Genomic DNA, 144,179 nt, shown 5'->3' with positions numbered 1-144,179 from the left:
ACCGGTTTCCACCTTTTTGCCTTCTTACCAATTACGCTTTAGCGAGAGCAAAACACGGACGGATTCTAAATATGCCGATAAAGAAGCAATATTCGTTACTTGAATTAAATGTCAACGCACCTGACCATAATATGAAAAAAGGTGGGGATTGGGGTTAGGAAGACAATACCACTTGCGAACAACAGTCATCTGGCAGTGATATCATGAGGCACTACTGAGAGTGCAAGTGGGCTGTAGAAGAAATCAAAGAGCATATCCTAAGAAAAATGTAACGATAAAGGCTGATCTAAATAACTGGCTGAAAGAAAGGAACTCTGACAAGAACATTTAAAATTAGACAAAAAGAATTCACAGATTTTTTTTTTAATAGATGTCTGTAAATACTTACACATGTCCATATTTTATTATCCTTATGTTGTGAACAATCTTAACAAAACCAAAATCATTCTTTTGACCCTTCTTCTCCAAGGGAGTCCCCAGGGAAGTAACACATCCCCCATTGATATACTTGATTGATCTCTGTGGCGAAACTGTCTTTTCTCAAGTTCATAGTCAGGCATTGTACAGCACCCTACAGGTAATTTTCAGGTTAATGGCCTTGCTCAAGAAAAATGCAGTAGGATCCCTTCTGGAAGTAATGAGATTTGAACCGGCAACCTTCCAGATACCAGCATAGATCTTCAGCCACAGAGTATCCCTGTTTATTTGCTTATTATTTGGCCTTCCTAGGCTTACCTTATGATCACTTTAGTCAAATTCCCCACCCGCTACTGTCCAAGAACAGGCAGCAGTGAAGTGGATGCTTGATACCTCATTGGGCAAGCCCTGCAGGCCCAAACTCCCCCTCACTTTTCCACAACAAGAATAAGAGTAACAATGCTGGTCACCCCTGTCATTTATTCTTGCTTTTTTATCAACTTTCATCCTGAAAGAACAATGACATTCTGGAGTCATCCTTTAAACATCTTCAGTATGTCACTTTTTTTTTTCATCCATCCATCCATCCATTTTCCAACCCGCTGAATCCGAACACAGGGTCACGAGGGTCTGCTGGAGCCAATCCCAGCCAACACTGGGCACAAGGCAGGAACCAATCCTGGGCAGGGTGCCAACCCCACCGCAGGACACACACAAACACATCCACACACCAAGCACACACTAGGGCCAATTTAGAATTGCCAGTCCACCTAACCTGCATGTCTTTGGACTGTGGGAGGAAACCCACGCAGACACGGGGAGAACATGCAAACTCCACGCAGGAAGGACCCGGGAAGTGAACCCGGGTCTCCTAACTGCGAGGCAGAAGCACTACCACTGCACCACCGTGCCGCCCACACTTTTTTTTTCTTATTCTTAATTTAACACGTATAAAACATGCAGTATAAAATACATTCTTTCTTTTAAATTACATCCTATTGTTATCTTAATGTTAGGGTTAATTAGTCAAAAGCCTCGAGCTTGCTAAATAACTATTTTAAAAAGCATAACAACTTATTACTTAATCAGCTATTTCAGAGCAGACAGTTTCAGCGTTGATACAACAGTAGTTTAACCACCACTTCCAATACAGCCCACAAAAGAGGAACTCATCCTGGTGGTCTGGCATACTTTGTCCAGTCCAAATGTTAAGAGTTTCTCCAATCTTTTCACCTCAGCATTCTCACTCAATTTCTAAACTGTCTAAATGAAGAGAGGCTCTGCTCAATAAGTCGCAAAGAAGCCCCACGGGACATCGGCAGTCGGGATCAATTTTGGCTCACTGGAATTGTAAACACTGAGTTCTGCTGCTACTGTATTAAAGAAGACCCCCACCACACACACACACACACCCCTGCAGCACATCTCAAAGGCTCAGCTTGTTTATCCGATGGGGGAGATCGTCTCTTTCTCATGTGGATATGCACCCACTTGTAGGAACTGGGATTTTCCATCATTACTGAAGTTTCAAGGAGGACAATTATCTGTGATTGGGGAAAATTGCTCTGAACAATTTCTCACCAGTGACAACTGGTAGCATGTTCATGAGTGCTTAGGGGAGGTGTGAATGTAAAGGGTGCGCACAGTCAATGGAGGCTGATCCAGAGCCTGCCGCTGTGTACTATGGCACCCACCCAGCGGCAGTACAAGTCAGAGGCACAGCTAGCTTGATGATGGGGATGGTGTGTCTGTTATTGCTCAGTTAAATAAGCTCTTGGTTTTGACTGGGAGGCCCTGTGTTTGCATGTAACTGCTACCATTTCAGGGAGGATCATCCAACTGTGAGTGATTTTCTGATGGAGAATGAGTGTCATAAATTCATGCTATAGTGGTCCGGTGATTTATTTATTTTTTCGGTGGAGATTCCAGGGATGCACCGAGGCATGGCCCAACCTGCACACACTTACAAACAGAGACACGAAACCAATGAATGAGTGTATAAAATATTAAATGAAAACCTAATACAAAACAACAACAATCAGACAAACCTCCCCTTTCCCACAACAATAAACACTCACAACAATGTCCTGATACAGTCCAATACAGCACAAGTGGATGAAATGGTTTGGTGTGAAGATAACAATCCCGAGAACAGCCTCCATAATAAATAAATGAATGTAACACTCCTAGGGGTAGTCTTGAGTTTTGAGTGATGAGATTTGCAGGAGCGCACCTTTTGAAGACGCACGACGATGAATCCACCACTATACACTCAACAGGTAGGCACGAGACAGTCCATTCATCTGAACAGGAAACAATCCCAGGCACAACTGGAATTTTAGATGACACATTGGGCAGGATACACAAAGACATTGATCTCCCACTGCTCCGTCAGACCCCCTTTTTCAACTTTCCCGCTAGGTTCTTTCGTCCCCAGCAGCCCCTACTTCCGTTTTAGTCATCCTATGCGGGTAATCCCCCTTGGGCTGCTGGGAAATGGAGTTCTTCCCACGGTAGCACTGCTACAATACTAACTCATCTTCTTTAAGGCCTTAAGGATCACCAGTCCATTTTCGATCCAAATAGATTCTTAGACTGATCTTTTGCTAGTGGGCCCAGGTAGTTTGTTAACTTCAGGAAGGAACTTCTACAAAGGTTTTACATTGACACAACCTTCTCCTTATCTAAACAACGTGCCAAAGTGATTAGAACGGCTAAGAAAATAGTAGGCTTGTGGCAATTTGTCCCTGGCTGTGAGTTAGACATGTGTTAAGTTTCAACTCACCAAGTTTCCCTACTACCTCATTAGAATAAGGAGCATGGACAATTAATCCAACTTCAATTTATTGCTTTTGGTCTTAAAAAGACCAATTTTACCTTTATGATATAAATTAGTTGTAAGTTAATGTCGTAATTTAATTAGCCTGGCCTACTAGATTTAGGAAGTGTGGTGTAGTGGTTAAGGCTTTGGAGGTTGTTGTTCAAATCCCACCGCTGACACCACTGTGTGACCCTGAGCAAGTCACTTGACCTGCCTGTGCTCCAATTGGAAAACCAAAATGAACTGCAACCAATTGTATCATAAATGCTGTAAGTCACTTTGAATATAAAGGCGTCAGCCAAGTAAGCAAATGTAAAACTAACATTTTAAAAGCTTTGGTTAATATTCCTCTAGAAAACAACACAACTATTGCTGATTTGTCACTTTGTTATCTGTAACTTCAGAGATTAATTCTGTTTAATTAGTGTGTGCTCTAAAACAAAACTTCAGGGGCTAAGTTGCTACCTTATCTTGTGTTGCATATTTCATACTCAACCTCACACTACCTCAGTTTCAGTAGTACTTATACTGTGTTAGCCGTCATGAGTGTAGTGAGAAGTCAAGTAAAATGAGCCCTTTTATTGGTTAACTAAAAAAAGAGTACAATATGCAAGCTTTCGAGGCAAAGCAGGCCCCTTGTTCAGGCAATAAAAGGTGTTTTTTTACTTGACGCTTGAGTTTCAGAAAAACAAAAAATCTTAAGAGGCTAGCTAACTTAACATGTGTTATGCTTTAATTAAAGCCTATTAAAGAATACTCACCAAACAGGAATATTCAGGCTGCAAATCTCCGGGGCTTCGTGCCAGCATGTGTCCACAGTGCAGAAGGAGCTACGCCTTTTCAGCATTAATTACAATGATAACAGTTAGATAATTAGTACAATAATTGACAATTTATTAATAGTGAGCTCAAAATTTTATACAGTAACAAAATAGAATAAAATTATAAAAACACTGAAATAAGGAATATTAGAAATGCACGATATACTGCACATTCCGGAGCATTTGAAAACTTACCCTTATACTGTGTGGCGGGGATGCAAAATAATAAGTATTTGTTTTTTTGTCTGTGCTGAATGCGTTTTGTTTTCATTGTCCCGTTTGCTGTACTATTTGTGTGTATTAGTAAATGTTGTCCCCGTAAGTGAAAAGGGGAAGAGAGACCGCATCCCTAAGATAGAAATTACCTGTTAAATCCACCAGTTACATCCAGGACATTCTGTATTTAAACGAGGGGAGCAACAGGTAAAAGAGAAGAGGAGAGAGAGAGAAGAATAAGAATCATTTACGCATCCATATTTCATCTCATCTCCATTCACCGTACAAGTCCATTACTTGCTTCTTAAGGATCCGGATCTTTATCACGACTGCCAGCACCGGGAAACCCCAGGGTTTGAATACTTATCAACCATTGCTGAGGACACTTACGGTGAGGTCATTTTTTGTATTGTCGGGAGGAAGCAAAATATCATACCTGTCATCATTCAACTGTTACCGGACTTTATTAGCTTTTGGACTCATTTATCACTTTCATTTCCATTGCAGTTCATCATTCATCTGTGCTTGTGTTTCGTGTTTATTCGTTTTATATTTGGGGTCAAGGGAGGTTTTTTTGTAAATATTGTGTATTCGTGTTTCTGTATAATTAATAATTATTCACAGGTGACATTGGAATAGTGGTGGTTTGTGTGCACATATATATTATTGAATATTTGTCTACCTGCATGTGTTTTTATATTTATTACTGTCAATATATCTGTATTTGGTTTTACATATCGGTCTATTGTTTGCTTGTTATTTCGTTGTGTCGGGAAAAATAGGACAATCTGTAAGGAGTATGGCTTGTTATCGTCTCAAGAGTCTTCAGGTTAGCCCAAGGAAATAGTCTTGGTAGAGTAGTGGCCGGTCTGGGTAAGAGGTCGGCCGTTACAACTGTATATCCTGAAGAGCTAACGTTAGTCAGAGATCAAAACTCATTCAAATGAACAATATGTGGCCATTAACCTTCAAAAGAGTGAACACTGGTTTCATTTGCTGCTAACAAAGGGAGCTGGAGGCTGACACTACAGATATCACAAAACCCACAGCTTTACCCTGGGGTCTGCTTCATTAATATACTAGGATATATTAACAGTGTCACACACGTGTGTATGGGAGGTAGCTAAAGTGTCTAAATGAGAGTAATTCCACGGCAGACCAAGGGGTAGCAAAGTCTGCTGCCCTTTTTTCTCGCTTTTTCACAGGAAATTCCCCCTGATGACATCACTTTCGAACCCATGGAGGAGGACCCTTCCAGTTTCCGCCCTTTTAATGACATCACTTCCAGGTCCAAGCCTATGGAGGAAAATCTTTCCAGATCAGGCCCCTGTTGACATCATATCCTGTTTTGGCCTTTAAAGCCACCATCTTACAAACAGTTGATCGGTTTTGTTTTGGACTCTGTTCTGAGCACATCAGTTCTAGCAATTTACCCTTTATGCTTGCGGCCAGGGAATATTATATGGGTGGCTGCCCCAAATCTTTTTTTTATGTCTCTTGTGTCTGTTTTTTGTGGCGACAGAAACATCCGCTTCTGAAAATAGCTCAGAAAGATTCACCATAACAGCATTCATTTAAAACCAAACATGGCTATTAAGATAGTACATGTCATATAAATTTGTAAATTCATTCAAACGAACCGTTAAGACACAAGACTGTTTGAATTTCTTTGATTGACTGCTGGAAGACATTCAACAGCTACGATCTTGGGAAAAAGTATCCATTATATCATGAAGTAAAACTCACAAGATAGAAAGGTTCTCTTTTCTTTACTGTAGATAAGCTGCAGTGTAGATCCAGTAGAATTCTTCCAACTTAACACTAAATCACATACTGGACGACATCAGTGGAAATTAAAGGGAAGTGCATTTAACACTAAAGTTAGAAAGCACTTCTTTACGCAAAGAGTTGTGGGACTCAGGAACAAACTAGTGAGACATTGAGTTGAAGCAGAAACCTTGATAACCTTTAAGAAGAATCTGGATGTCATACTGGGACAGATTAACTGCAAACTAAACTAAGGAGCTTAATGGACTGAAGGGTCTCCTGTCATTTGTTAAATTTCTTATGTTCACACATTCAGAATAGCAAGTGAATTCTCGTGTTGCACTCAAAAGACTCAAAATCATTGCAATGCTCCGAGTTTTCTCTTAGTGGCTAATTTTCTACATTTGGCTTAGTGTTCTGACATAACTGCGTGAAAGTTGACACTAAGTCATGACCCTTCTTGAATTGTTTATCTTCTGCTCCCTTAAATTTGCATCTAGGGCTTTACATATTGTGGTGAATCTTAGTTTTTGAGCTCCATAATGTCAATTCTGCAGTTATTTTATTTTATTTATTTATTTTTTTTGATAGGTTGATATTCATTATTGTTTTTTGTGACATCACCACACTGCCATTTTTGTATATTATTTGGGCCACCTCTGTTGCCATTTTGCATTGCATGTAGCTTGTTTACATCTTACAGACATAACACATACTTGGACTTTTGGTTATCCTTCTGGGTTGTGTATTTTTTTCACAGCTTGGTCCATTCCAAGTACTTTGTCCATGTGACCAGCCTATTTTCAACTATGGAAGAACACACTGTGCCTCCACTGTCTCAGATTTCTGCTTTGTGTGGTTCATATGCAACGATAACATGCAGATTAGTTTGGAAATTTGGTTTTACTCTCCTTCCTTCATCTGTTTGTATATTCTTAATTTTAGTGCTTGAACCAAGGAGTCTGAATGGGTTGCCATTGTGAATGTCATGTGTGTTAACATGTTCTATTTCAATTTCTTTACTTCCATTTTTTCTCCCTTATCTCTAGTGTGAATCTTTATGTGTCGTTGAACACTTCTTCTGTCAGCAAATCGTTTGCCACATTGAGAACAGCTAAATGGCTTTTCTCCAGAGTGAGTTGTTGCATGGTTCCAAAGGCTGCTCATTTGTGAGAATCGTTTCCCACAGTGCGAACAGCAATACTGTTTCTGTCCGGTGTGAATTCTGGCATGGTTGTGAAGACTACTACTGAAGGAAAATTGTTTGCCACATTCAGAACAGAAATATGGCTTCTCTCCAGTATGAATTCTGGTGTGTATTTGAAGGTTACGTCTGTTAGACAGCTGTTTTCCACATTCAGAACAGCAGTATGGCTTTTCCCCTGAGTGACTCTTTGTGTGGCTGTAAAGACTGCTACTAAAGGAAAAGCGTTTTCCACATTCAGAGCAGGAAAATGGCTTTTCTCCAGTGTGCATTCTTCGATGGGCCTGAAGACCACTACTAGTGGAGAATTGTTTGCCACAATCAGAACAGCAATACGGTTTCTCTCCAGTGTGAATTCTTGTGTGTGTCTGGAGGTGAGTAGTGGTGGTGAATCAGAACGTGTTCTCTCTAGTGTGAATTTGTTTAGAACAGGTGGAGTGCAACAATGGTCTTTGTAGTGTGCACTTTTGAGTGGGTCTGAAGACTTTTTCTGGTGGAGAACCATATTCCACATTCAGAACAGCCATACTGCTTTTCTCCACAGTGAGTTCTTGTGTGGTTCTGAAGACTACTATAGTAGGAAAATCGTTTGCCACAGTCAGAGCAAGAATATGGCTTCTCTCCAGTGTGAGTTCTTCTGTGGGTCTGAAGATGGGTACAAGTAGCAAACTGCTTGCAATAGTCAGAACAGCAAAATGGCTTCTTCCCAGTGTGAACTGCTGTGTGTATCTGAAGTTGGGTACTGTCGGAGAATTGCTTTCCATACTTGCAGAAGCCATATTGCTGTTCTGTCATATGACTCAACTTATCTTTGTATTTAGACGTTTTCTTCCAGTCTTGGCAAATGGATAAAGTTGCTGATTTTTTATTTTGTACCTGTAGTGTGTTAGTGCCATCTAATTTCTTCGGTATATCTTCTGGTACAACAAAATAATGCAAAGAGGCTGGAATCAAAGTGTCCAGGACAGATGTCAGTTTCTCCATAGTTTCTTCATGTAGTGTTTGTTGTGGTCTGCACTGAACAAAAGTCTGGAGAGTCGAAGAGAAGGTGCCTCTTCCTTGTAAATCTGCTGAAATACATAAATGCACAATTTTATGTAAATTTAATACAACTAGAGAAAGATTTGACAAGCAGAAATTATTTAATACAGAATATCCGATTGCTGTTTATATCAACCAAATATCACACCAATGAGCCAGTTCAGTGCTTTTAGTTTCTTTTGTTTTTCTCTGCGTAAAACACCAAGTCCATTTTTTTGTGATCACTTGTTATTAACAGAAAAGGAAATCAACATGCCAGAACAAGAAACATTCAGTATGTGAAGAAAACCTAAACGGGCACCAACTTCTGACCTAACTTCCCCCCCAAATTCCCATGCATTATGCCAACTAGCTTGACAGATATTGTTAAGAACTAAAGGAAACTTAACTTGGAAAACACAGACCCACTTGAAGATGCCACAGTTATTTTGAACAGTAAATAATAATAAATATATGAACATAAGAACACAAGTTTAACAAAGAACCTCATTCATCTCATCAAGCTTGTCTGGATATGAATTATCAGTTAAAAGCAGAAGTTCACAAAACTGGATCATTTTGGTCTCCAAAACTATAAGGTTACATGTTAAAACTTCTCACTATATGAAAATTAATCGCATAGCTAGGTAGAAAAGATACAACTAGATCATGGGCGAAAGGTGCATTTCACAATGTTGTTAATTGCATTTCATTCTGTACCTCATAAAACCGAACAATCAAATGGCACTCAATAATTAAAAGCTTTCTTTTTAATTACAGTTAATTTAGCTTCAATACATTTGACATATTTAGTAGTAATAACCAACAACCAAGCCAAGACACACAGATGGGAGTGTAGGCAGAACCAATGGTTAGGGCCCTATAAAATCTGCTTTATTTAATCACAAATTCTGTGGTTTTTTTTTTTTGTTTTGTTTTTGATCTTCAGTTTTCACCGTTTTATTTGTCCTTGATTCAGATTTTGGGGTTTTTATTTATTTATTTATTTATTTATTTTTACTGTAAGTAACAACAACTACAACAAAACAAACGATGAAATGGCACTTTACATTCCTTTTAATGAAACGGCACACTAGTACAACTGAACCATTCATCAGGTAGGAGCCCAGATCCTCCATGATGCTGTATGCTGAGACTGCAGTAGGGCAGTGAGTGCCCTCCAGAATTGTAGGAGCTGTTACTAGTTTGATGGGTCCTTCTGCGATGAAGGTGAACTTCACTTTTAGGGTCTCGGATGTTTGTTACAGAATGAGCTGATGTGTTCTCGACCAGAAAGAACTCTTCGTAGAGGTGAATATGTTCAGCGAGGTACCCTACTGATTTGAAGTAGCTATTCCACCTGGTGTTTCCTAGCTCGAGGGTTCTTGAAAAAGGCCGACTTTACCCACGTCACTAGTAATGCAGCCTCACTGAAGTATTTCTAGTGCTGCCAGGTCTCTCCCACCACACTGATGACATGACACAAGCAGGTACACTGTTAGGCAGAACCCCTTTTAAAACGTCCTGGGGTTTGCTTTCAGACAGTATGCTGCATTGTGGGTAACCACTGCTAAAATGTCATTAAGATTCAGCTGGTTGTTGTGAAGGGACTGAAGTGCTGCTGCCTGTGAGAAGGTGGAAAAGTTACTGCTCTCCATAAAGATAACATCTGCCAAAAAGTACTGCTCTTCAATACCTTTCATTGTAATTATGTACATTATTTCAAATGATTCTTAAACCTTAGATGTTTACAGATTGAAAACATGCATCATTACATCTGTAGCTTCATGTACTGCATATCTTAAAATAATTAATTACAAAGCAAAAGCAAACTAATCCGCAAGAAGCTAAATACGGAAATCAAACAGAAAAAAGAGAGAGAGAGACCCGCTTTTAAGGGCTCATTGCAGATGAGGAGACGCCTTCTCTACTGTCCAGGTTTGTAGGTGGCGAGTTCATAACAGAAGAGTCAAATGTGGACTTTACGTGCATTGACACCGTGAGACAAAACATTTATTAAATCCTGAAACATTATCATTTATTTTTAAAAGGGTACTATGGTATGCTGGCAAAGCATGCAGAAAAGTTGTTGTCCAGATTGGTAAAAGTCACTGGGATATTGTTACGCCCTCAATTTTGCAGTTAAGCTCGTGTTTTAGTTTTGTCGATGTAGTTAGGGTATCTGATATTGCTCGCTTCAACATTTCTCTCTCCTGCAGCGACCTAATTCATATGCCTTTAATGAGAAAACGTGAAGGAAACATGCGCACAGACAGACAGAGGCACGACTGAACTTCTACAAGAATTGTGTTCGCTTGAAAAACAAAGTAGAAAATATTATCTGAATGAGAGAACTACAGATTATTCAATTGTTTAATTTATTGGGAAGTTTTGTAACACTCACCCCTTCAGTCTCTAAATTCCACACATTTCCGTTTTTAAATCTAAAATCAGTTTCTATGCGTTAATTCCGTAATTCCATCTTAGTTTTCTGCATTGCGGAAATCGCATGGCCCTAAATGCTGGACCAAATGGGTGAGATGGTACATGGCTGCCTTGATCATGAATCTTCTTTAAAGGCTGAACTGCTGCTCAGCTGAGTTTTGTTAAATGGAAGAGCCACAGCTGCTTAGTCCTTCATTATTTGGTTGACAAAAGAGTATGCGTATTTGTGTAGCCTTCCAGCCTGAGCACCACCAATTGTTCAGGTAGTATCTAACCATGACTCACTGCCTTCAACATGGCCAGTCTGCTGATGATGGATTTTGCATTAAATGGGAGATCAATTACCAATTTGCCTTTCAGGAGTTAATTTTCTTGTTGTGCATCCTGTAATATGTTCAACTGAGCTTGAAGGAGGTGGAGGGGCGGATATCTCCCTCGAGTTGTATGCTATTCTTAAGAAAGGACTTCGGTTAAAAGAGGACACTGCACTGGGTTTGGAGTCAAATCTGCTGGCTCATGCGGTCCATTTCCAGCTCGAGTTAACTCCTTGCTCCCTACAGTACATTAAGAAGTCTCATTTGTTTATCTTCTGTTCGGGTAAATAGAAAACATGAACAACCAATGCTAACTTTGTCCTTTGACTCTATCATATTACCGAAAGCCCCAGAGTTTCTTATATTATTTACATGCTATGTCTAGCTCGGTGTTTCTCAGTGGATCATTGGTGAGTCACAAGTGACTCAAGCAATCGGCACGGTGGCATGATATTTTTCCCTGTTTCTGTTTTATGAAGGGGGGCACCCCCACACCCCAGCCCACCCTTCCAAATGCACTCAGTTCACAAAGGGAAACCCTTACCCACTCTTCTAATTGTGCTTGCTTGACAAAGGGCAGAAGCCCCCACCTCTTCAATTGCTGCCTGTGGGTTGACATTGAATTTAAAAAAGTAAAACTGGATCCTGAGAGCACAAAACGTTCAGAAAAACACTGGTCTAGCGGACATTGATGTGTGATGCTTCACATAATAACACAGTTAAAATCATTTCAGAAAATAGGTTGGTGGCCAACTACAGTAGCTCCGCTACCTATTGTTCAAAGGCAGCTGTAGACTATGTGAAGCCTATTAAGAAAAGGAAAATGTTTAGTGAATTCTTGATGCAAGTATTAAGCAAATGAAACACCTGCTATTAATGCCCCTGGAGAACATTTTTTTACAATTACCTGTCAGAGAGAGGTTGCTGATGAGGCAGCAGCAGGAAGTAGAAAAGAAAGAACAGCCACAGGTATGTGCAGCATTGTGGTCCTGTGGTGTGATAATAGGTTGTACATTTTGCAGGTATTTTTCAATATTACAGATAAAGATATGACCAGTATGAAAAATTATTATAACTACAGGATGTGGGAGTTATTTAGGGAAAGATGTGCAATAATACATTACAGTTACACAGGCATCATGTATGATATATTGCAAAGTTATAATAAACTGTGGTGCATAGCAGTACACAGTACAGTAGACTCTCAGTTTAACCGGCACCCATGGGGATTGGTAGACGGCAGGTAAGTGTAGTTTCTGGTTGCTTGAGTGTTACGATTAAAAATAGGCCTAAAATTGTAGTCCGTAGTAATTAAAAGCAAATTAACTCTTCGAGGGCTAAATATTTTTTTTCGGTAACTGGCAGGAAATGCGCAGTAGCGCAGCTACCGGTCACCAAAGCTGCAGAAATTAAAGGTGGATCTGGCGAGAGAATGCGCAAAGTAAAATACTCTGCAGACAACGTTTTGTGTACTATTGCTGAACTGGATTTCTGAGTTATTGTGCATCGATTTTGATGCAAGTAATCTGGATATCAAAAACGAAAGTGATGTACCAGCATCTGCTGATCGGTCCCAGGCTGATTGTAGAGCTGAATGTGTTCATGTAGCTGCATGAGGATGTATGCCACGGTTATCCAGGAGCAACAGAACTTTACAATCCTCTGCATTCTTTTCTTACTTACATTTTCTTTGACGCTGGGAACAAACAAATGGTGGAACCACTTTGTAAAAATTTCAGGGTCCATCCAACTGTTCCTCAGTGGATGATAATCCACAAGGAGGTCAGTTATGCCTTTAACTCTTTTAGGGCTAATTATTTTTTATCCCTTTTGTCCCAGGGCAGAATATTTTTCCAAAAACCCACTTTTCTAAACAGCACACAAAGAAATGGTTTCACGGATAAATCAACATAAAACACTTATGTTGTCACTCTGTTTTATGCTCCAGGAGCCCCCACAGTATGCATATTCACATACTTATTACATATGTGTTTGCCCCATCACTCAAAAGCTGAAAGGCACTTTCTGGTAAAACAACGGCTTCAAGTAGTCGAGGGGAAGCTAATCCGTAGTGCCTACCGGCAGGCCGCGTCGTTTTGTGAAGTCCAGTTGCTAGCACGTCTCCCGCAGAACAATGTCTGTATAGTCCTCCCAGGGCTAACATTTTCATTGCCACGTCAGCTGCACGAGCATGTCCAGCACTACGATCAGCTGATGCAGGCACCTGACTTTCGTTTTTGATTCTCCAGATCACTTGTATCAAAGTCGTAGTTCAATAAGTCAGAGTCCAATTCAGCAATAACATGCAAAACATAAAGTAAGAAATTATATGCAGAGAGTATTCTGCTTTGCTCTCTCGCCTGATGTCGATGCCATTCTAGATGTTGCTTACTCTATGCTACTCACGCACACGCAGAGTTTCATCATCAAGTCAACGAGTCTAACAGTCCTCCGAGCAGAATGTCTACCTATAACGTAACGAGTTTTGTTCACATTTACAGCTTTCTTTCGCCATCTGCCCCCAATATCCATCCTCAACCCCTTGTTACGACATCTGCGCTAAAAGAGTTAAGGAACCTTGGATTGGCAAATTTGCTGATCACACATTAACTTTACATTATGAACTTCTGATGTGTGGGCACATACGAGTACAGTGATACCCTCTTTATTTAGCTTGAACCCGTCAGCTACCTTTTCATTACCATCACCCAAAGTACAATTGGGCAAACGCTTCCACATTAACTCAGTCTCATCTGCATTATAAATCTGCTTTGCAGTCAAGCCATTTTCTTCAACCAAATCACTAAACACATTGCGAAATGGAGCTGCAGCTTCAAACTTCACCAATTTCTACTCACCCAACAAGTCTGGGTTACGAATGCCATAGTGAGTCTTGAATTGATTAGACCAGCCACTCGAAAATGAACACTGACTCTCAAAATTTTAAATGAAATAATACCAACTGACTGTTTTATAGACCATGAAAGGGTGGATGAGGTTACACATGCGTGAGAGGTAGACAAGCATGTGGTACGCAAATACTGGGGCAAAAGGTGTGGGTGCACACATGGCGAACAAAGTTTCAATTTACAATTCCGCAAAATCTATTTTAAGGATTATTTCTTTGATTTTTTTGCCGGTTGCTGGAGTTCTCATTAACGGAGAGTCTAATGTAGTAGTAGTCCTGTTAAGTATTTAATTTCTTCGATTTAAAGAGAAGGCTGGCCAAGTGGAAAGGGAGATAGTTAAGCTTCAGAGTCCACGCCAGAGACAAGACAAGGTTCTACTTCTGGGTACAAGACAGATGCAGCTGAGGAGGATAAAGATAGAGATAGATACTCAGGCAGAAGAAAGGAATGTAGAAAAGGCAGACTATGAGCTTTGATTACGTGGCTCATCCACAGTCCAAGGATCTTGGTCTGTTTCTCTGCTCTCACCTCCAACAAACCCCAAGACAGAGTGGGTTGCTGGTTTGGTAAATGTAATTGGATAGCGTGGCCGTAATTACCGAGGGTACAAAGCTGAAACTACCGATACTCTACAAGAGAACACTCTTGACCATGACATCACGTTGTTCCAGCATCTACATAAGTACAGTGGTGTCTTGGTTTGCAAGCATAATTCGGTCCAGAAACGTGCATGTAATCCAAAGCACTCGTGTATCAAAGTGAATTTCCCCCATAAGAAATAATGGAAACTCAGATGATTCGTTTCACAATCCAAAAATATTCATATAAAAATGATTAATACAAAATGTAAAGTAAAAATACATAAAAGAAATTAACCTGCACTTTACCTTTGAAAAGAATCATGGCTGGTGTGAGAGAGGGGAGAGGAGAAGGAGGGTTATTGTGTAGGACGACTTTCACTCTAACTTACGGAATCCCTGCTATCTGTGGGCTCACTAGAATCTTTTTCTTTTTTTGTGACTTTAACAAGGAACCTCTCCAATGACAGTTGCTTCTGCCTGAAGAGTCACTACACTCGGACACAAAATAAAAAAATGCTTTACGCACTGTAAGGTTCCTAAACTCTTTTGGGACTCCAGCCAACGGGATGACAGGCGGAAGAGTGTCCTGAAGCAACCACAGGCTCCCAGCGCTGTAGCAGTGCGCTGCAAAAGTGAATCTGAGCTGATCGCAGTCACACTTTAAGCGTCTGTCATTTATGGGTCATGCAAGGAACATTATAAATGCAAGGGCACAGTATTACTTGGCCACTAACCCGGCCATGACCGTGCCTGTCTGCTGTGTCTGTGTATAGGAGAGTGGCAGATCCCACTATAATAAATAACGGCGCTGTTCCTGTTTCACACTGAATAAAGCTGGTTTTGCTAAAGTACTGAGACTCAGCCTCGTGTTTTGGGGTGCAAGTCAGGGACCCACACGTTACAACACACACACACGTGGTCACAATGCTAAGTAAACAGTCTACGCTCGTATGGATGTTGACTATATGAGTGAGGAACGCTGACTGAGACCAAGTGTGGGAGACGATTACCTACAATCCCGCAGCGAGAGAAGAACCATCAGCTCAGTTGTGATCATGTGACGCTCGGCAGACAAAACATATACGTATTACTCATATTGCAAGACCTCGCTCATTTATCGAGTTAAAATTTATTACAAATTTTAGTTTGTCTTGCAAAATACTCGTAGACCATGTTACTCGCAATCCAATGTTTTACTGTACACTGAAAAGAGCAAGTGACAGCTGATTTAGGCGTATGTCTCTTCTCTTTTGTTGGCAGTTACCATGGTGGTCTACTAGTAATCCCCTCCCCCACCGCAGCAGGCTGGCCTTATCATGTCACTCCAGGGCTGAAAGACGTATTGCGTTCCATTTAGCTTGGAAGTCAAAGCTAGAAATGATGCCATACTAAAATTGACTGTGTTCCAGTAAAACATTTGGAAAACCAAAGCGGTTTTCCAGGGAATCCTTCATTGTGCTTGCACCATCAGAACAAATAACAATGATATATTTTTTTTTTTTTTTGTGTTATTTGGTACACTTTTTTAATTACCCAGGGGGAAATAACAATGCATTATGTGGTATTTTGGGTATCCAAACACTAGCAACATGTCCACAGATGGAAGATGCACAGTGAACATTAGAACAATCTGGACGTAAACAGGCCATTCAGCCCAATAAAACTTGCCAGTCCTATCCAGTTAATTCTTCCACAAAAACATCAAGTCGAGTTTTGAAAGTCCCTAAAGTCTTACTGTCTACCACACTACTTGATAGCTTATTCCAACTGTCTATGGTTCTTTGTGCAAAGAAAAACTTCCTAATGTTTGTGTGAAATTTACCCTTAAGTTTTCAAATGTGTCCCCGTGTTCTTGATAAACTAACTTTAAAATAACAGTCTCAGTCCACTGTACTAATTCCCTTCATAATTTTAAACACTTCAATCAGGTCACCTCTTAATCTTTTTTTGTTTAAACTTTAAAGGCTCAGCTCTTTTAATCTTTCTTCATAACTCATCCCCTGTAGCCCTGGAATCAGCCTAGTCACTCTTCTCTGGACCTTTTCTAGCTCTAATGATGTCCTTTTTGTAGCCTGGAGACCAAAACTGCACACAGTACTCAAGATGAGGCCTCACCAGTGCATTATAAAGGTTGAGCAGAACCTCCTTGGACTTGTACTCTACACATCAAGGTGCTATATAAAATAACATTCTGTTAGCCTTCTTAATGGCTTCTGAACACTGTCTGGAGGTCGATTAAGCTTGGAGTCCACTATGACTCCTAAATCCTTCTCATAAGGTGTACTCTTGATTTTCCGACCGCCCATTGTGTATTCAAACCTAATATTTTTACTTCCTATGTATAATACTTTACATTTACTGACATTAAATTTCATCTGCCACAAATCTGCCCAAGCCTGTATGCTATCCAAGTCCTTCTGTAATGATATAACGGATTCCAAATGATCTGCTTCTCCACCTATCTTGGTATCATCTACAAAATTAACCAGCTTTTTACTTATATTCAAATCTAACAGTTGTGGTGTATGTTGCCATCTTGGATTGACGTCATTATCTGAACTTGGAGAAACTCTGACTTGACAGATAAGCTCTGAATTTTGTAGATATTCCACGGGATATTGTAAGTTGATGTTTTAATCTTCCACACCATCACCACCAACTGTTTCAGCATAGCCTATTGATACTCATTTAACCAATTTGCCATGTAACCGATTGACAATTTCAGCGTTAATTCATTTGACTTCATCGTTTCTCGCTGTTAGGATTGCCCGTGTACTCATTTCGCATTCACATGACTAAGAGCTGAGAGAGCAGGAAGTGTGTCTAACAAAAGCATTCACACAACTGAGAGGTGAGAGGACTGTGGTCTTGTTTGAAAATGGTTGAATGAATCTCATGGCAAAAGTCTTGTCTCATCCTAGGATTATTTTATGCAATAGACAGATTTATTTATTATTTTAGTACCTACCTTCCCCAGATGGACTTGAACATGGGGCTTTCTCATTCTTCTTCACATCAGGCTCCAAAGACCGCTCACACCGCACATGGGCAGAAGGTTGGTTCAGGGAGTCGTGTCTACTTGGCATGAAGCTCCGTTGAGGTACTCCTTTATCTGAACACAGAGGCAGAGTGACAGGCTCCAATTTAAGGTCTTCTTGCTGGACACCATTTATACTCTTGTTCTTCTGCATGTCATTATTATCAGATGTTGGCTCAAATTCTTCTTTAACTGCTTTAATGTTCCATTCACAGTTTTCCTCCTTAACTTTAGGAGTCTCCTGCTGAGGATGTACAGGTTCCCACTCACAGTCTTCCTCTTTAATATTAGCAAGTATTTTCTCCATGGTCACTATGGTGTACTCAATTGTCTCCTTAAATAGAATTGCTCACCTCCTCCGACACCACATGTCCTCATTTACATCCCCATCTCTGAATGCTTCTTAACAGATGGACACATCTCCTTCATTTCACATACCTGTTCTCTGTAGATAGAACAAATACAAATATCAAAACATCGTCAAAAAGCACTGAACATTTCAGTCAACTCCTGTACTCTTTTCTTATTGCCCTAAGATAGGTCTAGTGACTTTAATCTGGATTTCATTTGGCATTTTCACATGATGCTTACAATATGTTGACCAAATCTGTATCTGGTACTCCAAATTGGACTAACAAGCGGTCTGTACAGTTTAAAACCCCAACCTCGCTTGACTTGTACTACTCACCCTGCGGATAAAATACCACTTAAGATTTGTTTGCCTTTTTAATGGCCTCCTCACAGTTTCTCTGGTGACAGTGGCGAGTCCACTAGGATTCCCAAGTTTTTCTCGTAAAATGAACTTGCTGTGGTTATGTGAAAAAGTCTTTCAGTGCTTTGGAATTTTTTGGTTTGCTGCACGAATGCTCCTAAAAGGTAACCTGGGCTCCTTCAAAGTTATAGTAACAGATAAACCATTAGGCACTGTCTTCTCTCTGCTGAAAACACTAAAGATGAAAACTTAATGTCTGTATAAAGAGGAACTAAGCTCTATTTGGATGGGATTAGCTTTATAACAGGAGGTGTGATCAAGTAATAATTACCACAGAACCTTTGTAATTTTTAAACTTTATTTGGACAAGATTAGTTTTTACATCAGGAGTTGGTGTAAAGTTGTAATGGAAGGATTTTTCTAAAGAGAGGGGGGGATCAAGAGAGCAGATGGGCGTTGGTCGCTCAGCGCAAAAACCAGCTTCAAGAAGGAAAAGTACTGGGAATATAGCCAGAGGGTTATGCGGACTTGTTTTTCACTTCAAGGGGCTTCACTATTCTTATTTTTGTGTGCCTCCTGGTACCAGGTGTTGTCATCATCAGGACCAAGTGCAAAACAACACCGCGTCCCGTGGAAAGGTGTGTGTGCTGAAACCAATCACTTCTGTATACACTGCTTACACGTAAGCCGCTTTGGGCAAGGACGCTCAATTAGTATATAAGGGAAGGTTCCGCCCTCAGTTTCTTTGGAGGCTCAACCGTGGGGACAGCGCGCACCGCCCAGTATTTGAAAGGCAAAATGGGTTGGTCCTTTGACAAGACTGACAAGCGGGCCCCCTCAGTCTACTGGTCTGGGATGATGGCTCTATGTCTTTTTATAAGTCTGGAAGTATTGTTTTGTTTTGTATGTCTGCATTATATGTGTTTGATTATTATAGTTGATTAAGTAAATAAAATAGAAGTATTGGACCTCTTCTCTCTGATTCTTTGCCTACTTATGTTCTAATCCCTTGAACCATTTTCCCGCAACAAAACAAAAGTCAGAGCTGGAAATGGGCCACCAAACACCAGCATTTCCCCATTAGTCAATGTTTGTGTACCATCAGTTCAGACCACACTAGCAACCATTATTTAGAAGAACAATATGTCTGTTTGCACATCTACAGTCCCGCACCCACACGCTTTTCTATATAAATTGGGTATATCAGCACACTGACGGACCTTCAAGGGCAGGGATCTCAAACTCCAGTCCTGGTGGGCCCCAGTGGCTGCAGGTTTTCATTCTAACCCTTTTCTTAATTAGTGACCAGTTTTTGCTCCCAATTAACTTCTTTAAAATTCATTCTAATTGACTTGTTAAGATTTGTTCTCCGGAATTCGTTCATTATTCCTCTGAAACAGAAATGAAATGTGACGTGAGTGAGCCAACAGAAGACCAACTAAGTGTTTTAATAGGGAAAATGGTACAAGGGGTTCTTTAGAGTAAGTGGGCAAAAATCAGAGAGAGAAGGTCCGATACTTTAGTCAAATTTACTTATTCAATTATAACATATAAATACATATGAATAGTATAATGCAGTAACAATAGATTGTAGAAACAAATATATGCTTACAGTAATATATTTAAAGACACAAACTTATGCTTACAGTAATATCAAAAGACACAAACTTATGCTTACAGTAATATCAAAAGACCCAGAGCCATCATCCTAGACCAGTAGACTGAGGAAGCCCGCGTGTCAGTCTCGTCAAAGGATCAACTCGTGTGCCTGGTCCCAAATACCAGGCGGTGTGCAATTTCCCCACGGTTGAGCTTCCAAAGAAACTGAGGGCGGAACCTTCCCTTATATACTAATTGAGTGTCTTTGCCCCAAAACGGCTTACGTGCAAGCAGTGTATACAGAAGTGATCAGTTTCAGTACACACCCTTCCACGGGACATGGTGTTGTTTTTCCTCTACTTGGCCTTGACCGATACGGTGCCTAGTACCAGAAGACACAATAAAGCCCCTCGAAGTGAAAAACAACTCCTTACATAGCCTTGGCTGTATCTTTAGAACATTCCCGGCTGTTTTTCCCAAAACATTAGTCTTTGCAGCTGGCTTTGCACTGAAGCGACCAACGCCCATCTGCTCTCCTGATTCACTTCCTCTCTTTATTTTACCTTTGCTTTTTACAGAGAAAAATCCTTCCATTACACTAAGTCAGGGCCTCAAACTCATACCGGTTGCTTAATTAGGCCCTGACTCTTGTCGTTAATTAAACCCGTTCTTTAATTCCATGGCTTGTTGCTGCTCTCATTGTGCAATAGCAGACATTTCTGAAATTGTTGATTTTCTCTTGTTCGAAGAGAGAGGTTAGGTTAGGAGCATGTGCTGATGCAATGCACTGCCACACCCACCACATGACAAATCAACTCAGGATCCCAGATTAAGTGCAGTAATGCAACGGGTGACACCTCCGCACCACACTAGTTCAGGTGGAATGGCGTGTGGAACAGTGGGAGGTTTTTTACGGTGGCTGGAGTGCCAATTCTGCCACCAACCCCCAGGTTTCTCCCTGCAGGTTGGAGGGCCTACTTGCAGGGTTGGATGCAGATTAACGTCATACCCAGAACGAAGCAATTGCAGGTTAAGGGCCTTGCTCAAGGGCCCAACGGAGCACTGTTCAAATGTTTTGGGGACCTGAGCAGATCAACATTCCTGAGACCTCCACCCTTTTTAGGTTCAGATCTTGTACAATGGTCACAGTTTGCTGGTCCGGTTTTGTTTCATTTTGTATCTCATTATTGTTTGGCAGCTAATTGAGTAAAAAAGAAACAATTACTGGGTCTGAGACTTAAAATTAATTCAAAAGAAGTTAGTTAGAAGCAAAAACAGGTGACTAATGAAGAAAAGGCTTAGAATGAAAACCTGCAGCCACTGCGGCCCTCCAGGCCTGGAATTTGAGATCCCCGTTCAAGGGGATACAACACACATGCACACAAGGTTATTCAGAATGCACAATGAGCAGTACTACTGCTGTCCCCCCCCCAATTCAGGGCACTGAGTAAAATAACTAACACTGAAAAAATGCTTACAGAGGCATGTCTACTTTATGCACCTAACTTAGTTACTTAACTTGCTGGTATTATGCTTTTTCTACTTAATTTACAAAAATCTCTAAGATTAACACAATTGACTTATGCTGAAACAAAGCCATTAAATTGTCTTTTAACAGAAGCCTAACCATGGATTGTTATAATTACTCATCTATTTTATGATGATATTACTCAAATGTATCCTTTTCTTTTAATCCTCCAAACATGATATTTCAGCTTTCCCAGTACACAGCTGAATTAAGTTGATTTAACTTAAAATAAACACATTTCATGCAAGCAACTATCCTATTTTGATGTTTGGTTTTGAATGCTGTTTTGCATAAAGCCCCACCCCTTTTGTTGCATTATGGTCCAAAAGACTCCCCACACCTTTGTGGAGTTGTACAGAAAGTTAAAGACTTTTCGTAAGTTTTTTTTTTTTCCGTTTTCCCTGAAAGCTGTTGGTTTTGTGTTTGGAAAAGTTGGCTTATGATATTTTTTGGATACACTGGCACACCCGACATCACAAAAGTCTCGTTTTCTTTTCTTCCCATAGTTTATACTAACTTACGTTGTGATTCCGTGAAAAGTTGATTTATTTTAAAATGGGCATTTGAGTGTTTATTACATCTCATTGTTTAAAAGGTTACTTTGTTTAAAAAAGGCCTTAAATATACTTAGTAGGTACAACATAAAGGGTGAGTCAAAATTATGTTAACACTAATGGTACTGCTATGTATATACTTATATAAGATTTTTGTGGACAATTTATGTGCCATGTGTTGAACGTGATGGCAAACAGGTTGAGGCATTCCTGTAAACCAGGGGTGTCCAACTCCGGTCCCTGGTGGGCCGCAGTGGCTGCAGGTTTTCATTCTAACCCTTTTCCTAATCGGTGACCAGTTTTCGCTGCTAATTAACTCCTTTGTCCTTCATTTTAATAGCCCTGTTTTTAAGGATTCAGTCCACTAAATTGATTTGTTTCTTCATTAAATGGCAGCCTAACAGAAATGAGATGTAAATCGATCCAACAGATGACCAGCTAAATTGGAACATCAAACTCCAGCCAATTTCTTCTTGAGAAGCCGATTCTTGCTGTTAATTAAAGCTGAATATCAGGACTTGTTGCTGCTATCATTCTGCCACTGCAGACTGTTGATTTTCTGTTTTGAGTCGTGTTGTTGTTTGGTTGCTCATTAAGGAAAAAGAAACAACTATGGGGTCTGAGTCACATCAATTAAAGCTAAGGCAAAGCAAGTTAATCAGCACCAAAAATGGCTCACTAGATGGTAAGAATGAACACCTGCAGCCACTGCAGCCCACCAGGACCAGAGTTGGACACCCCTGCTGTAAATCATCTGGCACATATGAAGTATGTTTTGCAAATAAATTGTTTCCACCATTCAAATTTTTACTCACCCTGTATTTTAAGTAGAATGTACTTAATTTATTGAAGTGGAAAAATGTGACATAAAAAAATAATTCCAAATTTTATTTTTGAAGTGAGTTGTAACACTACTCAAAATAGAACTACTACTACTACTATTAAAAACGAGTTGACAAATAAACAATTGCAAATGTGTGTGTTTACATGAAAAATTCGGGAAGCCACTTACCTTAAAAAAAAGTCACTTTTTAGGGGACCTCTGTAATTGTAATGTGTGAAAAGGTCTGGACATGTGCAATTCAGACTGGACTAAAAGTGCAGAGGTCCTCCAAATAGGGTTTTTGATTCAGAGACCCAAATCAATGAGATTAAACAGTATTTAGGTAACGGTCTCAGCTGAATTAAACCTAAAAAAAAAAAAAAAAGTCCACAATTTTGTTTTTCGCAACATGTACTTCATGAAGCAAAACATGTGACTTTTATTTTTCAAATAATCAGTGGTATTAGCCAAAATGAGCAAAGCAACATTCTCATTATCACAATGGCGGTAACAGGAAATAACGACACATTAATCAATCTATACACATTAACTTTTCTTTTTTATCAAATAACTATCAAAAGAATCCAAAGAAATCACCAGGTAAGTCAGTTATACTTCAAGCGTTTCAGACTGCAGGCCAATCTCCTAAAGTCAAAGATACACTGGTACACTTCATTCATTTACTGCCTACTGGGGACCTGCCACTTTTCAAAAACCTGTGCATCACTAATTTGCTTAATTCCAGTTATGTTCGTTGTCAAGACTCATCTTTAGTATTCTATCTAGTTGAGCTGTAGAAGTTTCCACACTGCAATTACCACATCTCACTGGATGAAAAAAAAAAGCCGTTACGTGCAGAAGAGGTGTCCAGGAACCGACCGAGGGATGGTTATTTAGGAGTGGCGACGGCGCATTTAAGATTAAATGACACGACACGTTTACCCCGAAGACAGTGAGCGGTGTGGACGGGTCAGCTCACTCCATCGAGACTCAAGCACTTACCCGTACGACAAAATTACGAGCAGCTCTGCCGTTTCATCCTGTTTTCCTTTTCACTCAGTCACAGATACTGTAAAGCACATACCTTCTTTAAACATTAGGGAACTTCTTCTTATTTTGTTTAAGACTGAACAGCCCACCAGGCACCATAAACTACTCAATAAGCAATTTCATGTTTCGCGCTTGTGCAGAGAATAAGGACGCGAGGTGTCGTTCCAGCTCCACTTCCGTCGCTCTGTGTGACGTCATCAGCCTGCCATTGGTTCGAAATAATAGACGTTTCGCGTCTGCTCGTTTTGCACAGTCCTGTAAATATGATAAAGGCACATTAATAGATGCATACATGAAGATAACTGCTGTTTTTGTAGCGATGATACGTAGTGATTTAATGGATTTATGCACGTATGTGTTCTTTCTAATTTTAAAAATTTAAAATGATTAAAGTGATTTGGTGTATCATTTTTACGAAACAAGTCACTGTACAGTAAAATGACGCATTTCTTAATTTCAATTCCAAGTTGAATATAGTAAGACACATAGCGTATATCGTAATGGATAAATGTCAAAAACAAGCCTGGACCTTCCACTACATCTTCATTCATTGAGTCTGTTAAATTTCCTAAAAATCATACTTGGCTTTACACTATGATTTTAGTACTAGGGTGTCGTTTCGTGTTAGCCATTATGAATGTAGTGAGAAGGCAAGAGGTAATACAGAAACTGGAGATCCCTGTATTTATATGCACACACTAGGACAAATAACAACATTGGAAAACCTTTACGTGAGACATCTTAAATGTAAAAACATAATAGACCTCTTCGGGTAAGATTATTACGGCTTGCCAGAAGAAGGGACCTGAGTTGCCTCGAAAGCTTGCATATTGTAATCTTTTTAGTTAGTTAGCCAATAAAAGGGGTAATTTTGCTCAATTCTCACTACACTTACGATTTTATAATCACTTCTTTAGCATTGATTTGGGTGCTGTTTTTCAAATTTAAATGTACACTCACCTAAAGGATTATTAGGAACACATGTTCAATTTCTCATTAATGCAATTATCTAATCAACCAATCACATGACAGTTGCTTCAATGCGTTTAGGGGTGTGGTCCTGGTCAAGACAATCTCCTGAACTCCAAAATGAATGTCAGAATGGGAAAGAAAGGTGATTTAAGCAATTTTGAACGTGGCATGGTTCTTGGTGCCAGACGGGCCGGTCTGAGTATTTCACAATCTGCTCACTTACCGGGATTTTCACGCACAACCATTTCTAGGGTTTACAAAGAATGGTGTGAAAAGGGAAAAACATCCAGTATGCGGCAGTCCTGTGGGCAAAAAAGCCTTGTTGATGCTAGAGGTCAGAGGAGAATGGGCCGACTGATTCAAGCTGATAGAAGAGCAACTTTGACTGAAATAACTACTCAGTACAACCGAGGTATGCAGCAAAGCATTTGTGAAGCCACAACACGCACAACCTTGAGGCGGATGGGCTACAACAGCAGAAGACCCCACCGGGTACCACTCATCTCCACTACAAATAGGAAAAAGGGGCTACAATTTGCACGAGCTCACCAAAATTGGACAGTTGAAGACTGGAAAAATGTTGCCTGGTCTGATGAGTCTCGATTTCTGTTGAGACATTCAAATGGTAGAGTAAGAATTTGGCGTAAACAGAATGAGAACACGGATCCATCATGCCTTGTTACCACTGTGCAGGCTGGTGGTGGTGGTGTAGTGGTGTGGGGGATGTTTTCTTGGCACACTTTAGGCCCCTTAGTGCCAATTGGGCATCGTTTAAATGCCACGGACTACCTGAGCATTGTTTCTGACCATATCCTTCCCTTCATGACCACCATGTACCCATCCTCTGATGGCTACTTCCAGCAGGATAATGCACCATGTCACAAAGCTCGAATCATTTCAAATTGGTTTCTTGAACATGACAATAAGTTCACTGTACTAAAATGGCCCCCACAGTCACCAGATCTCAACCCAATAGAGCATCTTTGGGATGTGGTGGAACAGGAGCTTCGTGCCCTGGATGTGCATCCCACAAATCTCCATCAACTGCAAGATACTATCCTATCAATATGGGCCAACATTTCTAAAGAATGCTTTCAGCACCTTGTTGAATCAATGCCACGTCGAATTAAGGTAGTTCTAAAGGCGAAAGGGGGTCAAACACCGTATTAGTATGGTGCTCCTAATAATCCTTTAGGTGAGTGTATAATCTAAATAATTGCCATATTATTTGTTGATAATTACTGCTGCCATAGCCTTATTGATTGAAAACAAATACATAAATAATAATAATATTTTTCGGCTGCACCCGTTAGAGGTCGGCACAGTGGATCATCTCTTTCCATATCTTTCTGTTGTCTGCATAATAATAATAATAATAATAATAAGAAGAAGAAGAAATGGAGGGAATGGACAGACCTGGAGAAACTTTTGTTAGTTCTTTATTGCCTTTTTATTAGATCAATTATTAAAGCATTTTATACATGTGTTCGTTTGTATGTGTGTGTGTAGCAAAAAGTATATGTAAGTAGTAAGTTGACTGAATAAATGACAAAAAACATTACAAAAATAGCACAAAATGCAATCAATATTAGAAGATTTCATAAAAAGGTTTGTCTCTTATCAAATTCCAAAGACTACATGCATACCAAAACAGACAAGTAAATAAGCAACTAAACAGATAAGTAGAGAAAACAAATAAATTGTGAACACTGTTAATAGTATTACCAGAGAAAGTGTTTAATTGAGTCAACAATCCTTACAGGCTCTCGTCAATTTAAAAAGTTGCCATATTCAATTCCTCTTAGATATGTGATATATGCAAAAGGAAAACAATAAAAAGTCCTTATGTTTTATGGTACCCATTTATATTAAGTGTTTTTCTGACGCTTTTAAAACAGAAACAACAACAGTTGCGTCATCCTGGATATTCTCTATGATTATGGGATGCCGGGGCAGCACAGGCAGTCATTTCACCGGCCTGCAGTATGAGATCACTTTGAAGCCAAAGACTAAATGGACGTGAAGTCCTCAGAACTTTAGCAGTGAAGGTCTAATAGACCCTGCTTGGTCTTGGTAAAGTCCTATGGTGACCCTAGTCCCCTTTATACTCTTTATTACATAGACCTGAATAAAATGCCCCAAATCCCTGCTATTGCCCTCATATGTTTCATTACCTTTGAAATCAGTGACCTCAGGAAGCAAGTTAAACAGTCAGGAGAGAAAGTTACACGTGTTAATTCATGACACATTGTAGACAATATGCCCAAAACATAAGAAGATTTCAAATGTGAGGGTTGGTTAAAATAACATGACCTGATAGAGGGCTGCCACGTTCATTGCCCTCTGGTCTGACTCGATCTTTGCTTGGCTTGTTCTTCCATTGATGAAGAATGGCAGAGAAGAGGCCTGCAGCCTCCTCTTTTTGTTGCTCTGTAGCTCTTGATGCACCAGTTAAACAGCTCAGGCCCAGCCCTCTCCCCATTTCAACTGCTTTGTTCTTGCATTTCCTCCAGTTTCAAAGGATACACAAATGTTTCAGACTAACAAGAAATAAGAGATATATAGAAAGTCTGACACAAAAAAAAGAGAGAAACTGTGCACGCAACTCTTTTTATTTAACAAATTAAGAAAATTGATGACAATCACCTTCAAAATAGTTCCCTTCTGGGTTGACACGCAGCTGCGTACGATGCTGCCAACATTCAAAGCAATTCCGCAGATCATTTTCTGAAAGGCTGTTGAGGATCTTCATTTCCATTCTACTGACAAAAAATGGATTCCTTTGAGCACCGATGTGTGCCATGAACTGGTGACAAAAAGGCAAATATGTTGATTTTTTTTTCTCATTTCGTAAGAGTACTGGCAGAAAAGATTCACATCTCACACCTTACCAAGTTGTCTGCCATTTATGTATTTTTTGAAGAAGAAATGTGACTCTTGTGGGCAATACTGCTATATGAATAAGAACTGGATTCCATTTCTAGGATGCTGAGTGAAGTAACAGTTGCTGGCAATTTTGGTAAAGCTAAGTGACAAGAAACTATGGAGATGGAGATAATGCAAAGTCTTTGTTAATGGTTTCTGACCATAACAGACAGTGGCTAACATAATGAGAAGTGGCTTTCACTCTACCAACACCTTTACGAAAGTCAGCTCCCAGTTAGACAATAATCGACATACCCAGTTGGTACACTTTATTCATTTACTGCCTACTGGGGACCTGCCATGTTTTTAAACACCTGTGCATCACTAATTTGCTTAATTCCTGTTATTTCCATTGTTACCATAGACTTGTCTGAGGTGTTCAGTCCAGTTGAGCTGTACAAGTCTTTTTTTTAATTTCCTTTGCACCGTACTGGTGGTGCTTTTCTGAGTTTGTTCGAGTGTCCTTTACATTTTTGTGTCGTACTTTTTTGACTTGTGTTTATAAGATTTACCCGTTTCTGGTTGTTCTTGCTTCTTGTACATGAAGGATCATCTATTGTGGTGGGCAGGCAGTCTGCTTTAAATTTACATTTGAAACAAAAGAAGTCTGACAAATGAAAAAAAAGTCTACTCAGTCCTCTGCACTGGGGGTCTGCTCTGCTAATCACTAATTGTCAGTATTTAGATACAGTAAGGGAGCAAATGGGACTTGGAATGGTGAATTAGCACGGTGGCACAGTGGGTAGCGCCGCTGCCTCACAGTTAGGGGACCCAGGTTCATTTCCCGGATCCTCCCCGCGTGGAGTTTGCATGTTCTCCCTGTGTCTGCATGGGTTTCCTCACACAGTTCAAAGACATGCAGCTTAGGTGCATTGGTGATCCTAAATTGTGCTTTGTATGTGTGTATGTAGGTGGCTCAGGCATCTGATCAGGATGCCTCCTGGACGCCTCCCTGGTGAGGTGTTCCGGGCACGTCCAACCGGGAGGAGGCCCCGGGGAAGACCCAGGACACGCTGGAGGGACTATGTCTCCCAGCTGGCCTGGGAACGCCTTGGGATTCTCCCGGAAGAGCTGGAAGAAGTGGCCGGGGAGAGGGAAGTCTGGGCCTCTCTGCTTAAGCTGCTACCCCTGCGACCCGACCTCGGATAAGCGGAAGAGGATGGATGGATGGATGGATGGTATGTGTGTGTGTGTCCTGTGTCCATCCATTATCCAACCCACTATATTCTAACTACATGGTCACGGGGGTCCGCTGGAGCCAATCCCAGCCAACACAGGGCGCAAGGCAGGAAACAAGCCCTGGGCAGGGCACCAGCCCACCGCAGTTCTGAGTTTATTCTATAAGTAAATGTAATGCCTAGCACCTTTTTCTCTGTGTAAAATGAAAGTAAAAACCCCAATGAGATCAAATGACCCACTGATTTGTGACTCTGATTGCACTGAACACTTTCAGCCACAGGGGTACCCCAGCACTGAACATGAGAACCCCTTGTGATTTAACCTAACATTTTATTTGTTTCTTCACATCGCCAAAACAATGAGAATGTGGTGTCAGAATAAACCCCAAATACCACAGAGGCCTGCTTCCTGTTGGGCAGTTTCTCCCATCTTGTGTAGCACTTTGCACTTACTCTCCAAGTGTTTAAAAAGACTGCCAGTGACTTTGTGAATCATTTTTGATGCCTGCTCCATATTCTCTGGCCCACCAATGTTAGTGTCATCTACAAATTTCATAATTCAAGTGACTACACAGGAATCAGTGCCAATATAAATTAGTAAAACTAGCAGTCCAAGGGCAGGCATTGAGGGACTACACCATTGACCTCACCCCACTGTCCTCTTAACTGTATCTTTTGTCTCTTGCCAACTTGAGATCCTCTTTTGTAGGTTATCATTGAAGCCACCTGCTTCTAATTTCAAAATTATTTTTTGCTATGGGATGACAGTATCAAATGCTTTTGGAAAGTCTTAGTAAGTTTGATTGTATGCTTTGTTTTTATCTACCATTTCAGCAGCTAACTCAAAAAATGTTTAATATATTAGACTGGCAAGATGTCCCTCTGATAGATAGATAGATAGATAGATAGATAGATAGATAGATAGATAGATAGATAGATAGATAGATAGATAGATAGATAGATAGATAGATAGAGAGATAGATAGATAGATAGATAGATATTATTTGTCCCCAGTGGGAATTTTTACAGAAGCTCTTCAAACTCATATACTAAATATCAGCCAGTATGGACTTCCAATATAATGGCTAATATGAATTTCTTCTTATATTTTCCAAAATTTTCCATTGTATAGAAGTGACTTACTGATCTGTAGTTTCCAGGATAGCTCCGCCCGACATCAATCACAAGGAAGCTTAGCATTTGGCAGCTTAAAAGTAGTGAAGGGTTCTGCTTCTACGGCTCAAGAAGAGACACCAGAAGGATGACAATTCAAAGCCAGCGCGTGGAGCTTAGCCGGTGACACCACAGGGTGAATTCTGGGACTGAAACAGCCTCAGAATTTTGGGACTGAAACAGCATCAGTGTATTGACAGCCTGAAGCACATCTGACTTTTCAATTTTAAAATTTGTAACTCAAGAGGTTTTAACTATATTTGCCTGAGACATTATATGTGTTTCTTCTTTTACAAAAACTTTGGTAAAGTGATACATTTCACTTGCTGCTTATTTTTGATTATTTCTTCGTGTGTCTGCCTGTAGTTTCTTAAATTCTATTTTTCTGCTTCTGATATCTTCGATGTTCCTACTGTTATTTCATCCACACCATTCTGAGCTGGTCCAGCATTTATCCCTAAACTGCTAGTAATGTTTGAGAGCAAGTCAATAATTATCCTCGCTTTTGTGATTATTTTTGCACACATGCAGAAACACGGCATGTCTGTGGTCACATTAGTGAAGTCTCTAACTTGATAAGGCACTTTCTCTTGTTGTTTTCTAGGAGCAAACATGGCCGCTCTACTCTCTTGTTTGCAGTACAGAAGAACAGCCAGCAGTGATTCACTTTTTATGGGGAGAAGGTGTACCAGGGAAGAAATCGATAGAAGGCTTTCTGCACAATATCGAGACAGTGTTTTACCACAGTTGAGAACTTACGAATGGATTGTGGTCAGTCAAGTCTTAAACATGAAGGTGGTGTGGGATGCCCAGCCATGTCCACTACCAATGGCATACTAGGATTCTGACGAATGGCTATCAATGAAGTGGCAGTTCCTATGCAACTTTAGTCCTATTACTGCATAGGATATCATTCTCAACAGAGGAGCTTAAACTCAATCGTCTAACATTCACTTCTCAACACTTTGCGGTCTGTATGTTCTAATAAATTTTAGAAGTCGAGTGCAGATAATTATTGACTTACTCTCGTATATCACTATTGAGATGCTTTTGAGGACATTGCATTTCTAGGTGATAATGGTTTTCCAGCCCAGCATATCTGTTCATCTCAGATTTTATTTTTAAATATAGTGGTTTTCTTTTTTTTGCTCATCTCGGCTGTTGATATTGACATATTAAACCATATTAGATCCCTCCTCTTCTCCTAATCACAGGCTGCTTCTCCTTCTATTATCATAGCCCCTTGGTCTTATCTTTTGCCTTTTTTCTACTTTTGCGTTTTCCTGTCAACTTATCCTCCTCTTCTCTTAATGGATTACTGGGGGGCCATAATCTGAACTGGTTACCTGTGGATTCTTGTCAATACCGTTTTTGCACAAGCCCTCCCGGCATATACTTTTGGCAGAAACTGAGGACTTAGTATGTGACTGTAGCAATGCCTGCTCTCATCTTAATCTTTGGTTGACCACTAGTCTGTGCCCAGACCTCTTTATTTCCATGTTGGCAAGGCCAGTAAAACTGCCCATCTGGCCTTTGTAATGATTTTGTTGTGTTTTATCCTAAATTTCAGCCATTGCAGCATAATTATCATTGCTTGTTTTGATGGTGGCACAGTGGTAGCAAGGAGACTGGGGTTAAAGAACCGGGTGTTACCTGTGTACAGTTTGCAATATACCTCCATGTCTGCGTGCGTTTTCTCCCACAGTCCAAAGACATGATAGTTAGGTGAACTGGAGATGCTAAATTGGCTCCAGTGTTTGTGTGTGTGTGTGTGTTCTTCCTGCAATGGGCTGGTATCCTGTCCAAGGATTGTTCCTGCCATGGGCCCACTCCATGGCCCTGCTCTAGATAGGTGGGTTAAGAAGATGGATGTTTGTTTTGATTATTTTATGTTTCTTTATTAATCTGCTTATATTTTTAGCCTCAGGTTTTAGATCAACATACATATTGGTGTTAGCTAAGCTGTACTTTGTTTGCTAGCAATAAATATGATGTCAGGAAAGTAATGTGGCATGATGTCCTCAACCAAGAAGGAAAAAGGCTGATGGTGTGTTACTCATGCTGTAAAATTAAAATTTTCAATGATAGACCACTGCCATTCATTTCGTTAGTATAGAGAGAGGTATTTGCAATTAACTGACTACAATCTTTGGTTTATATATTGTGACTTGACATATGTTTCTGGTGTTGCACCTGGCCTGTTTTTTGACCACTTTATTGTTTGCCCACCTGATTCACATTTTCCTGGTCCATATTTCCAGCCAAATATCTACCCTTTAGATGAACCTTTACATTTGCTCTCAAGAGCCTGACACCACAATAGAGGACATCTCTTCATTTGATGATATTGCAATATTGCTAAACACCTTCTTCTACATTGTTATAAACAGGTGAAAGGTGAGTACCATTTATTGTATAATATGTGCAGCTATTATTTTTTTCTTCTTGATCTTTCCCAAACTATGCAAGAAGTTTCAAATTGAACAGTTTTAATACCGACCTAAAATCAAAGCAGCACATCTCATGAATTTAATCAAGGCTTAAACAGTTTGGAGTGTCACTGCTGCACATACTGCTCACTCCTTCCGCCTACTTTCCTCATTCTGGGCACTACGATGTGTGTGAATTCTGGTGTGTTTCTGTAGACTGCTGCTGATTGAGAATCGCTTTCCACAATCAGAGCAGCAGTACGGTTTCTCCCCAGTGTGAATTCTTGTGTGTGTCTGAAGATTTCTCATTACTGAGAATCGTTTTCCACAGTCAGTACAGCCATATGGTTTCTCTCCAGTGTGAGTTCTTGTGTGGATCTGTAGACTAGTACTGCTGGAGAATTGTTTGGCACATTTACAGCAGGCATATGGCTTCTCTCCAGTGTGAATTCTTATATGTTTATGAAGATTACTATTGCTGGAGAATAATTTACCACATTCAGAACAGCAGTACGGCTTCTCTCCAGTATGGATTCTTGTATGTTTTTGAAGACTGTTCATTCGTGAAAATTTTTTGCCACACTCAGTGCAACCATACGGCTTCTCACCATTGTGAATTCTTGTATGTTCCTGGAGGCATCTCATTTCTGAGAATCGTTTGCCACATTCAAGGCAGCAGTATGGCTTCTCTCCAGTGTGAATTCTCCTGTGAATCTGAAGACTGCTCCTGGTGGAGAATCGTTTGCCACAGTCAGAACAACAATAGGGTTTCTCTCCTGTATGAATTCTTATGTGAGTTTGAAGATTGTTCATCTGTGAGAATCGTTTACCACAGTCAGAACAGCAATATTGTTTCTCTCCAGTGTGAATTCTTATATGGATCTGAAGCTGGCTATTATGGGAGAATTCCTTTCCACATTCAGAACAACAATATGGCTTCCGTCGTATAAAACTCCTCGGATCATCTTTGTATTTAAACTTGCATTTAAAAGTTTCCCTGATATCTGGGCAGACATCCAACGCTGTTGAATCTGAACCTTGCACCTGTGATTGAGTGCTGATTGTGTCGACTGTTGTCACAGTCACCATTGGCACAGACATATACTGAAAATTAGCTGGTATCATAATCTCTGAGTCAGATGTGAGTATCTTCATATTTTCATTAGGTTGTGTGTGCCGTGGCCTGCACTGAAGAGAGGTGTGAGAATGTGATGGTAGAGAGACACAGCCATTCTCATGTAAATCTGCAGAAATACAAAATGTATAATTTCAAGTAAATATAACAAGTTTAGAAAACAGCTAGTAGTTTAATATAGAAAAGTATACTCCCAAGCAATTTTTTATGAAGGAACCAGGATAAATGACAAAGTAGTAAGACAAGCTAAAGTCTAACCCTAAAATAAGTTCCAGCACACACCAAAACTATGTTATTACTAGTTTCAAACAATCCAGCACAAAACTCACATACTCATACTAGCCTATATTTCTAAATTCAGTTAAAAGAGCAAGAGAGGACAGATCCTAAATAATAATCATATTAGTCCCAGGTTTTTATTTCAGCTCTTACCTTCTCCAGAATGATTTGAACATGATGCTCTCTCAGTCCTTTGGATGTCATAATCCAAGGGTTCCGTCTTCACTTGGACAATATGGCCCGAGAGAGAGTGAGCTCTACTTTCCGTGAAGCCTGTTCCCATTAGTTCTTCACCTGGACAGATATCCTGAGGGAGAGACTCGGATTTGATGTCTTCTGCCTTGATGCCCTCTACAACTGCACTTTTCTCAAGGGCAGTATCATTAGCTGTTGGCTCAGATTCATTACCATCTATCGGTCTCCATTCAGAACCCTCCACTTTGATGCTGGCACACTCTTGAGGAAAGTGCACCGACTCCCACTCACAGTCCTCTTCCTTAATGTTCACATTCATTTTCTCCATAGCAGTATTGATATTCTGAAATAATGAGGAGAATTAAGAAAACTGAGTTTATACAAATATTGAGAACCAATGATCAATCATAATATAACATGTTTGACAGCGTTTTGTTGAAGTGTGCACTTCTAAATGATACAGAGTTGCAGGCCACACGGGTTGATTAAAAACATCGGGAGATTAACATAAGCCAGAACAAATCCATGGATGAAAACCAATCGGACTAAAGAATCTTTCATCAAAACCAACACGTAAGCCAGAAGTTGTAGTCCAAGAAAGTCAAAACAGAAATTAGAATACATCAAAGTCTCTTAGAAATTATCCGCAATCTTGGACGACGAGCTTTGAACAATGCCAGACAAAAAACATTCTAGCAACAATCTACCCAAAGTGGTCTCGCAGTAAATACAAAACATATTAATAACACAATTGAACATCCCCTTGGAGATTAACAACTTTTTTTATTATATTTATTCATTTTTCCTACTATTAAAGTTTTACTCTATTGGCCTAGCTCTCTTTCTCATGGGTGGGGGGGTTGATTTGTTTCAAACCTAGTTTTGTAAAACTTGACTTGCTTGTATGGAATGTTATTTGATTCGAATACATTCAATAAAATAAAATAAAAATGTACAAAATCAGATCCATTTGCAAAAACCCTTAAAAAAACAACTTTATTATAGGGGTAATATATTTCTGAAATCATAAAAGTGATTCCCAACAAAAAGTACCATACTTTAAAGTACTATAAAATCTGCAAGGATGACAAGGATAATAACCATGAAATGGAAGAAAAAAAATCATAACTCAAGCATAGGGCCAAAGCAAAACTGACAAGCAATTGTGCACGCAAGCCTAAAAGTTCATCTCAAATATAAAATCCTTTATACAAGTACAACACAATGTTTAGCCCCAAGTTGCTTAGCAAACGTATCATCTTAGCAAGTGTTCCACAGTCATAGATGAAGTGTTTCCCACAACACTGACCTTTTACATGGTGGAGTTAATGATGTCATCACATGCAACTTCCACGATCTCACCCTCTAGTGATGGCTCACCATGTTACAGGTACACCCGAGCAAAACGCTGTCACAGTGAACTTTCAAAACACAATAATAAACTTAATAAATCTTAAAATAATAAAACAGGATAAAGCCAAATATATTTGCAGTCCCCAAAAGCATCACAAAAAATATCAGATGTTACTGAATAATTTGTAACACTCTGGAAAAACATGGACAATACCTCAGAATTACAACACCAGCTTTCACTTTTAAGGGAGATACTTCTGGGGGGCTGTGCAAACTGCAGCCTTTTACAGAAGCTCCAGATTTCTCACCATTTTTCTTTTTTTGTTACTGAACTGATTTACTAGTCTTATTTATCATTCGGGGTGTGTTCAGACAATAGTGTTTGTGTATAATCTATTTATGTATGTATTTATTTACAGAGCTTCACTCTGGGGACAAAAAAGTTCTGTCTATCTATCATATAGTGCCACTCATGTTTCTATCTATCTTTATATCTAACCAACCTTAAAAAGGTCAAACTTAAATGTGATTTCATCAATACATTTGTAATGGTTTTGGAGATTTTTTTTAATGCTTTATTTCACATTTTGTCCATTTTTGAATAATTATCATCGATTGATTTGAATGTCTTTATTATTTTACTTATCTTTGTAGAAACCATGTTGTGTATCAATTGTGTTGTTAGCAACACAGGGCCATTCCCATCCTAGCGAATTTCTCCTCACAAGATTACAACCTAGAAATGTCTAAAAACTTACAACTGATAAGGGGTCCAGACTTTTCTAAATGCCACATTTACTTTTTTTTTTAACATTTATTCACTTCCTCAAATAAATAGTAACTGTACATTAACATTTCGATAAAAAGCCTATTGTTTTGTTTGTTGTCGAACTTGCATTTAATAGTTTTAATTCAGATGTCAACAAAATAAGCCACTTTGGCCAGGGTTGGCAAAACTTTTTATACAAACGTATGACAGGCACTGAATTCGCTTGGCCCATCTATGAGCCCCGAACTTATACTCAAGAATCAAAAAAAAAAAAAAAGAATTGTTCATGACAGAAAATATGAAAAAATGCATCTTACTGTATATACATCTGATTATGTTCTGAAGTGACAGGTTCAGTTTCAAAACCCCGATGGACTAGGGTTGGAGGCGGAGGGTGTTTCCCACTTCACCACTTTAACAACTAGAAGTCAATTCCTATTAATAATAATTATTGTTACTCATGTCACGATATGGTCTAGCACATACATTTGTATTTTATTTAATTAATAAAGCGCACGGTTTGGACTGAACTTAAACCAGATGCAATTCTTTAGCTCAGCACAGCTTTTACGAAGAGCAAGCATTTGCGCGGCGATCTCCGAGTGTACGTGCGCGATCACGGGGGTACTCAACACCGACTGAGTAAAAGAATGAACGGTTACGGGCAGGGGTGGCGTGTCTCGGACATTAAAATATATAATGGGACTGGGAAGGTAAGGCGACGTGAGCCGCAGAGACCGTACGTGGGCCGTTACTCACTCACGCTCCGCCGGTATGACAGGAAAAAAAAAAAAAGACAGCTCAGCCTTCTCGGTAAAATAAGACACGTAAAAACAAACACGTCATCCCTCCTCGCTGACCTGTGGCCTTTAACAGGCGGCGATCATCAGAGTGTTAAACTCGCACCGAAAGAGAAAGAAGCCCAAAAAGGGTCACCCAGGCGATTCCCACTCGCAAAACACTGCAGACGATAAGACGCGTCATTTGCCGCGACGGCTTCGACCAGCGCCTTTGATTACACCGACACTGCCGCTGTATCTTTTCCTTTCTCAGTTTCGTCCCATTTTTATAGTATTTAAACACACACCTTTTCACACAATCCTAAACGCCGCGGATTCAGCTACTTGATTTCTCCTCTTCATCCCAGTTGTCAGACTGCCATCACTTACAATATGATCAGTTGCTGCCATCTGCTGGACGGAGGTTCCTAATTTACTTTTCACTGTTTAAAAAGATTCGAAACGCTATTATGTTTTTAAAACTCAATACGGATTGTAATAGGATTTTCTTCTCAATGCTTATATTTATTTGTTTTAAATTACCAAAGAAAACTTTCTTGTTGAAGTTTAACAGTTAGACTGCTGTATATTTGACTGTCCTCTCTTAATTTCATGCAAAACATCTTTGTGGGGAGAGAGAAAGAGAGATACAGGTATATGTCAAGCACATTTAAACAGAAGAGACTGTTCGTTACAATAATGACATGTGGCCGCAGTTCTAGAAGACTGAATTTGAACACAAAACTGCAATCAGTATCCCTTATCCAGAGAGAGATTGGTCGGCTTATAGCTTAGACAGTAGTTTGAAGGTAGCAGATGGAGCAAAATGAAGAAAAACGTGCAATTCAAGCAGATTTTACTTCCAAAACTAAATCTTTTTTTTTTTTTTCTGAAGATCTTTATAAGTCTACGGGTAATGCAGGCTGTTATTCAAAGACCAAAAAAATTGTTCCATCCATCTACAGTAGTGTCCAGACTCCTTCACAAGTCCTAATTTTCTACATGACAAACGATTTGTACATATATTTATCTATTCATATTTTAATGAGAACTCTTATGTTGTAACAATCCATTTCCAAAGTTAAAACAAACCATTCAATGTAGAAATTTGACAGAAGAAGAAAAACTCTGCAGTTCATGTTTGCTTGAGCATTTAAACCTCTGTGCTTTGGGAACTCCAGATTTACACAAATGACAATTGAATCACAAATGACACAAACATGACACTTATTTGATTATAATTAAGCATAATTAGGCACTACTTGTGAGTCTTTTATCTCTCTCTCTCTCTCTTTCTCTGGTTATAAAAAGCCCCCTTTGTATGGCCATAGTGTTTGTGGGACAATCACTGCACAAATGAAGGCAAAGGAGCATTCTACTGATGTGAGAAACAATGTCATTGAAATGGCTACAAAAAAATGAAGAAGAGTTTGAATATCCTGTTAATTATTGCTGGATCCATCATCAGAAAGTGAAAGGTTCATTACAGCACCCTGGCTCTTACTAGAGCAGGCCGTCCCTCAAAACTAAACATCAGAGCAAAATGTTGACTGGTGAGAGGGGTGACTAAAAATCCAACCATCACTCTCAGAAGTCTGCAATCCTCTTTGGCTGAAACTGGAGTGAAGGTGCAGGGGGTCCGCAGTTTCAAGAGCTCTCCATAAAACAGGCCTCTACAGGTGGGTAGCAAGGAAGAAGCTATTCCTTAAGAAGGTCCACATAAAAGCATGTATGGAATTGCTACAAAGCATGAGAAAGACCCAGTTAAGATGTGGGAGAAGGTTTTATGGTCAGATGAGGCCAAATAGAACTTTTTGGCCAGAGTTCAAAGAGAGGTATGTGGTGTAACACTAACACTGGCCATGCCACAAGAAACACCATAGCCATGGTGAAATATGGTGGTGATAGCATCATGCAATGCGGATGCTTTTCATGTGCTGGGACTGGGAATCTTGTCAGAGTTGAAGGGACAATGGATGGACACAAATACCACACAACATTGCAAGAGAACTTATTCCAGTCTGCTACAAACCTACGGCTCGGCAGACGATTCATCTTTCAACATGACAAATGACCCTAAACATAAGGCCAAAAAGGCACTGGGATGGCTCAGAAACAGAAAGGTGAAGGTTTTCGAATGGTCAAATCAAACCTAGATTTTAACCCTGTTGAGAATCTGTGGCACAATTTGAAAACTGCTGGCCAGAGGCGCCATCCCACCAAACTTGAGGATCTCTAGAAATTCGACCAAGAAGAATGGAGAAGAATCCCTCTTGATCAAAGTGCCAAACTGGGACATACTTACATACCCAGAAGAATGAAGGCTGTTATTGGAGCAGAAGTGTTCTCAACAAAGTATGAACGTGTAGGCCTTGAATTCTGTCTTCAAACACTAACTTTGGAGTTTTTTCTGATTCAGGTCAATATCTACAGAAATGGTTTATTTTGACTTTGGGTATGTATTGCTACAGCATAACAACAACAACATTTATTTTTAAAGCACATTTTCATACAAAAAATGTAGCTCAAAGTGCTTTACAAAATGAAGAATAGAAAAATAGAAGACACAATAAAAAATAAACATAAGTCAACATTAATTAACATAGAATAAGTAAAGTCCGACAGCCAGGGTGGACAGAAAAAACAAAAAAAAAACTCCAAAGGCTGGAGAAAAAAAAATCTGTAGAGATTCCAGACCAAGAGACCACCCAGTCCCCTCTGGGCAATCTACCTAACATTAGTCAAACAGTCCTCTTTGTATTTAGGGTTTTCATGGAAGGACCTGATGATGATGGTCACGTAGACTTCTGGCTTTCAGTCCATCAATGTTGGTGCATCATGATGCTTTGAGTAGGTGGTGGTGGCGCAGGCCGCCACCACAAAGAAACCGGAAAAAGAAACAGAAGAGAGAATTGGGGTCATTATGGATTTTGGAGCCACTATGAATAGTTATTATGAAGAATTGAACATACAGAGTATCAGTATTAAGTTAAAGTGAAGTTATAAAAAGGCCATATTAAAGTAATGTGTTTTCAGCAGTGTTTTAAAGTGCTCTGCTGTATCAGCCTGGCGAATTCCTATTGGCAGGCTATTCCAGATTTTAGGTGCATAACAGCAGAAGGCCACCTCACCACTTCTTTTAAGTTTAGCTTTTGGAATTATAAGGAGACACTCATTTGAAGATCTAAGGTTACGATTTGGAATATAAGGTGTCAGACATTCCGATATATAAGATGGCGCGAGATTATTTAAGGCTTTATAAACCATAAGCAGTATTTTAAAGTCAATCCTGAATGACACAGGCAACCAGTGTAGTGACATCAAAACTGGAGAAATGTGTTGGATTTTCTTTTCCAGTTAGGATTCTAGCAGCTGCATTCTGCACTGTTGCAAATGATTTATGTCTTTTTGGGTAGTCCTGAGAGGAGTGCGTTACAGTAATCTAGTCTACTGAAAACAAAAGCGTGAATTAATTTCTCAGCATCTTTCAATGATATAAGAGGTCTAACTTTGCTATGTTTCTTAAGTGAAAAATGCTGTCCTAGTGGTCTGATGAATATGTGACTTAAAATTCAGATTACAGTCAACAGTTACCCCTAAGTTTTTTAGTTCCGTCTTAACTTTTAATCCTAATGTATCAAGTTTATTTCTGATAACCTCATTGAATCCATTATTGCCAATTACTAAAATTTCAGTTTTCTCTATTTAGTTTGAGAAAATTACTATTCATCCATTCAGAAATACCAGTAAGACATTGTGTTAGTGTATCGAGTCGGAGTCATCAGGTGCTATTGATAAGTACAGCTGTGTGTCATCAGCATAGCTGTGGTAGCTCACGTTGTAACCTGAGATAATCTGACCTAACGGAAGCATGTAGATTGAGAAGAGCAGCGGACCCAGGATAGAGCCTTGTGGAACACCCATATGATATCATGTGTCTTTGAGATTTGATTACCACAACTCACAAAGAATTTTCTCCTGCCAAGTAGGATTCAAACCAATTTAAGACACTACCAAAGAGGCCCACCCATTGACTAAGGCGATTTCTAAGAATATTATGATCAATGGTGTCAAATGCGGCACTCAGATCTAAGAGGATGAGAACAGATAAATGGCCTCTGTCTGCATTTACCGCAAGTCATTTACTACTTTAACGAGTGCAGTTTCTGTGCTGTGATTTGTTCTAAACCTGACTGAAATTTATCAAGAATAGCATGTTTATTGAGGTGGTCAGTTAACTGCATAATGACTGCCTTCTCTAGACTTTTACTTAAGAAGGGCAGGTTAGAGATGGGTCTAATATTTTCAAAGGCAGAGGGGTCAAGATTATTTTTCTTGAGCAGGGGTTTAACTACAGCAGTCTTAAGACAGTCTGGAAGACCCCGTATCTAATGATGAATTTACTATGTCAGAATATTGTCAATTAGCACGCCTGATACTTCTTTGAAAAACCTTGTTGGTATTGGGTCAAGGACGCAGGTGGAGGGTTTCAGTTGAGAGATTATACTATGTAATTCAGGTAAATCTATCCTGGTGAAAGCATTTAATTTGTTTATAATGGAGTACCGGGGCTTTGGAGGTTCTGCAGTGTTGGGGAGATATACTATGTTATCTCTAATATCATTAATTTTTTGATTGAAAAATACAGCAATGTTCTCACAGGTTTCACTGGAAGTATTCTGGGGGCATTCCTTTGTGTTACCTGGGTTTAACAGACGATCAATTGTAGAAAATAAGACTCTGGGATTACTAGCATTGTTATTTATAATTAGAGAAATAGCAGCCTCTCAAGACGGACTGTGTTATTGTATTCTGTTATTTTAACCTTCAATATCTCATAATGGATAGTTAGTTTAGTTTTCCTCCATGTATGCTCAGCTCTACGACATGTTCTTTTAAATCAGACACTCTTTGGGTCTTCCATGGAATACTAGAAGATTTTTTAACTTTCTTTTCAGGTGCAACTATATCAACAGCAGCTCTTACTTTAGAATTAAAGTTTTCCACTTTACTATTTACATTATCCTCGCTATTATAGTTGGCATTATAAACGGACTGATTGCTTAGAATAGTTGTAAGTTTTAAAGCTGCTGATGAGTCAAAGAAGCGTTTTTTAACAAAATGCTTCTCATGAGTGTTTTCTATCTTTATTTCTATATTAAATAGTAGAAGGAAATGGTCTGATAGACCAATATCAATGACCTGCTTTATATCAACTTTAAGTCCTTTAGTAATCACTAAGTCTAACGTATGACCTGCTTTATGTGTAGGCTGATTAACAAGCTGTCTCAAATAAAAAGAGTCCAGGAGGTTCATGAATTTTTACTTTTGGTCACACTGATTGTCGATATGAAAGTTAAAGTCGCCGACTATTAAGAGTGTGTCATAGTTTGTAATTAAAATTGACATTAAGTCAGAGAATTCCTCAAAGAAAGATGTGTTATATTTAAGAGGTCTATACATGGATAATACCAGAACGTGAGAATCTCCATGAATAACAACGGCGAGATACTCAAAGGACTTAAATTTACCAAAACTAACATCTTTACATTTGGGCTCGAGTAAATGTTTGCCAATCCGCCTCCCTTTTTCCCCTGGCGGTCTGCACGAGTAAAACTGTAATCCGGAGGCGCAGATTCGATTAAAACAGCCCGCCGTCTGAGTTAAGCCACGTTTCACTGCAATAAAATCAATGTTTCTATCACTAATAAGATCGTTTATAAAAAATGTCTTGTTAGTTAAAGCTCTAACATTTAATAGTGCCATATTTAATGTTTCGGAGGGCAGAACTGAATTTTATTCGCGTTATTGGTATTCGGAACAAAAACTAAGTTATTTTTGTTAACGCCGCTCTCTGTGTATTTTTTATGTAATCTACAATCCATTTTTATAGTTTTAATGCATTGTTGATCTAATGTAGTAATTGCAATTAAATTATTGGTGTTTATACCTAGATTTTTTATGTGCATTAAGATTGGTTATTAGATTATTAATGTTGTGCACTTTAATGGAAGACTGTGTTAAGTCATTATGTCCTATCAAAGCAGTAGCATTACGGAAGGGGTTTAAAGTAGAAGTAGACAGTCAAGATAGACGAATTACCTTAGCGAGGTTTTCGGAGAGGACCCGGGCACCAAATCTATTCGGATGCAGTCCTTCCCGCTTGAAGAAATGCGGCCTTTCCCAAAAAAGATCCCAGTTGTCAAACAACCCGATGTCTTGAGTCTCGCAGAAGCCTTTCAGCCAGTTGTTTAGACCCAGCAGACGACTGTAGTATTCATTCGATCGTCTGACGAGAGGTAGTGGACCCGAGATGAAGATTTTTGCCGATGGGGTCCTCTCCTTCGTGTCTTCAGCTAGTGCTGTGAAGTCAGACTTGAGAACCTCCGACTCTCGGTGCCTTATGTCGTTTACGCCGGCATGTAGAATAATGGATCCAACTGCCTTCATGTGTTTCTCTTAGATGGTTGTCGCCCGTCTCATCACCTCATGGACTCGAGGACCAGGAAAACAAGAAACAAAAGATAAGAGTTCACATTAAAAATAGTGAATGGATACATATTTGTACAAATCATTTGTCATGCAGAAAAGTATGGTGATGTTCAAGGGGGTTGAATACTTTTGCGCGTCACTGTATCTTCTTCATGTGCTTAATCAGGGCAGGGTCGGAGGGAAAAATCAAAATGCTTGTAGAACAGTCACTACTCGAGCTACAAAGTCCAGTTAAGTTTCAAGCTGATTTCAAAATCCTTCTTCTTACAAATAAAACCTTAAATAGCTGAGGCTATAATGCTTATCTGAGCTTATTACTTAAAGACTGGACCATGCAGTACAATACGATGCCAGAATAGTTACAATTCCAAGGATTAATAAAGTTAACAGTGGGGGGTTGAGCTTGTTACAGAGTCCCAAAGTTGCATAATAATCAGCCTGCTACTATAAGAGATGCCCCTTCGGTCTCAGCTTTCAAATCCAGACTGAAGACTCACTACTTCAGTTTAGCATACCCTGACTAGAGCTGCTGATTAGATGTGCAGCCTGCATCTCTGTGGTTAGTCATTAGTACAAAAATATGTCATACAATAATTACCAACCTTTATTGACCCTCCTCTGTTATTGCTCTTTTTGCTACCATGTTGAGGTAATGGGCAGCATGGTGGCACAGTGGTATCACTGCTGCCTCACAGTTAGGAGACCCGGGTTCACTTTCCGGGTCCTCCCTGCGTGGAGTTTGCATGTTCTCCCTGTGTCTGTGTGGGTTTCTCCCACAGTCGAAAGACATGCAGGTTAGGTGAATTGGCCCTAGTGTGTACTTGGTGTGTGGGTGTGTTTGTGTGTGTCCTGCGGTGGGTTGGCACCCTGCCCGGGATTGATCCCTGCCTTGTGCCCTGTGTTGGCTGGGATTGGCTCCAGCAGACCCCCATGACCCTGTGTTTGGATTCAGTGGGTTGGAAGATGGATGTTGAGGTAATTGCTGCCACTGCTCTTCTTCCACTCCAATGGAGAAATATCAGAAATACTAGGAAATCTGCAATTTAAAGACAAATGCAAAGAATAAAGGATTCTGACATCTTCTTTGCTTGCCAAGCAAGCTTTTCTAATAGTCTACAATGCCCTGAAGGGGACAGGTGGCCAGATGGCTGAGGTCTGAAGGACTGTGACGTTTCTGACATTGCTTCTGTGACTTTGCATTTTAACTGAATGTGGACCCTTGGAGGTTTATTTCCTGAGTCATTTTTCCAATCATCTTCTTCAGGACTAACCTGTATTTTCATCACAAGCACAACAGTCAGTCAGTCATTGTCCAACCCGTTTTATTGCAACACAGGGTCAAGGGGGTCTGCTGTAGCCAATTCAAGCCAGCACAGGGCGCAAGGCAGGAACAAATCCTGGGCAGGGCACAAACACACAGAGCCACCAAGCACACACTAGGGACAATTTAAGATCGCCAATGCACCTAACCTACATGTCTTTGGACTGTGGGACGAAACCCACGCAGACACGGGGATGAACATGCAAACTCCACGTAGGGAGGACCCGGGAAGCGGACCCAGGTCTCCGTACTGCGAGGCAGCAGCGCTACTACTGCGCCACCATGCCGCCCTGCAAATGAATGCTATGCCATTACTTTACTTTCATATCTGAGTTCTTCAGCTCCCGTTTTGTGTAGTTCTACAACCTTTTGACCGTCTTAGTTTTCTGAATTTTCAGTCTCTTTATTTATGTTTTGTCATTTAAGACCGTGAACTTTGGATTTGAAGACATTGGGGTTTTCGTACGTTTTTACTTTCTTGGTCATTTATTTTAAATATTAAGGTATTGACGGAATTCTTGTGAATCTATATACTTGATTTTTTTTCTTTCAAAAACGTTTGATCGCGGCGATGCCACACTTACCTCCCACAGCTGGTACTGAAGGTCTCCTCAGTTCTCTGCCTTTCATTTTATTGTCGTCGAGCATTACAGAATTGTGGACGAGAACCAGTTCAACAAGCTCACCAATCTTAGTCACTTGGATTCTCCAGAAAATTAAAATAAGTCGAGGTTTCAAAGTTCTAATCTACCATACTGCTTTATTCCATGTGTGAGCGGTCCTTTTTCTGAAGAAAAAATAACATTTATGCGAAATTTACCCTGCTCCCAAATGAATCTTTTCGAATTTTAAAATAGTTATTATACTTAAAACGAATTTAGTTTTCATCGTAAAGGAATGTCTCACTCACAAACTTCAACTTGAAAGACTCCGGACAAGAGCAGCCCGACGCAAATCGAAAAACAGTAATATCTGCAGCCCAGAGACTCCGCCCTCACGCTCGAAGTACGTGAAGCTGACTGCAACGGGAGCCAATAGAGAGTCGCTGCGGACCTCTAGAGCTCCGCTTACTTATGCTTAGGGCTTCGGGAGAGCTATCTGACTTTTAATAATGAAAACAGTCGCTCACATTAGACACTGATTGAAGTGGAAAAAAACAGTTTTTGGATATTTTTGCATTTCGACATTGACCTGTGCCGTACATTTGACAATGTACTCCTACCACTATTACTATCAAAATTCCATATGCCATTACTAATAAAATAAATTAAAATCAGTATGTACACCAAGAATGTTTAGCGACCCCAAAGTAATTACCTCTAGGGCCCATTTCGGGTCGCGATCTCACGTCTGAGAAAAGCACTGTAAAATAAGAACACCAAAGTGGAATTGATGACGTCATGTAAGAGCGACGAAAAAGAACGACGCATTTCTGTTGGTAAATCGAGAGGCTGACGTTGTCGCGCTGTCGAGCTCTTGAGAAGGTAGGTTGGGAGCATGCACTGGTAACAGCACGGCGCATACAAAATAACTGAAAGTTATGAATAGACTAGAAACGCGCCGATACAGCAGCAGCACCGGAGCAGCTTGCGAAGGTTCCTCCTAGTCTCAGCTGTGTCGTACGGTACCCACTGCTTTACTCGACTCTCAGCTGAGTGCTCAGAATCTTGGTTTTCGCTCTGTTTTCAGCCCGCACTAATTTGTTTAGGATTGGTTTGCCGTTCCGAGGGTCTGTTAAAGGCTCCCTAACAGTGACGTCACGCTGTGTGGTGGACTATACATTTTCTGGATCGTCGTGACTACCCGCTCGTCTGATCTTTTCTCTCAATATCTAACAATAGCATCACACACATTGTCGGTATTTCAATCGTCCAGACACGCTGCCCGCGCCGTTCGGTCCCGTATGACCTCCACGTCACCTCCAATTGGACGCACATGCCATGGTTCAAGTTCAAATTTATAGTCACATGTGTTGAATACAGTGAAACTGTTACTTGAATGGCTGACTCTTACACTCTCTGTATCTCTGAATTGCCGCAAATAGATATAAGAATGTATGCATGTGCTATGACCAGTAGGGGTCGGTGCAGCACCCCAAAACTCAGACACCACAACCACAAGTCCTGGGTTCAAATTTTAACAATAATACCTTAACAAGGCATCTTGTCTCCCTTTTTCCTCTCCTGCACACTGCCAGGTAAGCGCTGCCCCCCTTCCATGTGACTCACCTAGATAAGGCCAAGTGGCTCCTTTTATTTTGGTCCCCAGAGTACCTGTGGTGCCAGGGAATACCCCGACGGAGGAAGTCCCAAAAACCAAGATGCACAGGTCCTAGTAACACCCCCTGGTGGGACCTAGAGTCCCCAACATGGCTGCTCTGTGGCAGTACAACTCCCAGCATGCCTTGCAGGTGTCCAATGGTGTACCTGATTCCAACCTGATTCCAGGATTGCTGCCACCTAGCAGTCTGGGGGAGCAGGTAGATTGAGCAGTTCATCTCCCCGTGTCCCGCCTTCAAGTTTGCCTCTCAACTTTGTCATATTCCTCCATGTCAACCTGCAGATCTTCAGATGGCAGCCTATGTCCAGATCCTTGTGTAGGCAGGGACATTCCTGCCTCTTTTCATGCATTAATTTTCACTGTTATGCTGATGACACCCAGCTCTACCTTACTAGTAAACCCACCTCTTCTTTTCCACCATCTTTGCTTATTGACTGCATTGCTGAAATTAAATCCTGGTTTTTCTTCAAATTTTCTTAAATTAAACAGTGACAAGACTGAGGTTCTCCTAATTAGTACACAATCATCATTGTCCAAGTCCGTTAGTCTTTCACTTGCTATTGATAACTCCTTTGTTTCCCCTTCACCTTAGGTCAAGAGTCTGGGTGTCATCCTTGACAGTACTCTATCTTTCCAAACTCACATTAATAACGCCACTCGGTCTGCTTACTTCCACCTACATAATAATTGCATCCGCCCCCTCACTCCCCATACCACTGCCATTCTTGATCACAGTCTTGTTATTTCTCGTCTCGACTTGCATTTCAATCCTCTGTGGTCTCTGTAATAAATCTCTCCATTAGCTTCAGCCAGTCCAGAATTCTGCTGCTCGTTTCATTACTCGAACCCCATCTATTCACCATATTACTCCGCTCTTGCAGCAGCTTCATTGGCTCCCGATTAAGTTTCAAATTGATTTTATAATTCTGCTGTTAACATTTAAGGCCATTCATAACCTCGCCCCTCCATATCTGTCCGACCTTCTTCATGTTGCCATTCCCTCCCGTAACCTTAGATCCTCTTCCTCCATCCATCTGACCGTCCCTCTCGCCCGTCAAACCACCATGGGGAACTGAGCATTCAGCCGGTCTGCTCCCAAGCTCTGGAACTCACTACCTACTGAGCTCAGAAATATCGAATCATTTTCAACTTCATCCATCCATCCATTATCCAACCCGCTATATCCTAACTATAGGGTCACGGAGGTCTGCTGGAGCCAATCCCAGCCAACACAGGGCGCAAGGCAGGAAACAAACCCCGGGCAGGGTGCCAGCCCACCACAGGGCACACACACACCAGGGACAATTTAGAATCCCCAATCCACCTAACCTGCATGTCTTTGGACTGATGGAGGAAACCCACGCAGAGAACATGGAAACTCCAAGCAGAGAGGACCCGGGAAGTGAACTCAGGTCTCCTAACTTTCAGATGTAAACTTAAAACCCATCTGTTTAAAATGGCTTTTTCTTTATGATTACAGTGGCTTTGGTTGGTTTTCATTTTTTATATTTTCTGTATTTTCTGATGTTTTAAGTTTTGTTTATAATGTGTTTTTTTATTTATTGTTTGCCCTTGAGTGCTTAGAAAGGCAAGAAAATGTATTATTATTATTATTATTATTATTATTATTATTATTATATTTGCCTCCTGGGTCTCCCAGCCAGGTACAGCAAGGGAGTCCACTCTGGCTGGGACGCCATCCATTAGAGTGTACAAAGCGTTAGCTGTTGCTGTTAAATGTGAATTTTTTTTTTGATATTATTGATTTTATTAAAATCACACAACATTCCTTACAAATAAATCCATTTTTACAAACATAAGATCAAAAACAAATCAACCCCACCCCTTAAAAAATGTGAATTTAGTTTCACACTGGAGATATGTTTGAGTCAATAAGATGTTCAGTTTTTGGGCTCTTCTCTGTTGAGAATTCTGGTAGAGTTCCACTTCATGAGAATACAATGAAACAAATCACAGTGCTATGATTATTGAAAAGAGAGGGCACTGTGAATAATGATGCCGGTTTAATGTGGATTCGCTAACGTTCAAGGTGAGGTTTCCAAGTTACTGTTTCCCCATGCAAGGGAAAAGATCTTCTTTCTGTTCCCTGGAATTTCTGGTTACACTTTAGGGGGTACCTCGTGTGAAGCTCGTTGCTGACATGTTTTGCAAGAGAATAAACGAATGAAAGATTTGCTGGTATTCAGCTCAATAAAAGCAAATGAAAAGCAGTAGGCCAGCATCACACTACAAAGTGCAGGGCAGGAGAGCACGTCACACCTAATGACTGCAGTTTCTAGATCTCATCACCTTGACTATGTCAGCTTATATGATTTGGAATTGAAGAGGATGACGGCTCACACGACTCCATCATGACTACTCGGTACAGTTTCACATTTCTGAAGTATCACAAGCTTGCCTCATTTTGGCAGCCAGTTAACTGCACTGGTGCTTTTATGGGTGTTTTGCAGATATGGTGAGTTCAGCTGCTACCTTGGCCAATCTTTCTCCTTTTTCCATTCTGCTATGGTTTGACAAACACATCTAGCGCCAGACCTAACATAGAAAATAGGGGTTTTCTCCAGCTGACCATCAGGGTGGTCCTGCCCCTTGAAACTCTTGTGGTCCCCGGCCGGGCCCAGGAGGACCAGAGGAGGGCTTGTGCCTCCTCCAGACCGCAAGGGGGCGTCCGTCCTGGTTATGTTGGGGGCCTCGGGTACAGGGCTTGGAAGCCCAGCCCTGTAGGGACCCGTGGCCACCGCTAGGTGGCGCCCCGATGTTGGAATATCCCGTGTGGTCCCCGGCTGTGGCAGGAGCCTGGCTGGGACGCCCAGGAGGAACAGAGGAGGGCTTGTGCCTCCTCCAGACCGCAAGGGGGCATCCGTCCTGGTTATGTTGGGGGCCACGGGTAGAGGGCTTGGAAGCCCAACCCTGTAGGGGCCCGTGGCCACCGCCAGGCGGCGCCCAAGTGCCTGAGGAACCCTGGAGCCCAGCACTTCCGCCACACCAGGAATTGCTGGGGGAAAGACGACAGGGGACACCCGGACGGCTTCCGCGCAGCGGCACTTCCGCCACACTGGGGTGTGGCTAGGACTGATTGCCGGGAAGCAGCTGGAGCCCATCTGGGTTCCTATAGAAGGGGCCGCCTCCCTTCAGTCATTGGCAGAAGTTGGGTGGAAGAGGATGGAGCTGGAGTGAGGACTGGAGGCGGCCAGGAGAAAGAGAGGCACAGGACTGTGTGGCCTGGACATTGGGGAATCAGTGCTGGAGGCACTGGGGTTGTGAGTGCACGAAAATAATTTGTATATAGTTGTAAATAAACAGTGTGTTGGGTGGAACTATGTTGTCCGTCTGTCTCTGTCCGGGCCAGCGTTCACACTCTATATAAAGGGGATAGGACACATAACTAAACACACTAGTGAAAAAAATATATAACAGAACATAATTACTAAACAAAAACACAACAATGGCAGCACGGTGGCGCAGTGGGTAGCGCTGCTGACCCGGTTCGCAGTTGCTTGAGTTTGAGTTCTCCCCGGTTCGTTTCCGGTCCTCCCTGCTTGGAGTTTGCAGTGTTCTCGGCGGTGGGCTGGTGCCCAGCCTGGGGTTTGTTTCCGGCTTGCCCTGCCCAGCAGACCCCCATGACCCTGCAGTTGGTTAGCGGGTTCCCACAGTTCCACAACAAACATCATTTACACAATCAAGGTAACAGAAAGACCACAACCCATGTCACTACATTTAAGCTAGGGTTGAGACCCTGAGTGAACGTTACGTTATTCAACTGTGGCATTCTTAAATATTATCACTAGAATTAAGCATCACAGTGTAATCCATCAGGCTTACTTTTATATTGTGGAAAGTGGGACTGAGTCACATAACCCACATAAAACAGTAGATATACACAAAACTATAGGCCTTACTAAAATAAATTGGGAACTCAGGTAAATAGTAACCCCTCAATCGATCCACATTATAATACACACTCCACAATAATCCTGCAATAAACAGAAATGTATTTGAAGGATACTCACAGAATGACTCTTACCTGCCCCTGTACATTTACATATTAACAAACACAAGGAAAAAAGGAACAGAAACATAAAGAAAACAGTTCCCCACACCAAAACCAGAGTTTAATTCTCCACACTTCTCTGTCCTCTCTCCTCTGCTCCTCCAGCAAGCTTTGTCTTCACCCACCCTACTCTGACTCCCAGAGTTGAGGCAGGCAGCTCCTTTTATATAAAACCTGAGAGCGCTTGCAGCGGCCTGAAACTGTGGCTCGGGAGTACTTCCGGGTGAGGTTGGAACCTGACAAAGTAGGGCCTCAGCGCCCCCTGGAGGTACACGCAGAACCCACCGTTCCATGTGGGAGTCCATAGTGGTACTGTAACTGCCACCTAGCGTTTTGGGGGCAGAGAATGACCAGACCAAGTTGTCTTTCCCTGTCCTTCCTGCCATTGGCATCCCAGACAGGTAATGATCCCAATACAGCTCTGGCTGGGATGCCAGTACCCATGGCATCTCTCACAATAGGAAGATTGGTTAAAATGTTAAGTTACTGAATGAACGTGGAAAAATATTATCAATGAAGTAAACACAGTCTGTAATTGCCTTAAGAAATGAAAGCCAATCTGCAGCACAAATTGTAAGAGTCCGTAACTGACATGGCCATCAAGGATATCTAATAACTTGAAGAAACCAGTACTCGCCAAATTTCAAACTTCCTTCAGTATTCAACTCAATTTTGACTTTTAGCTAATTCCAGGCTTCAGACTGAAATCTGATTTTTCATTAGCAAAAGAAATTCGGACATGAGTGTCAGTAGGCTTTGCATCCTGGGGACCAAGTTCCCTGAACTAGTCTCTAACATTTCAGTAATTATTTATCATTCTGATGCTGATCTTTCTGCTCATAAAATAAGTAATTACGGTAGCAAATGATGAGAAGAATTCATAATTAATTGCAGAATTATGATATTTGAGGGTTCCTCTAGAGCAGGGGTGCCCAATGCGTCGATCACGATCGACCGGGACATCGCATTGCATTCAAAAAAAAATTTTTTTTAAATGTTAGTCTATCATATATCCTGCCTATGGCATTAGCCACTTGATTGACAAACAGGGCGGCCAGTCTAAGATCTCTTTTCTTCTAACACGCTGGTCATCCCACACGCACGATCAAATGCAAAACGCCGGCTGTGATCTAGTTAGCCTTCCAATTTATATCGACTAAAGAAGGGATTTTAAAAAAATTGTTTGGGGAGGGTATGGGCTGGATGTGGAATTGGAAGAGGATTTTTTTCTCTCACAATGTCACAATCGAAGTGCGTTTGTCTGATCTGTCAGTCTATCATTGCTATTCCAAAGAAGGAAAATGTGGAAAGGCACTTTCGAACTGTTCATAAAAACTACGAAACTGACTTCCTTCTGAAAAGCAATCTGAGAAAGAGAAAGGAGAGGGAACTAAAATCGCACTTAATCGGACAGCGGTCATTTTTCACTCGGCTGAATTCAATAGCAAAGGCAGACACACTGAAGCATCGTTCTGGGTGAGTCACTCGATCATTAAGCTTAAGAAGTCCTTCCAAGATGGAGAGATGATAAAAGAGGCCTTCATTGAGGCAGATGGCTAGGGAGAAATCCCTGCTGAGATTTCAAGAACCCTGGCCGGAGAAAAAGGAGTTTCTATTTGTTATTAAACATGCAGAATACAAACAACTTAATAACGATCAATGGCCGCTAGACTTTGCATTTTTTTTCCGATCTGACCAACATGTTGAATGAGCTTAATTTACAGCTGCAAGGAAAAGAGAAAACCAATATGGTCAATATGATTAGCTCAGTTAATGCTTTCAAATGTAAAATGCAACATCTGGCCTCAAAGCTGCAGCGCCTTGATTTGGGGAACATCCAAAACCTCACGTCAGAGCTGGAGACGCAATGGAAGGCTTGTGCGCAACTTGACAGCATACACTACACAGAGCAGATTGAAAATTGTCTGTCAGACTTTATCTAATGGAAAAAAAGTAACGAGTTAAGTGTTGTCCAATATAGCAGAGTAAGAGTAGCATTTCTTCTCCACAAATGTACTCAAGTAAAAGTAAAAAGTATGGTGCAGTAAAACTACTCTTAGAAGTACAATTCTTTTAAAAAGTTACTCAAGCAAATGTAACGGAGTAAATGTAACTCGTTACTACCCACCTCTGATACTCAGTGTATATATATAAACTGCTCAAAAATATTAAAGGAACACTTTTGAAAACATATCAAATCTCAATGGGAAAAAAATCCTGCTGGATATCTGTGCTGATATGGACTGAGCAATGTGTTAGGAATGAAAGGATGCCACATCGTTTGATGGAAATGAAAATTATCAAAATACAGAGGGCTGAATTCAAAGACACCCCGAAAACCAAACTGAAAAAATGATATGGCAGGCAAGTCCATTTTGCCGAAATTTCATTGCAGCAACTCAGAACCATACTCAGTAGTTTGTATGGCCCCCACATGCTTGTTTGAATGCTCCTAATGAGAAGATGGATGGTGTCCTGGGGAATCTCCTTCCAGATCTGGACCAGGGCATCACTGAGCTCCTGGACAGTCTGAGGTGCACCCTGGTGGCATTGGGTGGATTGAAACATAATGTCCCAGAGGTGTTCTATTGGATTTAGTTCAGGAGAGTGTGGGGGACAGTCAATGGTATCAATTCCTTCATCCTCCAGGAACTGCTTGCATACTCTCGCCACATGAGGCCAGGAATTGTCGTGCACCAGGAGCCACTGTACCAGCATAGGGTCTGACAATGGGTCCAAGGATTTCATCCTGATACCTAATGGCAGCCAAGTTACCAGTGTCTAGCCTGCAGAGGTCTGTGTGTCCCTCCATGGATATGCCTAACCAAACCATCTCTGACCCACCTCCAAACTGGTCATGCTGAACAATGTTACAGGCAGCATAACATTCTCCACAGCTTCTCCAGACGTCTGTCACATGTGCTCAGGGTGAACCTGCTCTCATCTGTGAAAAGCACAGTGTGCCAGTGGTGGACCTGCCAATTCTGGTATTCTACGGCAAATGGAAATCTTGCTCCACAGTGCCGGTTACTGAGCACAGGGCCTACTAGAGGACATCAAGCCCTCAGGCCACCCTCATGAAGTCTGTTTCTGATTGTTTGGTCGGAGACATTCACAGCAGTGGCCTTCTGGAGGTCATTTTGTAGGGCTCTGGCAGTGCTCATTCTGTTCCTCCTTGCCCAAAGGAACAGATACCGGTCCTGCTGATGGGTTAAGGACCCTCTGCAGCCCTGTCCATCTCTCCTAGAGTAACTGCCTGTCTCCTGGTATCTCCTCCATGCCCTTGAGACTGTGCAGGGAGACACAGCAAACCTTCTGGCAATGACACGTATTGACGTGCCATCATGGAGAAGTTGGACTACCTGTGCAACCTCTGTAGGGTCCAGGTATCGCCTCATGCTACCAGTAGTGACACTGACTGTAGCCAAATGCGAAACTAGTGAAGAAACAGTCAGAAAAGATGAGGAGGGAAAAATGTCAGTGGCCTCCACCTGTTAAACCATTCCTGTTTTGGGGGTCATCTCATTGTTGCCCCTCTAGTGCATCTGTTGTTAATTTCATTAACACCACAGCAGCTGAAACTGATTAACAACCCCCTCTGCTACTTAACTGACCAGATCAATATCCCAGGAGTTTAATTGATTTGATGCAATTCTCTGATTAAAAAGTGTTCCTTAAATATATATTATATATATATATATATATATATATATATATATATATATATATATATATTGTGAACGCTGGCCCGGACACAGACAGATGGACATCTTTGTTTTCACCCAACACACCATTTATTTACACTAATATTTACAAAAGTCTACCGTGCAGTCACACCCCAGTGCCTCCAGCACCGATCCCCCAAAGTCCAGGCCACACAGTCCTTTTCTGGCCACCTCCTGTCCTCTCGCCAGCTTTGTCTTCCTTCCTCCTGACTCTCGCCGACTGCTGGGAGGCGGCCCCCTTTTATGGAAACCCGGATGGGCTCCAGGTGCTTCCCGGCACTCCTCCGCAGACACACCCTTGTGTGGCGGAAGTGCCGGCTGCGCACCTGGAACCTGTCCGGGTGTCCCCTGTCGTCTTCCCCCCAGCACTTCCTGGTGTGGCGGAAGTGCTGGACTCCAGGGCTGTTCAGGCAGCGGGCGCGGCCTGGCGGTGGCCACGGGCCCCTACAGGGCTGGGCTTCCATGCCCCCTACCCGAGGCCACCAGCTGTAATAAGTAGAGACGAGAGGCGTGGAAAGGTTTGGGGCAGCCACCCATTTAATGCGGTTTCCTGGCTGCAAAAGTATTCGAGGCATTGTAAATCAAGTTATACAACAGAGTCCAAAACAGAACTGCCTGCCAGAGCAAAGGCAGTGGGCTTTATAGTACAGAGGGCGGAAGTAATGTCGTCCGTTGGGCCGGAACTGGAAGTGACATCATCCTTGGGGGCCGGAAGTGATGTGTCCTTCCTGGAAATGGCGGCTCCTGGTGGGATTTCCCGGGTAAGACCTGCAGAGAACTCAGAAAGAGCGCCAGCGCACCCCGCTCCCCTGGGCAGATGTATAATCAGTATTTTCTAAGCCCTTCAGCTGCCTCCCATGCACACGTGTGTGACACAGCGTAACCAGGACGGACGCCCCCTCGCGGTCTGGAGGAGGTACAAGCCACATATATATATATATATATATATATATATATATATATATATATATATATATATATATATATATATATATATATATAAAAAATAATTTTTAATGTAGGTAGATCATTTTGACCTGGTCATTTTAAAAGTAGCTCGCAAGCCAAATAATTGTGGGCACCCCTGGTCTAGAGTGTTGCCTTTTTCTCTTGCACAATTTGGCTCAAAAACTAATCAGCACATCGTCATCTCAGAACAGGTTTAAGTTTCAAGTCTGGCATTTTTCCGTCCAGCTATTTTAGCTCTTGACCACCCTCAAGAAACTGACACACAGACAGACACCCGTCATGGAATTATCGATGTTTTCAGTATCAGGGGACCCTAAAATGTCAAGATCTGTTGAAAACTGGAGATCGAAATTTTTGACGAAACTAAAGCATTCGCTCCTCCACCATTAGATGATAGGTTATGGTGGACGAGTGCGCAAAGCATTACATAAATAAACATTCAAGACAATTCACATTTTAATTGCACCTCACTTAATATTGAATGAGTATTTATGATATTAACTGTTTCATGCACAGACATGCATGGAAAACCTTCGATTGTTTCAAAACTCTTGAGTGTTATATATTAACTTGTGGTCATAGGTATTTTATTTTTTCTTGTTTTTGTTAAATTTGAAGTTTTATTATTTTTTGCATTTTGTTTTATTTGATGGTTGGTTTTGCCCTGGCCCTTAGGGGGTACCATCCACAGAATACACAGAATAGACTCACATTTAAAGAGGCAGTGTTCACAAAAATACATTGAAGAGAATATTTCCAAGTAACAAAAACAACATGAAAGCATAAATCCAGTAAGTATGTAACATTGAGCGATACTAACAGCATACAGTAATAAAAGGCTGTAATGTTACCGAGTGCCCCGACTGTGTACAGTACAAGGTTATGATTAAATTGCAAAGCCCACTTGTTAGTCCACACTTCCCATTCTGTGTCCACTTTTGAACTCCATATTGTCAGAAGCACATGAATGTGCTGGGCAAGAATTGGATCAATGTTAACTCAAATGTGTTCATGCGTTTTTGGTGACAATTCTGAATATATTCTACTCTGTTCACAGATCAAAAAAGGAAACTTGAATTTCCCATAACAGATGTGCAATATGGAGGAAAGGAGACCAGTTGCTACAGAGCCTAATAAGATGAAATCTGAACGCAGGGAACCCGGCGCAGATGAGGTACAGAAACACGCGGACGTGGCGAATCCTTCAATAAGCAAAGACAACCTCATCATGAATAACACGGCGAAAGGAAATGTGTGCGTTAAAGAAGAGGATTGTGAATGGGAGTCAGCGTACCATCAGCAGGAGTGGCCCAGCATTAAAAAGGAGGAGGGTTGTGACTGGGAGTCAGTAGACATTAAAGATGAATTTGAACCAAGATTTGACTTGCAGAAAGTCGAGGCTATAAAGATAATTAAGGAAGAAGATGTTAAGCCAGAGTCATCTTCTCATTATGTATGTCCAGATGAAGAGCAAACGGGACTAGGATACTGTTCGTCAAAACTGAATCCTTCTATCCATGTAAAGTCTGAATTTATGAAATCTGAAATTAAGCCCTTTAAGCAATCATCCAGTTCAGATCATACAGTAGAAGGTAGGTGTTGAAGAAGAAGTCAGTATGAGGCCTGGGTGATGTGACTTACCTGAACGGGTTGCTGTCTTGTTTTGTTGGTTGTTTTTATTGAATGCATGCAGACTTGGCACTGATTAATGAGTTTGTGGCTAAACGGTTAAGTTCCTTTTAAATAGTTACATAACCGCCAGTTTTGATAAGGACAAGGTGTTCACAGAGTGTGATTTATTGCCTCTTTAAATGTGAACTGCAGTGTTACGGTTTACCAAAATTATACCAAGTAAACACGCCAGCATGAATGCAGTATGACTGAGAGCGGGCAGATATGAAAACACACAAAGAAAGCTGTTTACAGCTTTTACCCAGAATTCTCCAAGTGGGGTGATGGACATTTCAATGACTTGGAGTGGCATTTAGGGGGTAGTTTGGCAAGTTAAAGCCTGAAGAGTCTGAAGTGCACTCCAGCCAGGTGGTCTTTATACTCAGTCCCTTGGGTTCCTGCTGGAAGAGGTGTTGGTGAGGCTCACCCTGTGGTCTGTGTGTGGACCCCAATGTCTCAGTGCAGTGGCGGGGACACAGTGCTGTAAAAAGGACGCCATCCTTCAAGTGACATGTAAAACTGATGTCCTGACTCTCTGTGGTCATCAAAGGTCCCTGGGCAACTTTTAAAAAGAGACGCCTTTGCTAAACTGCCCGTTCTGGCCCCCTAATCATCCCCTGTCTCTCTCATGCTTTTTCTAACCTGCTTAATCCAGACCAGGTTCTGGTGGAGGGAGGTGGGCTTGAGCCTAACCCAGTTAGCATTGGGTGCAATGCATGGTCAGATCATCCAGATGGATGATTCAATTTAAATTGGTTTCCTAAACGGTTGTAAATTGTCCTTTTTGGTGAGAGGAATTTACCCAGCAGTAGGTAGTTATGTGTCTGTTCGGGCATCAAAGGGGAAGGTCAGTAAAACACTTACAAATAAAAAAAGATGACCACCATCACACTCACTCGAGTAGCTTGAAATATCAGTGACAGTGGAGAACGGTGAGTGCTTTTTTTTTTTTTTTTTCATCAGTTTATTAGCATTATTTTTTTATATTTATGGATATTTTCAGAATAATACTTTTATATCTACCTGTACATTGCACAAGCCCTCTTATGCAGTGTGTACTCTTCCCATTGTATAGACTAAGGTGCACAAATGCAGTTTTTTAAGAGCCAGTTCAGGGATCCACTTGATTAACAGCACAAGCCAATACCAAGTACTGAAGTGAGTGTTTTTATCTGAAAAACAGGACCTTAGATTCTACCATTGAAATTAGCTGAAACGAGACTTTAAATTCATATTTAAATATTACAAAAATTTAAAAAATGGTGTGTTTAATTTTAAGTTATCACTCGTTAACATGAACATACTGTGAACCACTAGGGAGCGTACCCGCCCTCCTAACCCAGACACAGACAGGCAGGAGACCAGTTTTGCCACACATTGATTTGCAGTTTTTACCAGTAAGCACAACACAACGCCTCTAACACCATTCAGTCCCTTCTCCCTCCACTCCTCTCCTCCCAACTCTGGCCACTTATGGAGTGAGGCGGCTCATTTTTATTAGGCACCTGGATGGAGTTCATCAGGCTTTTCCTTTCCAGGATTTTTTTTTTTATACACTGTAAAAAATGTCCATAAATTTAACAATAAAAATACTGTAAATCATGAAACTAAAATACCTTTTCTGAAAAAAAGAAAACTTACCTTATGTTCTACTGAAAATTACCAGTATATCTTAAAGAATACATTTCACTAATTTTTACAGCCAAGTTGCTACATAGCGTATACTGATACTTGATGGTTATTTACATTCAATTTTGAATGATTCGTCACTGCGCATGCTTGTATTTGGTGGGCACAGATTAGAAGTCGAATGTTCTCGTGTGTTTCTTTTTTCAAAATCATTCAGCAAGTAAGCTTTGGATGGTTATTTCTGATACTAATAGTTATTTCAGTGTGTATTTATTAAGGTAAATATCAGTATGTGTTTTTTTTGTTTGAAGTGCTTTGTATTTTGTTTAATTCACTCGTGTTCAGTTCAGTCCTTATTAATAAAATGAGTTGTTAGTTTGCGCTAAAGTGATTTCAATTCAAATAAATTACTATTTGTCGATTTAGCATAGTTATTTAAAGTACTTAATTTTTAATTACAGTATTTTTATTTACTGAGGAACCAAAACAAATTCTCTGGGCTTTTTAAGAATCTCGGGTGGGAGTGAATCCACCATTTAAAGTATGCTGTTTAATAAGATGTTTTATACAGTGGTGTGAAAAACTATTTGCCCCCTTCCTGATTTCTTATTCTTTTGCATGTTTGTCACACAAAATGTTTCTGATCATCAAACACATTTAACCATTAGTCAAATATAACACAAGTAAACACAAAATGCAGTTTTTAAATGATGGTTTTATTATTTAGGAGAAAAAAATCCAAACCTACATGGCCCTGTGTGAAAAAGTAATTGCCCCCTGAACCTAATAACTGGTTGGGCCACCCTTAGCAGCAATAACTGCAATCAAGCGTTTGCGATAACTTGCAATGAGTCTTTTACAGCGCTCTGGAGGAATTTTGGCCCACTCATCTTTGCAGAATTGTTGTAATTCAGCTTTATTTGAGGGTTTTCTAGCATGAACCGCCTTTTTAAGGTCATGCCATAGCATCTCCATTGGATTCAGGTCAGGACTTTGACTAGGCCACTCCAAAGTCTTCATTTTGTTTTTCTTCAGCCATTCAGAGGTGGATTTGCTGGTGTGTTTTGGGTCATTGTCCTGTTGCAGCACCCAAGATCGCTTCAGCTTGAGTTGACGAACAGATGGCGGACATTCTCCTTCAGGATTTTTGGTAGACAGTAGAATTCATGGTTCCATCTATCACAGCAAGCCTTCCAGGTCCTGAAGCAGCAAAACAACCCCAGACCATCACACTACCACCACCATATTTTACTGTTGGTATAATGTTCTTTTTCTGAAATGCTGTGTTCCTTTTACGCCAGATGTAACGGAAATTTGCCTTCCAAAAGATCAACTTTTGTCTCATCAGTCCACAAGGTATTTTCCCAAAAGTCTTGGCAATCATTGAGATGTTTTTAGCAAAATTGAGACGAGCCCTAATGTTCTTTTGCTTAACAGTGGTTTGCGTCTTGGAAATCTGCCATGCAGGCCGTTTTGCCCAGTCTCTTTCTTATGGTGGAGTCGTGAACACTGACCTTAATTGAGGCAAGTGAGGCCTGCAGTTCTTTAGACGTTGTCCTGGGGTCTTTTGTGACCTCTCGGATGAGTCGTCTCTGCGCTCTTGGGGTAATTTTGGTCGGCCGGCCACTCCTGGGAAGGTTCACCACTGTTCCATGTTTTTGCCATTTGTGGATAATGGCTCTCACTGTGGTTCACTGGAGTCCCAAAGCTTTAGAAATGGCTTTATAACCTTTACCAGACTGATAGATCTCAATGACTTCTGTTCTCATTTGTTCCTGAATTTCTTTGGATCTTGGCATGATGTCTAGCTTTTGAGGTGCTTTTGGTCTGCTTCTCTGTGTCAGGCAGCTCCTATTTAAGTGATTTCTTGATTGAAACAGGTGTGGCAGTAATCAGGCCTGGGGGTGGCTACGGAAATTGAACTCAGGTGTGATACACCACAGTTAGGTGATTTTTGAACAAGGGGGCAATTACTTTTTCACACAGGGCCATGTAGGTTTGGATTTTTTTTCTCCCTAAATAATAAAAACCATCATTTAAAAACTGCATTTTGTGTTTACTTGTGTTATATTTGACTAATGTTTAAATGTGTTTGATGATCAGAAACATTTTGTGTGACAAACATGCAAAAGAATAAGAAATCAGGAAGGGGGCAAATAGTTTTTCACACCACTGTATATTCGTGGTGGTTATGCATTACTGTTTAAGTCAGGGCTATTAGTCTTTGTAGTCTTTTTGTTGACTTTGGGAATGAATATAGAAGGATATTTAGTTTACTTTGTTAACTAGCTCTACAGCTGGAATGTGTGTAATTTAAAATCGATGTCCAAAGTAAAATAAGTGTTTTGAAAACATTTTTAATTGTTAAGCGTGATTGTTGCTGTTCTTTGGGAGAAAAAGTGATTGTGGCATATTAGTCTCCTGAAACATATCATATAGCAAACCATCTAGTCATAAAATGTACACGTACAGACTCTGTATTGAGTCTTTACAAACTGTGAAAGGGTACGTATTATGCTGCAGATTACACCGAAACAAACCACGCCACATGTTCACATGTTTAGCAACAGATTGCAAGCAAACATTTTTAACCTCCCACTTTTATCAACAGCACAGTTATCCCACATGTAAAACAGGTTTTTAAAAGATCATTACAATGTGTGAGACTTGCCCGGACACCACCAGTCGCAGACCACATCTTTATAAAAGCCACACGTTTATTTAACATAAATAAAGACAGTTCCTAACACGACACAAAGCACACAGCAATAATCACCCAAAATGAACTTTCTTTCTCTCAGTCCTTAGCCTCCAATCTCCTCCTAGGAGCTTTGTCCTGCTCCCTCTCCCGACTCTAGCTCCCAGATTGCTGGAAGGCGGCCCCTTTTATTCCTGCCCGGATGTGCTCCAGGTGGCTGATGACGTCCATCTGGCAGCACTTCCTGGTGTGGCGGAAGTGCTGCCCTTTGCACCGGAAGCACTCCTGACGTCCCTGGCAGGTTCCTCCGCCATCTTGTCAAGTGTGGCGGAAGTAACTATTTCCAGGTCCCACAAGGTTTAAGGCACCCTCTGGCGGTGGCCACGGGTCCCAATGGGTTATAATCTTTTCTCGTGGTCCTTTCCTATTCCAGGGCGGTTGCCCCCTTGTGGCCTGGTAGCTATTCTTGCCCCCTTCCGGTCCTTTTAGGCATCCCGGCCGGGTAAGAACCCCAGCCGTCTGTGACACTGCCCCATCGCCAGCGAAGAACAGTCCTTCGTAGCGGCCATTCCCGCGAGTGTACATTTTAGCTGAAACGGGCATAATTGGTCGTCTCCAAGGTCCTGGTCCTATAAAAATAAAAATAGACACAGAGGCGGTGTCGTTGCCCTTATGCCACTGTCTGGCCTTTTTATCTCTAACAGAGGGCCAACACTCCCCCCTTTTACCAGCACCCTGGTCGCCGAAACCTCGGCACCCGCTCCAGTGTGATCCACTCCCCTTCATCGGGGTACATACTGGGTTCGCCCTTGCCGACTTTGGAGCTTCCCTCTGCACGCGCAGAGGATGACGTATCACACTCCGTGAGCTCACGGGCTCATGTCTCCCTTTGTAGGAAGAACCGGCTTTCCCCTTTCGATTCTTCCTGCTTCTCTTGCACATTCTGACAGCCTGGGTCTTCCTAATGAAAAGGAAAAGATCCCTTGCCGTCTGCACCCTTGTAGAAAGATTCGAGACTGATGCTGGCTGTGGCGGTTGAGCACTAAGACCCATGGCACTTGTCAGCCGGCGTCTTGGTTCCACCCCTTCCAAGCGATCAGCACCTCGCTTCGTTTCCACTGTTGGAGATGCAGCTACTAAGTCCCCGGAACCACGCGATTCTTGGACGGGTTCGCTCGCGCCTCCCTTTTCCTTTACGGTATTGATTTTACTCACCTCTACCGCCACGATCCTCCGGCCAAAGATTCCAGTGTCGCGCCTCTCTTCCTCATGACGTAAGGTCTGATGTGGCATGACCACCTTCCCCTCCAGCTTGTCTATACAGACACGGAGGTCGTGTTCTACCTGCTGCACCATCTGCCTTAACCGAAGCATCCTCTCCGATTCCTTTGGAGCTGCAGGTAAAAATACAGTATCAGCCAGTGGAGGACTTACCTTTAAATCGGTCCTACTCACCGGCTGTACACACTGGAGCTTTCTTCCGGGTTCCACCGGACCTCCCCTTGCTCAGGATGGATGTTCGCCGGTCCCGTCTTTAACCAATCACTGACGGGAACACGGCACACACCGTCCAATCCCTCGCCTGTCACGGGGCGGAACTTCCGGTCTTCGGCCATCTTGCCTCTCCCGAGGGAACTGCAACTCTCGCTGCCATCCCTCTGCCTCGGCTGCTGGAGATGTGGTGGATCCTCCCCTTCCTCTAGCGATGCCGTCCCGGCTTCGCCGGACCAGATATGCACACCCCAGACAGTGATGCTTGTCCAGGCAACCTCCTCCGGACTCGTCAGTGGTTGTGCCTACTGCAGTCCCTCTGGCGACGACAAACGCTGGGGAATCCCCTTCTCCTTGTCCTTGGCTGGCATTCTTCAGTCCCCTCGGGTGGAAGACAGCCTTCTGGAGAATCTCCGATGGCCACTGGGCAATTCGCGGGACGTCCGCGGTGCGTGTGCAGACTGTCTCCCTGCAGGACGTGTGTGTGGCTGACTGGGGTACCGGGCAGCTCACAAAAAAATTATTTTTGGGGTCCCCTGCCTTGGAACAGGCAGAAAGTCCCTGTTCGGGCGCCATTGTGAGACTTGCCCGGACACCACCAGTCGCAGACCACATCTTTATAAAAGCCACACGTTTATTTAACATAAATAAAGACAGTTCCTAACACGACACAAAGCACACAGCAATAATCACCCAAAATGAACTTTCTTTCTCTCAGTCCTTAGCCGCCAATCTCCTCCTAGGAGTTTTGTCCTGCTCCCTCTCCCGACTCTAGCTCCCAGATTGCTGGAAGGCGGCCCCTTTTATTCCTGCCCGGATGTGCTCCAGGTGGCTGATGACGTCCATCCGGCAGCACTTCCTGGTGTGGCGGAAGTGCTGCCCTTTGCACCGGAAGCACTCCTGACGTCCCTGACAGGTTCCTCCGCCATCTTTTCAAGTGTGGCGGAAGTAACTATTTCCAGGTCCCACGAGGTTTAAGGCACCATCTGGCGGTGGCCACGGGTCCCAATGGGTTATAATCTTTTCTCGTGGTCCTTTCCTATTCCAGGGCGGTTGCCCCCTTGTGGCCTGGTAGCTATTCTTGCCCCCTTCCGGTCCTTTTAGGCATCCCGGCCGGGTAAGAACCCCAGCCGTCTGTGACAATTGCTAAAATGTGGTATTTCTTCATGTTGAAAAATTTTTCAAAATTTACAAGATCTCCTTTGTCATTTTAAAGAACATTTTATTGAGGGGTTGCAAAGTCCCCTGCCCTATGAAGGGCTGTAATAAACTGTTAAATCATCATTTACAGCTCATATTTCCAGAAAGCATTGACACTGGTCAGTAAATGATGTGTCTGATGCATACTCGGGTGGTAACTCGTCCACAAGGTGGCGCTTCTACATCATGCACATTCCCTGCCAAATCATTCACTGAAGATAATATAGAAATATTTTATAATTTCAGTGACTTTTATCTTGAAAATGTCTGTCTGGTTTTACATGAAATTACAGGGCCAGTTTCTTTTACCATCATCCACTATTCAGAATATAGTAGAGGAGATGCAGAATATACATGCATTGGGACAGACGTATATGAGAAACAAACTGAGTTATTTGCTAAAAAATGAGCTGTCATTGTCAAATGCAGATATCCTAAAAATGTGTAGCACAATAACAGAGAGTGATCTGTTCAGAGGATACCATTCAGCTCCAATGAGGACCAACAACAACAAAATGTATTTATATCGCACATTTTCATTCAAATAATGTAGCTCAGAGTGCTTTACATGATGAAGAAAGAGAAAAAAAAAAGACAAAATAAGAATTAAAATAGGAGAACACTAATTAACATAGAATAAGAGTAAGGTCCGATGGCCTGGGAGGACAGAAAAAAACAAAGAAAAAACTCCAGACGGCTGGAGAAAAAATAAAATCTGCAGGGGTTCCAAAGCCACGAGACCACCCAGCCCCCTCTAGGCATTCTACCTAACATAAATGACCTCAATCAGTCCTCATTGTATTCAGGGTTCACATGGAAGAATTGGTCATGTGGACTTCTGGCCTTTAATCCATCAATGTAGGGACATCACGGTGCTTTGATTAGGTGGTGTCACCACCACAGTAAACCAGAAAAAGAACAGAAGAGAGAGTAGGGGTTAGTATGGATTTTGGAGCCACCATGAATAGTAATGATAATTAATTGAATATGCAGATCATCAGGATTAAATCAATATGAAGTTATGAGAAAGCCATGTTAACATAATGTGTTTTCAGCAGTTTTTTAAAGTGCTCCACTGTATTAGCCTTTTGGTAAGCTATTCCAGATTTTAGGTGCATAACAGCAGAAGGCCGCCTCACCACTTCTCTCAAGTTTAGCTCTTGAAATTCTAAGCAGACCCTCATTTGAAGATCTAAGGTTATGATTTAAGATGGTAAATCTTAGTAAAACTTAGATAGTATGATTTAAGGTTAATGTTACAACCAGTTATTCAAGGGTTCAGACATTTAAAAGTCTGTTTAATTATGTAGAACCTCAAAGCATACATCTAGGCAGAGATGAAAACAGACAAGATAGATTTGTGTATTATATACCAATCAATCAAACTTTGAAAACTTTGAGGACAAATTCATACAAAGTGTAGCAGGAATATATGTCATGTGGGCCTGCCAAAGAGGTACATGATGTGTTCTGTGACATAAGTGGTGGTCAAATATATAAATCTTAACATTTTATTTCAGCAATTTCTATCATGTCTTAAGGTTATTTTATACCAAGATGCATTTGAAGTTGTTAATCCTTTGGGGTCTGCAAAAAAAAAAAACCAAAACAAAACACAAGGTGTTAGCTGTCTACTTTTCCCTTGCTAATTTTTCACCATACATGCGTTCAAATACATCACAGATGCAACTTGTTCTCCATTGTAAGGAGAAAGACTTTAAGCAGTTTGGCCACGGCAACGTTTTCTCAAAACTGCTGATTGACTTGAAAGATTTGGAGGATAATGGAACTGCTCTTTCTGAAGACAGATGTATAAAGGGGACAGTCTACTGCATCTCTGGTGATAATTTAGGTTCACACTGTATTGGGGGCTTCACAGAAAATTTTACTCGCTGAAAATACTTTTGTAGATACTGTCTAATAACTTGAGCAGAATTTGATAAAGATGGTTTGGCTGCTTATGGTCCACTAAGAACCAGTGCAGGATACAATTTTGCTGTTCATTTATTGAAGTCTGAAGAAATATCAGCAGTGGAAGGAATAAAACTCAACTCTGTATTTAATTCTTTAAAATATTTTCATGTGTGTCAGCCAGGTTTGCCTCCGTGTCTTGGCCGTGATATTTTCGAAGGTGTCCTTTCTTATGATGTCACTGTTTACCGTAAGTACTTCAACAAAACAAAGAATTGGTTTACTTATACAGTTTTGAATAGACGTATCAAACAGTTCAAGTGTAACGCTTCTGATGCCGTCACAAAGCCACGTGAGGGTTAATCCTCAAGGAGTTAAGCTTGGAGGTCAAGCTGTACGGAATTGGACTTTCTTGAGACTTTGCCCCTGTTGATTGGTGACAGAGTATCTAATCCAGATGATGATGTGTGGCAACTGCTGCTTCAGCAGAAAGATATTGTAGAATTAATTTGCACTCATAATATGTCTGTAAAACAGGTTGCCTATGTGGATGTTCTTATTCAAGAATATTTATATAGCAGAAAAGAATTGTTTCCATACAATAAGCTAAAACCCAAACATCATTATTTAATTCTGAAGTTTGGTCCTGTAATAAGAATGTAAGTTTAATGTTACTGTGCTCTGTAGAAAAATTATTTTATAAATCCACTCACATGTACAGGCCAAGCCAAAGTTAGCACACAGGGGCTCTCAGCATTTAGAACTGCTAGGCAAGCATTTGAAGAGAGAAAGTTACAACTACGAAAAAGGACATTGTACTATTTCTGTATGTTAGAGATGAAATGGAATCCTCTCCTTTCCTTGTTTGGAACGTAAGTAAGGACCTGCACGTGGAGAAGACATTATAAAAAGACTTGGACAGCAGCCAAACACTTTGAAGCCGACAGACGGATGGGTGATATCGTCATCCGTCCTGAAAAGCCTTCCAGCGCAGCGACGAAAAATGGCAGACTGTATAGATCAAGATCCTACCTTGGTATTGTCTTGCTATTATGGCTTCCCGTCTGTAATGCTGCGTAAATCGTCAGTAAAGAAAGCTAAGTTTTTTTCTCTTATGTGATTTTTTACTGCCGTATCACTATGGGAGGGATATCGCCTTTTAAAATCATACTAGGCTGACCTGCCTTTTAAGGCGACCGATTTTTAAGTTGACCACTTCTTAAGGCAATTCAATATGTAGATTAATTTGATATTTTATACAAACTCATTCATTTGGTTATATTGCATTTGAGCGGTATTACTTTAATACTCGTAGTTTCTGTTATTTTTGTGATGAAATGTAAACTTTTTTTCTATATTGAGGTCGCCCTTTTGAACCACCCTGATATTTACTACGCGGTACTCCATCAACATTAATTATTTCCAGAGATATAATTTTGTCTATTTTTCCAGCGCATCGCGCACAAAAGCAAGGGAACGATGGGAGCACCAGAACTCTGTTCACATCATGTCGCTTCGTACAGCAAGCTGCAAGTAGTTAGTCTGTGATAAGCGGAATACCGCTACACTTTCCACTCACGGGATGGAAGGACAATCCCGACCGCTTTTATATAGTAAGAAAGAAGAAGAAGATATTGCACAGTCTGGAGTAGAAAATCATCTTTTACCTGGAAAAACGAAACTACAAATCCCATCGTGCATTGCAAAATGGACGGGGCGTGTGTGAAACTCCATGCCTGCGTAGCACTCACGGGACAGAAGGACAATCCCGACCGCTTTTATATAGAAGGATCTATATAGTTTTCGGTTGCTTAAAATGCTGCAATTACAAAATAACTTATTCCAACTAGGGAGCTATCGCCCTATCGGAAACAGGCCCACTCATTAGATTATGGACAATGCAATTTGAAAGCAAACACTCTTATTTTAAAAGATGTGCAAGGCATTTGAAAAATTTTAAAAACCTCTGCCAAACACTTGCTGAAAGGCATCAAATATTTCATTCTTATCTCTCAGCTGGTTCACTGTTTTTGCCTGTTTTACAAACAAAAGATTGCTCTCCATTTTATGCTGAGGTTTACAGTAAAGAAATAAAGAATGCAGTTAAGGATTTTGGCTTCAATGAGTCTGACACAAAGATGTGTGTGGAAGTACAATATCAAGGAACAATATACAAGAAAGGCCTGTTGGTGGTGACCAAAGCTGATTGCACTTTGGAGTTTGGTGAAATGATTCTAATTTTAATTAAAAATGATTCCTTGTTATTTCTTGTGACAAGGATATTAATGTCAGACTTTCTTCCTCATTTCCATATGTACTCTGTAAAACAGCAGAGTGAGGTCATAAAATGCCAGAACATTAAGGATCTCATTGACTTTTATCCATTACCTTCCTATATGTTTGATGAGTCTCGGGTAGTTCCATTAAAGCACAGCATACTCTCATAAAAATGTATGCTATACTGTAAATGCACATTGTAGTTTGATTTGTAGAAGCAGGGTTTGTGTAAATACTGCATATACTTAACGTTGTTATTGTTTTGTTTGTAAAACATGAAACTGTTGATGATATAAGATCTGAAGAGTTTTCATTCCACACCATTTTAGACGTAGATCTCTATGATCAAAGTAGTGTAAGCATTGCTATTAGCAAGGTGCTGCCTGACCTTCCTAGCGCCATCCAAAGTTCAATTATGGAAACGCTGCAATGTCTTGGAGTGGAAAGCGCAGAAGATCTAAAATATGTTCAAGAAAAGGACCTGTTGTCTGTTTTGAAGCCTGTTCAAGCAAGGAGACTGGTAACTTCATGGACCATGACAGGTAAGAACTATATTTTATTATCTAAACTAGCAACACTAGTGTGTTAAAGAAGTTATGAAAAAGAAAAGGAAACATTTTAAAAATATTGTAACATGATTGTCAATGTAATTGTTTTGTGACTGTTATGAGTGTTGCTGTCATCAAGGATTTGATTATCATTATTTCTTTCAATCAGGTTCGTATTTGGAGGACGTGTTGTGTTCAAGTTACATTCCGTGTTTGTCAACCGTTGTAAAGATAACAGGTTTCATTCATGGAAGTGATCACCACCCAAATCGCTACTCGTTGATCTAAGATGTTTAACAGGCATTCCTGGTATTAACTTGTGGATTTGCCTGCGAGTATTTAGCGGCAGCATGTCTATGATCTTAATTTAACCTTTCCCAGTCCTGCAAAGTCAGTTCACGTGAGCCGCTCGGAGTACATGCATCAAAGCTTCTCAGCTGTGCTTGTGCTATCTCGTACGATCTTGCGATGTCCATGGCTTTATTTAATGTTAGCTCAAACCTGGCATACCAGCAATTTAAACTCCGTTACAGCAATTTTAACTCTGTTACAAAGTGAACAAAAGTCTCATTTATACCCTATGTCTTCTCATTAAACTTGTATCTCGTGAATATCGTATTCGTCGTGGGCATGACAAACGCCAGTGGCAGCCTGTCTATGAACTTAATTTAAACTTTAGGTTTACACCGTGCTTTGTTTTCGAAGTAGCTGCACTTATCAATATGCTTGTATGCGTCACTCGCTTCATATTCTTTTGCTGCCTTCTCAATTGTGTAATGGCTTTTTTGAGCAGGTTTCATTCATCGAAGTGATCACTACCCAAATCGGTACTCGTGAATCTAAGATGTTTAACAGGCATTCCCGGTATTAAGTTGTGGATTTGCCTGTGAATATTTAGCGGCAGCGTGTCTATGAACGTAATTTAAACTTAAGCTTTACACCTTGCTTTCCTATTGATATGTCTACAAAGGCTTGTTCAGCGTCAGAGGGTTTCCGCAGTAGCTGCACTTATGAATATGCTAAGCACAGTACTTCACCCGTGAATATTTACCTTATATAGGCAGGCACTCAATTACTTGGGAGGCGTGATAACGTGGGTTGCAACTCTGCCTCCCACGGCCATCGAGCTGCAGTCTATTACAGTATATGGGCGAAAATAGGTTCCAATTATGACCATTACATGTAGAATTTCGAAATGACACCTGCTCAACTTTTGTAAGTAAGCTGTAAAGAATGAGCCTGCCAAATTTCAGCCTTCCACCTACACGGGAAGTTGGAGAATTCGTGATGAGTGAGTGAGTGAGTGAGTGAGTGAGGGCTTTGCCTTTTATTAGTATAGATTACAGTTAGTGAAGTTTGAATGGATTTTCTAGTTTACAGATAAGTTGCCCTTAGACAAGCTCAGTATTTTAGAAAGATCTATGGTAAGCATTAATATTTATTTTGATTAAAAATAATCTTAGAAATGTATGTACCTGTAATATAATTCAAATGCAGTGTTCAGACGAGTTATGTTTATATATCTGATTTCTTTTTAGGAAACAGCAATGACAGTTGTTACTCTGCATCCATCATGGCTTCTCCTTCTCCTTCACCTTCATCTTCAAGTTCTGCTTCTCCACGTCGACTGTATACTGCTACAATCCCAAACTGTCACTGATGGTTTTCAGATACCATACTTGAAATTCCCAGAGGATTTAACGCAATCCCTGGAAAGGGGCAAAAGACCAGGCCCACATTTACGCCATGAAATGATCAGAATAATTATCAAAGAAATCATGAAAGTATGTCCTAACCCTACAAAAAGCAGCATCACTGAGGTTGCTAAAAAAAATGGTCGCAAAATACCATGAATCTCTTCAAGATGTAATTGAGGGAGAAGTTATAGGCACTGGATATGACTCCTTAGTGCAACAACTTGGGTCCCGGGTTGAAAATGTAAAGCGATTCAGTCATCAGAAGATCAGGAAGAGAACACTGCAGTCTGATAATGACACAGAAGAACTGTCTCCAGAAAAGAGAGCTGCTATGCAAGATACATATGGATGGATCAAATGGGAGTTGCCACATATACCTCTTCAAGAAACAGCAGAAAGTTTGCTAGAAAAAAAATGACTCTCAGAAATAATTACATGGCAGCCAAGTGGAATACGGATGAAGTACAGCAAGATATGCAGTCAACTTATTATTCTCAGAGAAAAGAAGTAAACCAGGGCACCAGCATTCCTCAACTTTTAGAGGACTGGCCTTTTCTTTTTAACGAGATTGGCATGGCAGTTCATTTTAAATAACTCACAGGTATTCAGCTTAAAGAAACCTTTCTTAGTAGTCTTGACAAAAAAGGAAAACGACTGCTTAACTATATGAGACATGTTGCTGCTGAAAAGAATAGACGGGTCCTTCAGACCTTGACAAAGCTAGATGTTCCTCAGAGTCATCTGCAAGGCTGCTCGGCTGAGATAACAAATATAATCCTGCTGCTACTAGCTTACTTTGATGAGAAGGAAGAACACGTGATTCACTCTGTTAAAAAGACGGCTCTCACTTAGGAATTACAAGCAGAACAGCTTCCTTTGACACCCTGCATTATTATTTGTGGTAAGAACATCTCATTTTAAATATTGTGTACCTGCTCTTTTACTTTTTATATGTATTTTGGTTTTATCCACACTACTGTAAAAGATATGAAAATTCAAGTTTACAATTGAAAATAGTGTATAAAGTTACATATGAACTCTTTCAGGGCTGATGTCGACTTTTGTCAAAATTCAGGGGTAGAGGACGGTAATCAGCTGTAAACTGCAACAAAGCTCGTCCTTACATTTTAGTTTGACTCTCTTTGCTAGAAGGAGAGTTGCGTAGCTTTGCTGATTTAACCTCAAATAGCGAAGAGTAAACAACTTCTAAAATGGCACTGACATCTGCCGAGAGACCAAAGCGATTGTGCAAAGCAAAATGCTCCATGGACGTTTCACGTAATTTTGTTGAATACGACTCTGACTTGTCGAACTCCAACCTGGAGATTGATATCAAAAATGACAGTGAAGTACCAGCATCGTCTGATTGTGGTGCTGAACACTTTTGTGTAGCTGATGCGCCTACAGCAGCATTCCCCTTAGAGGACCACCACTTATGATGACAAGAGGTACAAACCATATTGCATCACACTGTGACTGCCACCACCACCCACCTGCTGTGCGAAGACAACCAGACAGCCAGCCCACCGTGCATTCCTACTGACCATCGAGGTGTCCCTGCGCAGCGACTGCTGCCAGAGACGCCAAACCTGCGCCAACAGCAGCCACAGCACATAGCAACAGATGTTTTATGTTGATTTATGTGTGAAACCATTGCTTTGTGTGCTTTTCAGAAAACTGAGTTTTTTGGAAAGAATATTCAGCCCTCAAAGAGTTAAAAGACTCTCTCTGCAAAGTTGAATACACAATAGAAAACCCTGAGAACGCAAAACAATAATGTCGAGCAGGATGGCTATTGCTTTTTTTCAGCTACTGGTTAATGTAACACTTTTGTTCTGATTTGCTTAATGCATATTTTATGTTTCCAGGACCTTCCATTCAAAGTGCTACCTTGTTCATGTTGAGCATTGACAGAATAGTTGTGAACGACAACATAACTACATTTATATCTGCCCTTTGTATGATGTTTGCAGGCTACTTCTGTTTCAACATACATTATCCTGTGGAATTATGCTCTATTCTCGAGTTTTTACAGAGATAAATGTTTACTTGACTAAATAAGAAATATAAAACACAGAAATACAACAGCTAATGTTAATGCGGTAGATGGAGACATGTGCTAAGATACTAGAAGCAGTATTAGTATTTAAAACATCCAACCTTGTCGAAATACTGATCAGATAAAGGGGATTAGCAGAGAAGGACTGGAACAGAAAATCTCATTATATGCAGATGACATGGTACTGTATATATCGGACCCAGAAAATTCTGTGCCTGCAGTCTTAACAGCACTCACAGAATTTCAAAAGATCTCTGGTCTCAGAATTAATCTGAATAAAAGTGTACTCTTTCCAGTGAATTCTCAAGCATATAATATTAGATTAGACACCCTACCTTTTATCATTGCAGAACAGTTTAAATACCTCGGGGTAAACATCACAAGTAAACATAAAGCTCTATATCAACAAAATTTCGTCGTCTGCATGGAAAAAATTAAACAAGACTTGCATAGATGGTCAACCCTTCATCTCACACTAGCTGGAAGAATTAACACTGTTAAGATGAATATTCTTCCTAAGCTCCTTTTTTATTTCAAAACATTCCAATATACATTAATAAATCATTCTTTAAGCAATTAGATTCAACAATAACCTAATTTATTTGGAATTCAAAACATCCACGCATCAAAAGAGCGACCCTACAAAGACAAAAGGCAGAAGGCGGCATGGCTCTACCTAACTTCCAGTTTTATTACTGGGCAGCAAATATACAGGCGATAAGAACCTGGACACAAATAGAAGAACATACACAGGCATGGACCGCAATAGAAGTAAAATCCTGCAGTACTTCTTTGTATTCCTTGCTTTGTGCTCCAATAAACACACGTTATCTGCAATACACTAATAACTCAATTGTGCTCCACTCACTTAGAATCTGGAACCAATGTAGAAAGCATTTTAAGACGGAGAAGCTTCTATCTGTGGCACCCTGCAAGAGAACCACCTCTTTCAACCTTCACAAACATATGCAGTTTTAATATCTGGAAAAATTTGGAATTAACTTGCTTAGAGATCTTTATATAGACAACGTCTTTGCTTCCTATGAACAATTACATTCCAAATTTAACATTCCAGCTACACATTTCTTTCACTATCTTCAAATCAGGAACTTTGTTAAACAGAACCTTCCAGATTTTCCTCATCTTGCACCCTCATCCATGCTGGAAAAATATTGCTCAATCTCAAGGACTTAGACTCCATCTCTACAATATATAAAATCATTTTACAATCCCTCCCTTTCAAAGATCCAAGAGGACACTAGGAAAAAGATCTCTCAATTAATATATCAGAAAAGGAGTGGAAAGTAGCAATGCAGAGAATTCACTCGCTCCATATGTGCAAAGCATACAATTATACAACTTAAAATTATATATCGAGCACATCTGTCTCGACTAAAACTCTCAAAATGTTTCCAGGACATGATCCAACCTGCGAACGTTGCAACCAAGCCCCAGCCTCACTGGGTCACATGTTCTGGGCCTGCACCAAATTAACATTATTCTGGACAAAAATTTTAATTACCTCTCAGACAGCCTTGGACTCACAATCCCTCCTAACCCATTAACAGCTGTGTTTGGGGTTCTTCCAGAGGGTCTTAAAGTGGAGAAGGACAAACAAATTGTGATTGCATTCACTACACTGTTGGCACGCAGACTCATTCTGATAAACTGGAAGAACCCAAACTCTCCTCTTTCAAGTCAGTGGGAAACTGATGTGTTATATTATTTGAAATTGGAAAAAATCAAATACTCAGTTAGAGGATCCGTACAGACGTTTTTCAAAACATGGCAGGATCTAATCAGTAATATTTTAAAATAAGTTCATGAAGCACAGAGAATTTATTAATTTAGGTATGTTTAAAAGCTGTAAAATTTTTATGCCGTTTGGCTTGCTCTCTCTCTCAAGGGTGGGGATCGATCTGTTCTTAACTCTATTTTTCTTTTTGTAAAAACTTGATTGCTTTGTATGGAGTGTAATAAAATTAATAAAAAAAAAAAAAACATCCAACCCGCTATATCCTAACTACAGGGTCACGGGGATCTGCCGGAGCCAATCCCAGCCAACACAGGGTGCAAGGCAGGAAACAAACCCCAGGCAGGGCGCACACCCACACACACCAAGCACACACTAGGGACAATTTAGAAAAATCAATGCACCTAACCTGCATGTCTTTGGGAGGAAACCCAGGCAGACATGGGGAGAACATGCAAACTCCACGCAGGGAGGACCTGGGAAGCGAACCCAGATCTCCTTACTGCGAGGCAGCACCTCTACCACTGCGCCACCGTGCCGCCATTTAAAACATTAAAATTTAATGTATATAAAAAGCATCTTCTTTCCAAAAGATATACATTTTTAGAACATAAGTGTAATTACTTAATCTGGAATTCTATTAGTTTTACTTTGCTATTGTTATTTTACTTTCATCTTGATAGATGTTTCTTCAAAATCAATCCTGGAAAAGGAACAAAAGTGGAATGGAAAAAGTCCAGGAAGCAGTACTCTGTGAACCCCTGAGTTCTGTCACTCATCTCAGCTCTGTAAATAGTGAAGTAAGTATTTGATATGCATGGGACAAAAGCTTGTAAATTTAGAGGAAAAGACACAAAACTACATCATATCTGGGAATTTTGTTAATTGTAGATTAATTTTATTCCCCCCAGGTGTTTTCACGGTGACTTCTAGCAAAACTACAAGTAGAAGGAAGAAGTCATTCAAGAGTTACATATTCACTGAGTGTCAACCACTCATGATTTTGTTAATGATTGTTAAACTTTTTATTCTTTTTTCAATATTATTGCTTAAAATAAGCTTTATTGTTTTGTTATTAACATACAGCATTTGCATGGCAAAAAAGATGATCAATATAATGTGAGAGATTTGTGCAACTTCTAATCTTTAGAAAGTTGATAAAACATAAGGGCCTCTTGTGTCACCTCAACTGAATCTTAACAGCAACTCAGTGCGTGCCGTCTGTGCCTGCAGAGGATGTATATTGGAAAAGAGCAGAACATTATTACTGGTTCTGCAATAAACAATGCATTCCTTATCTGTTTAAAGATGTTCCTTACTAATTATTTGACTGATACCTTTATTCAAGGCGACTTACAACATCCGAGATACAGTTGCCTCCATTACTTTTGTCTTTCCAGTTGGAACACAGGCAGGTCATGTGACTTGCTCCTGGTCTCCCAGTGTCAGGGATCCCATTACTGGGGCGACAACGAGCAAGTCACGTGACCTGCCAGTGTTCCAACTGGAAAGACAAAAGTAATGGAGGCAACTGTATCTCGGATGTTGTAAGTCGCCTTGGATAAAGGCCTCAGTCAAACAAGTAAATAACAATAAACGTTTTAATTGTTGTACCTTGTGCCAAGAGCTGCTTTTGGAATTTTTCTAATAGAAATTTGTAAAATAGTGAAATAAACTTTTGAAAACAGATGAAAAATTGTGTAATGTGTCCTTTTTTTAGTACATGTAGATCAGGGGTGCCCACACGAGCTACTTTTAAAATGACCAGGTCAAAATGATCTACCTACATTAAAAATGCTATACTGTATATATATTGTAAAAGATGCAATAGGAGACAGCATAAAGGTTTGGGGTTTGCCGGCCCCGTATATTGCACACAATCCAGAACGAAAATATGGTCAAAATTTTAAACAAAACAGTTCATAAACGCGACGCCGAAACATAGCGTCGGCGGCCATAGGGAGGATCCGGAAGTGGAGGAATGCTGGGAAGGACCGTGAGGGAGGATGGGATTGATGACGTCAGGGCAAGATGGCGGAGGAAGGGCGGAAGTACCGCACTGCGGTCAAAACCCGGCTTATGGTGGAGAGAGGTTCTTTTTCCTATGAGGAGAGGGAGAAAGTTAGTACCCCACCATTCCCTGCCGGCGAATGTGTTCCCAGGTGCGTTCGAATCCATCCGCGGTCTCCTACTCACGCGTGCGTGACAATATATACAGTATATATATTTATATCCATCCATCCATCCAGTTTCTAACCCGCTGAATCCGAATAGGGTCACGGGGGTCTGCTGGAGCCAATCCCAGCCAACACAGGGCACAAGGCAGGAACCAATCCTGGGCAGGGTGCCAACCCACCGCAGGACACACACAAACACACCCACACACCAAGCACACACTAGGGCCATATATATATATATATATATATATATATATATATATATATATATATATATATATATATATATATATACTGAATATCAGAGGTGGGTAGTAACGAGTTACATTTACTCTGTTACATTTGCTTGAGTAACTTTTTAAAAGAATTGTACTTCTAAGAGTAGTTTTACTGCACCATACTTTTTACTTTTACTTGAGTACATTTGTGAAGAAGCAGCACTACTCTTACTCCGCTACATTGGACAACACTTAACTCGTTCCTTTTTTTCAATTAGATAAAGTCTGACAGACAATTTTTAATCTGCTTTGTGTAGCGCTTGCTGTCAAGTTGCGCACACGCCTTCCATTGTGTCTCCAGCTGAGACGTGAGGTTTTGGACGTTCCCTAAAGAAGGCGCTGCAGCTTTGAGGCCAGATGTTGCATTTTTTGTTTGACAGCATTAACTGAGCTAATCGTATTGACCATATTGGTTTTCTCTTTTCCTTGCAGCTGTACGTTAAGCTCATTCAACATGTTGGTCAGATCAGGGGAAAAAAAAATGCCAAGTCTAGAGGCCATTAATCGTTATTAAGTTGCTTGTATTCTGCATGTTTAATAACAAATAGAAACTCCTTTTTCTCCGGCCAGGGTTCTTGAAATCTCAGCAGGAATTTCTCCCTAGCCATCTGCCTCAATGAAGGCCTCTTTTATCATCTCTCCATCTTTGAAGGACTTCTTATGCTTAATGATCGAGTGACTCACCCAGAACGATGCTTTGGTGTGTCTGCCTTTGCTTTTGAATTCAGCCGAGTGAAACATGACTGCTGTCCGATTAACTGCGATTTTAGTTCCCTCTCCTTTCTCTTTGTCAGATTGCTTTTTCAGAAGGAAGTCAGTTTTGTGGTTTTTATGAACAGTTCGAAAGTGCCTTTCCACTGTGGTGAATTGCCGGCATTTTACACCGGACCTCAGCCCCAGGCCGCCAGGAGGAGCTCTCCCGACTGCATGATCATCCCCTGAGTTCCATGCAGGGCATCATAGACTATGTAGTGTTTATACACAGCCCTGCTGGATACCTTGGGGGCCACCAGGCGTCGCTGTAGGGGGGCTCTTAGGCTCGCATGTGCCCTATAAGCCGGGAGTACGTCATAGTCATGTGACAGGAAGAAACGACATGCTCCCGGGGTGAAGAAAGGGACTGTTTGCCCTGACCTGGAAGGAATAAGGAACTGTGGACTGATTGGGCAGGAACACCTCCGGGTCAGGGGCTATAAAAGGACTATGGGCCAGTCCAGACACTGAGCTGAGCTGGGAGGTAGGAGGGCGAAGTGTCTGGGCGAGGAGGAAAGAGAATAGTGTTGTTGTGGTTTGTGAGTGTAGAGTGGAGGGTGCTTTGTGCACTGTATATTAATAAAAATAACAATTATTATACTCTCACCTGGTGTTCAGAGTGGTACCTGAGGGTGTTAGAGGTGGACCTACGCCTCTATCTGCTACACCACATTTTCCTTCTTTGGAATAGCAATGATAGACTAACAGATCAGACAAACGCACTTCGATTGTGACATTGTGAGAGGACAAAATCCTCTTCCAATTCCACATCCAGCCCATAAACAACAATTGTTTTTTTTTAAATCCTTTCTATAGTCGATTATAAATTGGAAGGCTAACTAGATCACTTAGAAGATAGCCGGAGTTTTGCAGTAGCTCGTGCGTTTGATTGTGTGTGCAGGATGACCAGTGTGTTAGAAGACGAGATCTCAGAGTGGCCACCCTGCATGTCAGTCAAGTGGCAAATGCCATAGGGAGGATATATGATAGACTAACGGTTAAAAAATGTTTTATGAATGCAACACGATCTACCGGACGATCGCGATCGACGCATTGGGCACCCCTGATGTAGATCATGTTAGATTTTTCACATTTTCTTTTTAAAATGTTTTTCAAGGGCTTCATTTTGTAATATATTTGTGTCCATCTGCCAAATCCAGTTTTCCAGGACAAGATCATGGGGCAGCTGGACATTTCCCTGGCAGTCAATTGGCACAAGGCAGTTAAAAACCCCTGGATTGTCTGCCAGCCCATCAGAGGGTGAACACACACCAGGACTAGTTCACCTAACCTATGTGTCATTTGGCTGTGGGAGGAAAATGGATTGGACTTGGGGAGAACTTGCAAAACCCTACGCAGGGAGCCCTTGTGGTGTGAACACTGGTCTATGTACTGCTGAGAAGCTATACCACTGTGCCACCTTGTACTATACTGTACAGTCATTTTTAGTTTGACAAGGCAGTTGCATATTTGACATTTTAACACTGCACTTCCTCCTAATTATAGTAAAATGCTGTAAATTATCCATTGATTCAATGGATTTTTTTTACTGTAAATTTGAAGGTTTTTAAAAGTTTAATACCGTAATGAGAATTAAAATAATCCTGTTTCTTATACGGTATATTACTGGCAAACCAGCTGCCAGTTTTATTCCGTATAACATAGTTGGGTTACTGTTTATTTCTGTAACGCAGTATACTGGACAACCTTAATTTATATGGTAATTTACTGTCAATAAATTACATTATCATACCATTAGATTGAGAGTTTCTGTCAAATTGATACCTTCATTACTGCTTTTTGCCAGTTTTTTTTTTTTCTGTAAAAAATACGGATTTTTTTTTACAGTATAATAGAGAGAAATAAGTGGATAGGACTGGCGAGCGTTGTTGGGCTGAACGGCCCGTTCTCGTCTAGAGTGTTCTGATGCTCAGACGGCCCTGACGGTGCTGTGGAGAAGGAGCAAAGCGTACACCCGAGCTACGCTTCCTCTTTGTTCTGAAATGACGAAACTGGCCCAACACCACCTTATGAAACCTTATATATTCAAAATGAAATGAACGTGTATTTGGCTCCTTGTACAGCGATGACAGTTCATTCCTGGATTATTATTGCAACTCACAGCAGTTAACTTGTGCCATTACAGGGCACGTCAAAGGGTTAACTTTTAACTAATACTGTAAAAGTGTGTTAATGTATATAAAGGTAAATCTTAATAAAACGCAAAAACTCTGACTCAGTCCGGGTGGCAACCTTAATTACGAGAGCGTAACCAAATATGAGCGTCCCCTCATAACAGACAGATGATGGAAGGTGCCATGCAAACATTGTTATCAGAACGCAGTACATCGATGATATAACTTTTAACTCATAGGAAATTACTGAAAGATTTTCAGTTGGTTTCTGTTGATGTGACATGATTTCCACTATTTCGTCAATCTTTAATATATTGTAAATTTAGAATCTGAGATAATTAAATGTGGCCGAGTTCTTTCTGCTGATGCTCTTGATAATAAAAGCACCTTAATGGATGCATTGGTTTTTGTCCAGCAGTCTCTTCGAGAAGAAGATGTAGCTGTCTTTGCCTTCTCCAAATTGTCTCTCGACAAGAAGATTTGTCACATGTCACGTTGACCCTGTTCATTTGAAACCGTCACTGGTCTGGTTATCCATAGGGGTACAAATATCGCCAAGCACTGAACCCTAGCAGTTTAGCTGTAGAAAGGTGAACTGGCCAGAGATGAGGGGAGACCACCTCCAATGTTTCGGGCATCCTTCCAAGTCAGAGAGGATCTTGTATCGGACTGCACACTAAATCGCACCCTCTGGTGGTCTGAGTGGCAGGTGAGCTTCTAGTCCCCCCCATATTCTTGACTAAGGACCTCCACTTTTACAGTCCTTTCTTTATTGTGGAAGGAATTCTGGGGAGCCTTTAAAAGAGTCTGCAGGTGTGATGTGTTAGTTTGAGGATGGAATCCAGAGAGGTTTGATGGGTTCACTGGAACAGAGCGGACATCGCCAATGTGGTGTTACAGTCTCAGTGCCTCCTGTCGACACATTTTTTTTCTTACTTGGTGGTGTTTCTTTAATAATCTCCAACACCCCCCAATTTGTTTGATTCAGTAAATAATTGCACCATTTCCTTATACAGTATGCCATCACTTAGATCACAGGTCAGTAATAGGCGGACCGCAGAACGGGTTGGGACCCACACTCTGTTCTGTCCGGACCCAGACATATCATTGAGTTTTATTTAGTTTTGGCTGAGATTACATTTTTACAGGTGTTCTAACGAAACATCCTACACATCGAAATGATCTACTCACGGATACTACGCATGCGCAGACCAAAATTACGCAACTTTTCTCGAAGCTTACCAACTTTGTATTTCAGTAATATGTATGTTTTTCTTAGCCTTACTACATTAATGCATTTATTACAGTTTACTGCATAGGTATTTACTGTCAACATTTTATAAGTTGTATATTTTGCATGTGTGACGTACAGGCCATTGTATCTATGCACGAGTAATGACCGTCTTGTGAAGTCTTTGTTAACATTTCCATAAATTTGATAGACGACTTCTAAATACAACATGTTAAATGATGGCATGGTATAACGTTATACGTTTAATGTTACGACTTACAATAAACGGATGGGTGTAACATATACGGTAGGATACTTCGACAAAGTAGGACAAATCGTCAGAACACCGGCGACTCTTTTGTGACAGTGTTTCTACACCGCTGCTCAGTGAAAGGGACCTCCTACATGTCTCTGATTGGCCAGCACTTGTTGCCTTTGTGGGTTCGAATTGGTTGGGTTTAAGCATGAAGACTGCTATTGGTCAAAGTGAATGCAAGAATTTCAGCCAATCACAGGTAGAGAAGGGCGGGCCTTCACTGAATAGAGGAGCGGAAAACCTGCATTTTGAGTGAAAGCAGCTGGCATTCTTGTGAGAGCAGCAGTGACATGAAGAGAAAAATATACAGGAGTGAGAAGACGAGAGAGAAAAGCGACGAAATAGTCAATGTGCCATGGCTTTTGCTAAACGGCGGAAGCTTGACATTGAAAACCGGGCTTTTAATGCGGAATGGACCGAGGCGTTTATGTTCATATTTCCCGTAGGAAGATTGAAACCGCCGTGTCTCATCTGCTCTGAGACGGCGGCAGTGGTTAAAAACGGGAATGTGAAACACCACTACGGAACTAAGCACAAAATGACATTTGAGAAAAGTTACACACTAAATTCGCCAGTTAGGCAACAGAAAATAAGCGATCTTAAAGCCAACTAACGATCGGTCAACAAGGATTTCAACACATTCATTTACTGGCCGACGACTCGCTAACGAGCTAACCCTCAGAGATGCGTGGATTTTGGGACGTCACAAAAAAACATTCAGTGATGACAATCTTCACACATGCAGGAGGGTGGCACTGACGCCATTCCAACCCAGATTTAAAATCCTGGCACACCAAGCAAGAGCTCATTTCTCTCACTGAACAAGAGAAAGTAGGCAGTGGGATACGAGGGAAAGAAGAAAGGGAAGATACGTTCAGTTATTTAAAGATGTTCAGAATTACTGTGAAACTGGTTATGCCTGTTCAGTTGTGCACATATTAAAAACTCGTATATATTTTATTTTTATAAGAGGCCGTCTTTTTTTGTTGAAACGTTAAAACTTGTTATTATTATTATGAAAGTACTTATTATTTATAATTCTCAGTTGAATGTCAAAGTTACCTTGCTTTTACTTACTTTTTACTGTTATTTATTTTTTCTTATTTTATTGTATATAGCCCTCCAGAGTCCAGAGTTGCACTGAAAATAAATATTGTTGAAATGGCATTGAACTTTCTTCGTTTGATTTGAGTCATTGACTTCACACAGTGCAGATGTTGATACAATGGCAATGCTACTTCAAAATATATAAATGAATTGTAATGTAAAAATTATAATGCAACTTAAACATGATGCTGTGGACCTATACATGAGGAAATTGTCTTTATCCGGACCTCCTTAAATCATAATTGACTACCCCTGACTTAGATCATACTGGATGTGGCCACCGAAGTATAATGCGAGTTCAATTATGGGTAAAACGTGTGACAAAAGAAATCTCTCAGTCCAAAAAAATATTTAGTGAAAATTAAAAGCAAATAATCCACACAAGAATAAAGAAAGAATCTGTTACACATGTAGCATAAAAGGCAAAAAAAAAGGAAAAATGTATCTTCTCTATACTTAGCTTTTCTTGAGAAACTTTAGTTATTTCTGTACTTAAAAGTTCTTAACTCCGCGTTTCTCAACCTTTAAGTATTTACGACCCGAGTTTTCATAACAGTTTTAATCGCGCCCCCCATAACATTTTTATTTTGAAATGTAGATTCATATTTTATTATACCTACTTAACTTTTATCGACATTTATCTAACTCTATATTTATTATTCTAGTATCAGAATATAGTTTAAGTTAATTTGTTTTGGTTTCAACAGATTTTTTTTTCATATTTTTGATTCTTGTTTTCTTTTTTTCACATCTTCGCAACCCCCTAGGGGGGTCCGCCCCACAGGTTGAGAACCACTGTCTTAACTTCTTCCTCTGTACGCCTTAAGCGTACAGCGCAGCACTTAAGTAAGCGCTTTGTCTTACATGTTACTTCATACACACAAACAGCATGAGAAGCACGGTTTAAAACCATGTGCCCTCTACGCCTGACACATGGCCAGGCTGATCACTAACTGAGAATAATGTTTAGTCAGAGCTGTTAGAAATGGCTAGAATATAACAATTCAGTTCTACTCATGGGGGTTATCGGAACCTCCCATAGATTATGCATTGTCATTTAGTAAAATATTTATGAATCTTATGTAACTAGGACATGGCTCTTACACTGGATATGGACAAATGTCAGAATGCATGTCTGTTATTGCAGGTGCTTTGCATATGCATGGCATACATTTTATATATAAAAAAAAAATAATCTCCACCTTATATCATAGCACTGATGAGTTTTTAATATAATGAAAGAACAAGTAAAATATTTCAATAGAGACTGCATATTTCATCCTTTTTAAAATGTTTAAAATGTGCACAGTCACTCACTAGCAGTCTAGCTGTCAATGACCTATTAATGTCGTCATGTCTTCTCCCTGCACCATGTGACAATTAGAAGTCGTGACATGTGACTTCATTGGGGTTTTGATATAAATGTCAGCATATTGACATTCAGGTTGTCTAAGATTACACTACCAAACATATTTATGGAAGGTGTAAATATTTCTATTAGGACAAAAGAATTTCTTGCTTAGAAAAAAGCTCAAGTTTTTGGTTAACCTGTAGAGCTTTGGTGCATTGCCTTTTCAAATTCCTGGTTTTAACCTTTTTTCTTGGTTTTCAGGTTTTGTTTCATCCCTCCCTACCATGTTCATTTTTCCCTTTGGTATTCCCTTGCTAGCCATATCTTTGATTACTTAGTTAATTTAATTTGATTCGTAGAAGTAGCCAGTTATTAATTAATAAAGTGGTTGGAGTGCGCGCCTGCAGCTGTGGTGGCCTACCAGGACCTGAGTTTGACAGCTTGGTGTTTAGCGTCTTTATTTTTACAGGTTTAGTGTATTTTTTCTTTGACTTTTTTTGCTGTAGTTGCTACCCTAAGTGTTGAAGCAGAGAAAATGAAAATCTGTCACCAATAAGATGAAACACTGGGGGGTCTTATATGTACTAAACTTTTATGTATTGTTTGCAGATTTACAGCAGACTGGCTGTCTCTCTCTGCCACCATTTTCTCCGACTGCTCTACAGCCTGGACCACAGCATAATGAAAATATGAAGATTGTGACCCCTGGATCACACATTCTGATGCCAGCCACTTTACCAGATAGTTTCAAACATGATAGAGAACTAATAACACTTGTAATGGACAATAACATTCAACACCAAGTGCAAAGTTCAAATTCAGACCCTCTACAAGTCTGCCAGGATCTGAGAGAAACTGTTAAATGCAAATCTAAATACAAACATGATCAGTGGAATTATATAAAGCAGAAACCATTTTCCTGTTCTGAATGTGGAAAGCAATTCCCCTACAGCAGCAGTCTGCAGAGGCACATAATAATTCACACTGGAGAAAAACCATATTGCTGCCTTGAATGTGGCAAACGATTCTCACAAATGGAAACCCTTCAGAACCACGCAAGAATTCACACTGGAGAGAAGCCGTACTGCTGTTCTGACTGTGGCAAGCAATTCTCTACAAGGAGTGGTTTTCAGAAACACAGAAAAATTCACACTGGAGAGAAGCCATATTCCTGCTCTGAATGTGGTAAGAGATTTTCACAAATGTGCACTCTTCAGACCCACACAAGAATTCACACAGGAGAAAAGCCATATTGCTGTTCTGACTGTGGCAAACGATTCTCCACCAGTAGCAGCTTACAAGAACATAAAAAAATTCATACTGGAGAGAAGCCACATTGCTGCTCTGAATGTGGCAAGCATTTTACCACCAGTGGCCATCTCCATATCCACACACGAACTCACACAGGGGAGAAGCCATTTTGCTGTTCTGACTGTGGGAAGCAATTTTCTAGAAATAGTGGTCTTCAGATACACAAAAGAATTCACACTGGAGAAAAGCCATATTGCTGTACTGAATGTGGCAAAAGATTTTTTGACAGTAGCCATCTTCAAAGCCACTCAAAAATCCACACAGGAGAGAAGCCATATTACTGTTCAGAATGTGGTAAACGGTTTTCTCACAGTAGCAGTTTTCAGAATCACAGAAAAATCCACACTGGAGAAAAATCATACTGTTGTTCTGAGTGTGGCAAACGATTCTCACAAATAGGCCATCTTCAGACTCACAACAGAATTCACACTGGGGAGAAACCATATGGCTGTCCTGACTGTGGCAAACGATTCTCACAAATGGGGTGTCTTTTTAGTCACACAAGGATTCACAATGGACAGAAACCATATTGCTGCTCTGAATGTGGCAAACTATTCTCCAACAGTAGCAGTTTTCAGAAACACACGAGAGTTCACACTGGAGAGAAGCCATATTGCTGTTCTGAATGTGGTAAACGGTTCTCCAACAATAGCAGTTTTCAGCATCACAGAAAATTTCATACTGGAGAGAAATCCAGAGAGAGTAAGTTGAAAGGCAAAGAAAAGAGAAAGGAGTCCAAAAGTGTGTGTAGTACAAACACATCTAATGACTCAGGTCTCGATGAGTACCTTCAAGTAATGGCCTTTGTTGTATAAGATCTACACCAAATTCTATAAGGAGAAACTCATTTCTTACTGGATCTGATCATACTGGCCCTATGTCTCCCATGACAAAATGGTACCAACCTCCTGACTCTGCATTACGTGAGGTGATAAATATCTTAATATAAAGACACAGCATCAAGTGTGGTGTCAGTCCAGATAAACTGCTGGACTCACTGAAGTGGGAGAAAATACCACAAAAAATAAGAGGGCTAGAACAGTCCTGTGGTCAATTGAGGATACAGAGGAGGTCGTGTTCTGTTTCTCTTATGCAACAAATCCTGAGTCTCTTTTTGAAGATATGGCAAGTGGGCTTGTATAAAAACTGGAATCTGTAAAAATAATCTTGACAATCACCTTAAGTGAAATAACTAATACAAATTTCAGAGTTGTAATCAAAGCTATTCAAAATCAAAATCAATAATGATGGCAGAAATTAAATTATCTTGTAAAATTACCTTGAAAGAACAGCAAAAGGAAAAAAAATCCCAAAGCTATGAAAAAAAAGGAGGGGGAAAGGTTTGGGATGAAAAGAAGGGGGGAGACTTTAGATAGTGAAGTGTTTTCGCCAATATCAGAGAAGAAACAGAAATATCTGAAAACAAAACCCAAATATGAATTGACATTCTCAAAAATGAGTATAATCCAGAAATGGTATGGCCTTAAAAACTCACCAATTTTTATAATGATATTTACAAGGATCCTATGCTATCAGGGTCTAATCTTTTCTTGAAAACATGTCTCTCCGTTTTCTGATAGCAGAAGCCTAGAATCTATTCGTTTCAAAGAGAAAAAAAAAATGCTTTCCAAGCATATCTCAGATATGTCAATTGTACAGGTAAGTGCCAACCAAATCAGACAGACGGAGCTAGTGAAATTCAGACATCTGGTGGACATTTGCACAAAGCTGATGGCTGAAGGCTTCTTCAACCTAAGGCATAACAAAGTGGCCAGACTCTGAAATGATTCCAAGAAACCAGTGAGTTCGCTGAAAGTCAGAAACAACAGGAGACGGACACCAATAAAAAGTAAAAAGCTATTTCTTTATTCTTGGTAGCAGAGAAACTACAGCTGCTGAACATTTCAGTGTTCTACAGATCTCTGCCTGCTAGCAGGAAGAACATCTTCCTTTATACTCAAGCTTTTTTGATGAAATAAATAAAAAGAGGGAATGCAGCAGTTCATTTTGAGGTTTTACATAAATTACAATAGCTTGCAATTCCCTGAATTACAATGTGCACATTGCTTCTTTCAGATAAAGAGGTTATCAGGGCACTCACAGTTTTAAGAAATATGCTCAAATAGTTTTAAGTAAGAGTTCAGAAACTGTCACATTGATTTATAAAATAACAGGGTGTTCTGTTAGTAGCAAGAGGTCAGCAGTTTCTCGTAAAAGAAAGTCTCTTAATTCTGTGCACAAGCTTAATTCTTTTTCTACATAAATGAAGACTAAATCATAGAGCTTTTTTTAGCATGATTAATACATAATACAGTCCTTGGTATTGTGAGTTAACTACTTATAATCATTACAGTTAGTATTTCTTCCTCACCAGACAAGGCTGTTAAAAAAAAAACAAACAAACAAACAAAAAACACTTGGACAAAGCCTGGATAATTAAATTATCAGTTTCAAGTGATAACGCCGTGTAAAGAAAGACCTCAGTAACAGCAACAGCCCTGTTACTCGCATGATGGCAGTGCTGGGAGGTCCCGTCCCTTCGGCTCCAACAGAAAAGGGAAAAGACGAAATAAAGAAAATTTACAAAAACAAATAATAAACTAGAAAATTTCATGAAAAGCAAGTAAAGCAGAGAATTAACAAGATTTTTCACAAACAAGATTGACAAAATGATGCAGAAAAATAAACAAATTATAAAAAATAAAACAAAAATCACAGATGGTGCCCTGGCAAAATGATAAACCGAAGCAGAGGAACAAGAGGATCAGACAGGCACAAGAAACAGGATACTAATTGTGCTGATTTTTCTCTTGTACCTTGGCATGCATATTATATATGTAAAGAAAAATTATATATATATATATATATATATATATATATATATTGTGGACTGGGACCCGAACACAGACAAGCGGACATCGTATTTCACCCAACACAAGTTTATTTACAGTTATATATTATTTACAGTGCACACAAACCCCAGTGCCTCTTGCACTGATTCCCCAAAGTCCAGGCCTCTCAGTCACTGTGCCTTTCTCTTGGACGTCTCCCGTCCTCTCTCCAGCTCTGTCCTCTTCCACCCGACAACCACTGCTGACTGGAGGAAGACGGCCCCATATATGGGAACCCGGATGGGTGTCCCCTGTCATCTTCCCCCAAGCACTTCCTGGTGTGGCGGAAGTGCTGGGATCCAGGGATATGCAGGCCTTGGGGCGCTGGCCACGGGTCCCTACAGGGTTGGGCTTCCAAGCCCTTTACCCGAGGCCCCCAACATAACCAGGACGGACGCCCCCTCACGGTCTGGAGGAGGCACAAGCCCTTCTCCGTCCTCCTGCGTCTCGGCCGGGCTCCAGCCCCGAACCACAATATATATATATATATATATATATATATATATATATATATATATATATATATATATATATATATATAATATAAATATATATATATATATATAATTTTTCTTTGTTATAGGATATAACATTCTGTTCATAGTAACCATATATGTTAAAATACAGATTGAGTAAAAATTAAAAGAACCATACTTTGTTATTTTTATATCAAGGCAGTTTTTTGCCAATAGAAGCACTTAGGTCTGAAGCAATTGCATCTTGTATTTTGGTGATCTCAGTCATATTAGAAGTGATTCCCTACCGTATAATTAAATCTCACAGTTTGTGCTTTCACACTGTAATAAAGAGCATCAAGAAAATTTATGAAATAATTATCATGCAATGATATGATTTTTTGGCCATATATGCAAGATTTGTTTCCCATTTCTCAATTCTATGTACTCTCTTAAGAATAAAATGTGTTGCCTTTTCTTAAACTGCCTCACAACATACTAGCAGTAATAATTGGCATATAGTTTATAAAAACTTAACACAATAACAAAAATCATTTTTTTTATTTAGGGAGGTACAGTGGCGCAGGGGCAGCAATGTGGCTATGTAACAAAGACTCTGGGGTTCACCCGTTCCTTGTCCATGTAGGATTCCTCTCACCATCCAAAGGTATTGGCACATAGAGAGAGAGAGAGAGAGAGAGAGAGAGAGAGAGAGAGAGAGAGAGAGAGAGAGAGAGAGAGAGAGAGAGTGTTCACCCGGGGATGGACTGCAGCGATTGTTACTACATTGCGTCCATTGATTGCTGGGATAGGCCACAGCTTCCTCACAACCCTGCTCTGGATAAGCAGGGGTAGAAAACAGAAGTTTTTAATTTTTATCCTTAATCATTAATATGATGGATGGGGTTGCTTTTTGAAACACAATGTCAGCAGAGTTGACAAAATGTATGACGGTGTTTTTCAACATAAAGGCCATGTCTGTACTTTAATTTCAGTTCAGCGTGTTGTCAAATGAATGCACAGAAGCCAGAAAAAGGTCTGGGGCAGCCTCCTGTATACTTGTAACTCAGCTGCAAATTTGTAAACTGGTAGTACAGTAATACAAATTCGGGTTCAGGACAGAATTGATTAGGAGGAGGTAAAGATGGAGTTTTTTATGAACGGCAGAGGAAGTGACATCATCATGGCCAGGACCGAAAGTGACATCATCAGGGCTGGGACCGAAAGTGATGTCAATAGGGTCAGAGCTGGAAGGTGCAAATTTCTGTCTGTAGTGAAAAGAGAGAAAGGATCTCTTCAGTCCGCCACCCCTGGCTTGGCGTGGAGTTACCCTCATTTGAGCCCTTCAGCAGCCTCCCTTGTGTATAGAAAACCCAGTCACAGAGTTAAGAGGCTGGGAATAGCAACACAAGCTCTACAGCCACGATTGAAGGCTCCATATATTCAGCATGCAGACGTCTGTGAATCTTTGTTTTATATGTTTGCGACTGATTCATTAAACAAAGAAACCAAATGTGGTTTGTGTTGATCATCACTTTTCAGACCTCCAAATCTATTAGTTTCTCTTGCTCAGTCACTGAGAGACTGTGAATGGGGAAAAGTCCAGTTTTGAATTGCAAGAAAGGAAAAGGCCGGCGTAACTGGAGATACTCTTTGATGTCTTGGTGGTTGTGTTGACTCTCAGACAGGACAGCCTGTGTCTTGTTCTGCTCTAAATAAGGACAAGGAAAGTCTGAGGCCTGTTAGACACAATGGAAAAACAGAACAAACTGGTCGAGTGCAGGTATGCAAAGCTTGTAGAGACATCAAGAAAACTCAAAGTCAAAGGGCCTTCTACAAAGTACCGAATTACGGGTCTAAATACGTCTTTGAATGAGAGATTTCAGGTTTTGAGTTTTAGTAAATTTGTAAACTTTTCCGAAAAATGTACCATTACTGGTTATTGAGTGTAAAGTGATGTGCAAAATGGCAAATGCATTCATTAACAATGAGATCTACAACACAGTTATTAGCAGTTGGGGATCTACAGGCTGCTGCAGAAACCAAATTGTTACAAACAACATAGTGCAGGCAACATTTTAAAACTGAAGCCAAGCATCAATTGGTCAAAATCAACATTCCCAGAGAATTATAAAACAAGCGTTTAACACAACTGTTCTCACACAAATTATTTTGTAATTGTTTCTTTTCTGTCGCACTGCATTGCACCTGAACGTTTTGTGTCTTACCATTCGTCTTTGGTGATTCTTTTTAATCCCCCCTCCCATTGTCACAATTTATGATTCTTTGTCTTTCACTTTACATGTGAGGTCTGGTATGGTATGGCTGTGAAAGCTACACCGCATCCCCATGTTTGTCTCTCTCTCTCTAACGTTAGTGGCCTTTCCCTTCATTTCTTCCTCCGCCATTGGCGCTGACTTCTTCTTTTATGCCCGCTTGTTGTGTTGTGTTTTGCGGGATTTTATTAATTGTCGCATCTCTATTGCTCTCACCATCTCTTTCCTAGCCATGTTTGTAATATTGTCACCCCTTGAAATAACCAAAGCCCCCATTTCAGTAAATTTAGGGTATTCTATAAATGATTACTTATACACTGAGGTCCCACCTTACAAACCTCTTTGTTACAGAAATGCAGCTTGTTATTCATAAATCTGTATAGCGAGCCAAACGTTTCTAGTGTTTCTTGACAGGAGAAATCCAATGAGCACCTGATTCGGAATACGTTCACTCCAAAAATGATCACAAAATCCCTAAACGATAAAGAAAACGTGACTCTGTGGTGTATTTATGATAGAAAGCATTATTAAAACTTAAACAAACATACATAATATGAGATACCTAAAAGTCATATCAAGTGTGTCAAATCAACACCACCTTAAAATAATAAAATCCTCAACACACGTATGCTGCAGATTTCAGAAGAGTCCTGAAGCTAATGTATTGAAGAAGGCTTCAAGATGAAGAGAGAGGAGTGGAGCTGTAGAAGTCAAATTTATGGTGAACAAGTCATTAAAAGTAATAAAGAGTAACTGGTAGCCGAAGACGGCACGGTGGCGCAATGGTAGCGCTGCTGCCTCGCAGTCAGGAGACCCGGGTTCGCTTCAGGGTCCTCCCTGCGTGGAGTTTGCATGTTCTCCCCGTGTCTGCGTGGGTTTCCTCCCACAGTCCAAAGACATGCAGGTTAGGTGGATTGGCGATTCTAAATTGGCCCTGGTGTGTGCTTGTGTGTGTGTGTGTGTCCTGCGGTGGGTTGGCACCCTGCCCAGGATTGGTTCCTGCCTTGTGCCCTGTGTTGGCTGGGATTGGCTCCAGCAGACCCCCGTGACCCTGTATTCGGATTCAGCGGGTTAGAAAATGGATGGATGGTAGCCGAAGAGGGCAGAGTTAAAGATGCTAAGATTTTCATTGTGTGAGACGCGGATGGACAGAATTAGAAATGAGGACATCAGAGGCTCGGCTCAAGCCTATTGATGACATCCACATCTGTCTTTATCGGCATGTTCATTTACGGCTGAATAGTCCTATCCTGGACCCTCAAGTCCTATTAATGATAATAATAATACTTCTATAGCGTTTTTCCCATGCCCCTGCTATTGCAGATTGGACATAAATATGCAGTAGTGGCCACCATGGGTTTGTTCCTCTTGAGTCTCCTCTGCTGTCTCCAGAATGCCCTTTCAGTCTCCAGCATACGTATCCCACCTGAGCTCATCCTCCTCCATGTCTTAGAGTCAGTAAGGAGCAACATCCTCCAGGGTCCTCAGGGCCTGAAGTTTCACTTTCTGCACAGGATCTTCATCTGATCCTTAGAGCACCGACTCCGGCCCCACACAAGTCAAAAGAAGACAGTGGGCACACAGTTGGAATCACAAGTTTCCATATGCTTAGGCTGAATTCTTCTTACTAATAAAGTATACATCTGGCATATCATTTAAAACATCTACTTTGTGCAGGGCAAAAGCCATTTTTTTCCAACAATGTTCACAGACCTCTGAGTGTTTCATTTTTAATTGACCCTATCACAAGTCAGAGGAATGGTGAGGATGCAGGGAGTAGAATTGGTGAAGGTGGAGAAGTTTAAATACTTGGGATCAACAGTACAGAGTAATGGGGATTGTGGAAGAGAGGCGAAGAAGAGAGTGCAGGCAGGGTGGAATGGGTGGAGAAGAGTGTCAGGAGTGATTTGTGACAGACAGATATCAGCAAGAGTGAAAGAGAAGGTCTACAGGACGGTAGTGAGACCAGCTATGTTATATGGCCTGGAGACGGTGGCACTGACCAGAAAGCAGGAGAAAGAGCTGGAGGTGGCAGAGTTAAAGATGCTAAGATTTGAACTGGGCGTGACGAGGATGGACAGGATTAGAAATGAGGACATTAGAGAGTCAGCTCAAGTTGGACGGTTAGGAGACAAAATCAGAGAGGCGAGATTGTGTTGGTTTGGACAGGAGCAGAGGAGAGATGCTGAGTATATTGGGAGAAGGATGCTAAGGATAGAGCTGCCAGGGAAGAGGAAAAGAGGAATGCAGAAGGTTTGTGGATGTGGATGTGGCGTAGCTAGCTTGGTGAAGGCCCCTGTTGAGCTAGCAGACTAGTTGCCATTTGCTTAACTTTCTGTTCTCGCTCGGCACCATGACAGGGGTGTCAAACTCCAGGCCTGGAGGGCCGCAGTGGCTGCAGGTTTTCATTCTGACCCTTTTCCTAATCGGTGACCAGTTTTCACTGCTAATTAACTCTTTTTCCCATCACTTTAATAGCCCTGTTAGAAGAGTTCAACCCTCTGAATTGATTTGTTTCTTCATTAAATGGCAGCCAAACAGAAATGAGATGTGAAACGAGCCAACAGATGAGCAGCTAAACTGGCATTTCAAACTCCAACCAATTTCACTCCAACCAATCTAATAATGAAAAGCTGATTCTTGCTGTTAATTAATTAAGCCCGTTATTCAATTTTGTGGTTTGTTACAGCTCTCATTCTGCCACAGCAGACATTTCCAAACATTTTGGTGACCTGAGAGATCAGCCTTACTGAGACCTTCACCTTTCTTTATTTTCAGATATTGTGTGACAGGCACAGGTGAGCTGGTAATATGGCAGCTTGTTTTGTGTCTCATTATTGTTTGTCTGCTAATTAAAGAAAAAGAGACAACTAAGTCAAGTTAATTAAAACTAAAGCAAAAGAAGTTAATTAGCAGCAAAAACTGGTCACTAATGAAGAAAAGGGTTAGAATGAAAACCTGCAGCCACAGCGGCCCTCCAGGCCTGGAGTTCGACACCTGTGACGTAGGACGTATAGGTCGGATGTTTGGTTTCGTAGTGTCGACACACATTATACTCTTTCATCACTGCAATAATTGCACTTGACTTCTAGGAAGAAATATTCATTTTCCCACCGTGCCTGAAATTTTCTGCATTCACTTGCTATTGTCCGTTTCTTTGGTTCTGCCATTTTTGTTCACCGGTAGAAAAATTGTTCTTTGGTTGCGCTTGTTTGTGAAGACGCTGCCTTAATCAAGACAGTAGTGCCACCTTGTGTTAAACCTTAGAACTACAATACAGTTAAGAACAAGTTTCGTGTGTGGGCCATATTTCATAATATATATTTTTAGAATTTGGTGCGTTCCTATTCAAAATGGACCACGGGCCGTAGTTTGGACACCCCTGCATTAGTTGTTTCCACAGCGGGTACCTTAAAATACTCACTTGCGTGTCTTCAGTTTCGCAAAAGTCTCAACAATGTTTAACACGTCGAGTTGACTGGCGCGCTCGTTTAAGATTGAGAGTACAGCCACGCCACGCAGTCTGTCTTGCTACGTGGTGAGGATGATCGTTCACACGCAGCAGCAGTCACTGGTATAGTCAGCAGTGACATGTAAGCCGTGCAGACGACACTGGAAGTAGACGACAGTGCACAGTGTACTTCGAAAACAGTCGACTTGATTGACAAAATCGATTTAATACATTCACGAGACGACTACAATTGAGCGGAAAACGCCGGTGAAATGTCGGTGCTATAGCGTTCAGCGAGATGATCTGCAGCAGCATATAATTCGTCGTCAGCCATCGAGGTCAGAGTTGATAGTAACAAGACATTGAACGTTGAAGCCACTGCATCGAGACTGTGACACCGCTGTTTTAGTTGAGTTATTTAAAGACAAGCCCGTAGCCCCTTCTGCTCAATTCATTGCTACGCCAGTGTGATGTGTTGAAAGACGTCATGCAGGTGATGGGTGTGACAGAGCAAGATGGAGAGGACAGGAAGAGATGGAAAAGATGATGCGCCGTGGCGACCCCTAACGGAAGCAGCTGAAAGACAAAGAAGATATTAAAGCTCAATTAACAGCGCTTAGATGTCGGTTAGTTGGCTGGTTATTGTTTTGATTAATATTCAATATTCAAAGTCTGTGCAGAGGTGCAAGCATATATTCCAAAACAAAAGAGCTTAATTCTTTGCACAGTACAGCTTTTCATTAGATTACAAATATGCCTTCAAACTGCATTTGCCAGATGTCCGATAGCAAGAATCGTTACTGACTTTAAAGTCAAGCTTAAAACTTTCAAGGCTGCAGCTGCAGAGTGGCACCCATTGCTAAACGTCAACGAAGGTTATTTAGGGTATTTTAACGTTGTCCACTAGATGGCAGCAACCGTCACAAAATGAGCCGAGGGTTGTGTTTTTGAAGCCTCCCTCTTAATAGAAATATTCTGTAAATGAAGTCTTGAACATCGTTGAAGACTTGGATGCTGCTCTGTCAGACAGTGGAAACACAAGAGAGTGCTGTTGGAATATCCCCAAGTGGGAGTGTGGGTGGGATCAGCATTATTCCGCTAGGTTTTCTTTTCAGGTGCTCCAATGTGACAGCAGAGCTCCTGTAATGACAAATCTTGCAAAGCATGGATTTCTTGCTAGATTCAAAGTTGAAACACGTACACTTTTGAGTTCTTTAGTGTTCGACCCTGCACAGTGTTTACATCTTTATCTCCGCCATATCTCAAAATGTGATGAGCATTATTCTTGGTCAATGAAGTGACGCAGGCCATCTGTAACAAGGCAACCGATTGATGACAAGGGTCATTGGCAACTATTTTAATAATTGATTACCATTGATATGAATTCTTCGCTACAGCCCTAATATATATCATAGTATATAGCATTTAAGATAAACACTAAAGCGAACTTCTCTATTGTTAAGGGTTAAAGTACGCCAGCGTAAACGAAGGGGCGCTTGCGGATTGTGTGTTAAAGGCGCTGCCGCGGGACCGCGGAGCCGTCTCAGCGGGTGCGCGCTCTAAGGCACGGCTCGACTGGGTACACGCGTAACCGGTATAATGGCCAGCACGGGTGTAGTATCAGAAATAGTGGTTCACACACGTATAATGCTTAATTATTTTTTATTAACATCCACACCAACAACCTACAACCCCCCAATATCCCGCTACTGCACAGACATCACAATGGGCTTCTCCGCAGGTGTCCAGTTTCACAAGGCGGTGTCTTAGCAGCCGGCCCATCGCAGGCGATTTAGGGTGCGACACGCCTGGAAGAAAGAGCCGACATTTGCCTTTGTAACCAAGTTTGAGTCACTGAGATGAGGATCCTGTATTCTACATAAATGATGTTCACTTACTGGCGTTTTTTTTTTTTTTTAGTGGTCGGTGGGAGAGGGGGGGTAGCTATTTTTTAGGGCGTTTAGTGTAGTTGGAGATGTGGGTAGTTGGATAATCTTGCCGGTGATACTTAAAGGGTTGCCGGCCAACAGGGGTCGTCAGTGGACCTAAAGTCGAGGTGGGGTTAAGCACTGCTGAGCTATTGAAGGTGCAGTTGTGTTACTTGACGGCGTTTTAAAATTTTATTTTGTACATATATGTCCTAGTGAAAATTTTGGTGGAGGTATATATACTTATTTGGCGTTGGGATAGTGTTTCTTTCTGGATTGGTGTAATTCTTTTTTTTTTTTTTTTCTTTTTGTATATTGTGAACGCTGGCCCCGGCACAGACAGACGGACATCATATTTTGTTCCCAACACACTGTTTATTTACACTATTTACAATATAAAAAGTCACGTGCACTCACACAACCCCAGGCAATCCCCAAAGTCCAGGGCCCACAGTCTCTGTGCCTTTGTTCCTGGCCGCCTCCTGTCCTCTCTCCAGCTCCGTCAATACTGCTTCCCGACTTCCACCAATGACTGGAGGGAGACGGCCCCTTTTATGGGAACCCGGATGAGCTCCAGCTGCTTCCCGGCACTTGTTCTTGGCCACACCCCTGTGTGGCGGAAGTGCCGGGCTGATAAATAGGCACTGGGGCGCCGCTTGGGAAGCCGTCCATGTAAGCCTCCTGCATAACCAGGACGGACGCCCCGGCACTTCCTGGTGTGGCGGAAGTGCCGGGCTCCCGGGATAAATAGGCACTGGGGCGCCGCCTGGCGTTGGCCACGGGTTCCTACAGGGCTGGGCTTCCAAGCCCTGTACCCGTGGCTCCCCACATAACCAGGACGGACGCCCCCTCGCGGTCTGGAGGAGACACAAGCCCTCCTCTCCTCCTCCTGGGCGTCCCGGCAAGGGACCACAATATACACACACACTTGATTTTTTCTTGTGCATTTTTTTTATACTTTATTTTTCCCCTTTGGAAGAGCTTCCTGTGCCTGGGATGAAAAAAGGAAGACTACCATCAGTTTTGGAGTTTTTGTGTGTGTAATTTTTGTTGGACTGCACTGCTCTTGTTGTAATACGCCATTTTTCTTTTTATTTACTTTTTGGAGGAGTGTCAGCGCTGAAGGACTGTGACACAAAGCCCTCCTGCCTCCACCGTGTTTTTGTTGTGCAGCACTCTTATAAATAACCCTGCACCTTTCACCCTTCATCTCTTCTCTCCCCTGATCCTGTAAGGCTAGTGAACAACCAGATGTCCGGGGAGCATGTTGGAGCCACTTTTCCACTACATGGGATATCACAGCATTAGATACACCGAGCAGCCACAACCTTAAAACCACTCTTAGGTGAAGTGAATAATATTTTGTTACAATGGCACCTGGAATGGGGTGGAATATATTTAGGCAGCAAGTGAAGAGTCAGTTCTTGAAGGTGATGTGTTGGAAGTGGAGAAAATGGATAAGTGTAAGGATCTGAGCAACTTTGACAGATCGTAATGCCATTATCTGAGTCAGAGCATCTCCAACATGGCAGGTCTTGTGGGGTGTTCCCACCAGGCCGTGGTTAGTACCCACCAAAAGTGGACTAAGGAAGGAAAACCAACAAACTAGAAGCATTGCCATGGGCACCCAAGTCTCAGTGATATGCAGGAGGAGAGAAGGCCAGCCTGTCTGGTCAGATCCCACAGACGTGCTGCTGTGGCACATATTGTTGGAAAATGTCATGCTGGCTGTGATAGAAAGATGTCAGAATATTGCATATGGGGCCACGTAGCTGCAGCCCGCTCAGCGTGCCCATGCTGACCCCTGTACACTGGTGAAAGAACCTACAAAGGGCACGTGAGCATCAGAACTGGACCAGGGAGTGATGAATGAAGGCTGCCTGGTCTGATGAATCACACTTTCTTTAAGATCATGTAGATGGGCTGGGTGTGTGCGAGTCGTTTACCTGGGGAAGAGAGAGCACTAGGATTTACTATGGGAAGAAAACGAGATGGTGGAGGCAGGGTGGTGCTCTGAGCCATGTTCTGCTGCGAAAACAAGGATCGTGGTATTCATGTAGATGTTACTTTGACATGTACCACTTACCTAAAGATTGCTGGAAACCACATACACCTCTTCAAGGCAGTGCCCACTTCAGCAGGACAATATGCCCAACCAAGCCCGCCAAAATTGTTCACGAATGGTTTGAGAATCATGAGAGTCCAGAGTTCAAGGTGTTGACTTGGCCATCAAATTCTCCAGATCTCAATCTGATTGAGCATCTGTGGGATGTGCTGGAGAAACAAGTCCAATCCATGGAAGGCCCACCTCACAACTTACAGGACTCAAAAGATCTGCTGCTAATGTCTTAGTGTGAGATACCCCAGGACACCTTGAGAGGTCTTGTGGGGTCCTTGTCTCAAAGGGTAGGAGCAGTTTGGGTGACTTTAGGGGGACCTATATAGTATTAGGCAGGTGGCTGATTGGTGTATAATATAATGGACAGCATTATTTATAAAGCTAATTTTATTTTTCATAGCACCAGAGTAAAACAATTCAGCCATATTTCACACCATGGGCATTATCTAGGAGTCCAGGGGTAGTGAATTTGATTTTATTGAGAGCCAACTGTAATATTTTACTTACACAATGTTGACAAGGACATAGCGGCACACTACCACCACCTTTTTTAAAAAAACAAGACACACAGGTACAGTATGTCTTCTCTCATCACAGTCCTCGCATCTCTCTTTAAACCATTTAATCTCTTTATCTGGATTTGTTTTATTGGACATTCCAGCAGGTTATGAAAATCACCAGTGGCCACAGGATCAAAATTGGCACCGAGTTAAAAAAATAAATAAATAAAAAAAAAAGAGAAAAAGATATTAACACCGTAACCCGGGACACCCACAGAATGGAAAGATGGGGGAACACAACCTCTATCTATATATATCTATCTACAGTGGTGTGAAAAACTATTTGCCCCCTTCCTGATTTCTTATTCTTTTGCATGTTTGTCACACAAAATGTTTCTGATCATCAAACACATTTAACCATTAGTCAAATATAACACAAGTAAACACAAAATGCAGATTTTAAATGATGGTTTTATTATTTAGGAGAAAAAATCCAAACCTACATGGCCCTGTGTGAAAAAGTAATTGCCCCCTTGTTCAAAAATAACCTAACTGTGGTGTATCACACCTGAGTTCAATTTCCGTAGCCACCCCCAGGCCTGATTACTGCCACACCTGTTTCAATCAAGAAATCACTTAAATAGGAGCTGCCTGACACAGAGAAGTAGACCAAAAGCACCTCAAGAGCTAGACATCATGCCAAGATCCAAAGAAATTCAGGAACAAATGAGAACAGAAGTAATTGAGATCTATCAGTCTGGTAGAGGTTATAAAGCCATTTCTAAAGCTTTGGGACTCCAGTGAACCACAGTGAGAGCCATTATCCACAAATGGCAAAAACATGGAACAGTGGTGAACCTTCCCAGGAGTGGCCGGCCGACCAAAATTACCCCAAGAGCGCAGAGACGACTCATCCGAGAGGTCACAAAAGACCCCAGGACAACGTCTAAAGAACTGCAGGCCTCACCTGCCTCAATTAAGGTCAGTGTTCACGACTCCACCATAAGAAAGAGACTGGGCAAAACGGCCTGCATGGCAGATTTCCAAGATGCAAACCACTGTTAAGCAAAAGAACATTAGGGCTCGTCTCAATTTTGCTAAGAAACATCTCAATGATTGCCAAGACTTTTGGGAAAATACCTTGTGGACTGATGAGACAAAAGTTGAACTTTTTGGAAGGCAAATGTCCCGTTACATCTGGCATAAAAGGAACACAGCATTTCAGAAAAGAACATCATACCAACAGTAAAATATGGTGGTGGTAGTGTGATGGTCTGGGGTTGTTTTGCTGCTTCAGGACCTGGAAGGCTTGCTGTGATAGATGGAACCATGAATTCTACTGTCTACCAAAAATCCTGAAGGAGAATGTCCGGCCATCTGTTCGTCAACTCAAGCTGAAGCGATCTTGGGTGCTGCAACAGGACAATGACCCAAAACACACCAGCAAATCCACCTCTGAATGGCTGAAGAAAAACAAAATGAAGACTTTGGAGTGGCCTAGTCAAAGTCCTGACCTGAATCCAATTGAGATGCTATGGCATGACCTTAAAAAGGCGGTTCATGCTAGAAAACCCTCAAATAAAGCTGAATTACAACAATTCTGCAAAGATGAGTGGGCCAAAATTCCTCCAGAGCGCTGTAAAAGACTCATTGCAAGTTATCACAAACGCTTGATTGCAGTTATTGCTGCTAAGGGTGGCCCAACCAGTTATTAGGTTCAGGGGGCAATTACTTTTTCACACAGGGTCATGTAGGTTTGGATTTTTCTTTCTCCCTAAATAATAAAAACCATCATTTAAAAACTGCATTTTGTGTTTACTTGTGTTATATTTGACTAATGGTTAAATGTGTTTGATGATCAGAAACATTTTGTGTGACAAACTTGCAAAAGAATAAGAAATCAGGAAGGGGGCAAATAGTTTTTCACACCACTGTATATCTATATCTATATAAACTCAGCAAAAAAAGAAACGTCCTCTGACTTTCAACTGTTTTTACTTTCAGTAAACTTAATGTGTAAATATTTGTATGAACACTAAAAGAGTCAACACCATAAGACATAAACTCAAATGTTTCACAATGTGTCCCTGAATGAAAGGAGGCTCAAAATCAAAAGTACCAGTCAGTATCTGGTGTGGCCACCAGCTGCTTGAAGTACTGCAGTGCATCTCCTCCTCATGGACTGGACCAGATTTGTCAGTTCTTGCTGTGAGATGTGACCCCACTCTTCCACCAAGGCACCTGCAAGTTCCTGGACATTTCTGGGGGGAAATCCAAATCGATCCCGCTCCAGGGTACAGGCCTCGGTGTAACGCTCATTCCTTCGACGATAAACACGAATCCGTCCATCACCCCTGGTGAGACAAAACCGTGACTCATCAGTGAAGAGCACTTTTTGCCACTCCTGTCTGGTCCAGCGAAGGTGGGTTTGTGCCCATAGGTGGCGGCGTTGCTGGTGATGTCTGGTAAGGACCTGCCTTACAACAGGCCTACAAGTTTCTCTCAGCCTATTGCAGACAGTCTGAGCACTGATGGAGGGATTGTGTGTTCCTGGTGTGACTTGGGCAGTTGTTGTGGCCATCCTGTACCTGTCACGCAGGTGTGATATTCGGATGTACCGATCCTGTGCAGGTGTTGTTACACGTGGTCTTCCACAGTCCTTCCTGTCTCCCTGTAGCGCTGTCTTAGGCGTCTCACAGTGCGGACATGGCAATTTATTGCCCTAGCCACATCAGCAGTCCTCATGCCTCCCTGCAGCATGCCTAATGCACGTTCACGCAGATGAGCAGGGGCCCTGGGCATCTTTCTTTGGGTGTTTTTCACAGTCGGTAGACAAGTCTCTTTAGTGTCCTGCGTTTTAGAACTGTGACCTTAAATGCCTACTTTCTGTAAGCTGTTAAGGTCTTAACGACCATTCCACAGGTGCATGTTAATTAATTGATTATGGTTAATTGAACATGCATGGAAAACATTGTTTAAACTCTTTACAATGAAGATCTGTAAAGTTATTTGGATTTTTAAAACGTTATTGTTGAAAGACACAGTCCTGAAAAAGGGACGTTTCTTTTTTTGCTGAGTATATCTATATCTATATATATATATATATATATATATATATATATATATGTATATATCTATATTATATATAGAGAAAAGCCAAGCAAAATGACACATTTTATTAGCTAACTAAAAAGATTACAATATGCAAGCTTTCGAGGCAACTCAGGCCCCTTCTTCAGGCAAAGAGTCCCTAAAGCGTTGGGCTTCCAAGCCCTTTACCCGAGGCCCCCAACATAACCAGGACGGACGCCCCCTCACGGTCTGGAGGAGGCACAAGCCCTCCTCCGGTCCTCCTGGGCGTCTCGGCCGGGCTCCAGCCCCGACCGGGGACCACTATATATATATATATATATATATATATATATATATATATATATATATATATATATATATATATATATATATATATATATATATATATCTATTTATATCTATCTATATCTATCTATATATATATATATATCTATATATATATATATATATATATATATATATATATATATATATATATATATATATATATATATATATATATATATATATATATATATAATCTATGTCTGCTCTGCTCATTTTTAATTGTTATTAATAAAATACAATGAAGGGGGGAAAATTGCACAGAGAAAGGGTAAAATATAAAGAAATCAACAAAAGTGAGTGAAGCATTTACAACTATAGCAATGTCTAAATGTCTTATAAATGTGCAAATCATCCTGCTGTGTTTTTTCTGAATGTAGAATAAGAGAAACAAACCCCAGCTAATTAAATGAGCTCAGCCACAGTGAGCCCCCAGGACCGAGGTTGGGAAACACTGGCTGAACAATGTTAGAGAATCGGAGTGTAAACTTGCTGCCTGTGGACCACATTTGGAGTTCATTGGAAATGGATAGTGATCACGTTTAACATGACGGGGAATCCAAATGTGTTTTCTATCCACATACAACAATCAAGTCAGCGAAGAAGACAAAAGAATCCTGTAGCGCATTGCCAGCAGTCAGGTGAGCCATGGAAGGGTGGATGGCCATAGTGAATGTAAAGTGAATGTGGCGGCATGTGTGAAGTCGAGTTGATGAGACTGGTATGGCTTGGTAATACACTAAACCACATCAATCTCTCTTCACTTTTTCTTGTTGGGTTATTACAGTACAAGCAACCAGCTTCCATCGTAACTACATCTTTAGTAGCTGCACTGCTGACGTAAACGTGAGCGGACATTTGAGTGGCATTTAAATGCCAGGTATCAATGTAATCCGGCTAAATTATAAACAGATAATTACAATTTAATTATGAAACACCAATTAAAGAGGGTCATCAAGAAAACACTGACTGCCATCACACACTATATGACGTGGGTTGTGTTAGAAAAGTCCAAAGGCTGAATGCAGCCTGCAGGAATCGAATTTGACAGCCCTGTGTTAGTTGTAAGTCAGAAACATGAGGACTTGCTGAACATTCATGAAGACGCCTCACCACTCATTAGAGGAGCTTCTTCAACTAAACTCTTTTTAATGCTTCGCTATATTCCAATCACCATGGCACCAAGAATCTTTAGAGGTAAGGGTTAAGTGGATTAGGTAACTGTTATGAAGGCCTAAGCATTGCCTTGTATGCGGCTGGTAAATGGCGTCAGCCTTTAAAAACTGTTGTTCCAGTCTCTCACACAGATATCTTTCTATGCACCTCTTATTTTCTCTGTCCTCACAAGAGTGTCCCTTGTCCTTTAAGAGCAGGTAGACTATTGAGTATGGACCTGAAGGTTTACAGTGGCGTGCAAAAATATTCAATCCCCTTGAAAAGTCATCATACTTTTCTGCATGACAAAAGATCTGTGCACTTTGGACACTAGAGGGCACTGTTGCTCCTCCGACCCAATACAAAAGACTCAGGGCAGGAGGATCTTTATTTATTTTCAGGAAACTCTTCACAAAGCGTTCCCACCACCACAGCCACAAGTAAATAATCAGCACAACACTCCATTAGTCTTCTTAGTCTGTCTCATTTTCCTTTCGTTCCTCCCAGCAAGCTTCGTCCACCTACCACCAGACTCTGGCTCTCTGTGTGAGGTCGGTCCCGTCCTTTATTATTGGCCAACCCGTAAGTGCCACCCACATAGTCTGCAAGCACTTCCGGGTCAGATGTAAACGTTAAGCCACATATCTCTTCCACAGCACCCACGGTACTCAACAAAGCTGAGATATCAAACTCCAAGTCCCATGGTGCCCTGTGGGAATGTGGAGCACCGCTGTAAACCAGGGAAGCTGTCATCTAGTGTTTTGGGGGAGGCAGTGCCCTAAGCAGCCACCACCTCCCATCCTTCCATCTTTTGAGCATCCCGGCTGGGTTGGGCTGCTGGCCATCTGTTACAACACATATTTATTCATTTGGTATTTTTAATGTGAAATCTTATGTTTCAATAAAACATTTCCAAAGTCAAAGTAAACCATTTTCCGTAGATATTGAACTGTAGAAGAAAAACTCAAAACTTAGTGTTTAGAGAAAGTGTTCAAGGCTTACACATTCATACTTTGTCGAGACCCCTTCTGCTCCAATAACAGCCATCATTCTTTGGAGCAGAACAGAGGAGGATTAGTAAAGGTTGGTAGTTGTTGTATGACTTATGCTTTTGTACTAATGACTAACCACAGAGTTGCAGTCTGTACAGTTAATCAGCAGCTCTAGTCAGGGTATGCTAAACTGAAGTAGTGAGTTTTCAGCTAGGATTTAAAAGCTGAGACCGAAGGGGCATCTCTTATAGTAGCAGGCTGATCGTTACGCAACTTTGGGACCCTGTAACAAACTCAACCCCCCACTGTTAACTTTATTAATCCTTGGAATCATAACGAGGCTGGCATCTTATGGTTGTAATGCGTGCTCCAGTCTATAAGTTCAGATAAATAATCAGAGTCTCAGTTATTTAAGATTTTGAAATCAGCCTGAAACATAGGACTTTGTAGTTCGAGTAGTGAATCTTCTAGAAGCATTTTGAATTTCCCTGCAACCTGTTTAAGAAAGAATTCAAGGCCTACACGTTCATACTTTGTCGAGAACACTTCTGCTGCAATAACAGCCTTCATTCTTCTGGGTAGGTAAGTATGTCCCAGTTTGGCACTTTGATCAGGAGGGATTCTTTTCCATTCTTCTTGGTCGAATTTCTAGAGATCCTCGAGGTTGGTGGGATGGCGCCTCTGGCCAGCAGTTTTCAAATTGTGCCACAGATTCTCAACAGGGTTAAGATCTAGGTTTGATTTGACCATTCGAAAACATTCACCTTTCTGTTTCTGAGCCATCCCAGTGCCTCTTTGGCTTTATGCTTAGGGTTATTTGTCATGTTGAAAGATGAATCTTCTGCTGAGGTGTAGGTTCATAGCAGACTGGAATAAGTTCTCCTGCAATGTTGTGTGGTATTTGTGTCCATCCATTGTCCCTTCAACTCTGACAAAATTCCCAGTCCCAGCACACGAAAAGCATCCCCATTGCATGATGCTACCACCACCATATTTCACCATGGCTATGGTTTCTTGTGGCATGGCCAGTGTTAGTGTTACACCACATACCTCTTTAAAGTCAGGCCAAAAAGATCTATTTTAGCCTCATCTGACCATAAAACCTTCTCCCACATCTTAACTGGGTCTTTCTCATGCTTTGTAGCAAATGACATTTGTGCTTTTTTTTTGGTCCTACTTAAGGAATGGATTCTTTCTTGCTACCTTCCCATAGAGGCCTGTTTTATGGAGAGCTCTTGAAACTGCAGACCTCCTGCACCTTCACTCCAGTTTCAGCCAAAGAGGATTGCAGACTTCTGATAGTAACAGTTGGATTTTTAGTTGCCTCTCTCACTAGTCGATGTCTTGCTCGGATGTTTAGTTTGGAGGAACGGCCTGTTCTAGTAAAAGTGAGGGTACTGTAATGAACCTTCCACTTTCTGATGATGGATCCAGCAGTGCTTAACGAGAAATTCAAACTCTTTTCTGTTTTTTGTGGCCATTTCCTGCCTTGTGCATTTCAATGACTTTGTTTCTCACATCATGCTCCTTTGTCTTCATTTGTGCAGTGATTGTCCAACAAAGGCTATGGCCTTAGAAAGGGAGATTTTTATATTTTCAGAGAGATATAAAGGATTCACAAGCCGTACCTAATGCAGTTTAATTTTGACCATCACCTATGTGTCGTTTGTGATTCATTTGTTGTTTTGTAAACCTGGAGCTTCCAAAGCACAGAGGTTTAAATACTCATGCAAACCCTAACTGTAGAGTTTTTCTTCTTCAGTCACAAATATACAGAAAATGGTTGATTTTGACTCTGGAAATGTATTGTTACAGCATAAGAGTTCTCGTTAAAAATACTGAATGGATAAATATGCGTAGACATCTTTTGTCATGCAGAAAATGATGGTGATTTTTAGGGGGATTGAATACTTTTGCACGCCACTGCAGCCCTCCTATGGTGGGCCATGAATTTGTTAACACTTCAAAACACATTTTTCACAAACGCACTGAGCGAAGTAATTAAAGAGAAAGCAGAATGTTTCTACCGATATTGCACAAAACTATACAATAAAAAAATCACAAAGGCTTGTTCTGACAAACTGCAGTGTAGCTGTGCAAACTTCCCCGCTTCATGCTCAAGCTGGACAGGCCACGCACCGCAGGACTAGTGATGGGAAAATTAAGTTGAGGGTTTCTTTTTGTTTGTTCCGAAAAAGATTCGAAGCTTTGAAGCCTTCGCCCCAGTATGAACAGCGACATCTGGTGGGTAACAGAGGTCAAGGCAAGCAGCTCTCAAGAGCGCAAGTGAAGCAGCACTCAGTTTTCAGTCTCACATCACCAGTAAAAGGTCAGAAAAGTCTGTGCTCATTTTATTCTGCTAAGGTCCGTGTCCATGTATACTATTTAACTTTTGAACGCCGTTTTTTTCTGTCGCCAAAGCTCTCCAAATCTCTCTCTCTCCTCACAATCCAACATTGTTGAATGAGAATGATGCATTTTCTATAGGCTACCTGTTAATTTAGATCCAACACTGTTAAAAGCGACGAAACGCTGTCACACCAATAAAGCGCGCTGTGAGGCACTGTTGACATTCGAAGCTTCAAACGTCACGAGTCACGTGACAGAGGTTTTTTGACTCAAGCATCGACTCACGACGCCTCAGATTGACTGACACAAGCTTCAACGCTTCGGTATCATTTTCCCATCTCTACTACTGCGCATGCACGGCGTTTTGTTCTTCTATTGTCACGCACTCACGGACTCTACCTGTTTGTTTGCTGCTACCTTTTGTAACTGTGTGTTATGCGTTACCGACAAAGTAAGTTGTCCATCCATCCATCATCCAACCCATCATATCCTATCCACAGGGTCACGGGGGTCTGCTGGAGCCAATCTCAGCCAACACCGCAGGGCGCATGTACACACACACTAGGGACCATTTAGGATCGTTCTCTTTTTTTTTTTTTGCAGTACTCAGCATAGTTTAATATCGTAGCAAATACTTCAGCTTATATGAATGTTTACTTTTCAAATGTACAAATGCGCGATTAGGGCCATGTTTGCTGTTCACGAATGAACATGTTGTTAAATTTGTGCACTGTTGACCTTTAAGGAGAGATGCGCTGTATTTTGCTTTGCTCCAAGACGTTAATGTCAACATATTTTGTGTATAGAAAAATGTATTAAACGTATTTCTTTTGTAAATGAACGCCGTCTTGGGCATTACACTGTACCTTTATTTTGAGTAATAGTGCCACCTACTGGTTTGTTTAAAGAATACGTAAAGTTTGAGAAAGCGATGTTTAAAATCGCTCTGCCTGAATACACTATTTTATATGTAAAATATATATATTTGATCATTTACGTTCGTGTATGTATTTCATTTGTATTTGTGTACTTATTGTATTTAGTTCTGTTTAGATACCACACACGTATACACGGACATCTATTAAAGTACCTGAAGCAACATTGAAAAAGACTGCAAACGGCTCTCTGGAGTAGCTGCCGTTCTTTCTAACCGATGAATTAGGCCAGCAGGTGTACACTCTGAGTAGTAACGTGAAATGGTCTCTCACAGTAGCGTAGCAGTTAAGAGTTTCGTCTTCAAACCCTGAAGCTGTCGGCTCAAATTCCACTTCTGACACTTTGTGACCACAAGCTGGTCACTTCATGTGTCTGTGTACCAATTGGGGTGATTAAAAAAAAAATAAATAAATAAAAATACATTTAACTGCGTGCCTCAGATTTTGGATAAATGTGTCGGCCTTGTAATAATAATTAACACCATTAACACACTTGATTCCCATGTCTCCTTTTCTGAGCTGTACTTTTCTCTGTGTCTTCCGACCCATCTTTCTCATACAAGCTTAAGCAGTGAGAGTCTGCATGTGTTTCAGCAATGAAACAACTGAACATACTATTGTACATTTTAGTATTTTCATGACCATAGTTTCATCCTTGTTGTTGTAATTTAGGAGCTTTTATTCAAATAAACATACAGAGAAATCAGTATACAAAAATACATTATCAGGAATGCACAAAGTTAGCCTATAAAGAACAACATTGTAAAAGTAAAGCACAACAAGTGTGCAACAGTCCGAGTTCATCTACGACTGGTCAGACATAACAGCCTATCCATGACCCGGGGACACTAAATTCCAGGGTCACCTCAGAAGCTCTGGATCCAACTCGCATTAAGTATCAGACAGAGAGAAACATTTAAAACATACTGAAATGTAGCTATATTATAACTCTGTAACAATTACATAAAAAAAAAATCACATATAAAAGGCTGCAGTTAGCACCTTTGTGATCCACCATACCTGAATTAAAACTCCATACAAGCAGATTTTTAGCCGGTAGTTCTGTCCAAGGCCATAGGATCCTGTAAAAAGCATTGCTTGCTGTCTCTTGTAATTTGGTGAAAAGGTTCCACATTGACGAAGCTGTAAAGGAATAAACTGGCTTCCTGTTCCAGAGCAGTATCATTTAACTCTCTGATGTTTGAGAAAGCTGCTAATTCACCTGCAAAGCAAAGCACAACAGCCTAGTTTGGATAACACACAATTATTTAGAGTGGAAGTGGTAAGCAGTATTTAGACTGATTGATCTTACATGGAAAGGTAAAAGTCATGATGGACAGAAAGCAAACAGTTGCAGCAGCTCACGTACCTCAGACATTTCAGGAGTGTCCCTGGATGTACTACCAGACATGAAATTAGAACTGGGATCCCAATGCCATTCTCCAAATCCGAATTAATGCTTCAGTATTACAAGGAACTGATAAAAGATCAAAAACCATTCAGCATATTTCCTCACATGTCTGGACTCACGTATGTGTAGCCAGTCGGTGAGGTGACACCTCAGAAGAAAAATGGAAAGGACAATTCAAAATGACAAAGATTACAGATTCAGCGGTCAAAGTACACAGTAAAAAACTTCTGGGATTTACCACTCGTCCACAAACCTGCTGACGGACCAGGATGAGAAGAAATAGACAACCTTGTTGGGTGCCCCTGTAGACCTCAATGAGAAGATGATGAATCCTTCAGATGGAGACCTGAGAACCTCATAAAGCACCTCAGATAGCCACTGGTTTATTCAAAGTGTCCTTCGCAATGTGCTAAACATTGCTGTTTGGAAAAGGATTACGGGAGCTCAAGTACATAAACACTTGGTCCAAGTAGGTATCCTTAACTTCTATTCTTAAAGAATATAAAAAATCCCTAATTTAAAGTGACTCAACAATGCCCAGACTGTACCATTAAACCAACATCATAACGGAGAAAATTATCCTCCAAGGCAATTTCATACTTTTAATAAAAGAATTCAAAAGCTGGGTTAGCTTCAAAATGTAAACGATGCCCCTTGCATTTATTTAATTATTTTCATGCACACTTGGTAGATTTTGCAGTTGTTTTTGTGAACAAGAAAGGGCCTTTTAATAGAAATGAGAATGTTTGTATGCTTTTTCATGGGTGTTAATGACATCGGAGGAGGAAGAGGAGGTGGTGAAGGTGAATAATGGCCTTAAAACAGTGATGATGGATCAAAAACAAATTTCTCATTCATTAAGCCAGCTGGCAAGCAGCTCAAGTAGACAATGGTAAATGTTGTCCAGTTGTGGTGAGGTGTTTGGTTTTAGCCTTTTACATTTTGCTACAATTTGGAAAGTAGCCAGCATATTAACAACTGCTGAGAGGTTATCAACTTATTCTCTGTTGTCCTTTAAGCTTTATTAAGGAACTGGGCTCAGCTAATCACATTGTTAACATCATGACAGGTATGAACCTCACTCATCAGCCATGATACTCTTATGTCTTATTATATAGGTGTAGTGGATCATTATTGTCACATGTACATAATATTATATTTACTGCAAGGGTTCTGTGCAGTATCTACACAAGTTTCCATACACTTGGGGTGAATTCTTAAATTCTTTAAAATTCACTTTATACTCCACTCCACAGATTTTATACTAACAAATGAGAAAGCTGGCATATCGTTTAAGACGTTTACTTTGTGCAGGGGTAAAGTAACTTTTTTCCAACAAGGTTCACAGACTTCCACGAATCTGGTTCATCTTTGGGATCAATTTCCAAACTACCTGATAGTTCCACATTCATCTGTACAAACAATAATACACAAGTATAAACACCTTGGGCATACACAGTCATCATATCACTCAAGAAGGAGATGCATTCTGTCTCCTAGAGAAGAACGGCAGTTTGGTGTGAAAAGTGCAAATCAATCCCAGAACAACAGAAAAGAACCTTGCGGACATGCTGGAAGAAACAGGTAGACAAATATCTCAATCCACAGTAAAACCAATCTTATCTCGACATGACCTGAAAGGCCGTTCATCAAAGAAGAAGCCACTGCATCAAAGCCGCGATAAAAGACAGACAGGGAGACAAAGATCTTACCTTCTGGAGAAATGTCCTCTAGTCTGATGAATCCAAGGATGAACTGTTTAGCCATAATGACCATCATTATGTTTGGAGGAAAAAGGGCGAGGCTTGCAAGCCAAACACCACCATCCCAAGCATCAAGCATGGCGGTGGGAGCATCATGTTGTAGGAGTGCTATGATGCAGGGGGGACCTCAGATGGCATCATAAGGAATGAAAATGACTGAGATGTACTGCAGCAACATCTCAAAGAGCTCAGTGAGGAAGTTGAAGCTCAGTCACAAATGCTCTTTCCAAATGAACAATGACCCCAAGCAGACCTCCAAAGTTGTGATAAAATGTTTTAATGACAACAAGGTCAAGGTCAAGGTATTGGACACCAGCTCTGCTTGTAGAAATGGGCCAACATTCCAGCAACTTATTGTAAGAAGTTTGTGGAAGGCGGCCTAAAATGTTTGGCTCAAGTTAAACAATTTAAAGGCAATGCTACCAAATATCACAAAGTTGCGACCTACTGGAACAGTGATATGGTCAATAAAAAGTGAAATACTCGGAGGTCTGTGAACATTGTTGGAAAACAATTACTTTTGCTCTGCATGTGTTAAATGATATTGCAAATTTATAGTTTGATAGTATAAAATCTGTGAAGGGGTGATAAAGTGAGTTTTAAAGAATTCAGCCTAAGTGTATGTACATTTCTGACTTCAACTGTACATTTTCTATAGTAATAAGTCTTTTTGCAGCTCATACATGGTGATGGTAATTAACAGAACATCAAGGTAGGCCTGGAAGTTGCTTTTGATAAATTGTGCTGATAAAAAAAATAAACAGAGGGCACAATTAGTTATATTATTCCACTTTCAGTAGATTTCCCACTACATATTTTGGTATGTTTGTGAAGATTGCTAGTGGTAGAAAACTGTTTGCCACATTCAGAACAGTGATACGGCTTTTCTCCAGTATGACTTCTTCCATGGACACGGAGACCACCAGTGGTCGTGAACCGTTTGCCACACTCAGAACAGCTGTATGGCTTTTCTCCAGTGTGGATTCTTGTGTGAATCTGAAGATGGCTACTGCGTGAAAATTGTTTCCCACATTCAGAACAGCAGTACGGCTTCTCTCCAGTGTGAATTCTGGAATGAATCTGAAGTTGACTACTGATGGCAAATCGCTTGCCACATTCAGTACAGCTGTATGGCTTCTCACCAGTGTGAATCCTTGTGTGGGTCTGAAGATGGGTCAGTTGTAAGAATCGTTTACCACATTCAGAACAGGAATATGGCTTTTCTCCGGTGTGAATTCTTGTATGTGTTCGAAGATGGCTACTGCGAAAGAATCGTTTGCCACACTCAGAACAGCAGTATGGCTTCTCTCCAGTGTGAGCGCGTGTGTGTATTTGAAGGCGACTATTGGTGGAGTATCGCTTCCCACATTCAGAACAACAATACGGTTTCTCCCCAGTGTGAATTTTTGTGTGAGTCTGAAGATGGCCCATTTGCAAAAATCGCCGGCCACATTCAGAGCAGCAATATGGCTTCTCTCCCGTGTGAATTCTTACGTGAGTTTGAAGTTTACTGTGCTGCAAGAATCGTTTCCCACATTCTGAACAGCAATATGGAGTGTCTCCCGTGTGGATTCCTGTGTGTTTTTGAAGATCACTACTCGTGAAGAAACGCTTGGGGCATTCAGAACAGCAATATGGCTTCTCACCAGTGTGAATTCTTTTGTGTCTCTGAAGATGGCCAATTTGCAGGAATCGTTTACCACATTCAGAACAGGAATATGGCTTCTCTCCAGTGTGAATTTGTTTGTGTTTATGAAAATTACTACTAGTAGAGAACCTTTTCCCACATTCGGGACAGCAATACGGCTTCTCTCCAGTGTGAATTCTTGTATGAATATAAAGATAGCTACTCTTAGAAAATTGTTTCCCACATTCAGGACAGCAATAAGTCTTCTTTTTTGTATTGTATTTTCGTTTAAAATTCTGCCCTTGGCAGACAGATGAAACAGCTGTATTTGTATTGTGCATCTGTTGTTGTCCTGTGGTAATTTCATGTATTCTTGTTAGTTTCACAACAGGCAGAGAATGACCATGCACAGTGTTTGGTGTTGAAATCTCTGATCTAGATGGCAATATCTTCCAATTTTCTTTTTCCTGTGTCTGCTGTGTTCCACACTGATGAGAGGTCTGAGGAAATGAAGATAAGGTACCACTTTCTTGTAAGTCTGGGGAAACAAACAAAATGTACAGATTTTAGTCATCAAAATAGAGAGGTCAAATGAGGAGGAATCATTTAATTCTGAATAGACTCCCTAATGAAATAAACCTTACTTATAACAAAATGGCCAACTCTCATAGTTCATTTAACTTTTTATATTAATTTATAGAATTGTCACCAAGTACAAATTAATTTGTCGTTATTCTTAAAATGCATACTTTTATTTTCATTGTTGCAGGACATGCTGGATGAAGATTCTTAAAACCATTTATTAGTTCAAGAAGTTAAACGGATAAGCAACTCAAGCACAGCTGCCATAGCTAGGAGTATAATTGAATAGCACTTTAGGAAAGCCTCTCCTTTCTTCGAAAATTAGTTATGTCACTTAGTGTCTCCTGGAAGACATTGACTGATTAACCATAACTTACCTGACAACAGTGAGAAATGTGTATTGGGATGACTCCATTTCATAGGAGAGTTAGGCGAGCAAAAACACATTTTCTCTGTTTTTTATTTATAAGAAACATTAAAGAGGACATGGCAGATAACAGAATCCTGTCATTCAAAAGGAATCACAAAGTGATAGAATCAAACATTAGAGGTTTAAAGTTAATTCTCATAACATATATCATAAATTAATACACTATTGTTCAAAAGTTTTAGAACACCTCAGTTTTTCTAGTTTTCTTCAAATTTAATCAGTTGAAATGTGATGAATGGCCTAAAATGGCGAAAAGGTAAGCAGTAAAGAGCCAGAAGTTTAAATGTAAACTTTAAGTTAGCAAAACTGAAAAAAGGAAATATCTGAATATTACAAATGGGCCTCTGTCAGGGAACAACTAACAGGTTACAACCTACAGATGTTCTGCAGCAGTTCAAGTAAATTAAGCCTTGCAAGTTGAAGCAACCAATTTGCCCAAGTGTCCCAACTTCTGTTGATTACTAAAAATCCTCTTGTCTGTCTTAAAGCACAGTTGGAGGAGACTGTGTTACTACACCCTCTGATGTACTACTTGGACAATATTCCAGTGATAATGGCATGTAAAAATGTATTAACAAATGAAATGGGACAGAGCATTATTAACTTTACAGGTATAGGCCTTTCATTTAGAGAAAACTGCAAAAAAAATATGAAAGTGCCAGTGAGCACCGTGGTGTTCTACACAATCCAACGGCAATTGAAAACTGGAAGAAACTCTGATAGGATGAGATCTAGTAGACCCAAAGTCACAACCTAATCAGAAGACAAGTTTCTTAGGGTCACCAACTCGTGTGATAGGAGCCTCACAGGACAACAGCTTTAAGCACAGCTTAATAGTGGTAAAAAAAAAGAAGCAAATCTCTGTTTCTACTGTGAAGAGGAGTCTCTGTGCTGCAGGTTTGACAGGGTGAGTGGCAGGAAGACAGCCATTCCTTAAAGGACAAAATTGGGGCCTTGGAATACCAGCTGTGGACTGGAAGAAAGTCTTATGTACTGATTAATCAAAATTTGAAATCTTTATTTTCATCACACAGGGTGTTTGTATGCCGTCGAGTTGGTGACAGGATGGTTCCTCAGTGTGTGACACCAACTGTCACCAGCTGTCTGGGATTCTTTTTGCTAGAAGGCAGAGTTGGTGACTTGCATTCTGAATCAAAAGGGCTACCACAGTTTAGCTGTTAGATCAGCAAAAATGAGCTACTTTGATGAATCAAAGTTTTGAATAACATTTTGTACACTTAATTATTCCATAACTTATTATTTTTTTTTATTTGCCATTATATATTTGATCTGTGCTTTTATTTCATGAAACATTAAGATATCAAACTGTGTGCATTTCAATATAAACTTAAAAAAACTGAGTTGTTCTAAAATGTTGGACTGGTAGTGTAAATGCTTTATGTAGCATCTGCTTATGAATTAGGTTGAACTATACATCACTCTGAGGTAAAGCTCACTTTTGATACAAAGTTAACATACTCATCCTTACACAAACACATTACCTTTAAGTCACTTATACAAAACAATTTTCAACTTCTAAAAAATGTTCTTGTTGCATTGGATTCCTCAAGGTACCAAAAAAACCAATTCAGGTAAATTACCACTTTTAGTAAGCTGAAGTGGGAGAGACTTTAGTAAAGTGTTGTGGTGGACGCCTCTTCTGTATATGCTCGGGGGAGCAGCCATGGACGGTGAAATACCTCCCCCTGGACACTAGATGGCCGCCCCCTGGGTTGGAGTGGTGCCTCGGTTTCCCGTAGGACTCCATGGGAATTGGAGTTGGGTGCAGCCCTGTTGGGTCCCGCAGGCGCCACCAGGAGGTGCTGCAGCTGGAACTCCTGAGCCCTTGTGGGCAGTTTTTTCACCACACCCAGAAGTGCAGCCGGAACTCGGCAATCAAACATCTGGAGCACTCCTAGGTGAACTATAAAAGGGGCCAGCAGCCACCACTCGAGGAGCCAGAATCGGGAGGAGTGGTGGAGGAAGAAATGAGTGCTTATTTGTGTGTTTTATTTGGTATATTTGTGCTTGGGACTGTGTTGTGCCTGTGAGGATTACAGAGAAGACGTGCCCCACAGGTGAAGAAAAATACGTGTGCATCCGTGTACAGTCTGTGTAGGATTGGGCGCCTATATAGCACCTTTTCACAGTGTGTAATGTAATACTTGTACACAAAATTTTGTTTGCGTAAAGCAAAAACTTTCTCAAATATGTATGTATTACCATTTGAATGTCAAACAGAATTGCGATTATCTCGAAAACTGGTCGTTTTTCGAAAAAATGCAACGAGACAACAATGCTTAAAATGTGGTGCTTTACCATAATAGGATGTGAAATTATCGAATTTTTTATATTTTTGGGGAGAACATTTCAAGTAAAGTACCACTTCCGGTTAGCAGAAATAGCTCAAGAATTGTTAGAAATCTATGTTTTGTACCTAATATTTGTATGTAAAATTTGATTGACCTAAGTGAAAGCATACTCAAGTTATCGTGCTTACATACACACAAGACATAATTCCAAAAATGGTATTTTCGGGATTCATCAAAATATCAAAATCGAATTTTTGGACGATTCCAATGCTTTCCCTATGCTTCGTATACGAGAAAGTAAAAACGCAGAATGGACAAGTACTTTGTCACAATTCTTTACTATAAGCCAACAAAAAAATATAGAAAAACACCCATAACAACATTTTTGCATGCAGAGATTTGCATATTTGGTGATTGAATCTGTTTATATGTATGAACAGACTTTCCACTGATTTTTAGCACACTGGTAAAGCTTTTTTTTTTCAAAATGTATACTGCAAAAGAAATTTCAGCCGGTAATCAAGTGATTTCTGAACATCAAATAAGAGGTACACATTTGGGATGTGGCTCAGCACTTGACCAGGCATGTTGATTTCAGTTTCCTTTCACTCATTTTCTTTTTCCACTGTGCACTTAGTGTGCCTGATGTCAGCTTAATGCACACCCTTAACATGATCTTGAATGCCTACTGAAGGCCCACTATGATGTCATTTGTCAAAAGCAACATCAAATTTCACATCATATTAAAAAAGAGCATCTTGTATGTGCAGCCTTAAGACTCACTTGTAAATAATAGTTTTGGTGACAGTGTGTGCAGATTTGGGGATAAGAAAGTTTTCTTTCTTCTTCTAAAATTTGGACAGCATTTTGACCAACCCACTGTCCTATCTTAATCGTAATTGTTGCTGTTAAGTTATTGCCTTGCAGCAGCGACCTCCTTTGTGTGCTTTTACTCTATGAAAATTCCCAGTGAGGCCACACTAAATCCACTTCATTCACTTAGTTTTCAGGGGAATGCAAAGTAAATATTGCTGGATATATTATTACATTAATTAAAATTGTGTAACTATGTTATTGGTTATAATAATCCTTAAATTTGCAGTTGTAAATTGATAAATGATAAGTTTGCATATTCAAGTTCAAGTACAAAAAAAGACTAAGAGCCTCCCCTCTGATGTATAATCTCAGCCCCCCATCTGACACTTAGCCACCCACCTTCTCCCGAAAGTCTTGAACAAGATGCTTTCTCATTCAACTTCACATCAGACTCCACAGATTCAGACTTGATATGGACAGAGTGATGCTGTGGGGAGCAGTGACTGCTTGACCGGAGGCTTTTTCCAGTTACCTCCTCATCATATGGAAAAACACGCTGAGACTCCGATTTAAGGTTTTCTTCATCCACGCTGTTCACGGTGTTATTTTTCTCCAGCTCAGTTTTATCAGCTGTTGGCTCACAGTCTTCTTGATAGCTTATTGGCATCCATTCACAATCCTCCTCCTCCTCCTTTTTAATACTGGTGCCCTCCTGCACACATTCCCACCCACAGTTCTCTTCCTTAATGTTCACATGTCTTTTCTCCATGTTACTCGTGAACATCTGTTACTGTAAATGGTAACTTCTTTTTATCCTCTGTGGACAGAACAGGAAAAGTATTTATAACTGCACCAAAAAGCACTGAACTCACTTGAATTAACACCTTCAACCTTTGCTCTCAGCTCATTCTTCCATATCTTCCTGTCTTCTACATCTTGTTCTGTTACACCCATCACATCCATAAACCTTCCTCTTTTCCTCTTCCCTGGCAGCTCTATCCTTAACGTACTTTTCCCAATATACCCAGCATCTCTCTTCTGCACATGTCCAAACCTATGCAATCTTGCCCCTCTGTCTCCCAACCATCCAACTTGAGCTGACCCTCTAATGTCCTCATTTCTAATCCTGTCCAGCCTCGTCACACCCAATGCAAATCATAGCATCTTTAACTCTGCCATCTCCAGCTCTGTCTCCTGCTTTCTGCTCAGTGCCACTGTCTCCAACCCATATAACACAGCTGGCCTCACTACCGTCCTGTAGACCTTCCCTTTCATTCTTGCTGATACCCGTCTGTCACAAACTACTCCTGATACTATTCTGAACCCATTCCACCCTGCCTGCACTCTCTTTTTCACCTCTCTTCCACAATCCCCATTACTCTGTACTGTTGATCCCAAGTATTTAAACTCATCCACCTTCGCCAACTCTACTCCCTGCATCCTCACCATTCCACTGACCTCCCTCTCATTTACACTCATGTATTCTGTAACTTCCTTATATCAGCACAAATTTGAATTCTGTTGACTTTAAAATGATACGTTAGATACCCAAAGATGTGCAGACTGAGCACACTTGACTCTGTGAGAGTGGGGGGTCCTGTGAGGCCAGTGGCTGGTCCAACGCCCAATGTTGCCAAGATGAGATCTGGTCACCTAAACATAAAGACGGATTAGAGTAAATGGCTTTAAGAATGTCATGTAATGCCAATTGATTTGTTATACACATTTTCTCCCAAATCATTAAAAACAGAGGACCTCACATTGACTACTGTGGTTCCCCATCTTTTATGCAAACCACACCTTAAAAAATGGATTCATCTGCTCAAGCCAATTTTGCCCCTGTCTGCCTTTAGCACTTTGCCAACAAGCCTCTCATGGAATGCTGCATCAACATTCAAGTAAATGATAGACCATCTGCTCTTCTACAATAAAGTATGCATTTGACTGTTTGAAATCACACTTGTAAAGCATTAATTTTAAAAACAAGATGATTTCATTCATTTTCCTTTAATACAAGTTAAGTTAATCACATTATAGCTACTAGGCACAGCCCAGGTAATCTTATTTATAGATTCATGGGCTCATTATTGTCCCTCATAAAGCACACAGGGGTTGCAATGCTTAAATCAAGAAGACGACGACCCATGAAAAGAAATGCCATCAATAGAAAGGTCACCAGGCAGGAAGAAACCTCTTCTGTCAACTTCTGTGAACAAATCTGCCCATCTGAAGTTAGCCAGAGACCACCAAGAAAAGTTTGAAGAGATATGCAAGTTTGGACAGGCAAATCCAAAATTGACCTATCTGGGTAAAACAAGAGTGAAAATATTTAACAAAGAGCTAACTAACACAGTCCACTGCCAACAATACCTTATATTAATAAACATGGGGTTGGAGTGTTCATGTAGGGGATGTTCCTCTATCCATGAGAACCTTCATATTATTGATGGAAAAGTGAAGTCTTTAAAATGTCAAGGAATTTGGCACAACAAGAGGGCAAATATTTATCAAAGAGTTAACACAGTCCACGACCAGTAATACCTTATATTAAGTATGGGGTTGGTATTGTCCTTGTAGGGGCTGCTCTCTTACTCTGGCCCTGGGAACCTTCATATTATTGATGGAAACATGAACATCTTCAAATTATCAAGGAATTCTTGAGAAGAATGTCAGACCATCAGTGTGAGAACTCGAGATGGACAAACAGCGGACGTGATAACAAGACGAGGACACTACAAACTCAAGTAAATCCACTACAGTATGTAATAGGAAGACCAGGTTCAGTGTCTTGGAATGGCCAAGCCAAAGCCCTGATCCAACACCTACTGAAATGCTATGGCAGGGCCTAGAGGTGCTGTTTAAGCAGGACCCCCTTCAAACCTCAGAGAGCTAGAGTAGACTTTTGTGATGAAGAGTGAGCAAAGAATAGAGACATCAGAGACTGGCAATTTGTGATAGAATGCATCTGTGTGAAGTTACTGCTGCTAAAGGAAGCAACACAAGTCATTGAGAAAAAAGGCTTTATTTAATTCTGCACATGACAATATCTACTGATTTACTAAACACAACTATCTATCTCTTTACACATGGGAAGTCTTTATTTAGGATACTTATTTTACATATTCATTAATATTAATATTCATACAGACAGTTATCAGCAAGAGTGAAATGGAAGGTCTACAGGACGATAGTGAGACCAGCTATTTTATATGGAGACGGTGGCACTGACCAAAAAACAGAGTTAAAGATGTTAAGATTTGCACTGGGTGTGACGAGGAGGGACAGGAAATGAAATGAGGACATTAGAGGGTCAGCTCAGGTTGGACGGTTGGGAGACAAAGTCAGAGAGGCGAGATTGCGTTGGTTTGGACATGTGCAGAGGAGAGATGCTGGGTATATTGGGAAAAAGATTCTAAGGATAGAGGTGCTAGGCAAGAGGAAAAGAGGAAGGCCTAAGAGAAGGTTTATGGATGTGGTGAGAGAGGACATGCAGGTGATGGGTGTAACAGAACAAGATGAAGAGGACAGAAAGATATGGAAAAAGATGATCTGATATGGCAGCCCCTAACAGGAGCAGCTAAAAGACAAAGAAGATATTAAGGCTGCAACTAACAGCGCTTAGATGTTGGTTAGTTGGCTGGTAGTGCTGGGAGGTATATCGGTTCATACCGAAAACCGTTTTTTATTTTTGTTATGATATGGATTTTTCTTATACCACAACACCGGTTTAAATAGCCTAAACAACGTTCGGAACGTGGCGCAGCCGGAAACTGTTTAAGGGGGGACCTTTTTCACTGCTACATCGCTAAACACACATGCAACCGAGTGCATGCGTTAGTGGAGGTACTGAGCGGTGAAAATGGACAGAGAACATTCCGAAACTGAAACTGTAGCAGACGATAAAGTTAATCACGACGACAAAGAAGAACTTTTGCCGAAAAAAGGAGCCGTGTCTGTTGTCTGGAGATACTTTGGTTTTAAAAGGTCGGATGTGGACCAAACAATTATTTACTGCAAATGCTGTTGAGCTAAAGTTGTCGCCGGACGCAGCAACACGAGCAATTTGCTGCACCACCTTAGCCGCAAGCATGCTTTGGAGTACCATGAATGTATGGAACTAAGATTGACGCACTCCACGTCCTCAGGTAAAAATGAAAAAGCTAGAGAACACTCGAGTCAGACGTCACCTGTAGACACGTTTGCGAGAGGTACTGCCTATGACAAAAAAAAAACCAAGCACTGGATCAAGATAACCAACGCCATTACAATCCATATAGCTAACGTGTCAGTGGACAGAGATTCTTAACATTAACAGAAAGTGTAGTTGGTTTACAAAAAATATTTACTATTTATTCCTTTTCTAAGACATGTTCAGTGCAATACAACTTTCGACAACCACCTCTGGATGTTTGACTAAGTCTAAATGCCTCTTTGGATGGTTGAAAATATGTTGTCAAAATTATAGTTTAAGCTGTTTGCAAAATGTGTTCAATAAAAAGGTTCTATATTTTGACTGCAACTGTCATACAATGTGATTCCTTCTCTTCATTAGTGCCACCCCCTTGAAAATCATCACTTTATGTGGCCATGCAAACCTGTATTAATACTTGTGTGCATATTAAAATGTTTTTTTGTACAATGTACAACTCTCATGATGGCGGAATAGGTTATTCTTAGCCAGTCTACTGCAGTAATTGCAGTGGGAAATGTGGTTAACATCCACTCATGCATGGGGAAAAAATACCGTTGAATACCGTGAAACCGGGATAATTTAGAAAAATACCGTGATATAGAATTTTGGTCATACCGCCCAGCACTATTGGCTGGTTATTATTTTGATTAACCTGGGGGTTTTAAAATTCAAAGCCTGTGCAGAAGTGCAAGCATTTTATTCCAAAATAGAAGAGCTTTATTCTTTGCATAGTGCACTTTTTCCATTAGATTACAAATATGCCTTCAAACTACATTTTGAAGAAGATTTTACATATTCATTAAGATGTCAGGTTCTAAAATAATGACCAACATTACCTGCAGTGTGTGTGCATATATCTCCTCATCTGTTCCCTGCTAGGCACACTCCTCCTCACACAGATTAAAAAATCTCCATTTCAAACCTGCAAACAGAAATGAATGCATGTGAACAAAATGTAGAGTCAAGGTTTGGCATAACAAGTTGAAAACCCAACAACATTTGAACATTGGATCAGTTACCCGGTGGGATATTTTATTAATACTCGTTTCTATTACGATTATATGAAATGCAGTCAGATGATAACAACAACAAAAAATGTGACTCATCCCAAAGGATGCCCAAGACTGTAGAGACTTGAGGACAACATTTTAAGGGGCCAGAGGAAACCTGAAAAACAGGCTGCTAAAGCAATGACAATAATGATGACGTTTCACTATTAAGATACTATCTTTCAAAATTGTTAAAGAGATGTGTCTTTAGGAATTGCTAAACTAGCAGAAGGTCAATTATGTACTTTACTTCACGAGCCCACTGTAGGCTTCAAGACCTGAACGTCTCCTACATCTTAGTGGCCTCACCAGTGTAAAACAAAAAGTCAACTCTGTTATTACATAACTGAAGCTGTGTGTTTTGGTAAGCTGGGAATTCCTTTTTGTAAAAGAGTACACATGAAATGTTTTCCTTAAAATGATGTTAAATCACATCAGTGTGATTTCCTAACCACCTCTTTACACTTCTCATACACAGAACAAAACTATACTGCATACTCATTAGCTTTTATTAATCTTTCACCCACATCACCATTAGATATATTCAATCACTATATAAAGCATATTGGGTTACAGAAAGAGTAGCATTGAGCCCCCAAGTGCAGATCCCAGCCATTATTTAGTTATTTTCCTTCAGACCTCTTTTTCTTTGTTTTTACCTTATTCTTTTTTTAATTAGCATTGCCAAATTTTTCTTTATTGATCTTGTAAAGCACTTTGAGCTATATCATTTGTATGAAAATATGCTATATAAATAAATATTATTATCTGTACAGCTTGGGCCAAACGGAATCCTATTATGCCATCCATCTACAACCTGCAAAAGAAACCTTGTATTCAATTGAGACATCCAGAACTCAATGCACAGCAACTATGAAGCATAGTCAAGAGAGGTGATCTGCCAGGCTAAGGCAATGGATGTTGATGAATAGTGGCAGCTGTGAGTCTGTGCGCATTAAAACAAAACTAGGAGTCAAAAAGGTTATCAAGTGAGCTCTGAACAAAGTCACCAGGGAATGAAGCAGACACTCGGTCCTGTACAACAAAGTGGAAAAGGCTTGAGCCCTGAGCCTTCATAAGTCACATAAAGTAAAACTCCTCAAAACAGCAAGCCCTGGGCCTTCTTGCTGTTCTGTGCAACCTAATGAACAAACATATAGATGAATCCATGAATGGGACAGTCGGGTCCGGGCGCCCAAAGGTCGGAAGAGGGGTTACTCCTAAAAACCAATTGAGTTTTGGAAGATGAACCCAGTTGTACTTGTAAGGATTTTGGACCACCCTGAAAAGATCTATTTTCTGGCATGAAAGAAGCCTCTGTAAGGTAGGACAACTGTTTCATGAATTAACATTGCATATTTCTAATCTCTACTGAATTTAGACGTGGTTATAGAGGTCAGCCTATTTTCATGGTGGGGATAAGATATTAAACAAAGATCATGCTGATCGATATAATTTTATTGCTTTCTTAAAATAAATATTCTCAGGCTCAGAACTCTAAAGAAAAATGTTTAAGCCCGAATGTCTCTCAAGTTAACCTGTTGTGATCCAATATGCAGTGTTAAGCCAGAATAATGCGCAGGACAGTATTCTATTGCCACCTAGTGAATAAAAACATTAAGCTGCAATAAAATCATGAATATGTGTTTTGCCACTCAATGGTAATTCAACAATATTCATGAGTGGGGTGGAGGTCTTCCACCAAAGCACACAATAGCATATAAGCAATAAGCTGTACAGCCAGCTTTAGAATAAGCTGAAACTGAAATAGTAGTTGAAACACGCAATAGTGGTGACGATGGAAACTGATCATCAAACGTTGACTTGGACAGTGAAACTGATGCATACGACACTGTACGACTGAACCACTGTGATATGCCTGATGAATTTGGTCACATGAAGCTTCACCATGGTGCAAATAACAGCGTGACAAGATCAAGGGATCAAGTGGAAGGACAAGAAAGATGTTAGCCCATTATGCACTGTTCATAATGCAGCAAATTCTAACATTCATATCAGGGGAAATGTTGAAGTCACTAAGCCTTGCACTGTGCTAGGCTACAATGCCACAATGAGCTGTGACAGTTATGCAGATCAGGCGTTGACATTCTACCCTGTCATGCACAACCAGCAAAAAAAGATATAATAAAAATGCTCTTGGACCATTTTGAAGCATGGATTTATTAACTTTACCTAGAATAATTAATACATGTATAATAAATAAATATACATTTTCCATGTTTCCTCTTACACAATGAAAAAAAAAATAATTGTTTTAAACTTATAGTACACCTTTTAAGTCCTTAAAAACAAAATGTTTAAATATAGTAGTGCCAAATTACCCTATTTGTGTTTACAGTGAAAAGTACTGATAAAACTGGATAGCGATAGGAAGTAAGGAGACGGAGTTGCGTCCCAGGTGTAGAGTTTGCATGTTCTCCCCGTGCGTGAGTTGGGTTAGGTGGTTTGCTGCTGCAAAATTGACCTGTGTGTGTATGGCTGGCTCAGATGTTTATACTACCCTGGACTAAGTTATAAGTAAGGCTGAAACATCCCTAGACGTATGAGCACCTACGGCTAGCCCGTCCTGATTAAAGCACCGCGGACTTCAGAAAGAAAGGAAACCCGAAATCAACAAGCATCTGTTCAGAATGGCCGCTCCCAACAATTAGGAGCTCAAAGTATACAGCGATTAGACAGTAACGATATGAATCGGAGCGCGATTACCGAAAGATGGACTGACTCGTAGAAATGTCAGATTTGGACCAGTTCACCGATATTCGAGCACCGCTCGTAAGACACAAAAGGAATGCGGAAAGCCGTCAGTTGCCGCTCAGGGTCTCTGACAACAGTGAATTCACTGGGCTGCACCGGTGTGATTTCATTTTTCCTTCCTGTGGTTTGGAACACGAAATACATACCTTTTATCCTTGGAGAAGCCGTTTCTACGGCAAGGCCGCATGAACTGATTAGTGAACGACACCTCCAGCCACTCGGTTTGCTGCGTTCAACGTTCGCGCTGCAAAGACCTGCACGGTTAGCCCGCCTCCCTTTGCGTCGCTCGGGTGACGTCACCATCTGCCGACGCAGTTGCTGTTTTCTGCAATACTTTCTGGCCGACTGGGAATCGCGCTTTAAGTTTCCTTGGTTCCTTCTGGTGGATGGAGGTATACACTTCGTGTATATTTAAATTTCCATTAATGATAAGGACTATACATATCCGGACACTTCAGATATACTGCTTTATTTTCTACTATTTTCATAATTACTTCTTTAAAATGATCAAGCTGATTTTTTTGATGAAATCTAATAAGTACCCTTTGCTTTTATATTTCAATCAATATGAGATAAAACGTTTTGATATGTCAATTACAAAGTTCCAGTATAATAAAAACAATGTTAATCCACTGTTACCTAGTCTATTTATAATAACCTCTAGAATTTATTTAATTTTATTTTTGTATAGCACCCTTAGCCAAGTGCAGGCTTGAAGAACTGTAACAATAATGTTACTATTTATCTGTGACCCTAACCACTGGTTTCAACTGAAGCAAAGCTTTACCTTTCCAACAGTTACCCCATTCTGCCTTGCCATTTGTTTATTTTAATTATACTTCTGACTTCACTTTATTCTCTCTTAAATACACCCTAAGATTCCTCAAATTCAGTCACTCTTTCAGAGACTGTAAGCGTTGGTCGTAAGACACTTCCCGACCTTGCCCGGGTGTTTCAATCCCTAATTGTGAGACCCTCTGCTTGACAGCTCGGCAGTGGTGGCCAAATTACGGCCTATCAACCTCTCATCTCCAGCACACAACTCCTTATGTTTTCTGCCATAACTACAAGGAGGGTCTTTCTACTGTTTCTCCAATCATGAGAGCTTCTCTTTCTTTCTTTCTTTCTTTCTTTCTTTCTTTCTTTCTTTCTTTCTTTCTTTCTTTCTTTCTTTCTTTCTTTCTCACTTTTATAACAGTTTTAATCGTGCCCCCCTAACATTTTTTTGAAATGTAGATGCATATTTTATTTTACCTACTTAACGCGACATTTATCTAACTCTATATTTATTGTTCTAGTATCAGAATGTAGTTTAAGTTAATTTGTTTTGGTTTCAACAGATGTTTTTTTCATATTTTTGATTCTTGTTTTCTTTTTTTCACATCTTCACACCCCCTAGGTTGAGAACCACTACTCTACACCCAACCACAATAGGAACCAACACACTTGTCACCCTTTATCCCTGCACTTCTGGACCAAGTCCTGGTACTTGGTGGCTTTCCTCTTGTGGGCTTCATCACAGCCCTCCTCTCATGGGGCAGTCATTTTAAACAGGATGACTTTTGTCGCATTCTCTGACCAAATGACAATGTCAGATCTTTGGGAACAATCTGGGGGAACTACAGCATCTTTACCAGGTCCGCCAACATCTGCCACCTTTGTGTCTTCTAGAGGATGTAGCTTTTTGCCTTTCTTGTGGAACATGGCCTCTCCCTGAACATGCTAAACTGGATAGATGGTGCTGGTGTCCCATTAGTTCACCGAGGCTTCATTCTCACCTGCTTTGTGAAGTCTGATGGAAGCATTTCACCTTGCTGCCACCTGTATCTCTTGGGTGAGGGCAGTGTTTCATCCTGCCAGCATAAGAGCCAAGGTGCCCGTCTTTCCACACAGCTTGTACAGTGAGTCTTCCCTAAGCCCCCATCTTTCAAGTTTACTGGTGATGGAAAGTTATTCAATACTGACCTTAACTAAAGGTCTAAAGTTGCTTTAATACCCATGTGGGTACAATACAAGGCCTGTTTTTCCATCTATTCAGTACCATATTTTCCTTTAGTGCTGGGATCCATCCAAAATTTCACAATTGCATTATCTGATTAAATCCAATCCAGTACTTCCAAAATCAGCTCCTGTCAATTTGAAAATGTTAATGAGCATAATGAAGATGATAGCACCTGTTAAACTTTCCACCTTTATAAGTTATTTCCTTCACATACCCTTAGGCTAGATGATCTCAGTACTGGAATCTTATATTAGATATTTTATAAGCACAATCTTTATCCAGGATGAAGCTACACTATTGACCCTTCTTAAAGTTTATCTGACTGGTGACTCAGGCAGGGCACTTGGAGCAGAGGACAGGACATCCACGGTAAATCCTTAGGATATAGAGGGTTGGATAATGACTGACTGACTATCTTTAAAATATAACCAACAATTAAATTCTAACATGTCTCTTCTAAGACAGGGTGGGCAGGGTCGGTCCACCAACCCGGTTTCTTAATTAGAAGTCCATTATTGCTGATGAAGCACTTACTGCTCAAGTGACATTCTGGTGCTTCATTTTAGTGGTCTCGCTTGTTATGGTTCCCCACCCTTGATTGTTCATTTCAGTCTTAAACAGCTGCTTTCATTACGTTTGATGGCTCCTTTTTAGCAATAAGATGCAAATGACAAAGGATCCAGCAGTTCTCCATCTAACTTGTTGTGTGGATTCATCATGCACTTTTTGTCTTAATAAAACAGTTTAGAGAAAAATGTGACAGACTGAAAATGATCCATTTTAGGCTTCAAATCATTGGATGATATCCTTGGAAAGGAAAAAAAAAATCGACGATATAAAAACCTAACAATGCAGACTAACTAAGTCATAAAATTAAATAAGGTCTTGGACTGTCAAGGAAGTGGCATTTTTGCCCACATGGATTCCTAGCCCTTTCTGATCATAAGCATCGCATATATACACCAAATCAAAATCTATACACATTGAAACACATTTTATATACCAGGCATTAACTTTACATGCGCTCAGGGGCACCAGGATCTGAAGGACTGACTCTCTTCCAAAAAAAAAAATTTTTAACGTGAAACAACAGACTCACACTTCATAGTACTTTATGTACTCACTCATAAAAAAATAAAAAAAATGGACGCTGACTTACTAGGTACCCGATTTCATTGCAACTTGAGGTGGCACCAATTTAAGAAAATGAATTTAACAAGCATCAGCTTAGTGGAGGGGTTTTCTTCATTTGGGCATGGACCATCCCTCAACCTGGGGCCCACCTCACCTGAATAAACCCCTGGATGATAATGACGTGCAATCCCAAATCATTTGCATCAGTTGTTCCTTCACAAGTTCTTCTTTAGCAGATGTTTCTGATGGAACCGCAGGCTACACCTGATGATCTACAGCAGAAGTGTGACAGTCTTAACACTGACCCTGCTTTCGAATGGTTCTAATGGTTCTGTATACCTGATTTGAGCTTACCAATTTTCAAGAAAGGTAGCATATGGGGAAGTAGTCTTGAGGTGATGTAATGTGTTTATCCAATTCTTCTTCATCTTTAGGCTGCTTTCATTAGGGGTTGCCACAGCAGATCATCTTCTTCCATATCATCCTGTTTTCTTCATCTTGTTCTGTTACACCCATTACCTTCATGAACTCTCTCACCACATCCATAAACCTTCTCTTAGGCCTTCCTCTTTTCCTCTTCCCTGGCAGCTCTATCCTTAGCATCCTTCTGCCAATATACTCACCATCTCTCCTCTGCACATGTCCAAACCAACACAATCTCACCTCTCTGACTTTGTCTCCCAACCGCCTAACTTGAGCAGACCATCTAATGTTCTCATTTCTAATCCTGTCCATCCTCGTCAGACCCAATGCAAATCTTAGCATCTTTAACTCTGCCACCTCCAGCTGTGTCTCCTGCTTTTAACACGTGCCAATTTTAAACCTCAAGACTGCTTTCTGTAAAATAGATAGATGGAACAGACACTATTTAACAGATATAATTTATATGAGGCTTTATGTTTTGATGTACCAGAAAGTTATGTTTTTTTTTTTTGTCACATTTGTGGGCCCCAATTAGGGTGATGCCTGGCCTTCATATTATAAAGCTGTCATGGCAGCCTATTCCTATTTTTCCACTTCATGTTCTGCAGTCTGTTCAGATGTGCAGTGCTCTCCATAGTGTTTGGGACATACAAGGTGTAACTAAAATGCACGCAAATCCCCTTAAATGAAATTCTGCAATGTCCACTTGAATCACAATGTCGGAATTGCAATTTTAAACTGTGGAGCAGGGGGGTAAATTAAGGAGGAACGTGTCTTTGTTCCAAACATTATGGAGGGCACTGCAGATTATATAGATAGTGTCGCAGTAGGGGGCGCTAGTGCTCCCTTGAACTCTCAGGTACCACGCCAGGTAAAAGTGCTACAATTAATATTTTTATTATAAGAATTACGTGCACCAAGCACCCTCCACTCCACACTATTCATAAATCAACCACAATACAATAATAATAATAACAATAACCAATCCTCCACTCCCAGACGCGTTGCCCTCCTACCACCCAGCTCAGCTCATTGTCTGGGAGTTCCCATGGTCCTTTTATACTCCCTGACCCAGAGGTGTTCCTGCCCAACAGTCCACAAGTCCTTATTCTTTCCGGGTCAGGGTAAATAGTCCTTATCTTCAACCCGGGAGCAAGTCGTTACTTCCTGTCACGTGACCGTGACGCACTCCCGGGTCATAGGGCACATAAGAGCCTACGAGCCCCCCTACAGCGATGTCTGGTGGCCCCCAAGGTATCCAGCAGGGCTGTGTATAAACACTACATAGTCCATGCCCTGCTGGAACTCGGGGCATGATTATGCTGTCGGGAGAGCTCCTCCTGGCGGCCTGGGGGTGACGGCCAGAGTAAAATGCCGGCAATCCACCACAATAAGATACGATACTTATCTTCTTACAGTATATAATACTCTAGTGGGGCTGTTCGTTTGTCTGTCTAGGATTTTAAATCACCTGTAGCTTGCAAACCGTTTGAACTATTGACCTGGAATGTGGTACACATACACTACGTGACCTCTACTGTCCACTTTCGGGTGATGATTTTTATTCCTCTTTTGATTTTTATTTTATTTGATCTCAATTCTTCTTTATTGTATCTCAGATTCCTGGATGATATTTTTGGAGTGTGGGGTTTTTCCCAAGATGAGTTTGACCGGTTTGTGGAGACAATGAATGGCTTGCATGCCAATATCAAACTGCAGGTGAAGACGAGTATGGATACTCTGTCTTTTTTAGACACAGAGGTATATTTTACAGAGATGGAGGTGGGGAAAGAACTACACTTTTAAGCCCACAGATACCCATGCACTCCTACATGACTCTAGTTTCCATCCACAACACACTTTTAGGGGTATAGTAAAATCACAGCTCATCCGGTTTATCAGGATTAATACAGAAAAGTCGGAGGAGGACAAGGCTGTGCATGTGTTATTCCAGGTATTGTGTAAGAGAGGATACGCCAGGAGATTCCTTAGGGACATAAAATATGAGGTTGATTCTAATTGTGAGCACAAAAGGTGATAGGATAGGAATCCCGCTGATGGAGGAGGGGGATTGGGCTAAATCTGGATCTGCAGGAGATTTCCTTTTTGACGTTACATGAATCCTCATTGGAGAGGGATAGTGGGGGTGAAAGCATGGTAACCAGTGAAGAGGAGTGGAGGAACGGATGGGCCTTGGATGATCATGCATTCTAATTTTGGAAGAGAATATTGATGAGTGGTGAAGGGAGTGGACGGATCGAGGATCGGGAAGTGGAGAGTGTTAGAATCCCTAGGTTTGATAGGATAGGAGTGGGCCTGGGTGTCTCGTTGCCCCTGTGGAGTTGTACTGGGCATTGGAGTCTAACCTTGAGAGAAATATTGGATCTGCCGGATCTCTAAGACTAAAGAACACTGCAGGAGGAGCCTTGTTCACATCTTGGCCTGTAGGTGGCATGATGATCAGAGGAATTGAGGGGTGTGTCAGAAGGAGGAGAACAGAAATATGATTTGGGGGTTTCCAGCTCAGGGGCCGTCCATAGGGTTGGACATATATATAGGTTTAGATAGGACAGAGAGAACAGTGGGTGTATTGGAAGGGGGAGTAAAGAGACAAGATGGAGGAACAGTAATTTGGAGATTTTTTTTACTATAATCTGGGTTTGACAGTGAAGGGGTTAGGAAGACAGAGAGACAGCAGGTGGGGGTGGAGGGAGGATATTTAGAGGGTCTAACCTCCCCTTGCCCTAACCATAAAAAAAGAAATTCTAGCCCTGAGGTTAATCGGATAGTAGGGGTCCATAGACAGGAGGGAGAGAGGGCACTATTAGATAGAATAACTCTTCCTCTTTCTAAACTTAAAAACACGGGGGGTTCCCTGATGTTAATGTTGGTGTTTTGGATGTTAGTGTATGAGATGTAGAGATATGGGGTGAGGAGCAGGTACGACTAGATTGGATAACCCTATCCTTTACTAACCCTGAAGTTTTTTGGGGGAGCCCTGATGTTACGGTGGGGATTCTAGGGGACACATTAACCCTCCCCTAGTCTAACCCTAAAAATAGTAGGTTGGGCCCTGATGTTAAAGCCCAAACCCTGGGGATGGGAGGTGTTGTTGAGGGGTTAAGGGGGGGAAGTACCTATACAATTAGATGGACTAACCATCCCCGATTCTAACCTTAAAAATAGTGGGGGGCGGCCCTAATGTTAAGGCTGGGACCCTAGGGATGAGTGTAGGGCTGGAGGAGGAAAGAAATGGTGGTCTAGTGACAGGTAGTATGGGGGATGTGCCTTTGCATGGTCTAGTCTCTTTCAGAAACCCAATCATATTCAACTGCAAGATAGAGGACAGATTCTCTGCACTTCACGCAGAAGGTGAACTAGAAGGTTCCAATGGACAACCCTCTACTGAGTCGCTTAGGCCGGGGAGAGAGAAGAACTATTTTAAGATTCTTCAGGGTATCCACCATTTAAAAATCATCTATGGGGCCTTGAAGTTTAATCATGTGTCTAAAGGGATGAAAAAACATGCAGGGAAGCTGGCTAATTTAATCAAAACCGCCTGTCCTAATGAATATACGCTTAATAGAATAAATAAGAATACGGGGGAGTGGTTATACCAAAATCTTAGAATCCTGCAAGATCATTCCACTAGGTTAATTTATAGTATTAAAGGAGAAGGGGTGAGGGCTCTAGATCATGAGGTAGATAAAGCCAAACGTTTTGTGAAAGTCAGATATAGGATGAAACTGACCCAATCCTCCATAGGTATGTTGAAATCTATATCTACAGGATCCATCCTGGAGTTGGGAATAGACCAGGAATGATGCCACCAGGCCTTGAGTGAGCAGGACCCGTCTGATGAGCAGTGGCACCTCCAGAGGGGCAGAGCCAAAAAAATGATTGGACCCAGGACTCCTCAGCTGGCATCAAGCACCAGGGTTGAGAAAACTCGGAAGGGGGAGGGGGACTTGATTCGATCAAGGAGAGGGATCTGACGGATTCAAGAAGGGAGTGTAGGCAAAACTGGATATCTCTCCAATTGGAGCCGAGCTTTCCCATTGTCTGATGGGTAATTTGGAAATCGTAGAAAGACTGATTGTACATGAACACACTATGAGGAAAAAGGAGGATTGGTTTTTGGAATCTAAGAAGCCTTACTTAGTGATTGGAGACTCCAATGTGGGGAGGGTGAGGGAGTTTAGACATAGCCAGTTAAAACTACATAGTATCCTGGGGGCTAAGGTATGTCATATACAGTATATTTTGGAAAAACTGGCTCCTAGGGAGGAAATCAAGGGTGTTGTTTTTTCAATAGGGATCAATAACCATGGAATTCTGATGGAGACGGTCTGGAAACAGGTCAAGCAGATGCTCATGTTAGCACAACGGAAGTTTCCGAGGGCATGTATTGGAATTTCTAAATTGCGAAGGATGGCTGGCCATTTATCCCGGCCAATACCCCCAAGCCGCCAGGTGGAGCACTCCTTGCAGCATGGAGGTCCCCAGAAGACCAGCAGGGCATCATGGACAATGGAGTTTTTATGCAAAGCCCTGCTGGATGCCGTGGGGGCCACAGGAGGGAGATGCAAGGAGGACCGAGGGCTTCTTCGTGCCCTGTGACCCAGAGGTTCGTCATAGGAAGAGCGATGGACTTCCAGGTTGAAGAAAAGAACTTTTACCTGACCCGGAAGTGGTTAAGGATCACATGGGCTGTGGATTGAGAACACTTCCGGGTCAGGGATTATAAAAGGACTGTGGGAGCTCCCAGACGGCGAGCTGAGCTGGGTGGAAGGGTGGCAACACGTCTGGGAGCTGGAGGATTGTGTATTATTGATTTATTGGTGATTTATATGAGTATTGTGGTGGAGAGTGTGCTTTGTGCACTGTGGAGACAAAATAAAGTCAACTTGAGGACTTTTACCTGGTGTCTGGAGTCGTGGACAGGGGTTCAAGGGAGCAAGAGCGCCCCCTATCGTTCACACCATATTCTATGGAGGGAGAACATGTGAGCTATATCATAGAATTTAATGAGTTATTAGAGAATGGTTTTAAGGATTTTGTGGTAGAAAGTTGGAGGTAGGGCAGCATGGTGGCGCAGTGGTAGTGCTGCTGCCTCGCAGTTAGGAGACCTGGGTTCACTTCCTGGGTCCTCCCTGTGTGGAGTTTGCATGTTCTCCCCATGTCTGCGTGGGTGTCCTCCCACAGTCCAAAGACATGAAGGCTAGGTGGATTGGCAAATCTAAATTGGCCTTGGTGTTTGTGTGTGTGCCCAGCACAGCAACAAAACCAGTGGAGGTTCCACGCTCGTCATGGACGATGTTCGGGATGAGCTGAAGAGCGGCTGCATGAGTTGGGAGAGGCCTCCGGAGAAGGACGACTACCACGAAGTATGTGCCGGGGATTTAATTAACAACATCTTTAAAATAACCCATTTTGTACCGTGCACATTCATCAAAGACCATCCAAAAGCCCTGCGGGATGAAGACAGAAAACCCGACGGGGATGCTACATTCTCGATCCAGCAGATGAGCCAGAAGGACTTCTGCATGTCGGGTGCCAGCGAGGGACACGTGACCCAACCCGAAGGATTGTGGGAAGGAGGAGGTCTGCGTCCTACTGCTTACGGCTGCACCCTAGAAAAAACGGACTTGGACTTTCTGAAGGGGAAGGGGGAGGCGAGCGAAGCACCGCTCACCCCACAAAAAGGTGAGGAGGGCCGGGAAATGACTGATCGATCCGCCGACAAATTAATACAGGCGGGTCGCAGTCCGCCAAAGATGACTACCCAGTCTTCTGAGAAAAAGAACTCCAAATCCCAGTCACCCATACGAAGCCCATCACAGCATGTGCCAGGAGCAGGTGTGCTCATTGTCTCCCAGCCAGAGGGTAAGGCTAGTGATTGCCTGAGCCTACTTCCGGCTGAATTAAATAATGTTATTGACTTACGGGAGCTAGAAAAACTAGTCCAGCCCTTGATGGAGCCCTCCCTGCGACGTGGAGATGCCCCGAATTCCAGCAGGGCATCACGGCATGTGAAGTTTTAAAGCAGAGCCCTGCTGGATAACGTCGGGGCCGCCAGGGGACGCTGCAGGGAGGCCCAGAGACTTATATTTTCAATACAGCCCAGAAGTATGTCACAGTCACGAGGATGGAAGAAATAAAGTACTTCTGGGCTGAAGGAGTTTTCACCTGACCCGGAAGTGCTGAATAATCACAAGGACTGATGGATCTGAAGCACTTCTGAGTTGAGAGATAAAAAAGGACTGTGGGAACTCTCAGCAAGTTGAGCTGAGTCGGGAGGCAGGGTGACAACACGTCTTGGAGTGGAGGATTATTGTATTGTGATTGTGATTATTATTATTGTTTATGAGTATAGTGGAGTGGAGGGTGCTTTGTGCACATTATTATTATAATAAAGTCAACTTTTGGACTTTTATCAGGTGTCTGCCATCTGATCCGAGGGTTCAAGGGGATGATAGCGCCCCCTATCTGTCACTATATATATATATATATATATATATATATATATATATATATATATATTGTCACACACATGCGTTTAGGAGGCAGTCAATAGCCTAAGAGTGAGGGAAACATCGCGAGACAAGGGGTTGTCACATGGTGCTTACCTAAATCTCTTATTCTTCTCAGCAGGAAAACCGAGAAGAAATAAGAAGCCTACTTCCGGATTCCATAATGGCCGCCAGAATGTCACTTCCGGTGCCAGGCATGATGTCACTTCTGGCATTCCTGATGACATCACTTCCGGTTTTTTCATTAAATGACGTGACTTCCATCTCACAGTATGGACGTTTCTCCTGCCAACCATTTTCTGTTTTCATTTTCTGTAACTGTATAAAAACGCCATTTTCTATTTGTAAATCATCAACTGCTATATACATTTTGCTTTTGATCAACAAAATGTTTTCTTTTGTGATTTTTTCCTTTTCTGTTGGACAATATACGGGGACGGTCCCCAAAACTTCTTTTTGTGATGCTTCTTTTTATTTTTAAAAGAAGAAACTCTCACTATATATATATATATATATATATATATATATATATATATATATATAATAAAAAGGTAAAGCCCTCACTCACTCACTCACTCACTCACTCATCACTAATTCTCCAACTTCCCGTGTGGGTGGAAGGCTGAAATTTGGCAGGTTCATTCCTTACAGCTTCCTTACAAAAGTTGGGCAGGTTTTATATCGAAATTCTACGCGTAATGGTCATAACTGGAAGCTGTTTTCTCCATTTACTGTAATGGAGATGAGCTTGAACGCCATGGGGGGAGTTTCGTGTGACATCATCACGCCTCCCACGTAATCACGCAGTACATAGAAAACCAGGAAGACCTCAAAAAAGCGCTTTAGAAAACATGCATTATATAATTGAGAAGGCAGCGAAACAATAAGAAGCGGCGAGTGACATATACAACCATATTCATGAGTTCTGCTACTTCGGAAACAAAGCACGATGTAAACCTACACTTTAAATTAAGTTCATAGACAGGCTGCCGCTGGCGTTTGTAATTTAGTGCCTGCCCATATAAGGCGTCCGTCAGCGGCAATCCAATAGCAAACTGCCACGGGTAAATATTCACGGGTGAAGGACTGTGCTTATGGAGAGGAAGATAAGATGGTCAGGGTGGTGTTTGACACAAACTCAGCGAAACTGTGAGAGAAAGTTTTAAGTGTCAGGACTAAGGTAACATTAAATAAGCCACGGACATATAGCACGTGATGGCACCAGCACAGCTGGGAACCTTCGATGCATGTACACCGAGTGGCTCACGTGAACTGGCGCAGTGCACAGATAAAAAGCAACAGTTCCAAATAGCGCTGAACAAAAACCGAATTACACAATTGAAAAGGCAGCAAAAAATATGAAGCGTCTGATAAGCATATTCATAAATCCAGCTACTGCGGAAACAAAGCACACGGTGGAAAAAGTCAATGTCCGCTAAAGGAAGACAGTGTTAAAAAAAAAAAAAAACCCGTGCATGCAGTGTGTCAGGTCTCAGATAAAGAAGAAGACGAGCTGTTTATTGATGCAGTAAGAAACGAATCGATGAAAGAAACCTGTCATCTTTACAACGATTGACAAACACGGAATGTAACTTGAACACAACACATCCTACAAATACGAACCTGATTGAAAGAAATAATGATAATCAAATCCTTGATGACAGCAACACTCAGTAACACTCACAAATACTGTATATTGACAGTCATGTTACGTTATTTTTAAAATGTTCCCTTTTCTTTTTCTAGCTTTTTAAACACACTACTTCTCGCTGATACGGGTATATATATATATGTATATATATATTCCGATCTACATACTCAATAATGGATACTTTATTCGCCATCAATGATTGTTTTGGTAAAGCCATACTCAGTGTATTCATTAGATGAACGGTAAAAAAGTAAGAGCGAGGGGAGGATGACTTATTGAGGCATGCAGGCTGTAGTGCGCGTCAACTCTATCTGAATTGCGCGATCACATTTGAAAAAATATATCTTTTCAAGTTCTATTTACTCCATATGTGTCAAAGTCAAGGCCCGCAGGCCACATCCGGCCCGGCGTGTAATTATATCCGGCCCGCGAGATCATTTTATATACTGTATTATTGTTATTAATGGCCCGGGGATATGAAGCACTGGTAACACAATAAACTACAGATCCCATAATGCAGCGCTTCAGCTGCCTTGCCGTCTCTTCAGTCGTTTCCTTACTTTGCGAAGGAAGCAGCTTTCTCAGAGCTTCTGCACTGTTTTATAAACGAACGATATATAAGAAAGTCCTTTTTCCTTGCTTCGCCAACGAAGCAGCCTTTTTATTTAATCCACGGGTTCTCCGCTGTTTCATTGTTCATTTATTACGATTTTTATAGTTATTGTGTAGGTTTTATTTAATCCACGGGTTCTCTTCTGTGTTCACTGCGGTGTCTTCTTTCGTTTACGAGCTTGCCAAGGAAGCAGCTTTCTCATAGCTTCTGCACTGTTTTAAAAACGAACGACATATAAGAAAGTGCTTTTTCCTTGCTTCACCAACGAAGCAACCTTTTTATTTAATTCACGGGTTCTCTTCTATTTTATTGTTCATTTGTTACGATTGTTACAGTTATTGTGTAGGTTTTATTTAATCCACGGGTTCTCTTCTGTGTGTCACTGCGGTGTCTTCTTTCGTTTACGACCTTCGCCAAGGAAGCAGAAACTTACAACCACCGAAACTTTGTAACGGCACAAGACTTCAGGTCACATCTCTATAAAACAACCTAATTGAAGCAACTATATTTACTGGCAGTGCCTCAGTGACACAGTTTTTATTTCTCGCATCCCCGTTATACCATCTAATCTCCCATTTTAATTCAAACGCGTTCAATTTCCAGTAAGGCTCTGCTTCGCAATGACAATTAATAAGTCTCAGGGACAAACACTACAAAAGGTTGGCATTTATTTGAGGCGGGATTGCTTTTCACATGGCCAACTGTATGTTGCATGCTCAAGAGTGAGCTCAGCACACAGCTTAGTCATATTACAACCAGAGGGCCGAACTGACAACGTGGTATACAGAGAGATCCTTAACAATTAATTTTTGACATTTTCGTTCAGTCTAAAAATGTTTACTTTTTTATTAATAAAAATATTCAGACAGTATTTCAACCGCTGCGAAGCGCGGGTATTTTGCTACTATACTAATAAAAGGCAAAGCCCTCACTCACTCACTCACTCACTCACTCATCACTAATTCTCCAACTTCCCATGTAGGTAGAAGGCTGAAATTTGGCAGGCTCATTCCTTACAGCTTACTTACAAAAGTTGGGCAGGTTTCATTTCGAAATTCTACGCCTAATGGTCATAACTGGAAGGTATTTTCTCCATTAACTGTAATGGAGTTGAGCTGGAAGGGCGGAGTTTCGTGTGACATCATCACGCCTCCCACGTAATCACGTGAACTGATTGTCAACGCAGTGCGTAGAAAACCAGGAAGACCTCCAAAAAGTGCTTAAGAAAACATGCATTATATAATTGAGAAGGCAGCGAAACAATAAGAAGCGAGCGAGTGACATATACTACCATATTCATGAGTGCTGCTACCTCGGAAAGAAAGCAAGGTGTAAACCTAAACTTTAAATTAAGTTCATAGACAGGCTACCGCTGGCGTTTCACATGCCCACGGGAATGTGGGATACAAGTTTAATGAGAGGGCGCGGGATATAAGCGAGAGTTTTGATCACTTTGTAACTAAGTTAAAATTGTAGGTGAAGGGTGTGCTTATGCAAATTCCGAGAGACTGTGTTTGTGGGGGATTGACAGTTAAGGCGGGTGGGGGAGTCACGTCATCATCTCCCCTCCCATTTACCTCATTTGGCTCTGAGCTGAGCTCTGCAGCTAACGCCGTCTTCCGAAGCAACTTCGTCAGACTGCCACCAAATACTCACAGAAAAATCCACAAGTTAATACACACGCTGTCTCTAGAGTTTCTCCACACTGAATCCTCCAGGCACTACTTACAAAAGGTTACATTGACAATCGTGTTACGTTATTTTTAAAATCTTTGCTTTTCTTAGCACAAGCACAGCTGAGAAGCTTCCATGCATGTGCTCCATAACGCGTTAAAAAATAATGCATTTAATCACACTTTGCATTACAAGCAAAGGGGAGCTTTTATCAATGCATGATTTCCTGGTACACGATTACATTGATCAAGCGCATCCCGATTCATTTTATCCTCGCACCACCTTAGTTTGAGAAGAAGTATGAAAAAATATGAGGTTAACAAAGAAAAACAGATCACCAATTCAAGCTTTATGAATAATCGATTAAGCCATCAATAATTGTTTTGGTAAAGCCATCCTCCTTCCATTTTATAATTTTTCCGCCACTAGCCATGATTAAATGAGCGGTAAAAAGTAAGAGCAAAGCGAGGGTGACTTATTTAGGCAGGCATATATATGACAGCAACACTCATGACAATGTCAATCATGTTACGTTATTATTAAAATGTTTCCTTTTCTTTTTCATTACTTCTTTAACACACTACTTCTCCGCTGCCAGGTGCGGGTATTTTGATATATATATAATATATGAATGACCTCCAAAGAGCGCTGAGACTTTTGATATCATGAGCGTGTGTACAAAAGGGTCTCCTGCCCAGCAAAAGTCGAGCAGCCAGCCGCGTGCATAGCTGTGCCGGCCTTTGAGGCGCTGACTGCGCTTCTGCCTTAAGTCAAAGTGAGCACTTTTAATTTTTCTTCCTCCCCTGCGCTATAGCCCAGACAAGTGCAAACACGGGACCCCTTTTCTACACCACGGCAAAATAATATTAAGGCGATTCACACTTTCTTTTGCACGTATACGATTATGAGGTCCTCAGCTCGGATTATGAAGACACGCACAGGAGTGGAGGACTGACAGTGCCATCACAGCCGATTAATGGCGGGGACGTCTCACCAGTCTACACAAGACCCACGCGACTGTCCCCAAAAGGCGATCATAACGTCAGCGAACACATCTCTCTATACTATATAAAAGAAAAAGGCAACTTTCCTTTCTTTACACCTTTTTTCCTTTTATCCCAAACCAAAGCCTTTCTCTCTTAACAGTGCAGAGGACACAAAAATAATTTTCTTTAATTGCCGGTAAGGCACATTACCAGAGGCACAAATTTGAAAGTTCACATAGAAAATGTAATTTCTATACCACAGCTGTCGTGTAGCGCCTTTCAAAAGGGATCAACTACCGAGAGATGATCCATATATATTTTAGCTGCTGTTAGTTACTTACCTGTTGTGTTACACAGTCTTTAAAATGTAGTTTACCCGCAACCACTCCAGTAGTGCTCAATGTACCTGTACTTCTTGAAACGTTAATGTTTTACTGTTTAATAACTTATAGACTATATTTTATTATTTTTCCCTTGCACTCAGTGACCAAAGCTATACATACACATATAGACACATACAAACATACACACAAGTATATTATGTATATATATATATATATATATATATATATATATATATACATACACACACACACCTATCTACATTATATATATATATACACACACACACACACACACACACACACATACATACATACACACATATATATAATTTGTGTGTGTAGATATGTATATAGATATGTAGATATGAAGATATGTATGTGTATATATATATGTATATTATATATATATGTATGTATGTGTGTGTGTGTGTATGTGTGTGTGTGTATATGACAGCAACAATCAAGCTGTGAGAAAACAGTAAAAGGAGGCGTGTCAGGCGTCGTGGTACATTTTCTGATGCAGCTACGAAAACAACTTTGTGACGCTGCCGCCAAATACACAAAATAATTACTTTGACAATCATGTTAAATTATTTTTAAAATGTTTCCTTTTCTTTTTCATAACTTCTTTAACACATGTCATCGCTGCGAAGCACGGGTATTTTGCTATATATATATATATATCTCACAGCGACACTCATAACAGTGACAAAACAATTACATTGACAATCATGTTACGTTATTTTCAAAATGTTTCCTTTTCTTTCTCTTTCCTTCTTTAACACACTACTTCTCCGCTGCCAAGCGGGTATTTGCTATATATATATATATATATATATATATATATATATATATATATATATATATATATATATTATATAGATAGATAGATAGATAGATAGAGAGACAGATAGATAGATATGAGAAAAACACTCATATCAATGACAAAACAATTACATTAACAATCATGTTACGTTATTTTTAAAATTTTTCCTTTTCTTTTTCGTACATTCTTTAACACACTACTTCTCCGCTGTGAAGCGCGGGTATTCTGCTAGTATATATATATAATTATATTAATTATTATATAATCCAATTAATTAGAGGCTGTGTAAGAATTAATCTTGATTAATCGTATGTAATCGCACATGTAAATTTGCCCCAAATCGCAAATGTTTTTTTTTTATTTAAAACGGTTTTAGTGGGCGACAGAATCAAATAATAGACATGGACATGAATATTGTAAACTGAAGCTGTTTTAATTTCTGAAAAAAAGCCTTTAAACTGCATTTGAATTCAAAACAGAAACAAAAATATCATCCCTGGTTAAAATTGGGCAGACTTAAAAATAAAGTGGTAGTTTAAGTACTTTAAGTACATTTTCAGAATAGTATTGTCTTTAAATAATAATAACCAAAATTTCAACATAAAGTGCAGTTTTCTTCTTAAAAAATAAGTCAGAAACATAAAAGGTAATTTGACCAACTTAATCTTTAAACTCTGAGTAACATTAGCCAAAATTATTTTGTACATTAGGCTAAAACAGTGTGATCATTGAACATTTTGTAATTAGATGTATTTAGAATTACTAACGGTCACGGAAGTCCAATGATCCCCAGTAAGAGCCACAAAGTCCACTTTCTGTAATGCATCTAATTTTGCTTGCTTTTCAGTGTGCACAAAACCATGCTTTTATCAAGGCTTCGCTCGGGAAGTCGAAATGATCAGTCGTAGGAGCGCGCTTTATTCCGACTCTAACATTTTTGTAGCTGTGATGTGTGCATCAGTGTAATGGATGTACCAGGAAATCATGCATTGACAAAAGTTCCCGTTTGCTTGGAATTGAAAGTGTGATTAAATGCGTTATTTTTAGCGCGTTATGGAGTACATGCATCGAAGCTTCTCAGCTGTGCTTGTGCTAAGAAAGGTAAAATTTTAAAAATAGCGTAACATGATTCTGCGTTAACCTAATATTTTTCATACGTCCCAAACCAAGGAGATCGAAGGTAAAATGAATCGGTAGCGTACATACTCAATGCATCCCTCTCGGGAATCGAACCTCGAATGTCGGCGTTAGAGGGCGAAGACTCTACAATTAGCCACAGCGTGTGGCTTATTTATGTTAAAGTATGTATTGTAGATCGAGGTATATATATACATTTATATATATACCCGTGTATCGCAGTGGAGAAGTAGAAGTTATGAAAAGAAAAGGGAACATTTTAAAAATAACGTAACATGATTGTCAATATACAGTAATTGTTTTGTGAGTGTTATTGAATGTTGCTGTCATCAAGGATTTGATTATCATTATTTCTTTCAATCAGGGTCGTATTTGTAGGATGTGTTGTGTTCAAGTTACATTCCGTGTTTGTCAATCGTTGTAAAGATAAGAGGTTTCATTCATCGATTAGTTCCTTACTGCATCAATAAACAGCTCGTCTTCCTTTTTATCTGTGATGTGACAAACTGCATGCACGGGTTTTTTTACACTGTCTTCCTTTAGCAGGACATTCACTTTTTCCACCGTGCGCTTTGTTTCCGCAGTAGCTGCACTTATGAATATGATTGTATGTATAAGGCGCTTCATATTTTTTGCTGCCTTCTCAATTGTGTAATTCGGTTTTGTTCAGCACTCTTTGGAACTGTTGCTTTTGTCTGTGCACTGCGCCAGTTCCGTGAGCAGCTTGGTGTTCTTGCATCGAAGGTTCCCAGCTGTGCTGGTGCCATCTCGTGTAATGTCAGCTAAGACCCGGCACTTAAAAGTTTCTCTCGCAGTTTCAATGAGTTTGTGCCAAACACCACCCTGACCATCTCATCTTCCTCTGCATAAGCACAGTCCTTCACACGTGAATATTTACCGGCAGTGTTTGTATTGGATTGCGCTGATGGGCGGCCTTATATGGGCAGGCACTAAATTACAAGCGCTAGTGGTAGCCTATGAACTTAATTTAATATAAACTTACGGTTCACGCCGTGCTTTGTTTCCGCAGTAGCTGTACTTATGAATATGCTTGTATGTATCATTTGCTTCATAATGTTTTTCTGCCTTCTCAATTGTGAAATGGCGTTTTGTGCTGATCGCTGTTTGGAGTTCTTCCTTGTGCTCTATGTACTTACGTAGGAGGCGTGATGATGTCACACAAAACTCCGCCCCCCGCGGCCATCTCCAACTCAAGACTCCATTACATTATATGGGAAAAATAGCTTCCAGTTATGACCCTTATGCGTAGAATTTCGAAATGAAACCTGCCCAACTTTTGTAAGTAAGCTGTAAGGAATAAGCCTGCCAAATTTCAGCCTTCTACCTACACGGGAAGTTGGAGAATTAGTGATGAGTGAGTGAGTGAGTGAGTGAGTGAGTGAGTGAGTGAGTGAGTGAGGGCTTTGCCTTTTATTAGTATATATATATATATATATAATCACAGCAAATATTTCTAAAGGATGCTATGTGATTACCTTGATGTCCTTATCACACTTCCAGTATAGTTCTCAGACAGTTTCTCCATGTTCAGTTCTTTTTCTATACTGTAAAAAATAAAAGGTTACATTTACAGTAAAAAAACAGTCAGCTGTGGTTGCCAGAATTTTACTGAAAAAAAATAAGGTGACAATATGTTTAGGTCTACAGTACAAGTTTACAGTAAAAAACTGTTTTTGTCTTTACAACACATTACAATAGATGTGAATGTTTAACCATGACCTAAACCCATGCTCTGTAATAAATATGCCAACCATTAAACCATTAGTAAATGTTCGCAGGATCAAACACCAATAACACCAGTAACAACAGCCAGTAACAAATGTATTGTATTAGTGAAATAAATACGTTGAATATAATTCAATGTTTAAGGAAGTTAGAGCACATTGTCTGGTGGAGAAGTAAAGTTTGCTTTTGTGGTGTGTGGTGTCCTACTGGTGTGCCAGCGTATCAAAT

The 144,179-nt window shown here is 40.8% G+C and overlaps 5 protein-coding genes and 2 long non-coding RNA genes across 8 annotated transcripts in view; 2 read left to right on the top strand and 5 right to left on the bottom strand.

The window, feature by feature from the left end:
- Nucleotides 1-4,150: 4,150 nt before the first annotated feature.
- Nucleotides 4,151-7,638, bottom strand: LOC120534644 (gastrula zinc finger protein XlCGF49.1-like; the record flags this gene model as incomplete). Its single annotated transcript, XM_039762235.1, has 1 exon — nucleotides 4,151-7,638. A coding segment is annotated over one exon (591 nt), but the record flags the coding sequence as incomplete, so codon positions are not given.
- A 31-nt stretch (nucleotides 7,639-7,669) lies between these two features.
- On the bottom strand, nucleotides 7,670-23,980 carry LOC120534643 (zinc finger protein 184-like). Its single transcript, XM_039762234.1, has 3 exons — nucleotides 23,853-23,980; nucleotides 17,484-17,997; nucleotides 7,670-8,316 (listed from the first exon to the last, which is right to left on the bottom strand). Exons 2-3 carry the CDS (start codon nucleotides 17,857-17,859, stop codon nucleotides 7,670-7,672), a joined length of 1,023 nt encoding a protein of 340 aa, XP_039618168.1. The 5' UTR covers nucleotides 17,860-17,997; nucleotides 23,853-23,980.
- Nucleotides 23,981-31,205: 7,225 nt separating this feature from the next.
- Nucleotides 31,206-39,509, bottom strand: LOC120533197 (zinc finger protein 501-like). 2 transcript variants are annotated; one of them, XM_039759949.1, is made up of 3 exons: nucleotides 37,314-39,509; nucleotides 34,063-34,447; nucleotides 31,206-33,739 (listed from the first exon to the last, which is right to left on the bottom strand). In XM_039759949.1, exons 2-3 carry the CDS (start codon nucleotides 34,430-34,432, stop codon nucleotides 32,643-32,645), a joined length of 1,467 nt encoding a protein of 488 aa, XP_039615883.1. In that variant the 5' UTR covers nucleotides 34,433-34,447; nucleotides 37,314-39,509; the 3' UTR covers nucleotides 31,206-32,642. The 2 variants fall into 2 exon arrangements, with proteins under 2 accessions (XP_039615883.1, XP_039615884.1); XM_039759950.1 differs by lacking the exon at nucleotides 37,314-39,509 and adding an exon at nucleotides 35,414-36,242.
- A 6,723-nt stretch (nucleotides 39,510-46,232) lies between these two features.
- Nucleotides 46,233-88,351, top strand: LOC120533174 (gastrula zinc finger protein XlCGF26.1-like). The gene is made up of 3 exons (XM_039759906.1): nucleotides 46,233-46,302; nucleotides 56,922-57,456; nucleotides 84,756-88,351. Exons 2-3 carry the CDS (start codon nucleotides 56,955-56,957, stop codon nucleotides 86,270-86,272), a joined length of 2,019 nt encoding a protein of 672 aa, XP_039615840.1. The 5' UTR covers nucleotides 46,233-46,302; nucleotides 56,922-56,954; the 3' UTR covers nucleotides 86,273-88,351.
- Nucleotides 70,633-76,138, top strand: LOC120533243. Its single transcript, XR_005634467.1, has 3 exons — nucleotides 70,633-71,887; nucleotides 75,482-75,598; nucleotides 75,710-76,138. It is a non-coding gene; the product is annotated as an uncharacterized LOC120533243 (long non-coding RNA).
- Nucleotides 88,352-110,287: 21,936 nt separating the features above from the next.
- Nucleotides 110,288-144,179, bottom strand: part of LOC120534642 (zinc finger protein 850-like) — a 54,488-nt gene continuing 20,596 nt past the window's right edge. The window contains 3 exon segments of the mRNA XM_039762233.1: nucleotides 110,288-113,264; nucleotides 117,266-117,650; nucleotides 118,440-118,519. Of these exon segments, the coding sequence (XP_039618167.1) occupies nucleotides 111,877-113,264; nucleotides 117,266-117,650; nucleotides 118,440-118,519 (1,853 nt within the window). The 3' untranslated portion in view covers nucleotides 110,288-111,876.
- LOC120533240 lies at nucleotides 118,268-125,348 on the bottom strand. Its single transcript, XR_005634460.1, has 3 exons — nucleotides 125,029-125,348; nucleotides 121,895-121,980; nucleotides 118,268-118,519 (listed from the first exon to the last, which is right to left on the bottom strand). It is a non-coding gene; the product is annotated as an uncharacterized LOC120533240 (long non-coding RNA).

This window comes from Polypterus senegalus, chromosome 8, assembly GCF_016835505.1.
Source record: "Polypterus senegalus isolate Bchr_013 chromosome 8, ASM1683550v1, whole genome shotgun sequence".
NCBI classification, from domain to species: domain Eukaryota; kingdom Metazoa; phylum Chordata; class Cladistia; order Polypteriformes; family Polypteridae; genus Polypterus; species Polypterus senegalus.
Note: the sequence above shows the minus strand (reverse complement) of the source record. Positions and strands in the feature narration are given on the sequence as shown.

What these genes read in the sequence shown, in the direction of transcription:
- LOC120534643 (XM_039762234.1), bottom strand. Translation starts at nt 17,859, where the DNA reads ATGGAGAAAATACTTGCTAATATTAAAGAGGAAGACTGTGAGTGGGAA. An exon ending in TTCAAGTCCATCTGGGGAAG is followed by an intron (nt 8,317 to 17,483) that starts GTAGGTACTAAA and finishes TATGTATTTCAG; the next exon opens with CAGATTTACAAGGAAGAGGC.
- LOC120533197 (XM_039759949.1), bottom strand. Translation starts at nt 34,432, where the DNA reads ATGGAGAAAATGAATGTGAACATTAAGGAAGAGGACTGTGAGTGGGAG. An exon ending in TTCAAATCATTCTGGAGAAG is followed by an intron (nt 33,740 to 34,062) that starts GTAAGAGCTGAA and finishes GTATTTCTGCAG; the next exon opens with ATTTACATGAGAATGGCTGT.
- LOC120533174 (XM_039759906.1), top strand. Translation starts at nt 56,955, where the DNA reads ATGTGCAATATGGAGGAAAGGAGACCAGTTGCTACAGAGCCTAATAAG. An exon ending in TTCAGATCATACAGTAGAAG is followed by an intron (nt 57,457 to 84,755) that starts GTAGGTGTTGAA and finishes TATTGTTTGCAG; the next exon opens with ATTTACAGCAGACTGGCTGT.